Source organism: Drosophila busckii, chromosome 3R (assembly GCF_011750605.1).
Source record: "Drosophila busckii strain San Diego stock center, stock number 13000-0081.31 chromosome 3R, ASM1175060v1, whole genome shotgun sequence".
Taxonomy (NCBI): Eukaryota; Metazoa; Arthropoda; class Insecta; order Diptera; family Drosophilidae; genus Drosophila; species Drosophila busckii.
Window position 1 is genome coordinate 12361498 of NC_046607.1, and position 112584 is coordinate 12474081.

A 112584-nucleotide genomic window follows, 5' to 3' on the forward strand; every position below is an offset into this window, starting at 1 on the left:
TTCACAAACAACGCGTGCGGCAAATAGCAGCAACAAAATCGAACCGAAACAAAAAAAATAAGTCTACCAAATAGAAATTCAAATGCAAATAGCAATGCTATAGAAATTGCGGCGGCCCAAACAACAAGCAGCAGCGGCAAAAAATAAAGAATTGCCATAAAATAGCGAAATCAACAACAAGTCTATATATACTATATAGATAGAGGATATATACATATATTATATATATACATATTGAGAATTTAGAGAATTTATAGCAGCGGCAGCTGCAGCAAATAACAAACGTCAGCTGCGACGCGCAACAACACGCCACAGTCGCAGTCAGAACAATAACAACAAGTACAACAAAGATGAGCATGAAAATGAAAATCCATTTAGGCTCACTCTTTGTCATTTTGATAATGGCCACCAAATGCGCCAATGGCGGTCCACAGAGCCAGCATCATGGTAAGTGAACAATCCTAAATAAAATGAGCTCAATGCTAATATAATCTAATCGCCGCCACACCCACACATATATACACTCATACAAACAAACAGATTCCAACTCACAGCTGGATCCAGATCCCGAGTTTATTGGCTTTATCAACAATGTCACTTATCCGGCGGGACGCGAAGCTGTGCTCGCCTGCTCTGTGCGCAATCTGGGAAAAAATAAGGTAAACCCAGCAGCGAGCTAATTATATATTTTTATTTCAATATTTCCTTTTTACAAACTACAGGTGGGCTGGCTGCGAGCTTCAGACCAAACGGTGCTGGCGCTGCAAGGACGCGTGGTAACGCATAATGCCAGGATCAGTGTCATGCATCAGGATATGCATACGTAAGTGTAACGCGTAGAAAAGGATAATTGTTTTAAATGCATGTAAATGTAAAAACTGCTTTATAGAGAATTAATTTTAAATTGTTTCAATATTGGTTAATTAATATCTTAAAAGCGATTTCAATTATCCGTTAATGGCAACACATGTAATTGGTTTGAATTTCATGCCAAGATGATAGTCAGTTGAAATGGCATTCACACAGTCAGCTTTCGATTAGGAAACTTTGTTATCGATAAGTATAGCTTGGCTTAGCTGCATGAATGAAGTTTATTTGAAGTGGAAACAATTGTTTTAAGTTGTTAGTCTTTTTAATTTTATTTTTTTTATTGTTGTGTATTAGAGCTAATCATATTAATAGTACTGTAATCAACATTAACTTTAGTTGCTTGCGACTCTGCCAAGCTGCGACTCGTTTACATGGTAATTAATAATTTTATTTATTTTCACTTAGTTGGAAACTTAAGATTAGCAAGCTACGTGAGAGCGATCGTGGCTGCTACATGTGCCAAATAAACACCAGTCCGATGAAGAAACAAGTTGGCTGCATTGATGTACAAGGTGAGTTTAAGCCCAAAGCATTTTTAAGCAAACTATATTTTTCGATTTACGAACTTGCAGTGCCACCGGACATCATTAACGAAGAGTCCTCTGCGGATTTGGCCGTGCAGGAGGGCGAGGACGCAACGCTAACATGCAAAGCCACTGGCAATCCAGCACCGCGTGTCATCTGGCGCCGTGAGGATGGCGAAATGATACTCATACGCAAGCCAGGCAGTCGCGAGCTTATGAAAGGTGAGTATCATGTGCAGAGCAAGCAACTGGGCGAGGTTAACACACAAAGAGTTATTTCGATAGTGGAGTCGTATAATGGCTCATCGCTGCGACTGCTGCGCTTGGAGCGACGCCAAATGGGTGCATATCTCTGCATTGCCTCCAACGATGTGCCGCCGGCTGTGAGCAAACGCGTCTCGCTTAGCGTGCAATGTAAGTGCCCCCCACTGGCCCATGCCACACGTTTCGCATTTAATGTAGCTCCGCTGTTTGTATTGTAGTTGCGCCGATGGTGCGCGCACCCAGCCAGTTGCTGGGCACACCGCTGGGCTCGGATGTGCAGCTGGAGTGCCAGGTGGAGGCATCACCCTCGCCCGTTTCCTATTGGCTGAAGGGTGCACGCACCTCGAATGGCTTTAGCAGTGTGTCCACAGCCAGCTTAGAGTCCGGCTCACCGGGACCCGAAATGCTGCTCGATGGGTGAGTATATCAAAGCACTTGCTACCTCGGGCCATATCACATGGCTGCACTTGTTCATTCGTAGGCCCAAGTATGGCATTACAGAGAAGCGCGATGGCTATCGCGGCGTCATGTTGCTGGTGGTGCGCTCCTTCTCCGCCTCCGATGTGGGCACATATCACTGCGTCAGCACAAACTCACTGGGCCGCGCCGAGGGCACCCTGCGACTCTACGGTGCGTATAAGCAATCTGTCTATGAATGCCAAACACAAGTCTCATGCGAATTTTGTCATTGCAGAAATCAAGCTACATCCGGGCGCATCGGCCAGCAATGATGATCATCTAAATTTCATAGGCGGTAAGTTGAAGTTCGTTGTAATTGGTGTGTGCGTATGTGTGTGTGTGACACTTTCTCGTCTCTCGTGTGTTTAGGTCTAGAGGAGGCGGCGCGCAATGAGGCTTCGAGCAGCTGGCAGTCCACCAAGTGGCTGCTACTCCCACCAGCGTTAATGTTGCTGCTCATCTGGCCGCCAATATTGCTGCAATTTAACGCGTGATACACAAACTGAGCGAGAGCCGGCAATCAAGTACCACGAGTATTATTCCTACAGGTGTTGAACCCATGCTGCCAAACGATTTAATATTTTCGCTTATGCTCCCGCTCCCGCTCTCAATGAACAACAACAATACCACAAGCGCTGCATGGGGCTTGTGTTTTTTTTTGTTGTTGTTGTGCTCTCTCAACCCTTTTGTTTTCGTTTTTATGTGTGGCATCGATAAACGCATCGCAACGCATTCGCTATTGTCAAAACATTAAAGAAAATAGGAGGAAAAGCAGCAGCAGCAGCAAGCGCTATGGGCGCTATATACCTATATCATTTACGAAACGTATCAGCAACGCGTGTTTTAAACCCTTACCACCAAACCAGCAGGCGGAGCCCCTCCTGGTGAGCCAGCCAGAATATCAAAAAACAAAAATGGTTAAGAAACTGAAACGCATAATGTTATATTGCATATATATATATATATAATTAAACACACAAAATACTATAAAATAGTGCATAAATATAAATAACGAAAAATTATTGAATAAATTATCGCAAAAAAAGAAAATTGAATTTAAAGAGATGCTTTCAATTTAAATTGTTTCACAGTCAGCAGCCGTTGGTCATTTGCACCAGTCAATTGTGTGGCCACTAATAACGCAGAATTAAATTAATTTAAATGAAAAGAAAATGAAACAAATTGTATTAATTGTGCATGTGGACAGCAGTCATTAAAACAGGTAAGAGCACAGCTTTGAACTTTAATCGGTTAGAGCTTTGAGCCTTAATCAATATACAAACTTAATATCCTCTTTATGCTAATGCTGACTATCTGGACTTTTTAAGTGCATTCAGCTCCTTCAATATGTCAGCACGCTTTATGTTCAAGAGTTGATACAGTGACTGTGATGTCTGCTCATACTTATCCAATGCTAATTGATACCAGTTGCTTGCCAGCTCGCGATTGTCCTGCTCGGCAAGATGTCGCGCCAAGGCTAAACAATCCAAAGAGTTGAGTGTAGCGCTGTTAAATATTCATATTCAGTTAGTTTCTATAGCTTATTTCATTTAGCTAAGCATTACTTGTATTGCTTTAGGCCCAGTAGTCCATTGGCCATGTGCTCCGCTTCCAGATCGTAAGTGTTTTGCACACGCAGCAGCCCATTGACTGCATGATCAAATTCCATCTTATTTATTATATTTAATCTGTAGCCATGAATTCCATCCAACTCTGCACCCGCATCAAATTTCACAAGCTCTATTATCTTGGGCGCATCTTGATGCATGCGTCGCATCATGGGCAGACTGTGTAAGATATTGCTAACATAGCCCTCAGGATTGAGCTCGGCCTGACGCATTCGCTGCGCTGCTTCGTCTGCAAATCTAAACCAACTTTATAGATTTGCTCAATTTTATTTAAGCAAAGCTACTTACATGCGTATGATGTCCAACTTTTTTTGCAGTGCTTCCACTAATGGTCTTAGATCGCTACGAAGATCATCCTCTCCTTCCGCAACTCTTGCCATTTCATAAGTGGACGTGGCAATCCGGCTTTCCTTAGCGGAAACTACTTTTAAAAAGAAAACTAACAAATAGTAGTGTTTCATGTTTAACAAGCTGACTGCAACTAAATCGATAGCGCTGTTAAGCTGCAAGACTTGAAATTGATTGGTTACGCATACGTTGCGCGTTAGTATTTAAATCAACGCGCTAAAATGCTCAGTCGTTTTACAGCACTTCTAGTATACGATAGTTATCCGATAACGAGCAAACCAAACTGCAGTGCGAGCGAGAGGTTCGATGTTTGTGCTCGACTCAAATGCTCGATAACGAAAAGCGGCCCATAGTAACGATTCATATAACGATTATTAAAACTATAGCGATAGTCTCGGCAGCAAAAACGATATGCTCGGAAAATAATGAAATGAAAAAATGAAAATAAAGCGTTAAAATGTCGGAATTAATAGCTAAACAATTGTGAAAAGTGTTTATAAATGTTGTGTTAAGTGTTTGTTGATTGTGTTATATGCAAAGTCTAAAGAAAATGTAATATAAAAGGCTAAAAAGCAGATTTGTGAAAAAGCAGGCTTTTTTCTCGTCGTAAAATACATACAGCGACGCACACATATGCACATAGAGAAACACGCATACATGTGCATATGTATATAACGCGCGGGCGCGAGAGAGGCGAATGCGAGAGCAAAGCAAAAACCAAGAAATAAGTGAACGAAAATAAAAACGAAATCGAACAAGTTTTGAATTTGTTTAGTGTGTGCATGGAGCAAATTATGTTTAAGCAGACAAGCGACAAATTGTCAACCTCAACGAGTTGGATACAAATACACGATTATTGCCATTGCTGCGCTCTTGTGTTAAATAACAAAAGGTAATTAAAGCACTTGCATATGTAGTACATATTCACAGACAGACAAACTCATACGCGCTTGCGGCAGATGAGTCAGTCGCACACATTCCAGACATGCATACATTATAAGTACATTATACATTAGATTCATTGCATTTATCGTTTTTCTAACAACAATTGCATTCGAGATACTAACCACACATTCATCGCACAAATGTATGTCAGTGATGAATATATGCATACCATAGATACATAGTTGAAAATGTAGTCATGTAGTCATGTTGTTATTGTTGTTGTACTTTGAGCATTGACATTTGCAAAAGTGAAACGCAAATTACGTCCAGCAGCAAAAACAAAAACCTCTACAACTTGTACTGTTACTAGTATCTACATAAAACGATTTTTATCTACGCCGTTTTATTATTTACTAACCGTGTGAGCACAAATAAAATAATACACATACACAATTAGTAAAGCGGGAGAGCGGAGCAGAGAGCGAGCAAACGCGACAGAATGCGAGAGCATTCGAGAATATTTTTGCGAATAAAACAGCATCAATAAATAACGTTTAATGTATCTACAGTTAATTATTTTTGTTGGCGGCTCACTTTTTTTTTAATTCGCTCTAGGCTATGTACTCTGCATATGCAGCTGTATGTGTGTGTGTGTGTGTGTGCTTGTGTCTCTCTCACTCTTACGCACAGCAGCAGAGACGTTCGGTCAAGTGTTTGTATTTATAACTATAATTGCGCTGATCGTTTGCGTTGCTTTTGAGACTTTTAATAAATTATGTACACATGTCTATATAACACACCACACAAACAAACAATTGTCAGTATGTTTATTTAAAATAAAATGAAAAACTGCCAGCTAAAATCGATTGGCCCGAGTAGTTGTTGCTGCTGCTGCTTACGACAGCACGATGCTTGTTGTTTTTGTTGTTATTGTTGTTGTTGCTGTTAATTTGTTTTTGTCGTGGCCGGTCGCGTTGTTGTTGCTGCTGCTGCTGCTGGCGTTGCTGATTTTAATGAATAATTACGAAATTCAAACGTTTGTGTGTACTATTTGCATAAATATAATATTTGTCTCATTCTCGCGCTTACTTGACGCCATCTGTGTGATCGACAGGCCCAACAACAAATTTTCAATCTGATATGTGTAAGCGTGAGAAAAATTAAAGAGTAATTGCGCAGATAGAGCTCTGTACATACGTTCAATAATATTAAAAATTTGCCTTTTTAATTGTTGTTCTAGCAGCTGTTGACAGTGGGCTCCGGCTGCAATTATTAAACACATCAATTGTATAATTTTCTATTTTCATGCTCTGATGCACGTAGGCAAAACCATCAAATGTGCCAAATTTTCAAATTGTTTACATTGTCAGTTTACCGGTGTGAGCAATGCATACATACATATTTATATATAAGTTTTCATTGCTAAGCACACACACACACATACACTTATATATATAAATATTTTGCTTAATTCATGCATTGTGCGTGTGGCAGCTGCTACTTTGGCGTACTCAAAATCCACCACCGCCACCGCCTCTGCCACCAGCGTTAAACAAAAGCAAATAACAGCAGCATTGGCTTTTGCTCTTCTTCTTGTTATTGTTGTTGCTGCTGCCTCTCGTGCGTTCGTGGCATAATTAGGCATCAATCTGTGTTTAATGCTTACACACACTCACACATACTTATACACACACACACACAGGCATTCCTTGTGGCCTGTGGTTGTGTGTGTTAAGTTGTTGGCTCTCCAACATATTGGCGCGCACTTTGTCTTACACACATTTGTTGCCATGTTTTGATTTAAATGTCTTTGGGGGCCCCTTAATTTACCTTCACAATCAGCCTCGCTCTCTCTCTCACTCTTACACACATACACACACACACCCCCGCAACCGCATAAAAATTTACACGCGCTCTCGCTAGTTTTGCTCACCTTAGTGAGGCTCCCAGTGTTGAGCCCCCAAATAAGCTAGAAAATCTCGAAACTTTTCTAGTTTGTGCGTAAATTTTTGATGTTTTTGCAAGCTTGACTTTTATTTGATTTTACAATTCCCTCGTTTATATGAAATTCACGATTATATCGAAGAAAAGAAGCTTCTATATTGTATAAGGCTATAAGCTTAAAGCAATTGCATATTGAATTATGCCAGATCTAGCCTGAAAAAGGCTAATCTGGCAGCACAGTTGGCTCCCCAAAAGTCAAGCTCTCATTCTCTCGTTGTCGCGCTCTCCTCAACAAAAACATAACACATTTGTTGCTTGCCAGGCCAGGCCAGGCCACAGCTTTGTTGTCTTTGCTGCTGTTCGAACTGAACTTCTTTAGTTGTTCCCCCTCTTGTGGCTGCTTTCTCTCTCTCTTTCTGTCTCTCTCTGGGGCGCTCTTATTTACATTGGCTTTGAAATAACTTGTTATTGTTGCGGCCGCCTGTACTATTTTAGGCATTTTTGCATAACTTTATGCAAATTAATATACACATACATACAAAAGTAAATTATTTTGTCGCGTTGATTCGATTTTATTTTTTTCGTGGCACACAACTTGTCAATCGTGTTTACACATACATATGTATATATATAATTATATGCATGTATTTATTTTATATGTGTGTGTGTGTGTATGTGTTGCTGTTGTGATTGTCGTGCTCACGTTTTTAATCGTTCGTCAGTCGTTTCGGTCGTTTCAATCGACATCTTGGCATCGTCGTTGCCTGTCTGTCTGTCTGTCCGTATCTCTTTCTCTCTCTCTCGCGCGCGCTGTGTTGTTGTTGTTGCTGTCACTGTCGCTGCTTGACTTTAATCTGCTCAATTACTCGCAATTTGCAAGTTGTATTCGCCTCTCAGTCGTTTCTTTACCTGTCTGTCTGACTGAGTAGCCATATAGGTGTGAGTGTGTATCTGTGTGTGTTTGCATGTATTTCGTTTCATTTTCGCTGCTCATTCTTCTTATTCATTTTTACGTACGTTTTGTGTGCTTGCTTGTTTTGATTTCTTAATCTTTTTACCATAATTGATGGCAATTAAATTAAAGGTGTGTGTGCGGCCTCGCGCCTAGTCGTTAACTTCGGCTGCCGTGTTTCGTTTTAGTTCGGCTCTACTCGTTACGATTCTATTCGGTTGCTGACCAGTTTGTAGACCATTCACAGCTTCAGAGCTCTATGCTTTGCCTTTGGCTTTACGCATAACTCACACCTCTTGTTTATTCAAATTGTGCTCTCAGTCAATTGATCTTTTAGTTTTCGCAACTTTGCAAAAAGTTTTCTCAGCTCTTAATGCTCAATTGTCATTTAGTCTCTGATGTTATTGATTAGTTCTCTAATCCAAAGTACAATCTACTATTGTCAGTCATATAATGTACTATTGTATATAATTGTGTACATTTGTGTGTGTGCAATTATAGCGATTTATTTAATTGATGTCAACACACAAAGCCGTTAATAATTCTAGTTGCTTCGTTTGTTCTGTGCTCAAATTGCAAATTGCTTCGATGTCAACTTAGTTTGTATCTGTGTGTGTGTGTAACATTAAATTGTTGACAATTGTTTTGAGCTTGAGCAAATTAACTTTTATTTTGTTCTATTGTCTATGCCAAGCATTTTGCATACAGTATGTGCATTTATTTATAGTATTTAAATAGCTATAATACTATAAAATTATTCAAGGATATTTTCAAGACTGCAGTTCAAAACCACATACATTGTTTTCGGTTTTAAAAAGTGATTAATATGCTGTGGTTTGGCTCTAATTCATTCACAGTTTCTTCAATCTAAGCACAGCTATAAATATAAGAATTGTAATAACTTACAAAGTAGCTAATACCAAGGTTGTAAACTGTCTAATTAAGTTAAACATTCTGATCGTAATAAGCGTCAATTACCATACGCGTGTGTATATATTATAATTGTATAGCGAGTCTGTTTGTTGATTTGATAGTTGCTCAATCAAGTTAAACTAATGCTTACATCATGCTCGCTTAAACTAACTGACGAGAGATAAAATGAAAAATCATTTTGACGCGCACTTTAAGCCTTAAGCGCAATTACAATCGCAAACAAAGTCAAGTATGCATGGCAAGCTAAATTATTGGCGTTGTTGCTCAAGCTTAACTAACTGCAACAATAACAACAATATTGTGGGGGAAAAAATGAACAACAACAACAACTAAGCTTTGGGAGTACAGTTGACAAGATTGACTAGCCAACTGCCAACTTACTAGCCCAACTACTCGCTGTAACTAACTGGCTGTGGCTGGAGACATGAATACAAACAAACATACATGCATAAAAAACGTACAAATGAATGCGTATGTGTGTGCATGCTATACACAGTGAAAAATTAAATTGAATTTTTATGTTGCAATTCAAGTTTTATCTATAATAACCTGTAATATTGATTTCGAATTATAATGTTGAATGATATGATTAGTTTTAATTAAAAAATGATCTAAAAATTACGATCAATTACTAATTGATTACGATTGCAAAAAAATATTTCTGCCATTCATTTAAATATGTATTATTTTAAATATGGAATTTCTTTAAGAATCTGATATCGATATATGAGCTTTCCCTTTTGAGTTTGAACAACACATTTATACCCTTTTTTTGTACTAAACTTTAAAAACCTTTTTTTATTTTTTATAAAAGAGTATGAATTTATATAAACAAAAAGATACACAACTTCAAGCCTTTTATTTTTAATATTATTCAATTAAAAACTAAAGGATTGACTAGTATCCAAACAGAGTGTTATTCCAAACTGTATTATTATGTAATTTTTTGCTGTGTACGTGTGCATACTTGGCTAAGCTGACCAGTGGTGCCAGAAACAGTATTTGTGGTGGTAATTGTGCCGCTAACGGGTCGCCTGTCACAGTCGTATGTCTCCCATTCAAATACAAACACCTTATGCGCAAAAAAAAACAACAAATAAGTATAAAACTAAAGGAACGAACGAACGAAAGAAAAAAATAAATAAACACAATCAACTAGGCACGAACTGAGTCATGCATGCAGCAAAGCCATTCAATTGCAGTAGCTTGTAAATAGAAACTTAAAACAACAACAGCAACAACAACACGCGCATTAGTTTAGTTAAGAGAGGCGGGAGCTAACGTTTTTCACCTCATTCTCTCATCATGCGCCTCATACCAACATCCATCCAGCCATTAAGCATTTCACAAAACATGGTTAACCGTCACATGCAGCTCCTGCTGCACACACACACACACACGCACACACATATACAAACATGCACTCACACCCACTCACTCATGCACACACACACACACCCAGAAAGTAAATTCTGAACTTGTTTGCCAACTGCAACGAAGCGAACTAATAAATTTCTACTTTGTTTTTTTTTTTCTCCCCCTCTTTCTCTCTCTCTCTATACACTTCTCTTTTTTCAATCATTTTTCCAGATTCAAGAAATCTCGCTAAGACACAAAAATTCGCGCATTTGCGAATAAACCTGATGCGCAAAAAGTGCGCTAGTATATGTAAGTGCCGGTGCTTTGATAGTGTTAGTGTATGTGTATGTGTATGTGCATGTGTGTGAGTGTGTAATGATGTAGCTGATGATAATAGTAATTATTATCACAATGATAATGATGTTTGCGCTGCCGTTGATATTGATGAATATGAGTTGAGCCACAGTACCGCGAAAGTACAGCAATGTGGAAAATTGTAAATACGACGAGCAAAAACTCAAAACGCAGAAAAACTAAACGCGCAAAAAGAAGAATTTTCATACTCGCGTCGTCGTCACCATAAAGAAACGCATACATATACATATATATATATATATCTAAAGAAAATACTGTCGTAAAAAGACAGTCATAAAGGGAAAACCCACCACTTAACGTTAAGCAGTGGGCAACAACAACAACAGTAAGAATTTCAATTTCTAGCAAAAAAAATACAAGAACAACAACAACAACAATAGTATTGGTAACACAATGGAAAACAAGAAAATCCTGCGAAGTAGAAAAAGTTCAAGTCTGAAGTTGAAAAACCACTTAAAACATCGATGAAACGCTGACGCGCTTAACGCGGCAAGAGCGAGTGAGAGCGAGAGAGTAAAAGAGAGCGTAAAAAAAGGAGTCTGCAAAACCGAAGACGCGAGCGAGCGCGTGCTAAGAAGTTGCTGGAGAGGTAAGCAAAGGGCATGAGCGCCAGTTGTTGTGACGATTTTTTTCCTTCGATGTTGTTGCAGCGGTATATTTATGTACATTTAGTGGTAGCAAAGGTGGTGGTCACGCAAGACGTGGCAACAACTACAGCGAGACAAAGGCCGCCAGCTGCAATTGCAGCTTTAGTGCTCAGGAGAGCGCAAACAAATGAGAAAGAGCAGAGCGCGCAAAAGAGAGCACGCTCGTCGTAGTAGTGGTAGTAGTAGTTGTGAGAGCGAGAAACAGTGACAGAGAGAGAGAGAGCGCGCGCGAGCATTTTCAGAGCCACATTGGCTGGCTCATTGCTTGGAACGTCATCTTCGTTTTTAGTAGTTGTAATTTGCGCAGCAAGGAGCGAGGAACGCGCGCGAAAAAAAGCAAAAGAAAAAGAAAAACAGGAACGCGAACGCGAACGCGAACGAAAACTAAACGAGTCGCAGTCACAATTTGTGGGCAGCTTAAACGTCTGTTGGGGTGTGTGGGGAGTTTTGTGTGTTTGACGCATTCCAAGACTCGCGATTCGGTTTTGTACTTGCTTTAGTTGCTGTCCAGCACTATTGTTGTTATTGTTGTTAATACCGGTCTTTGTTGTATACATTGTGTGTTTTGTTATTTTTTTTTTCGGCAGCAGCCGTTGCAACCAATTGTCGCGCCAGGAAAGTGAACTGCAAGCGCAAATGCAAACGCTATATAAGCAAGTGCGTATATTATGGGCCGCTCCAAGTTTCCCGGGAAACCATCCAAGTCGATTAATCGTAAACGGATAAGTGTCTTGCAATTGGAAGATGATGAGCAACAGCAACAGCAGCAACAGCAGAGCGAGCAAAGCGCCGCAGCGGCAGCGCGCGAAAAGGGCAACAATTGTGATAACAACGATGATGATGATGGTGCAGCACCAGGCGGCGGCGGCGGAGTTGCTGTAAGTGGCAACAATGCTGCCACAGCGAGCGCGACAGCTGCCACAGGCAACGCTGGCAATGGTGCTGGAGCTGGTGGTGCAACAAATGGCGGCAACGTCAACGGTAGCAGCAGCAGCAAGCAGCAAAAGTGCGCGGAGCAGCAGCTCAAGGAATGTAAAAATCAAACAGCTAGTGAGGATGATATTGAGGAGGCGACAGCGGCGGCGGAGGAGGATGATGATGAAGAAGACAACGCTGATGAGGACAAGACAGCGTCGGCGTCGGCTGCGGCAACTGCAACAACAAGCAGCACAGCGAAGGGTCTCAGTGCGTTGCAACGTGCTGCACGCAAAGGAGGCAATAAAAAATTCAAAAACTTGAATCTGGCTCGAGCGGAGGTGATGTTGCCATCGACATCGAAACTTAAACAACAACAATTGCAACTTAATTGCCCTGCAACAACAACAGCAGCAGCAGCAGCAGCAACAACAACTGCGCCTACGACAACAGCAACAACAACAGCAGCAAATGCGACAGCCGCAACAGCAACAGCGACAGCAGCAGCAACAACAACAGCAGCAGCAGCGTCGCCAACAAATGCTGGGGTCGTCGTTGCAAGCAGCAGCAACAGCAGCGTGGTTGCAAGCACAAACCCCTTTGCTGCCGTTGAGCCCAAAGTTGTAGTCGAGGCTGTTGCAGGCGAAGATGTTGCAATGGTAAGTTGATTTCATTTAGACGCTTGTTTTTTACTCTACACGCTGCTTCGCCCTATGTCAGGCTTCAAAACAAAAAAAAAAACGAAAACGATTTTCCTCACTGATTTTGTTGGTGTCTGGTCGCCTTTGTGTTGCGTGTTATTTATTTGCTTGCACCCCCCTCAACCCACACCCAACCCAAACAAACAACCAACCAACTATATATGCATATGTTTTGTTATATATATTGTATAAATAAGAACCCCATCAAGTCGGGCGCTAAATTATGCGCCCTGACTTGGCTTTAAACTAACTTTGCTTGCTTACCTGCTTAATTGGCTCTTATGACGTTTTCGCGCTTTGCCTTTGACGACGACTGTCAGCCAGAGTCAGAGCCGAAGCCAGCCTATATGTATTTTAATACCTTTTACCTTACCTGCAACACATAACTTGTTTTTCCCCCAAAAACTTGCCTGCTTACTTACCTGTTTACCTGTGTGCCTGCCTGCCTGACTCTCCAACCCTTATGCCTTGCTTTTTGCTTTTGCACGCTTTAGCTTAAGTTGCTTGTTTTTTTTTTTTACTTTTTTATGTATGCATGTAGTTGCTGCATTATTGATTAAGCGAACTGCAAGTGAACCGCTTCCTTTTGTTGCAGCTAAAGACGGCAATTGAAATGGAAACGCCTGGCGCGAGTAGTAACAATGCAACTGTTCCAGCAGCGGCAGCGCCTGTGGCGGCGCCGCCAGTGAAGCAAAAGAAGACAGTGACGTTCAAGAACATACTGGAGACCAGCGATGACAAGTCGGTGGTCAAGCGTTTCTACAATCCGGACAATCGCATGCCGCTCGTGTCTATAATGAAAAAGGATAGTTTGAATCGAGCGGCAAACTATTGTCGCGGCAGCGAGTTTATAGTGCGTCCCTCCATACTCTCCAAGATACTCAACAAGAGCTCTAACATTGATAAGCTCAAGTCGCTCAAGTTTCGCTCGGCACCGGCAACAGCAACTGCCAACGAAGGCGCCGCCAGCAGCAGCAGCAGCAGTAGCAGCACAAGTCTGTTTGGCACTGGATTATCGCGTGCCTTTGGTGCACCGCTGCTAGATGAAGCGGCGGACACGGGTGGTGTCACCTTTTGTAAGCAGACAGCAGCAGCAGCAGCAGCGGCTGATGGGTAAGTCTCTAAGGCGCTTAACTATGATTGAAACTAAATTGTTGCTGCTTTTAGTGCCAGCAGCGATGACGCTGATGATGATGAGGAGGACAATGAGGACGATGATGATGAAGATGAGCTGTCTAGCAAAGACGAGCAGGATGCAGCAGCCGATGAGCCTGAGCAGGATGAACGGCAAATGGTCGTGGACAAGCATTTTGTGCTGCCCAAGCGCAGCACGCGCAGCTCACGCATTATCAAGCCCAACAAGCGGCTCATTGAGGACGGCAGCATTAGCAGCAAGAAAAACATAACCAACAACAACAACAACAACAACTGTGATGCAAGCGGCGCCAAAGCCGCCGCCAAGCCCAAGAATTACTTTGGCTTGGGTGACTTTGGTGCTGAATCCTCAGCGCCCAGTTTAAAGCTGCAGCAGGAGAGTTTTCCCAGCTTTGGCAGCTTGAAGTTAAACAGCAGCTCCATGGGCTTTGTGCTGCGCCAGCCACGTTTACAATTTCAAACAGATAAGAGTGCCACATTTGGGGGCGTTGCCAAAACGCTGGCGGCGTCTGCGCTCTCGCCTACAGCCAACTCCAGTGCCATAAGCTTTGGCGCGCTGCCCAGTCTCAGTGCAGCAGGTAAGGCAGCCATGGCTTATAAATTGCCAAATAAATTACTAATTATTGTTTTGTAGCTGCCGCCAGCACAGCTTGCGCCATTTGTGGCACGTTGCTGAGCAATAAGGATGCACCACAGGCGCGCAAGTATGGCGTGCTGGTCTGCGATGTTTGCCGCAAGTTCGTCTCCAAGATGAGCAAGCTAACCAAGAAGACGCTCGCCAGCTCCACGCCCAATGCGGCTCCACAGCTGCAATGCAAAGCGGCCGAAGGTAAGTTAATGCTATAGGCTGCCATAATTAAAGCTAATTAATTGCTTTATATTTCAGCTGGCAGCTGCAGCGTCTCTGCGCCCAAAAGTCAATTGAAGAACTTTAAGAAACTGTACAAGGAACGCTGCCTGGCTTGTTGGCTTAAGAAATGTCTGACTGCGCTGCAGTTGCCCAATGGGCATCGCAGTAGAATAAACACGCTGCTGCCTGCAAATATGCAAGAGGATGCGGCAACAGCAGCAGCAGCAGCCAAGGATGAAAAAGTTGCCACGGAGCTGCTTTCACCCACGGCCAGTTTGCGTTTTGCTACGCCAGCAAGCAGCAGCTCAACAGCAACTGCTGCTAGTGCGAGCACTTCAGCTATTAAGTGGAAGTCAAGCGCCGAGACTGCAGTTAATTCGATAAAAGCGAATCCGCTGGCGGAGAACAATGTCACATTTGGCAGCATGCCGCTCTTAAGACCAGCGATACTGGAGAAGCCTTTGTTTCTTAAAATTGGCAGCGAACCAAAGCTGGCGGCAGCAGCAGCTGTTGAGACTGCTGTGGGTCTAAGTCCTGTGCCCAGCACCAGTGAAGCAGCCAAAGTGACGACGCGCAAGTTGAAGCAGGAGAAGGATAAAGAAAAGACCAAGCCAGAGCCTGAATGCGAAAAGCCACTCAGTCCGGCAGCAAAGAAGGAGACGCCAGCAACAACAACAGCAGCAGCAGCAGCAACAGCTGAGAAGGAGGCACAGCCTGTAGCAGCAACAATTGCTGCAACAACAACAGCAGCAGCAACAACAGAGGCAGTGGATGTTGCTACAGATGCAGCTGCGCCCGATAATCTTAAGCGACAACGCATTGATCTGAAGGGTCCACGCGTTAAGCATGTTTGCCGCAGTGCGTCCATTGTGCTGGGCCAGCCACTTGCTACATTTGGCGACGAGGAAGCTGCTGAGACAGCAAGCGAAACAAGTAAGCCCAAATCTCCCGAACCCGCCGCCAAACTGCTTATCGATGAGAATGACAACTGTGCCACATGCAAAGCGCCGCAGCTGCAGCCAACGCCTGTTGCAGCTGCAGCGCCTGCAACAGAGTTGCCCAGCAAACCAGCAACTGCGCCAACAGAAGCTAAAAAGACTGTGTCCAAGGGCAAGCTAAACACGCGACAGGCAACAGCAGCAACCACAACCAGCAGCAGCAGCGGCAGCAGCAGCAACACGTTGCTGGCCAGCAAAAAGCCACGTGGCCAGCTGGAAAGCAGCAGCAACATGCAACTTACAGCTGCCACGCAGAATCGTCGTGCGCTCGCCAAGGAGCTAAATCGCAAGAAGTCCTTGATAAGCATCGATTTCTGGGAGAACTACGATCCGGCTGAGGTCTGCCAAACGGGCTTCGGTCTAATTGTCACCGAGACTGTAGCGCAGCGTGCCTTGTGCTTTCTCTGCGGCTCCACGGGCCTGGATGCGCTCATCTTTTGCGCCTGCTGCTGTGAGCCGTATCATCAGTATTGCGTGCTGGACGAATATAATCTAAAGCAGAGCAGCTTCGAGGACACGCTGCTGGATAGTAGCATAAGCAATGGTCTCGCTCTAAGCACCAGCAACAATACAGCGCTGAATCGCCTAAATTGGCTGTGTCCGCGCTGCACCGTTTGCTACACTTGCAACATGTCCTCGGGCTCGAAGGTCAAGTGCCAAAAGTGCCAGAAAAATTATCACAGCACATGTCTGGGCACCAGCAAGCGGCTGCTTGGAGCCGATCGTCCGCTTATATGTGTGAATTGCCTGAAGTGCAAATCTTGCGCCACCACCAAAGTGTCCAAATTTGTAGGGAATCTGCCCATGTGCACCGCCTGCTTTAAGCTGCGCAAGAAGGGCAACTACTGTCCCATTTGCCAGCGCTGCTACGACGACAATGACTTTGATCTGAAGATGATGGAGTGCGGCGACTGTCGCCAGTGGGTGCACTCCAAGTGCGAGGGCCTCAGCGATGAGCAATACAATCTGCTGAGCACGCTGCCCGAGTCCATTGAGTTCATATGCAAAAAGTGCGCGCGACGCTGCGAAGTGTCGCAGGCCAAGGCGCTGGAGTGGCGCCAAGCGGTCATGGAGGAGTTCAAGGCGAGTCTGTACAGCGTGCTGAAGCTGCTGAGCAAATCGCGTCAAGCTTGCGCGCTGCTCAAGCTCAGTCCACGCAAAAAGCTGCGCTGCAACTGCGCCGCCAGCAGAGTCAAGCTGCAGCCCAAGCAGCTGCAGTTCAGCAACAACAATTACCAGCAACTGGGCAGCGATGGCGAATCGCAGCATAGTCTGGACATTTACGAGTTCAAGGAGCAGTGCAAATCAAAGGCGACTGCCGCCAGTGCATGCAACTGCAACATGCAGCAGCAGCAGCAGCAGCAGCCACTAACGCAAACGGCGCAGTCAACGCATTTTAGTCTCGTCGACATTAAGCAGAAGATAGCGAACAATGCTTATGTCTCGCTGGCGGAGTTCAACTATGATATGAGCCAAGTGCTGCAGCAGAGCAACTGCGATGAGCTGGACATTGCCTACAAGGAGCTGCTGAGCGAGCAGTTTCCTTGGTTTCAAAACGAAACCAAAGCATGCACCGATGCGCTGGAGGAGGATATGTTTGAATCCTGCAGCTACGAGCAGCTGGAACATCAGCCCTCAAGCTTTGCCGACCAGCAGCAGCAGCAACAGCAACAGCAACAGCAGCAGCAGCAGCAGCTGCATCACACGCAAACGCAAAGTCGCAACAGTTTGCTGGACATACCGCTGGAGGAGCTGGAGCAGTTGGCGGGCTGTGCGCTCAAGACGCGTCTCGATGCGCGCGTTTGTCTGTTCTGCCGCAAAAGCGGCGAAGGCTTGTCCGGCGAGGAGGCGCGTCTGCTCTACTGCGGCCACGACTGCTGGGTGCACACCAATTGCGCCATGTGGAGCGCCGAGGTCTTCGAGGAAATCGACGGCAGCCTGCAGAATGTGCACAGCGCTGTGGCGCGTGGCCGCATGATCAAGTGCACGGTGTGCAACCAGCGTGGCGCCACCGTCGGCTGCAATGTCAAGGCCTGTGGCGAGCATTATCATTATCCATGTGCGCGCAGCATTGACTGCGCCTTTCTCAGCGACAAGAGCATGTATTGCCCGGCGCATGCGCATCAGGCGGCCAAATCCTCGCCAGGCGTCAGCTACGAGTCCAACTTTGAGGTAGCGCGTCCCGTCTACGTGGAGCTGGATCGCAAGCGCAAGAAGCTGTTGGAGCCCAGCAAGGTGCAGTTTCACATTGGTGCACTGGAGGTCAGACAACTGGGCGCCATTGTGCCGCGCTTCTCGGACAACTTTGAAGCGCTGGTGCCCATCAACTATTTGTGCAGTCGCTTGTATTGGTCCTCGAAGGAGCCCTGGAAGATTGTCGAGTATACAGTGCGCACCAGCATACAGCACAGCTTGAGCAGCACGCTCAGCTTGGATGCGGGTCGCAACTTTACCGTGGATCACAGCAATCCGAACAGTTCGCTGGTGCAGCTGGGCTTGGCCCAAATCTCGCGCTGGCATCACAGCCTGGCGCGCTCCGATCTGCTGGACACGGACTGGTGCGAGCTGCCGCAGGATGAGAACACCGAGGAGGAGCCGCAGCAGCAGCCAGATCTGTTGCCGCCAGAGATTAAGGATGCAATATTCGAGGATTTGCCGCACGAGCTGCTCGACGGCATTTCGATGCTGGACATTTTTATGTACGAGGATTTGGGTGACAAGACTGAACTATTTAACATGGACAATGCCAACGCCGCCACCGGCACCGGCAGCGGCATCAGCAGCTGCGATGAGGATACGCGCAACTCCAGCAGCTGCAGCAAGCAGCAGCTCGACATTAACTGCTGGCCGGCAAGCAATCCAGTGGAGGATGCGCTGCTCTCAGCGGCGCGCAGCAAGAAAAGCGCGCAGGCGCAAGCGCAAACGCGCGCCTGGAACAAGCTCGACGGCAGCAGCATGGCGGCGATCAAACGTCGCAAGTTGTCCAAGAATCTAACCGAGAATGTGCTGCTCAGTCTGAATCAGCAGCGCAGCAAAAAGGAAATGGCCAGCGTGCCAGGCATAACCAGACGCCAATCCAACAGCGCCGAGGCAGCCAACTTCACCTGGAGCGCAGCCAAGCGCTACTTTGAAAAGAACGACAGTCGTGAACTGAAGATTATGCAAATGGATGGCGTGGATGATTCCATAACCGAATATCGCATCGATCCGGGACAGTTTACGGGTCAGGTGAAGTGCGAGCGCTGCCAGTGCACCTATCGCAACTACGATTGCTATCAGCGCCATGTGCCCAACTGCGAGCCGACGCTGCTCAGCAACGACAGCGCCGAGCCCGACAACCAGCAATTGAATGCCGACGCTTTCAACGAGCTGCAGAAGCAAGCGCTGGCCGCAGCAACGCTCAACAATGCCAATGGCTTGAACTACATGCAAACGAGTTTCCCACAAGTGCAGAATCTGGGAAGTCTAGCGCAGTTCGGCGTGCCGCTGCAGCTGCAGCCACAAAGCCTTGGCAATGGTTTCTTCCTCACACAGCAGCAACCAACTGCGGCGGCGAGCAACAGCGCAGCCAATGATGAACTGCAGCTTTACGCTAGTCTAGCTAGTCAACTGGGCGCTAGCTTTACACTAGCGCAGCCACAAGCGGCGCCAGCGCAGGTGCAGCCACAGCTCATAGCGCTGTCCACCAACGCCGATGGCACGCAGCAGTTTATACAATTGCCGCAGAGCAATGCAGCAACAGCAACAGCAACACAGCTGCTGAGCAGCAATCAGGCGCCGGCCAGCGCTTATCAAACGCTGCAGGCAACAAACAGTGATAAGAAAATTGTGCTGCCGCTGCGTGGCAACAACAAGCCGCTCAAAACGGTGGCAACCAAAGCAGCGCAGCAAGCAACAGCAGCAGCCAAGCAGAAGCAGCTCAAAAGCGCAGCTGGCGTCAAGCCAATACAAGCAAAGCTGCAACCACAACAGCAGCAGCAGCAACACCAGCAGCAGCACCAGCAGCAGCAGCAGCAACATCATGCACCCATTACAGTTAATGGCGCACAGCTGTTGGGGCAGAATCTGTTGCAGCCACAGCTGCTGTTCCAGAGCAATGCCACAGCGCAGGCGCCACAGCTGCTGCTGCCGCAGACACAAGCGCAAAACATCATCAGCTTTGTCACTGGCGACGGCAGTCAGGCTCAGCCGCTGCAGTACATCTCCATACCCACGGGCAATGAGTACAAGCCGCAGCAGCAAGCAGCAACACCAACGTTTCTTACAACAACTGGTGGCGCTGCTGGCGCCACCTTTCTGCAAACCGATGCCAGCGGCAATCTTATGCTAACCACCACGCCAGGCAATGCGGGACTGCAGATGCTGGCGCAGCCACAAGTCATTGGCACGCTGATACAGCCGCAGACGCTGCAGCTGGACGGCAGTCAGGGCGGCAATGCAGCACAGCAATCGTTGATCCTCGGCAGCACCACTGGCGGCGGCGCCACCGGACTGGAGTTTGCTACAGCAGCAGCGCCGCAGGTTATACTCGCCACCCAGCCCATGTACTACGGCCTGGAGACAATTGTGCAGAACACAGTGATGTCCTCGCAGCAATTTGTGTCCACTGCCATGCCCGGCGTGCTCAGCCAGAATGCCAGTTTCTCGGCCACCACAACGCAAGTGTTCCAGGCCAGCAAAATTGAGCCCATTGTGGATCTGCCCGCTGGCTATGTGGTGCTCAACAATGCCGTCGACGCCGGCAGCAGCAGCAACAGCTTTCTGCTGCAGCAAAGTCAAACCCAAACGCAGACAACAGATGAGGCCACCACGCAGCTGCTGCAGAACGCAGGCTTTCAGTTTCAAAGCGTGGCAACGCCGCAGCAGGCAACAACAACAACAACCACAACAACTGCAGCAACAACTGATTACAGTGCGCCGCTGGTGGTGACAGCCAAGGTGCCGCCAGTAACGCAAATGAAGCGTCAAGTGCCCGCGAGCAAGGCCAACATCACAGTGTTGAGCAAGCCGCAGCAAAGTCAAGTGGTCAACAAAGTGCTGCCCAACAATCTGGTGCAACAGCAGCAGCTGCAGCAGCAACAGCTGAAAACCGCCAATGCTTTGAAGCTAAGCACGCCCTATGCACGCGTTGGAACGCCAACTGGTGAGCTGAAGCACAAGCCCATGGCTGGCAGCAGCGGTGGCGTGCCGCCCAGCATTGCATCCAAGCCGCTGCAGAAGCGCGCCAATGCCATCAGACCCATGCACAAAGTGGAGGTGAAGCCAAAGCTTATGAAGCAGCAGCAGCAGCAACAAGCAAAGCCAGCAGCAGCCATGCCACAGCAACAGCAGCAAGCGCAGCAATTGCAACCCAAAGTAAGTTTGCTGCAACAGCAGCAGCGTCTGCAGCTGCAGCAGCAGCAGGCACAGCAACAAGCGCTGCTACAAACAGCACAACTGCAGCAGCAACAGCTACAGCAGCAACAACAACTGCAGCAGCAGCAGCAGCAGCAGCAACAACAACAGCAAGCGCAGCAGCAACAGCAGCTGGCAGCAACATTGCCGTTGCAGCTGCAGCTACCAACAGCAACACAACAGCTGCCACTCATAAGCATCAGCAATGTTAGTGCAGAGCCCGCCGCAGCGCAGTTCATAACACAAACGCAACCAGTGCAGCTGCAACTGCTGGAGCAGCAACCAACAGCAGCACAAGTAGACAACAGCAATCGCTTGCAGCATTATGTCAGCAACACGCTGCCCACCAATGTTGTTAATCCGCTGCAGCAGCAGCCACAAACTGTCAGCACCACAGTGGCTACAAACAGTCGTCCGACCAATCGTGTGCTGCCCATGCAACAGCGACAGGAGCCAACGCATCTTGCCAGCGATGTGGTGCTGCAATCGCCAACACCCCCCAAGCCCAGCACAGAGCCAACGCTGCCCAGCAGCAACGTTGCAGTGAATGCAAAGGCAACGCGCAAATGTTATGAACAAAAGTCGTCGCCCAGCTATGAGCAGGAGCTTAAGGAAAATAATCTGACGCCAGCAGCAGCCATTAGCAGCGTGTTGCAGTTGCCAACGCAAACGCAGCAAGTTTATCAGGAAACGCTTTTCGAGAAGCAGCCAACGCTCAAGCAAACCGAACTAATGCTCATCGATGCCGCCAACTGTCATCAGCAGAACGAGCAGCAGCAGCAGCAACAACTGGAGCTGGTCGCTAATAACTTTCAGCTGTCAAGCAATGAGGAGCAGTGTCTGCTGCAGAAACAGGATTATCAGCTGGATGTGCCCATGGACACAGCCGAGTCGTATGGCAGCCTTAAGGCCGACATTGCCGACGACGTTGATGCTGATGAGGATGACGATGATGACTTTAGTCTTAACATGGCCAGCTCGGCTTGCAATGAGCATGACATGTCCGACAGCGAGGAGCCTGCAGTTAAGGATAAAATCAGCAAAATCCTTGATAATCTTACGAATGATGATTGCGGCGATTCAATTGTCACTGCCAGCACTGTGGAGGCCAATGCGGGCTATCAGCAAATGGTGGAGGATGTGCTGGCCACCACAGCGGCCACAGCTAATCCCACAGCAGAGGAAACCGCCGCAGTTGAAGCCGCTGCTAGCTACATTAATGAAATGGCCGAGGCGCATGAGCTGCAGCTGAAGCAACTGCAAGCAGGCGTGGAGCTGGAGCTAAAGAAACCCAAGCTAGCGCTGGAGCTGGAGCCGACTGTTAATCATGCGCTGCCTACAGCGGCGGCACCACAGCAGCCGCCTGTGCCACGTGATCCGAAGAAAATAAGCGGACCACATTTGCTGTATGAAATACAAAGCGAGGATGGCTTCACCTACAAGTCCAGCTCCATAGCAGAGATCTGGGAGAAGGTCTTTGAGGCGGTGCAGGTGGCGCGACGTGCGCACGGACTGACGCCGCTGCCGGAGGGTCCGCTGGCGGACATGAGCGGCGTGCAAATGATTGGACTGAAGACCAATGCGCTCAAGTATTTGATAGAGCAGCTGCCGGGCGTGGAAAAGTGCGTCAAGTATACGCCCAAGTATCACAATCGCAGTGCGCAAGCGAACACGCCGGCTGCGCTGGCAGCTGGTGCTAGTGGCGCTGCAGGCCACAACGATGGCCACAACGGACTGCTGGACTACAACTCGGATCAGGAGGATTTGCTGGAGAATGACTATGACTGTGCGCGTTGCGAACCGTATGCCTCACGCTCCGAATACGACATGTTCAGCTGGCTGGCCTCCAGACATCGCAAGCAGCCCATACAGGTGTTTGTCCAGCCGTCCGACAACGAACTGGTGCCCAGGTAAGTTAACTGCGCATTAGCGTTGGCAACTTTAATGCAATGTTGGTTTATGCTTTGTAGACGCGGCACTGGCAGCAATCTGCCCATGGCAATGAAGTATCGCACACTGAAGGAGACCTACAAGGATTATGTGGGCGTATTCCGCTCGCATATACACGGACGCGGTCTCTACTGCACCAAGGACATTGAATCGGGTAAGCAGGCAACTCGCTGCTCAGTTGGCCTTAACTAAAGTTTATGCTTTTGCTTGCAGGCGAAATGGTTATCGAATACGCCGGCGAGCTTATACGCTCCACATTGACGGACAAGCGTGAGCGCTATTACGATAGTCGCGGCATTGGCTGCTATATGTTCAAGATTGACGATAATCTGGTAGTGGATGCCACCATGCGTGGCAATGCGGCGCGCTTTATCAATCACAGCTGTGAGGTAAGTACACTCAAAAAATGGCAAGCTGCAGTTTTGGCTTAAACTTTTACTTTCTTAACAGCCGAACTGCTACTCGAAGGTCGTCGATATACTTGGCCATAAGCACATTATCATCTTTGCTCTGCGTCGCATTGTGCAGGGCGAGGAGCTCACCTATGACTACAAGTTTCCATTCGAGGATGAGAAGATACCCTGTTCCTGCGGCTCGAAGCGCTGCCGCAAGTACTTAAACTAGACTTAACGTGAGCTGGGCAAGCAATTAGGCCCAGGCACAACATACTCAATGTGTAAATCAGGCAGCCAGATCGGATCTGAGATCAGCGGAGTTACAATTATAGTACATATGTGTAGTTAACGGTTATTTCGATCTTAATTTTGGTCAATCGTGATACAAGTACATTTTAGAGCCTAATATTAGAGACATAAGAGTTAAAGCGTTGATATTATACTATATATACATATATGCTTATGTCCTACACACACACACACACACACATACACATTATATACATCGGTACATACTTATTGTGCAACGTGCTCATATAGCCCATTGATATATTATATATAAAACTATATATTAAAACTATAATTCGTATACCAAGTTGATGTAAAACTCGATGCTTTTCAGTATTCAGCGATGATGAACTTTTTTAAGTGTATATGATATATGTATTCAACTAATATACATATATGTTAAATCCACTATATTAAGGCTTGACAGATTCTATATTATTAACGCAATTTAACACTAGGAATGAGCATGTTGCTAGCAAAACACAACAAAAACAAAAACAAACAAACAATTAAAGCGATCAAGATATATATGTATATGTTACTAATAGCTATGAGACGTTTTGGCCTATTTATCAATTGAGTATTAGAGGCCAAAGCGATTTGTAAACTTTCAATGATTATTTACAGGGGCTTGTGTTAGTTTTGTAAATATTTAGAGTGCTTGGCAGCGCGTTAGGTAATGAATTAATTAAACATTTTTATATTTAAGATGAAAAACAAGAAAAACACACACACACACAACAAATCTCTAATGATTGAAACAGATGAAACTATTTTATGTAGAAATTATGCACACGCCTGCAAATTGAGTATTTACGTTTGTTGCAATTGAAACTAATTAACAAATACTACTATTACAAATAATAATAATTAATTAATCGCTGCATAATTCACAACACGAATGATTGCAGTTAAAAACGCAACTAAGCATCACCCTTTGAAATTATTTTGTGAACAGACAACAACAACAAGTATAACAACAATTGCATATATGTATACATATATTTATTAACTTTCTTGCTTAGAAACAACAACAACAACAATACTTTGAATTGTAAATTTGTCCATTTTGTTTAAGTCTTGTGTTCCAAATTGTAAGCTACTACTGTATATTTGTTAATTTTATAAACAATTATTTTGTCATATCACGTCAGCCTGCGATTGCCGACCTATTTTTTTATAAGTACTAATTATTTATTAAGCAGCTCCCCCCCCCACACCCCTCCTCCCACTTGTATTCTGTTAGTTTTATAAGTTTACAAATTGGCGCGTTTTATATTTTTTGTATTCGTATCAAAGCTAACGTATCTGTATCTGTTGCAGACAGAGAAGAGAGTTCCATAGCATTTTTGGCAGCCATTCAGACGCGTGCACAATATTTTTTTATGTGCGCGACCGTCAAGGAATTTTATATTTTTATTCCCTAAAGAAAAAAACGGTTTAATAAACAGCAGAAATAAATTATTTTAACAAATTTGATTTGCATTTAATTTTACTACCATTGATTAAAAATTGTAATAAACTCACTGTTCACTGTTTTTCTTTTTTATAATTGAGAGAGAGAGAGAGAGTAAACGCTATCAAAATATAAATTAATAAAACACAATGAAATGTTGTTCAGGTCGTGTTGCGATTGCTTGTGCGCCGCTTGGCCTCAGTTGCCGCCGCCATTGCTCTGTTGGCCTGGCTCTTGGTTTTGTTGTAATCATGGCGTGCATCGCTTAGCTGTCGCAGCAGCATTTCCACGCGATTCTGAGCCGCCTCCACCAGCGCCGCCTTGTCGTTCATCGAGTGCTGACAGACAGTGGACACCTGCTCGGAGCTATCAAAGTTCTCACGCGCCAGCTTCAGGCCCGCATTGAGCAGCTTCAGCTCCTCCTTGGCCTGTTGCAATGCTCTACATGACAGCTGACTGTTGTATTCGGCTGTGATTAGCTCATGTGACTCCTCCTGCACCACAATCTCCGCCTCGCGCACCTCCATTTCCAGCTGCTGCAGCAGCTGATGCTTGGCGGCCATTGCTGCCAGCGCTGCCTTGGCGGCGATGCTTGCCTTCTCCGCATACTCCAACTTAATACGCTCAGATGCCACTCGAACGGCGCTGGCCATTTCGTCATTGGCTTTCGTTGCCTCCTGTGCCGCCTTTGCTGCAATGTTTGTCACCACAAACTTTCCCTGCTTCGCGGTTACAGGTGACTTTTGCTTGCAGTCGCTCTCGGTTCGTTTGCAACTCTCCTGGCCATCGCTATCTTCTGCATATAGTGACATCAAACGCTTGTGCCGCAGCATGTGCCGCCTGCTGTGGCTCAATGCAGACAATTGTACAATCAGAGCTGTGAATATAAAAAGCCACATGACTTTATATATTGCTCGCATTTTCCGTTATGTCAAATCAAGATTTACCCTTCAAACAAGCGCCTGACATTTGGCTATAACTCAAACATGAATCCATAAAGCTGCGCCAAAATGCTCTCGACTTATTTAATCGCACTACTGCTCATCAGTATGGTCTGCTTAACCGAGTGCTTTCGCCTGCGACATCACCACAACAACAAGGTCAGTACAAGGTCGTCAATTAAAAGATTCACAACTTATATTATTTGCTAGATTTATAGCAAGCGCGAGCTTGACTTGCAGCCGCGGCTGGCGGGTGGCTGCTCGTTCGATACGAAAACCTCAATGCAAGGAAACGTCTGTGAAAAAATTGGCCAAGATTCAAAATGTAGCCAAGAGCCAAAAGGTGATCCTAAGGCCAAGGCAGCAAGTATTGCAGTAAAGGCAGCGCAGGAAGCTAAAGCCGCTAGTGATGCACAAAATGCTGCCGCAGAGGCAGCCGCCTCGCAGGTAAAGACGGAGCTGGCCGATAAGGCGATGCAATCGGCGCGTGCCGCTGAAGCAGCGCTGGCGGGCAAGCAACAAATCGTGGAGCAACTGTGTCACGAGCAACACGAGGCAGAGTCTGTGGTACAGGAGGTCTCCTCATCTCTACAGAACACGCAGACGAATGCAGAGCTGGCCCAGACAGCTGCAGGCGAAGCTAAGGTGCAGGTTGGTTTCCTAGTGCGACTTATCGAGGCTGCCAAGCAGAATTTGGGCAATATTGAAAACGTCGCTGTTGGTGCCCAACAAGAGCTCACCGAAAAGGGCCAGCTGCTGGAGGCAGCCAAGAATCGTGTGGAGACCATCAACCAGCAGCTTATAAGTGCCAAGCAGGACTTCGAGAGGACCAAACAGGCGGCCTACAAAGCAGCCTGTGCGGCAGTGGAAGCCAAACAGAAGGCACAGAAGAATAGACGCAGCGCCTGCTACCCAAGCGCCGAGTTAGGCAGCCTGGAATATATGTAATATTGTTATTTATATTTTCTGTTTGCTTAAATATATTTATACGAGAACAAAGGCCATACCAGAGGACCTAAGAATTCTATTCGATTATAGTTGATTTTTGCCTGTAGCCCAACTAAGTGTGCTATGAATTTTTAAAGTCTGTCATATCAAACTTGTTTCAGATCAAGTCTATCAATTGTTGTTGAAAATATGTATTGCCAAAAAGTGTTTCTTGTTGTATGGTTATGTCTTATAGCCTTGTGGGCCATCAAAGCCGACTGTCCAAGCGAGAAGAATGAGAGCCAGTCGCAGCCGCAGCGCAAAAGTAATTCAAGATCCAAGGCTTCCAACATTGCGCAGAAGGCAGCAGAAGAGGCAAGGGCTGCGAGTGATGCACAATCAGCCGCCGCAGAAGCAGCTGCCACACAGGTCAAAACCGAACTGGCTGACAAGGCAGCACAGTCGGCACGTGCCGCTGAAGCCGCGCTGGCGGGCAAGCAACAACTTGTGGAACAGCTACTGGTAGAAGTTAATGAAGCGGAAGCTGTGGTGGCTGATGTAACGACCTCGCTGCAGGCTACACAAACCAATGCCAATGCAGCCTCGCAGGCCGCTGTGGAGGCGCAGAATCAACTTGCGCGACTAAAGCGCCTGGTGGCCTGCACGCAAAACAGTGTTGCCAATATAGAAGGTGTGGCGAATGGTGCACAGCAGGAGCTCACGGAGAAGACACAGCTGCTGGAGGCGGCCAAAAATCGTGTGGAGAGCCTAATTCGTCAATTAAAAGCGGCTAAGCAAGACTTTGAGGTCACCAAGCAGGCGGCATATAAAGCTGCGTGTGCTGCAGTCGAAGCCAAGCAGAAGGCTCAAAGAAATCGTCGTATGATCTATAAAGCTAAGCATTGTAAAAATAAAATGTTCAATTAAAACAATAAGAAGCCTCCGTTGTAACGAAGGGTCTCCAATATCTCAACAAATAGCTTTATCTAATTCATCTCCACTTAGATTATAACCTAGCAAGGCTATGAAAAACTTTATTAGCTTAGTAAGGCTCAGTAAGCATTAAAATAACTTTGCTTATTGTAGAGCTTCAAAAATGAATTCTCGTTTTTTGATATTTTTTCTAATTTATTTACTGTGCCCATATACAATGGCTCTTGGTATGGACAGTATGGACTGCAGCCCCAAGTCTAAAGACAAGTGTCCTCCCGAGACAACACAGCATTTGAGCAATGGAAATCCCAAACAAAAGGCTTCTAGCATTGCGCAGAAAGCAGCTCAGGAAGCAAAGGCTGCTAGTGATGCACAAATGGCGGCTGCTGAGGCAGCGTCCACGCATGTCAAGCTTGAGCTGGCCGAGAAGGCGGCACAGTCGGCTAAAGCCGCCGAGGCAGCACTAGCGGGCAAGCAGCAAATTATGGAGCAGTTCACACAGGAAGTGGCCGAGGCAGAGTCTGTGGTAGGTGAAGTCTCGAATTCGCTACAGAGCACACAAACGAATGCGAATGCTGCAGCGCAGGCACTGTCCGAAGCAACGGAGCAGCTAGCAGAGCTGAAGCGTCTAGTGGCCGCCGGTACCAGCAATCTAGCTAACATTGAAAGTGTGACAAATGGAGCGCAGCAGGCTCTGACTGAAAAGACACAGCTGTTGGAGGCGGCCAAGACTCGTGTAGAAAGCTTAAATCGACAGCTCTTAGAAGCTAGAGATGACTTTGAGAAAACTAAGAAAGCAGCCTATAAAGCGGCTTGTGCAGCAGTTGAAGCTAAGCAAAAGGCACAAAAACCTTAAAAACAAAACACGTATTAATGCTGACAATGCTTTTGCATACAAACTATGTATAGTTTGAATTTTAAAAATCCGTTGAATAAAGTTATCGTTAAAGAAAATAAATAAGTAAATCGATAAGTATAAAACGTGCCGCCACAGCAGCAGCGAACAGCTGATTTGACTCTGGCTATCAACATTTTAAAAAAGCTAAACATTTTAAGAAAGAGTTTACAACTTGCAATTGATTTAAATAAATCACATGGATACAGAAGTTGGTCAAGCTGATGGAAACATACATTTCTCTCAGCTAGAGTTTAATCTTGTTAGCCGCTTTATGATAATTTCACATTCGTCCAAACGTCAGATCTGTTGGTTAAAAGCTGAGTTGGCATCACTATTAACCGGCAAAGTGTTTTTGTTATGCATTTATAAATTGTGTTTATTATTAGATAACGTTATGTTAGTAAGAAAAATAAATTATTTCCGCCTATTGGGCACACGACTAAGCAGCTCTCATTATGTGACAACACCAATATTCTATGTCAACGCAGGTGAGACAATGTGAGATATAACTCAATCTAAGAGCCTTGTAATACCCTGTAATGTGAAATGTTTTTTAATGCAGCGCCGCATATTGGTCATCTATACTCTGCTGTTATAGCTGATGCACATTGTCGCTATCAGCGACTGCGTTATCCCGACAGCAATGTGCGTCTCTGCACTGGCACGGACGAGCATGGCACGAAGATTCAACAGGCGGCAGCCACACACAAAGTGCCAGTTGCACAGTACTGCGATGAGATATCGGAACGTTACCGCCATGTGTTTGGACTGGCGGGCATAGCGCATGATGACTTTATACGCACCACAGAGCAGCGACACAAAGAAGCTGTTGCGCACTTTTGGGTAATGTTAATTCATTTATTTAGTTGCTTGCCCATATTAAACACATGTCGTTTAGCAAAGGCTTCAGGCACGTGGACACATTTACTCGGCTGCGTATAGCGGCTGGTATTGTGTATCGGATGAAACATTTCTGACTGACTCACAGCTGCGCCTGGACGAGAGCAGCGGCATACGTCACTCCCTAGAGTCCGGACATCCGGTGGAGTGGACTGAGGAAACTAATTATATGTTTCGCCTGTCACAATTTCAAGATGATGTGCGCCATTGGGTGCAGCAAGAGGCGCGCATTAGACCAGCCAAGTTTGAGAAAATATTGCTGGACACGCTAAGCGAGCAGCTGCCCGATGTGTCCGTATCCAGACCCTCAAATCGTGTGCATTGGGCTATACCCGTGCCCAATGATGAGACACAAACCGTCTACGTTTGGCTGGATGCTTTAATAAACTATCTCAGCTCGCTGGGCTATCCCAATGAACAGGTGAATTGATTTATTATGCTAAAATATATGCTAATGCCAACAGTCTGTTTTTAGTATCTAGCACATTGGCCGCCAGCACAGCAAATCATTGGCAAGGACATACTTAAATTTCACGGCATTTACTGGCCTGCATTTCTTATAGCCGCTGGCTTGGAGCCACCAAGGCAGCTTTATGTGCACTCCCACTGGACAGTAGATGGGCAAAAGATGTCGAAGAGCAAGCATAATGTAGTGGATCCCCTGCAAGCTGCCCAGCAGTATACGATGGAGGGTCTACGCTACTTTCTGCTGCGCGAGGGCGTGGCACACAGTGATGGCAGTGAGTAGATGCAACTGAAATCAATCTTGGCTGCAGCTGTTGGACAGCCGACACTTGGGCCACACTCATTCATACCGAAACATACAGAGACACATGTGTATGCAAATATGAATGGACCGCCCTCGTCACTTGGTTGATTTTGTTAGTTTGGCTCGTACCTTATTTCGAATTTGCATTTCAATTTTATGCCAGCATAATAACAACAACAACAACGACAACGATGAAACTTTTGCGTCTGGCAGCAGTAGCTGCTGCTTCAGCTCGTCAGATCGACTTTTGTTTATTCGGTAGCAAAGTTTTTGGTATCTTGAACTTGGCTTAAGATTCGAGGCATTTGCATAAGAGCATCAACTGGGCTCAGGGCCAGCGCCCTCGACTAAACAAAGTTGTAAAGCTAAGGCAAGTTTTAGGCAAACTATGATTAGTTTATTGTGCCTTGGCTAATAAGTAATTGTAGCATACACACAATTTCACAAACTTTCTGCTTATCTAAGCCCTTTATTTGCAGCAGGCAGCAACTTATGTCAATTCCTGTCTTAACGGGCGGGCCCACAAAATTTTAACCAAAAGCAATTAATACGCCTCAGTACATTGCCAACATGCTATTGTTGTGGTTAGCTGTAGTCATCACTTGTCACGCACACACAACTCTTTGAATTTGATTGATTCCTTAACCTTTTTGACTGCGTAATTTGCATACGCCGTACACACACAGCAGGATATTTGGCTTGGCTTTGTTTGCGCCGAAAATTCAAATTAAATTTTCAATTTTCAATTATTAACAGCTTTAGCTTGGCGCCTTCTGCACTTCATTTCATTTAATATACACATATTCAATTTGTGTTTGCAGTTTTTCGGGCACCGTTGATGAGCTGCTGCTGCTGCTGCTGCTCGACGAGCTCTTTGACTTCCACTTTGTTGCTTCCATGTTTTTTTTTATGGCCTGTTTCACCTTGCGGCTAATTTAATTGCATTTTTATTGCATTTTGCCAGCGTCTCGTTAATATTGTGCATATTAAAAATTGCCAAGGGCGCTGTGTCTACAAAATTGAATTAAGCAACTTTGGTGCACGGGCGTGGGCTTTAGCGTTGCTCAACATTAAGCATACGCACTGTTGTGCCCTTGGGCAAAACACATTTCAATATTCATTTCAATAAAGTTGTGCAATGTGCTCGATTATTCCTAGCGGCATTGATTGGTGACATCCGCTGCCAGCAGAACATCGTTTGAACATTTTTATGTTGGCCACCGCTCACGTTAGCGTCAACAGCTATCATTGGCATTAAGCGAGAGAGAGAGAGAGCGAGAGCGAGAGCAACATCATTAAGTGCGCAACTTTTCATTATCAGCAATTTAATTTTGAATTTGCCGTTGGCGCACTTCCGCTAAGCGCAGGCCAAGCAAGAGCAACAAGGATACACTGAAACTGCATTTGAAAGTGTGCGTAGCGAAAAAAAAAGTTTTATACAATGAGCGCTGTTGAATGCCACCCAAGGCGGCAATCTATTTAATTGGCATTTGCTTTAAGAATTTAAAGCGTGCAATACTTTCAGAAACTTTTATAATTCTGCATTTATCATGTCTTAATTATCAAAAGGCAAAAGTTGTGCAAGTGTTATGAGGTCATAAAGCCAAGATTAATATAATCCAAGCACACACACAATTATAAATTGAGCTTTGGCTTAAAGTCGCATCAACTCTTGATTGCCTGGGGCGAATTCACAGCTTGCATTAAATATTTGACGCCTGCAAGTTTGCTCTGCAACCCAGACAAACAAACGAACACACACACACACACATTAAAAAACTAAAATATTTTGAGTCTGACGCCTGCGGGCTGCGTTAAATTTTTCAGCAGTGTGCAAAAAGTTTTTGTTTGGTTGACAAGTAATTCCAACAATTTAAGTTGCAGCAGCAGCAACAAGCAACAAGAATGTGCCACGTAGGAAAATATTATTTATGTGATGCCAAATAAATGCAACAACATTTGTTATCAAAGCGGCCGGCAAGTTGGCTCTGCGACTCCGACTTCGACTGCGGTACGTGTAGCTTTGCGGAACTTTGTTCAAATTGCTGTTGCTATCGGTCTACACGTGCCCGCAGGAGTTGAGTGCACTTGCAATTTGTAGTTGCACACGTAAGCAGTTAAAAGCAACTTGGCGCGCTCTGCTCGGCTAGAATTGAGATTGCAATTGCAATTGCTGTACTCGCGGCAACAACACATGTTGCAACTGCCTGGCTTGATATGTAATTGCATTAAAAACTAACGCTCAGCTCGGCATAATTGTGCTGCCAACAAATGGCCTTGAAGTGGGGCCAACTGATGCATGCAAAGTGCATGGCCCGCATTACAATTTACACACACACACACAACAAATTTTACATGTGCAATTTCAATTTCAATTGCAATTGATTTTAGACGAATGCCAAACGGCAACAGTGCGCAGTGCACTCAAAATCAAATGTCGCTCAGCTCGAAATGAAATTCAACACTTGTTCAAGTATATTGCATAAATTTGTTATACGCGCTGCTCGCTAGAAATTCAAACAAAGCGGGTATTTACAGCAGTTTGCATTAAAAACAGAAATTAGCAAATTGATTGCATATTTTTAAAATAGCAAAAGTTTCGAGCATGTTAACAAGCGAAGGCTTTAACTTTAGTGCAGGATATGCAACAAACTAGCAAACTGCTCAATAAAGTTTCACCTACAACTACAAGCAGACGTGGCCGCCATTCAAATGCAGCATGTTGGCAACTTGACTTTTGCGACGGCTGCTTGCCAAAAGTTGCAGCAGCAGCAGCAGCAGCTGTAGCAACGACATGCAATACAATTGCATTAATGATGTCGTGCGCTGAGAAGTAGGCAACAGTTTTTGGCAGCTACAGCTGCTTTGGCTCCCAAAAACTCGTGTCCTAACCAAACCTCAGGTTACATTTGCCAACAAGCAGACGCATGCATATGCATTTGTTTTTATGGTTACTCAAGTTCATGCAGCATGCAACTGCCATGCCCCCGACCACATAAAGTTTAAATAACAAGCGCAATTGTTTCAAAAGTTGAACACACGCAGCCACTAGCTGCATAAAATTTGCTTTGGCCCCAAACTAATTAGCACACAATTAATTTCGTCGCCGGTAACCGCCAATCAAGTGTCAGCTACAAAAGTTGAAGAGGTGTCAGAATATGTGTTTTAAAAATATTTGCGCATGCGACAAAATTTTAATTACCACCGAGCGCGCCTACAATTGACAGCAGCAATTGTTGTAAAATTTGTGCAACGGCCACACTTGATTGCCGCCCATTGTCATTTGCGGGCTGCAAATCGCTTGCATATATACGCATAGTATAGTGTAGTGTGTAAATTAATTAACGTTTGCGAAAATTTGACCAAACTCAAATGACAGCTGCCAGTTGCTCCGCATAATGAAGCCGATAAGTCCCGCCCGGCGCACAGTCAACAATTAGCCATAATACGACGCAGCAGGTAACTCTCTATGGCAGCCACATAGCTATAGCTAATTGTCGTTCATTTATTCATGCAAATTGCTCTGCATGCACTTAGAGCGCAACTAGACTGCAGCTATAATTGTAGCGCTAACTAAAATCTATAGTTATTTTATTAAGTGAACTTGCTTTTTTTTTATATATTTATACAGCCTTTTTAGCTATGCAAATTGTTTACGTTGCTTAAATCCGCTTGTTTCACTAAGCGACTTAAAATATTTGCCGCAGATTTAGTAAATGCGATTTTTTCAAGCTCGAACAGCAGCAACAGTTGCTACCCACAACCCTTTTGGCTGTTCACTCGATTCGATTTTGTTAGCTGCCTGGCTGCGTGGGTTTATCTACGGTCAACCTTTGAACGCTCTAATTCCCAACCGACCGACCCACCCAACGACCAAGTGTTCTTCTTATTTTATTTGTAAATTTTGTGTGTGCGCTCTAATCCCTTTAATGGTCAGGCTGCTTGAATGGGTTGAATGCTTAGCCACAAAGTCACATTGCTCATTCGCCATGTGCAACATAGGCAAAATGTACTCTAATGAGCACTGCCGACTAAAATGAAATATGTATATAGAAATACAGGGTGTCGCTACATGTTGTGTATGCACTTCAAGTGGCTGCATCGATTGACTTTCCAACCAAATTTTGAAAGCATTAATTGGAAATTACATTTCATTTAAGCAAATTTCAATAAGCATTTGCTTACATTTACTTTTATAATTGTTTTAGACATAAATAGATTGCAATTTATTCATTTTAAAGTAGTACAAATTACTACTAAAGAAGTACTAACTTTAAGCTAAAGTAACTCAGATAACTCAGAGATGCAGATTAGATTATCAAGATTTGGGCTTGTTGTGCAAACGGAACTGAGACTTAAGCAATTATTCACATTAAATAAGTGACTGATTTTAATGGCAATTTAATTGTTTGGAATGATTTTCATAGAGCGATCATTGAGCAGTCGGCAATAGATAGTAATTGATTAATTAATGCCACTCTTTACAAGAAGATTGTAGGCTAGGCTTTCAGCTATCGCTTCTCAGTATTCATTTTGGGCAAGAGATCATGCGACACCCTGTATGCCTGTAAGTCGGCCGACTGCTTTGCTAACAAGTTAATATCTTTGCAGATTTCAGTCACGTGAAGGCGCTGCGCATACTTAACTCGGAACTGGCGGATACCTTGGGCAATCTGTTATCGCGCGCCTGTGCCAAGACGCTGAATCCGCAACAAATATATCCTAGCCCACATGTTGAGCACTTGACGGCGCTGCTGCAGGAGCTGGATGCGGCCAAGCGTTTGCAGGAGCTGCTGCTGCAGTTGGCGGGTAAGTCAGCGTGTCAGTCATTTTAATATTTAACCAAGGCACACACTGAAGTGGCTGCTGTGTCGGAGCGAGATGTTGTCGACAGGCAGAGGCAGGCACATACTTCCGGCCAATAACTAAGCTATAAGTGCACTTGTGAGTGCGGCGAGGTATAAATATGAAAAGTAATGCCTTCCATTACCATTTGCATTTACAGCACGCTGCGAAGAGCACTATGAGTGCAATCACTTCCACTTGGTGGCCGACACGACCATCGCAACGCTGCATGCTGCCAACAATTTCTTTGAGTGCGCCAAGCCCTGGGAGCTCAAGCCGGGCGGCAAGGCACCTAATGCGCCACGCCTTCAGACAATAATCGCCATCACAATGGATGCGTTGCGGCTTTGCGCCATTGTATTACAGCCAATGATACCGCAGCTAACCAGCCAGCTGCTCAATAAGCTCACTGTGCCCAGCTCCCAACGCAGCTGGCAGCATTTGTGTCTCAGCTCTGCCAGCAGCAGCAGTAGCAGCAGCAGCCACAGTCGACAGCTGGATGAGCAAAGCAATGCGTTGCTATTTCAGCGCATTGTGGAGCAGCAGGACAAGTCAACACAGCAGAAGCAGCAGCAGCAACAGCTGCCAGGCAAAGCGAAAAAGCAACGCAAAGCGACAGTTAAAGCAAATTCTTGAACTGAACAAGCCGAGCACGTAACCGTAATAAACTCCTACCCAAACTCAAGTAGTTACTCAACTTGTTTCTCTTTCTCACTCTATTCATATATATATATATATTATTCATAGCTATGAGCATTGTGACATTTATGAAATTGCGTTGGGTGGCCACGCAGCGTATGCTTAATCTAAATAGGCAACACAGTGGCCACAAATCAAAATGCAAGCAAATTTTATTGGCCGCACTTGGGAGCAACACGCTCATTAAAATCTACTTAATTATGACGCCAGCGCTACGAGATGCTGTCTCAATGGCATTCCGGCCTTTATATCAGCGCGCCAAAAATGTTGGTTATTTATTACACAAAATTGACATTCACTTGGATAGCAGACACAATATTTATGACACGCTGTGGCATGAGTAGGCTATTTAGAGCAGCTTAAAGCGTAAAGTGCTTGAGAACAAGAATTCTTAAGAGCTTAATTAGTTGTTGGCAAGCAAAGCGAACGACGGGCAGACCAGTTGTTAATTTATTTCAATTTGCCAGCGGGCACAACGCAAACGTCAAATGAGAATAAATGACTCAAATGCAAGCTGGCAACAAATATAAAGTAATGTAAGTATTAAGAGTGACTAAAACAAGCGATGAAAGTGCAACTGCTGCAACATTACGTATACGCAATATAGCATGTGTACTTTTTTATTATTTAATTGAATTCTCTGCATTGTATAAGTATTTAAAGCTTAGGTTCTATTAATTAACTACAGAATATTTGTTACGCCGTAGTCTCGCCTGATTGCTGACCTGGATTAGTTCACTAGCCAGGCTGCTCGCTTTGCAAGTTTTAAGCAGCAGTCAGCTTTAGCCAGTTGTTAGTTCGCTTTAATTGCAGCTGATGTGCAGCTTAACGTCTTGTCCCGCTTGTGGCCAACTGCATTTAGTGCAGCCTGGCAAACACGCAAACATTCTGACAGGTGAGGCTGTAAAAGCGCAAGCAATTTGCTCGAGTCTGTGCTGTGGAGTGTGGAGCGAGTTGTAGTGTAAACAGATTTGCAGGCGCGTCGTCTAATTAGCAACGTGCTTAAGCTTTAAGTGCAACTTTTATCAATCAATTAACGCAGTTGTACAAGTAGTTGAGCTCAAATTGAAATTAAAATTGTGCGTTCAAAAGCGGCAGACCGTTAATAAAATGCAAGTTGCTCGCGTATTCAAGTGGTTCGCCAGCTTGACTTGTTACCTTTTGCATAATAAATTTAATTATGCAGAATACCAGGCGCCTGCGGCAACACCAGCAGCAGCAACAGCAGTGCCAGCAACTCTTGTGGTAATATGGTTAATGATTGAGTTTTAATGCTGCTTAAACTTGAGCGCAAACATTAAGTGCCACATTGTAGCTGCTGCTGCTGCACTTTGATTAATTGCATATCTGCCTGGGCGCCCTCATGTGCCAGCGAATGCCGAATGGTTATAAATTAATTGCTTTGCTTGTAGCACTGGGCGAATGCGCAATATAGCGAACTTAAATGAATTAGTTTGTGCGCTAGCTTGTCTATCAATTGCAATTGAGAGTTACAGCTCAAATTGATTTCATTCATTGGCACTGGCAATGGCTAAATGCAATGCTATAGCCAAAAATGCAGCAAGGATTGTATGCGAAGTAGTTAAAGCAGCTGCACTTAGTCTGCGTTGATTGCTTGATATCCTAGTTGCTCGCCTTTCATAACCGAGAGAGTGTGCAGCTTATGGCGCTTTGATTAAAAACAGCAGCAGCAGCAGCAGCAGGAGCTTTAAATTTTGAGCTGCTGGCAACTTGATTGCTTAGTCAGCATGCAGCTGCACTTTCGACTGAGTGATGTTGCATGTTGCACATTTCATGGCAAAAGCGTGCGGCGTGCCATTTGTATTATGAACTGAATTTTAATTTAATGCCGCATGCACATTATAAATATTTGAATTATGCACATATAAAATTCGAGGCTTATATTTTATTATGCTCTTGTTATATTTTGGCAACACAAACAAAACATTTTGGCTTGCCCACACATACAGATTTCTAATTGAATAATTTACAAAATAAACACGCGCTTTGCGTGAATGCGGTTGCAAGTGCAACAAATTGCTGCGGCAAACAAGCACAAATACAAGCACACACAATGTTGCACATTAAGTAATTAAATGTGTAAAATTTAATGAGGCATATTCGAGTTTTAATTGGAATGCCGCGCTGTCAGGCTGCCAAAGTCGTAATTACCGCAGATGATAAAAATAAAAATTATACAAAGCAGGACGAGCGGCTTTGCTTTTCAATTGCACTTGAACTGCTGCTCGTTGGCTAGTCTGAGTCTGAGTGCTTAAAGACCCGAAGAAAAAAAAAAAAATGGGGCACTTTTGAACTGTTTTGCCGCTTCACATAATTTGTAATTAAATTCCACTACAAAGTGCTACAAAAATACTTAATCCTTTAACGCTCACTCACACACACAGACACACATACAAACTAAATACAAACTGATACACATGGTTGAGCAGTAGCAACAAGGACCAACACAAACTATGCCAGTCATAGTCGTAGCCAGCCATTTTATTTAAGGGGTGGCCAGCGTTTTATTTAAATATTTAACATAGCTGAGTGAGGGCTTAACGAACGTTTTGGTGAAAACTAAACTTACTGTTTATGCAATCAATCAAGTTTAACTTTTATACTCAATTTAAATTCAGCTTATGGTTTTTGCTTTATTGTGTTCAATTGATAATTAAAATTGATAAGTATTGATTGCTTTTCCAGGATGCAACTTTCATCCTAATTGGACATGCAACAAATAAGACTGAAATGCTTTACTCTCTATGCTGTCTATGATGCCTAAAACAAAGCTGCATTATTAAATTACATTACATTTTATTTCATGTTGTCTATTTTTGGCAATAAATTACAAATTTTGCCAAAAATCAATAGCAAATTAAAAATTCACAAATTGAGCAGGTATCATATAAATAATAAATACTCCCAGGGGTATAAAAAGGTATAAGCCTTCGTTAGCAGGATTTATTGCGTATACGCTCATTTGGCGCTAATTGTAAACTTATTAGAAAGCGAGGCAAGCTAAGTCGCTTAGAGTGAAGTGAAGTACAACAAAAATAAATTTTAAATATTTAATATTATTTTCCAAGAACTTGTTTTTATCATAGCCTGACTACGCCCCTGTTACTAGTCGTTAACCCTTATAATGAATTTTTTGTTGCCAGTCGAGTCGCCTCGGCTTTTGCTTTTTATTTTGCTGGCCAAACCCACAGCACACAGTCTGCTCTCCAGTCTGCTGGCAATCGCTGCAGTCGTTGCCAAAGTAAATATTTTACTATTTGAAGCATAGCTCCTGCCTGTGCTGTCGGCACAGCTGTAGTGCTCATAGAAAAGCAATATGTATGTAAAGAGAAGGCTCGGCTCGGCTCAGACTGCTTGCCATTTTATTTTGTAATATTTTGTCTTTTTTTTCAGGTCAAAATGTCGTAGAACTTTTATTAACCCTATGCCCAACGACTGTCTCCTGGCATATTTACACATGTTAAAGGTAGCATGACAGGTGCGTGTTGTTTGGGATTTAAACAAGCATTGAATGCGACTGGGATTTGGGGCAAAGTTAAAGCTTACGTGTTGCTGCTGCAGCTTTTAATTATCTGAGCGTAATTCAAGCGCCGACTTTTCATTAACTGCTCAAGTTTAGCTGCGTTAAATTAATTTTAGCAGTCAGCGACTGAACAGAATGCAATAAAAATGAGCTACAGTGTATAAATTCTATGCAAAATTGTAATTAGTAGCAGCGCTGAGACTGGAGACTGGCGACTGGCAAGGCTAAAGGTGTTGATGGCAGCCGACAAATAAATGCAGCCCAATTAATTTCTGCTTTAAAATTCACTTTGAGCGCACGTCAAGCAGCTTAAACTTCACTTTGAGTAAGCAAAGGCGACCGAGTCCAATTTATAAGCCTGAAGTCTGGCTTTTGAGCTGCACTAATGAGCGGCGGCGGCCATAACGGCGATTGTGGCAACTCTCGACTTCACTTGAATTGTAGTCATGGTGCATTGCTTTGGTTGAATACGTTACGCGCTGTATGGCTCAATTTTCAGAAGGACTAATTAATGCCACTCAACCTGGACGAGCGGTGCATGAGAGCACAAAGCCAATTAAAAAAGAGACACAGAAAAGCAAAAGCAAAGCTTAAATGCGCATTGTCACAATAAATCCACTTGACTTGTGCTCTCCCCTCCACACAGCAAAAACACAATTCGCCTCAACAGTTTGCCGCTGAGCCGCTTTAAATGTTATTGTTTCGATTTTGTGTAGCAACAACAGTAAGACAAGCAGCAGCAACTTGTGTTTTTCCATTTGTGGCAAAGCCAAGTGGCACACATATAAATCTCATCAATCAAATGGTATTGTACGCATAATATTATCTGCTCAAGTTACAAGCCAGAGCGCTCAGTTCTGAAGCACTTTAACTGAAGTTTATGGCTGGCAAATCTGTTTATCGAGTTTTTATTAAATACAAATTGAACCTGTGTATGCCGCGAGGCCAAGCTGCGCAACCCTTGAAACAGCTACCCGCCGGGCAGCGCTATAAATAAGTCGAAGCTGCAACACTAACATAGCTACACTTTCACTAACGTTATTTGCCTTTGATATTGTTATTGTTGCCAAACAGAAACCACGCTTTTGTTTTACGCTAAAAGCTGATTAACTTTCGTGAATGCTGCGTGAACTTAAAGCTCAACTTTTCAGCAAGCTTAGTGCTTGCATTGCTTGAGACCTTTTGCCCTTTCGCCGCTGGGCCTGTGCGTTTAATTAAGGCGCCTAATTACTTATGATAAGTTACCTTGGGAATGTTGGCCAAATGCAAATACCAAACAGTTGTTCTTACTTTCTACAGCAGCAACAGCAGCCGGCGGGCATATTGATTAGGTGCGTAAATACAGGCTAAGGGCGCTGAGCGCCATTTTGTGTCAATTATGTCGTATTGGCATTGGAGAGCAGCGCCACGCTAATGGTTTATGATTATTACGCGACAGGCCGTTGCCTGCCACTTGACATTTGTGTTGAAGCTGAAATTGAAAAAAAAAAAAAGAGCTCGCGCATTCGATGTCAAGTGTAGTTTGTGCCAGCGCAGGCCAAGCCAAGCCAAGCTGAGTTAGCATTAACACGAGCAGTTTTTGAGTTGGCAGTTAGAACGTTAAACACACTTGAGTTTGAGTTTGCTACAAGCGCAAAGTTTGCTGCCGCTGTCGATATTTGAAAAGTTGTTGTTAATTTGGCTTAAGCACTTGAGGCTGTGGCAGAAACTGAAATTTTGTGTAATTAACTGAAACGTAATAGACTCGCAACAACATAAAGTATGCGAGCAGTTAGAGTGTGCGGCAGGCTTAACAGACTGCTCAGAGTTATGCAAAAAGTTTATGCATAAAGTTTACAAACTAATCGATAAGTGAAATGAGGCGCAGGCAGACAGGCAAATGTATTTTTATGCCACATACGCACTGTAGGCCAGCTGAGCATGTCTATATGTCTGTGCGGCAAAGCATGACTAATGACAAGTGTGGCCAGCACATTGCGCTTAGCAAATAACAAAACATTAGTAAAAGACAGAGATAGAAAGTGAAATAAAGATAAATAACGTTTGAAATGCTGCTGCTGTTTTTCAACTGAAACGAAATTTGTTACACACTCGAATGATGCACAGCAGGCAATGCTGCTGCTGCTGCTGCTTCTGCTTATATGTGTATCTCTCAATCTACGCTTTGACCCCTTTCTCTATTGCTCTATATAAATAAAATAGGGTAGCTGCCGTGGCTGCTGAGCAGCAGCAGTGGCGACGACGACAACATCAACAGCATTAAGCAGCCACAGCGAAAACGAGCGCATTTGCAACATTTATTGAGTCGTTGAACGAGTTGAATGAGTTTGGTTGGGTTGAAGCTTTATTTTTAAACGTTCCACCAACAACTGGCGCCGACCGCCCGCCCGCCCAGCGACGCAACAAGGACTAAACGAGCGTACACAGTTTAAATATTGATTTCCGAGCAGCGACAAAACACAAACACATTCACGCACCCAATTTCCGTTATGTGTGTAGCTGTATTTGTGTAGCCAGCAACCACACAAATTGATAACAGTTGGCCAAAAAGGCAGCAACAGCAGTTTGTGCAATTTTTTTCGTCAACATCGTTGACATTTTTTATATAAATTGACAGTTTTATAAAAATGCATTTCAATAATAACAGCAATCAAAATGGAAAAAATATATAAATACTTTTAACAAGAATTAATCAAATTTCTGCAGCAAATCAAAGCAAATTAAGCCACAGCAAACTGCGCGCTTTAAAGGCCGCATAAAGTTTTGGCTTTAAGCATAGCCTTTGTCTGTTATGGTCGTCTTGTGAAGAGCTGATGACTTGAGGCAACATAAACACACACGCACACACACACACACACTGAGACGATAATGAGCCTCATTGGGCACCTTTGGGCCAATTGCTGTGCGCTTTATGGGCAGACTGACCAAAGCAGTGCTCTGATTAAAAGCCAAAAGGCGAATGGCCAACGCCAGATGCATTCGTTACGAAAACTTCAAGTTACATTTGCTCAGTTTATTGCAGCAACTCGGACTTGGGGCCACACTTAATCACAGTCTGTTACTTTAAAAACAAAATGTTTGAATTGCGCTGCGCTAGACACAGCGATTGTCAAGGGCGGTTTGCAAAATCGATTTGTCTTTAAGTGCAACAAAGTGACAGCAACCTAAAGCATGCAACATGCACAAGCAGCCAAGCCAAAGCCAAAGGAAGCGTGAGAAGCAGCAAGTGCAAGAGAGTCCGCGTTGTTGGCAATGCAAAGAGCAAAATGCTAAAATTGGTTTCACTTGGCAAAGCATGCGTGAAAATAATTCACTTTTGCAAAAGTTTCCGCTGCCTGGCTGGTTGGTTGGCTAGAAACTAGCAAAGCACACATTGCGTATGCTTAATAATGTTGTTAACATGAATTTAATTTTAATACCAGAGAATGACTTACGCACTAAGCTCGTAATTACGCTAGTAATTTATTGTTTATTTCTTGTGTTTTTCAGCTACAAAGTTAGGAATTTTACTAAGCCCCTTGGCTTACTTCACATACATTTGAAGTCCCCAACAAGTTTGGGCAATAAGCCACGCAAAGCAGCCGCAACTTCTGCCCTCTTAAGTCTTTCGCCTGCTCATTTATCGCAGTGACCTTGAACCTGTGCATACAGTGGACGCTTGCTTATTGGAATTGTAAGTATACGAGTCCGTTGACTCACATGTGAAGCTGAAAACTTTGAAAGGCTTTGCAAGTTGGTTTTAAATTAAAACTTTGTGTTACTTAAAATTGTTGTGCAAGTTAAATAAAGTTGCAAAGTTCTTTGCTGTATTTCTTTATTTAAATAACAGTGTTTTTTTTCTATTAACAAATAGCAATGGTTTTTAATGAAGACTGTTAGTTAAATGAATTGCTGAATATTCAAGCTACTTTGCATCTTTTATAATATAAAATTACACTCTAGCTTATTGTCACTTTGACAATTCTTATAATAATTATTTAATTTAACTAACTCTTTAGCACAATCAGTTATAATTTGTGCTGACAGAATTTATTTTTGTTTCCACTGTGCCTCAAAAATTTCTCATTATAGGCAAGGCTGCCACACACAATTTCGACAAGTACCTGCCAAGCCGTTGGCACGAGTATGTTTGTGTATCTGTATGTGTGTGTGTGTGCATTATATGTTGCACAAGTTGAGCTACTTATATGCATCAATAAACAAACATCAAATATTTATCTCTGTATATTGCACGAATATTCTGTAAGCCCTTTAACCTTTTGCTGCTTGCTGCTTCCCATTGTCAATTGCTGAGTATGAATTTCGATTTTTGCAGCTCTGCGCAGCAAGCTAAGAGCTGGCTAATGGCCTGGCTAAAGACAACTTTAAATAATACAGTCTGTGCTTATATTATTTACAGGCTGTAGTAGTTGCAGCACTCTGTACGGCTTGGCTAGCACATTGATTTCGATTTATCAACTTAGTGCAGAGAGCCTTCCAATCGTTTGGACCAACATGATTGATGTGTAGGCGCCAAGCACATCAATCACTTGCCAAGCGCTTCAATGATAATTTGATTGATTTTCTACAGCTCAGGCTGTAGCTGTAGCTAAAGCTTAAGCGTAGTAGCATTGACTTTAGACATACAGCTTACACTATATGCACTGGCAATAGAATTTCATTTATATATTTATTTTTGAGCAGCAATGCAGCTGCAAAGTTGCCCAAAGCCCAAGAGCGAACTACATCAGGCATGCGTCCACGAGTAGTTCGTGGCTTTGTAGCACTGCCATGCATAACGAAATAAGCTCAACCACTCGGCCACACACACACTCGCACCACCACTCGCCACTTGAGCTCAAGTAGTGGCTCTCTTTAATGTGGCCTCTTTTTGCATATTTTGTGTGCATAGCGACTTTGGCTTAAAGCTATTTTAGAATGATTGGCTTTTATGTCAATATGGAGAGTTTACTTGTCTATGCTTTTTGTTTGCTTGCTTGTTTCGGCATCAGCTTTTATTTTCGTTTTTCATTTTTATTTTTGCCTTGGCATTTCATTTTATCTGCCATCCAACGTTTGTTGCTTGAGTGCCAGCGCTCCACAGCAATAAAGCGCTATAAATATATACATGAAATTTTTTATATATCTATATTTTTTGTGTTGTTTGTTTTTGTGCTACCATTTTTGGCCTGCAGGCGTTGTCGCGAACATCGCACTAAGATGTCCTGTTTTTTGAAGAAATTTAATAGCCAGCTGGCAAATTAAATGGAAGCATTTAAAGCGCATGGACAGCTAATTCGAGTGTGTGTGAGTGTAGCTGAAAGAGATTTAAAAATAAACTTTTGCTTGCGCTTTGAATTTGTGTAAAAAGCAAATCATTTCGATTTATGGCTTTTACATTTATTTCTGCCTCTTTGTCTGCTGCCATAAATCTTGCTACTCACATTTTCACACACACACAAATACGAATGTGTGTGTGTGTGGTGTGTGGCAAACGCTTGCGTATTGAATTAAAACGGCAGCTTTTACTTTAGGGCACAAATCAAATTTTCACACCGTACAACAACATTTTGTACAACGAAAATCACATTTGCCATAAGTTATGCAAAAAGTGAAGCGTAAAATACACACACACACATCTCTTAAAATAATTGTGCGCACATAAATTGTGCGTCGCACCCGAAAGGCCGCAGCATAACTGATGAGCGGGCATTGTGGTGGGCAAGCGTTTTTGAATTGGAATTGTGTGGCCGGCAAGCAGTTGGGCAGCAACTGTTGCATTAAAGCTATCCACGCGCCATTGACTAACGAAAATTTATGTGCGCACATGTAACGTATACGCAATATTCAGCGCACAGATTTATGCAATACAAAGTGTAATTGAAGCCAAAATGTGGCTATTGCTTGAACAGCTAACAATTTTAATAATTAATTGCAATTCAATTGAACTGTCATATGTGCGCAGCAGCTGCTGTTTCCAAATATTTCGCTGCTGTTTTTAGAAATTCATGTATTCACAGCCGGCGCTGCAGACACTGGGGCAATAAAAGGCGAGCCATAAAACCTAATGAGACAGAAAAAGAAAAAGTCGTCACTTTTGTCAGCTCATGCCACGCCCACGCCCAGCCAAGGTTTCAGCTTAATAAAATACGTGTGCATATGTTGTCGAAAATCTGCGCAAGAAATCGGGCAAGGCTATAAAATGCCGGCGATCGTCGACTACCTATAATACAAATGGCATAAAATTTACACAAATTGTTGTTCTTGTTGTCGTTATAGCCAGCAGACTGATTGTTATTGATTTTGTTGTTGCTGTGCATAGCTAAACAAATGCGCAAGGAATGCGATACAGGCAGCTGATTTATGCGTTGATAATAAAACGAAATTGTTGCGCATACGCCGCGTGCGATGCAAAGAAAACTTTTATACACACAAGTGTACATATGAATTCATTGTCAGTCAGACAATACTACAATACATGTCACTGGGCATTAAATTACTAACAAACATTGAAATTCCAAGTACACTTAACATGGAGACGGACACCAATAGCAGCCAAAAGGAAATGGAAACGCTGGACAGCTCGTTCTTCGATACGCTCTGGCCGCTGATACTGAACGAGAACAAGTGTTATCTGGAGAGCGAGTCAACAGACTACTTCAGGCCACGCCAGCAGTTCAAGCAGCTCTATTGGCACACGCTGCTGTCCAAGGTGGGCTACATGGGCTATGAGCAGCCGCATGATCTGCGCTGCTGTGGCGCCGCCAGGCTTGAGGCTGCTGCAGAGCTGCAGGCCGAAAAGGATGCCAATGAGCTGGCGCTGCAGCAGACACTCGGCACTGCCATGCTGGCTGACTATAACAAGTGCGGCTCGCAGGGCATACGCCGTGTGGACCAGGAGGTGGAGCTGCTTACCATGCAGCAGCAGCAGCGTCAAAAGCTCGCCTATGACTTTGCCAATCGCAAGTTTCCTTGGACCATGCAGACGCCCAGCCATGAGCTGGGCTTCCAGCTGACGCCAGAGCTCACGCGCTGCCTGTCGCCAGAGGAACGCGAATTGCTGGAGAGCATACACGCCTACGAATGCAAGCTCATGCTCATCGATGCCAGCAACGATGTTTGCGTGGACGACTTCAAGCGCTGGATCAAATTTCGACCTTATGTGCAGATTCTGGTTACGGTGCGCTGTCCACGTGTGCAGCGCCACTTGCAGCTGCTGGGCGTGTTTCATACGCTGCTGGTGGAGGAGAACATAGAGCACACTTGGCACGAGGAGTTGCATTACCAGCTGCGCAGCGGCTTGAGGGAGGCCCAGCGGCTGGGACTCTTGGAGAACTGCGCTCAAGCTTTTGTCTTTGTATTTTCGCGCTATCGCAACACTTGTACTTGCGATACGTATAAAATATTGCGGCGCACATAAAGTATGTTAATTACATATTGTTAACATTCGTTGACTTCCATTAAATTCAAAAGCAGGCACATTTTTGTTTTCGCTTTCGTTCAGAAACTCATCATGGCCCATTGATGTTTGTGCCAATTAGCGTCGAGCTTCAAGTTCAACATGCAACATGCACTTCCTGCTGCCACACGGCATGGATATTGAATGTCTCAATAGGCATTGCTGGCAGCAATCTTTAGCTTTCATGGCTGCCAGCAACATTGACGACCATTAGCCCTAAAAAGTTGCTCATAAGTTGGCGCATATTTCATTCATTTATTTATTTGACCAAAAGCGAAATGAAATTTACGCCAAATCCCAACAAATTACCACAAAAGCTTTGCAAACTTGAACTGATTATAAAAGTTGTTGTGCACAGCTCAAGCAATGAGAGAAAACAAGTATGCAGTCGATTTTTCGATACACTTGGCATATTGGAACTTAAATATATTCGAAGCTGTTTGATAAGACTTAAATGATTTAAGGCTTGTCAACTAATGTGTTAACTAAATAACTATTATATATATAGTAGTAGCAGTAGCAACTAACTTTAGCTTTTATAGCCGCTGAGCTGTTGCTGCAGACCCACAGATTGACAAGACTCAATCCGACTCAGTTTGGTTTGGTTTACTATGAATATAGCCATAATGCTGATTCATGATACCCTCTTGCAATTTTGATAAAAATATAAAAAGTGTATAAAAATGCGAGAGAGAGAGCTAAGAAGTCCTGCAAGCCATAACAACAATGGTAGCGCGAACAGCAGCAGCAGCAGCAACAACAGCCAGTCGAAAGTTGAGTTTAGGTTTAGGTGCGTTGTTGTTAAAAGTTTTTGCAGACGCGTTTGCTACTTAAACAAGCTCAAACACCGTAATTTTCAATATATTTGCATACAAATTTGTGCATACGTATATAAGTACGCCGTTATTATATTAAAAGTTGCCCTTGTTGTGTGATAAGATCTTTAACTTTTTCAAGCAATGTACACACAAACGGGAGGGCAGAAGCTGTGTGGGCTCTCAGTATCTTTTTGCAAATGCCAAAAACTGTGCTCAGCGATAAGAATGAGAATGAGATTGAGTTCGAGAATGTGAGAAGATGCAAGTGGCGGCGAGGCAGCTTAACTCGTTGGACGTGCGAGAGTAAACCAGTTTGAGAAGCAGAGAAACATTTTCATTTATGAATCGCAAACTCAATCAAAACATAAACAAAGCGATGCCGTCAGCTAATTGTAGCTCAAGTGTGTACAAAGCACGTTTTATGTCCGCAAGAATTTACAATATATTAAATTAATATACACAGCAATTGCTAAAATAATGCTAGCCCGACTAGCTCGTTGGGCAAAGCCCGCTCCAGAGCGGGAGCGGGTGCGGGAGCGCTGAAAGAGCAAGAATTGCGCTCTTAAACGCGGGGATTCTCCAGCCAGCCAGCGTCAGAAATATTTGCGTTGACTATAGCAATTGATTAGCTATCGGTTCGATCAGTACGCGCTGAGACTTGCAATCAACAGCAGTTCGCATGGCGCGTTCAATACTCGAGTTAGCTCTAACGCTGCTAGGCCTTTGTTTAAGCGTAGCTTCGGCACAGCGCTTGCCGTTCAATGGCTGTGATTCAGTCTTTCACTACCAGCGCTGGAATGAGCAGTGGATTGGACATGTGAAGCCCCAACAGGATGGCCTAAGGAATGTGCACTGGAAGCTTATCTTCTCACAGCATGGCGTAAATGAGGTAAAGCAAGCAGAGCGAGTGATAATGAGAGATCATTTAATTTGATATGTATTCCATAGGCGGGCGATATTAGTTCGCTGATGCCCTATCCCAATAAGGAGACAGCTCTGCAACGCATGCAGGATGGCGGGCGTGGCGAGATCTATGTGCGCTTCGACAATTATCACAGTGAGCTGCCCAAGATAGTGCGCATCGAGCTCAATGGCCAGCTGCTGTGCAATGCGGAAGAGTGTAAGTAATCAACTGAATGATTGAATATTATTTGTGATTGCTAATTGCACTGGAATTACGTTTGAGCATTTGTTTAAGCAAGCGCAGCGAACTTCAACAGAACTTGGTTAGCAATCTTTTGGAGTTAGAGTTGAATGAACTTTATATAGCTGCTATTAATTAAAACTAAATGTGAGCATTGCAACGCAAATGAAAGATCTTTTTAATGAAAGCATTTGCTTTTTAATTTTTATTCAAATAGCTAGCTAGAGAGTAGAGTGAGTCATCAGCTATTTTTTTCATTTAGAATTTATTGTTTATTTATAGATGGTGCGCCTTCTACAACGAAAACGCGAGAGCTAAGCATGTCCGTATCAGGCAGCTCCACTAGACAGCAGCCAATGCCAGCGCTGCAAGCGTCGTCCTCCATAAGTTTGGTAAACAGACCGCCCGAAAAGAAACCAGCAGCAGCTGCAACAAGCCACAAGCGCTGCAACGATGTCTTTGAGTACAGACTGGACGGTGATCATTGGATTGGGCTTGTAACGCCACCAGAGGCAGGACTTACAGACATAAGCTGGACTGTAAAATTCAGCGCTCGTGGCGTTGATAAGGTAAACGCTTCAGCTTCAGCTACACTTCATTTACTAACAGCATTGTTCACAGCCTGGCAAAACGAGCGCCTTCTCGGCATATCCCAACAAACAGGCTGCATTTGAGGTCATGCGTAATGGCGGACGTCCCCAAAGCTATTTGCGCTTTGATGACTACGTGGGCGAGGTGCCCAGACTCAGTCAGGTCGAGCTTAATGGCAAGATCTTATGCAGTTATGTTGAGTGTGAGTCATTCGCTATGAATATATAAAAACCCAGTTAGCTAATATATTATGCATGCAGATGATGCGCCCTCAACAACAAGCACGCGTCAGTATCAAATAGCGCTGGGCAGCTCCGGCACTCAGGTGCAGTCACAGACGCGACCAGAGACAACAACAAGAGCACCAGTTGTCATCAGTCAAAGAAAGCCCAGTAATGCCAACAATCCGTTCCTTAGCGGACTGATCACCACTACGAAACGCCCAGAGCGTGTGACGTTTACGCAACAAACGTCTGGCTTGGAGCAGTGCGGCCAGGAGGGTCTTGTGGGTCTGCAGGTGGGCGGCGAGACGGTGCCGCGCGGACGCTTTCCTTGGCTGGCGGCGCTCTACTATGACAGCAATCCGGATGCGCTTAAGGTGGATTTGGTCTACAAGTGCGTCACTACGCTGGTCTCGGCACGCACAGTGATGACTGCAGCGCATTGCATCTACGGCGTGCTGCCGAATGATCTGCGCGTCTATGTGGGCCGCCACGATGTCACGCTGCATCCTGAGCAGCATGCCACATTGATGCTGGTGCAGAGCGTGCATACGCAGCCGGACTTTGTGGGCAATCTGGTGCCAGACTCGGATGTGGGGCTGCTGGTGCTCACCGAGCGTGTGCAGTACTCCATCTATGTGCGTCCCATTTGCATGTGGAGCAGCAGCAGCAGCGTGAGCATTGGTGACAGCGAGCAGACTGCCGTTGCCGGCTGGGGCACTGATGCCACATTCAAGCCCACGCGCTATCCGGTCACCGTCAATGTGCGTCCAGTTTCTAGGGAGGAGTGTCTGCGTGAAATGATAACAGCGCGTGACTTCTTAACGCCGCGCACCATCTGCGCTGGCAATGATCAAGGACATGGTCCTTGTCTGGGCGACTCTGGCGGCGGTTTGATGGTGCTGCGTAACAATCGCTGGTTTCTGCGCGGCATTGTGTCGGTGGCGCAGCGCGCGGGCTTGGGTTGCGATCTGTCGCGCTATGTCATCTACTGCGATGTGGCCAGGCATTTGAGCTGGATTGAGCGCACAATTGTGAGCTGAGTGAATATAGAATAAATAATTAGCTAAATGCTGCCTAACAATTGTCTGACTCAAGCGGGCGGGTAGCGTGGTGAGGGGGGGCGTGGCTATTGCACTCAACACATTGTGGAATTTCCAGTTTACTTAGCATAAGCAGCCAACAACAGCCAACTGCCAACAGTTACGAGAGCCGCCAGTTGTGGCCAGACGCTTGACTCGTAACAAAGCTTTGATTAGAGATGTGCCAACTTGGATTGCTGCTGCTCTTGGCGCTGGCGTTGCTGCCTAGCAATGCGCAACAGTTGCCGGAAAATGCGTGTACGCAATATTTTCAATATGTGTCCACTGGTGTGGGCGTATATCAAGGCGAGTTGACGCTTGCCTTGCGCAGAGGTCACAATCGCATCGATGTGCGCTTCTCTCAGCGCAATTCGCAACCCGTAAGCAACAACAATAACGAACTGCACGAACTGCTTTTAACGCTACCGCATTCCATTTATACATAGCCATTAGCAGTGGACTCGCTGCTGCCCTATCCTGATGACCAGACAGTGCGCAGAGATCCTGCTAATGCCAAGTTTCGCTTGAAACTTTTGCCTGACGCTGTTACGGGCTTGTTGCCCAAGCTGACGCGCTTGGCGTATAACGAGCAGACGCTTTGCGCGCAGAGCGAGTGTGAGTAAGCAATACACTGCTAGAAATAACTGTGCTCATTGCTCATTTGTAATATTTATAGATAGTTCGCCCAGCAGCTACTTTAATCGCTTCTATGAAATCGGCATTAGCTTTACACAGCCGCCGCCATTTTGGATGCCTGCAGCTCCGCCAGTGATAAGTCCAATTGCAACTGTTGACCAAGCTGTTGAGGTGAAAACCATTAGCGGTTCCACCCTTGAGTTGCTGCCAAAAGAAATTCATGACGGTTTTGACATCCCGAGCTGGTTCAAGCAAGACTCACAGACGACTGCGCCCGCATTCTTTTGGCCCACGCCCACGTCGCCAACAAGCACCGCTATAACCGCTGTTTCTCCCACTGCCATAGCCAGCACAGCAGCTACAGCTGCTCCACGCATGTTTAATTTCGGTGGCAGCAACACTTTGTTCTGCGGCATGGAGGGCCGCGCAACGCCGTTTATACAAAAAGGTCGCGAATATCCGCGTGGCACGTATCCTTGGCTTTCGGCCATTTACCACAAGGAATCCTTTGCGCTGGCATTCAAGTGCGGCGGCTCTCTAGTCTCGGCCAGCATGGTGATCACTGCTGCGCATTGCGTCTACAAAATGCATGAAGATCGCATTGTAGTTGGGCTGGGACGTCACGACTTGGATAATTACAGAGAGGAGGGCGCAGAGATTTGTGACGTGCTGCGCATCAATATACATCCGGACTACTCCTCACGCCTGCAGTCGCAGCCAGATGCAGACATAGCGCTGCTCAAGCTGCAGACAACAGTCAGGTAAGCGGTAGCAATTAATTGAGTATTTGATATTAAACAAGCGCTCGTTTGGCAGCTTCAATGACATCATCAGTCCCATTTGCCTGTGGCAGCAAACGGAGGGAACAACAATCAGCACGGCAACGATTGCAGGCTGGGGCACAGATGAGGACGGCAATGCCATGACGCGCTATCCACGTGTAGTGGACGCCAAGATCGCCAGCGAGGCGGAGTGCGCACGCAAGTGGAAGGTGCAGAAGGTGCTGGAGCGCACGCTCTGTGCCGGCAATCTGGACGGCTCCGGGCCGTGCCTGGGCGACTCTGGCGGTGGCCTCATGGTCAAGCATAACAATCGCTGGCTGCTACGTGGCATTGTCTCCCTGGGCGAGCGCAGCGCTGTCTCCCGCTGCAATCTGAATCAATATGTGCTATATTGTGATCTATCGAAGCATACGACTTGGATTCAAAACAATCTAAGTTAGGATATATATATAAAAGTATATTCATATTGTAAAGCAATTATTCATATTCAATTGAGACAACCAAATAAATCACATTAATTTTACAGTTTACTAACAAATAATTTTATTAGAATTTAATACACTTGATCGGTTTTGTAATTATAGAAAAGGTATTCATGAAATTGTGCAAGCAAAAGGCCAAAAGTATTTTGACAAAATCTGTTGCAAAAATTTCTAAATTATTTATATTGTTTAGCTCAGCTTTTAAAAATATATGCACTATATACTAAGTCACAGATACTATCATAACTATTGTAGCTTAAAAATTCGAAAAAGTTCGGTTTAGTTGTTGATTAGGCCTATAAGCGCTAGAGCTAGTTGCTTCTATTATCAACGAAGATCGCTTAATTTAAAGCAAAGTGTATTACAAAGTTGTCTGTATCCAAATTTAATGTGTGTTTATTTTAATAAATTATTTATTTATATTTTCTTCATATATAATTATGCACTTTGCATTTGAATTCGCGTGCCAAATCGAAGTCAGCATGATATACTTAATATGATCTGCAGCAGGTTTGAGCTGAGAGCTGCGAGCTGCGAGTGGAAACAGTTTCACACTCTGCCATCAATAATAACTGAGCTGAGATTAAGATTGAGATCGCTCGCTTGATCATTCAACGTTCGCAGCTCAGTGCGCGTGGTTCGCTTGTTATTTTTTTTCTATTCTATTATTGTTGCTATTCCAACAAATAGACGCTCGTTAGCGGCGAGTGTATTGTTTGAGCTGAGTTTGCACTTGAATTTGTTGCTATTGTTGTGTGTGTGTGTGTGAAATGGCAAGTGCAGTGGTGCTGTTGCTTATCTGCTGGCTGCTGCAGTTTATTGCGCCACATGCGGCACAGTATGCGCCGCCGATTGCGTGTCCCGAGTATTTCGAGTATCTGCTGTTCAATCAGCAGTTCATAGGTCACATCTCAGTGCGTCATGATCCGCAGCTGCAGAACAACGATCTGTATGTGGAGTTTTCACAGCGCGGCGCTTACGAATGGGTGAGTGGACAAAAGGAAAAGCAGCAGCTGGCAGTTTTCCCTGCGCCAGCTTATCACACATGTCATTGATTGTTGTGCGTTTTCCCGCCGTCAGTGCAAATCAAAACAAATGCTGTATATATTAAGTTTGCGATTCATAATTGATTAGAGCAGACAGAGAGAGAGAGAGAGAGAGCGAAGAGCAGAGCAGCTATAAATAGCTTTAAAGAGAAATGTAAACGCTGCTGCTCTTGAGTTGCCGATTTAAAAATAACAACAAAAAAACAAAAACTCAACCAGTTTTAACACAAACTTCTTAATTTTTTTTTTAAGTTTCTTTGTGCTGGGCTTGGCCTGCGGTTTTACCATGTCAATTGTACATCCCCACTTGGAATTAACGCTTAATAATCTTTTTTATTTTTTAGAGCTATGTGGGCAGCCTAACACTGCTAGACGATCAGGAGACAACAAAAACGAATTTAGCTAATGGCTGGCCCATCAATTACAGAGTGGACTTTCCCATACCCAACAGCCCGCCCAAGTTGACGCTCATACGTCTCAACAGCAATGTGCTCTGCAGCTCAGGGCAGTGTAAGTTAGTCACAGCTTGCTGCTGTTTACTTTGCTAATCTCTCTGCTTTCAAATAGATGCCAGACCACGCACTTCCATCGCGCTAATGCACTCGCTGCATTCCACAGTGCCGCTTAGCTTTGTGCGGCCACGCCCACAGTTTGTAGAGCAGCCCATATATAATGTAAGCGTACCCGACTTTAGAGCGCCCATTGAGCAAAGTGATGTTGGCAGTCGCGTGCAGCCACGCCCACAGACTGTAGAGCAGCCACGCCCACGCCCACAGCCACAACCACGTCCGGAGCCTCCAGTGCAGCAGTCAGCGCGCAATCCGCAGCAGCTGAGCGCTATATGTGGACGCGAGCGCGCAGTAACAACGCCGCTTATATTCCAGGGCAAGCCGCTGGAGCGTGGGCAGCTGCCCTGGCTGGTGGGTCTATTTGAGCGCGACCAGGACAGCGCTCAGCTTACTTTCTTCTGCGGCGGCACGCTGCTCTCTGCCTCGACGGTGCTCTCGGCAGCGCATTGCTTTCGCTTTCCTGGTCGTGACTTGCCTGCAAGTCGCACTGTCGTCTCGCTGGGACGCAATACCTTGGATCTCATATCAGATGGCCAGCTGAGCGATGTCTCCCAGCTGCTCATACACGAGCAGTACAAGCCGGTGGAGTATACGCAAGCAGATCTGATGCTCATTAGACTGGCAGCGCCTGTGATGTAAGTAAAGCTTAAAGCAACAATTGACTCCATGTGCTAATAATGATTTGCTTAGCTTTGATGACTACATTGTGCCCATTTGCCTGTGGAGCGAGCAGCTGCCGCTGCAGCTGCCTTCGGGCTACAAGAGCTATGTGGCCGGCTGGGGCGCCGATGAGCTGGGCAATGTCAATACGCGCGTCTCCAAAATTACCGACACTGACATTGTCACCGAATCCAATTGCCTGCGTGAGCTGCCCGCGCGTCTGGTGCAGGCCAACACTATTTGCGCCAATAAAGCGGGCGCTGGTCCTTGTGCCAGCGATGGCGGCGGTGGTTTGATGCTGCACGAACAGAATCTTTGGATTCTGCGTGGCGTAATCTCGGGCGGACAGCGCAAGGACAATACCTGTGATCTCTCCAAGCCTGCTGTCTACACGGACGTGGCCAAGCACATAAGCTGGGTGCGCCAGAATATGTGGAACTAACTAAACTAAGACTATTAGTTGTAGTCAACAAGCTTCCTGTCATTAATTTATTAATAATTATATAATAAACAAATGCACTGCTCGGCAGATTCACGGGCTTGATCACATACGTCATCAGCGGGTAATTCATATGCTAATTGCCTACAGCTCTGGCAATGTCGCCAAACCCGAGCGTGAAGAGCACGCTCTGAGCTCAGACATCTCCGCTCAGCTGTTAATGAGCGCCAGATCAGGTTTTCGACGCAGCTGAGCTGATTGATACACATCGATTGGCAGTCAGCTCTTAGCACTTGCTGCTTGCGGTTCGTTTACTCTCTACGTCTCTCGTATTAATGGCGCAGCTACTCGTCTTGCTCGCTTTGTTGTTGGCTAACTCCGTCTGGGCACAGCAGGTGCCGCACATAGCCTGTCCACAGTACTTTGAGTACTTTACCTATAACCAGCAGTTCGTGGGCCGCATCTCAGTGCGTCATGATCCCAATTATGAAACCAATACACTCAATGCTGAGTTCTCGCAGCGCGGCAGTCTCGGCTCGGTAAGTGTGTGAATGCAAAGTGTGTACCGTTATCGCTTCTTTGGCCTTAGCTGCTGATTAGCTGCGTGATTTCCCAGCTCTTAGTTAACAAAAATGTTGATCAAACTGCGCAAAGCTTTTAATACCAATATAGAAATTAGTTATGTATATATAAATGCATCCATGCTAGGTTTATAATATATAGTATTTTAGTAAAGAATGTAATACTAGTCGTATACGAGATGTGTTCAAGCAATAGCGCGCATTCGTTAATTCTTTTGTTTTAAAATTTCCATTGCTTAAATATTTGTTATTTTTATTTTGTGTATTTCATTGTTTACTTTGTCATTGACAGCCAACAAGATAAGACTTGTTATTGATTGTTCTTCGAATTTCGTTTTGAATAGAAATCAAGTTACAAAGAGACTTCAGATTTTGGGAAGCTCCCAATACGCTTGAAAGGCCAACAGCTGATCGATAAGCCAGCCACATTCGCGACTTTAGTAATTTGTGATTTAGCCATTTGAAAATGCGTATACGATCCATGAGCTCAACTCTGTTGAATTAATTTAACCTTTAAATTCAAACGACAGACAACAAAATTCTAAAAAAAAAAAGAGTATAATAATTGATTGACATTTCTAATAATTTAACTCTCTTAATTTGCTGAACACACCTCGCACTTGTAGAGAATTCTACTGTGCAAGTGCTACGCAGCTCTTGATTTTTAAGCTACAGTTCCGCAAGCTGCGCGACCGGTTTATTAACATTTGTTTGGTTGCTATAAAGCTTGTTTATTTTCTTTTGTTGTTGCTTATTGTTGTTACAAGCTAAACAAATGTTGATTTTATCACATTGATTTACAGCAAATTTGATGTAATTTTTAAATTTAACTATTTGCCTGTTTAATTAATTAATTTTATTGGTATTCTTTGCAGAGCTATGTAGGCAGCCTCAAGCTGTGGGCGGATGGAGATCAGCAGAAGTTAACAATACGCAATCTGCGCGATGGAAATCCCATAGCATACCGTGTGGACTTTCCCACGCCCGGCGTGCTGCCCAAGCTGACGCTGCTCATGCTCAACGACCAAGTGCTGTGTCGCTCTACGCCATGTAAGCATGAGACGCTATGCTTTGAACTGGTACTAAGATTTATTTATTTTGCAGATCCACCCAGCAGCACGACGCTTTCCCTGACGCACTCGCTGCGCTCAACGTCGGTGCCGCTTTTCAGCTTTGGTGGCAGCCCACAGCAGACGGAGTTCTTTAGGCCACAAGAGCGGCCACAACAGCGTCCACAACAGCGTCCACAACAGCGACCACAGCAGGTACAGCGTCCAGTTTGGCCAGACCCAGCGGAAAACATAATTCCAACTCAGGAGCTCAATTCTTCATTCGTGCCCACAAGAACAGTCAGCGCTACACCACAACCACAGCCAAGGCCACAGCCGCAGCCACAGCCAACTCCAAGGCCACAGCCAAGTGCACGGCCACAGTCGCTGGATGAGCTTAATGGCATCTGTGGACGCGAGAAGGCGGTCAGTTCACCGCTTATATTCTTTGGCGCGGATGTGGCGCGTGGTCAGCTGCCTTGGATGGTGGCGCTGTTCGAGCGCACAGAAAGAGGCGTTGCCTTCTTCTGTGGCGGCACACTCGTCTCCTCATCCACCGTGCTGACTGCTGCTCACTGCTTTCGCTATGGCAGTCGCGATTTGCCTGCAAGTCGCGCAGCTGTGTCGCTGGGACGCAACACGTTGGATCTGGTGTCGCAAGGTTTGCTGAGTGAGGTGTCGGCGGTGATAATACACGATCAATATACGCCGGACAACTATACGGATGCGGATATAGCGCTGGTGCGGCTCGCAACGCCCGTGCGGTAAGTGCTGAGCAGCAAGCGCAGTTGCCTTGGAATTACTTTGATTTACTTGCTTGCAGCTTTGGTGACTATATCAAGCCCATTTGCTTGTGGAACGAGAATTATTTGCTGCAGCTGCCGTCGGGGCACAAGTCTTATGTAGCCGGCTGGGGCGCCGACGAGCTGGGCAATGCGAATACGCGCGTGGCCAAAATGACAGACACGGATATTGTCACGGAGGCGGATTGCCTGCGTGGTCTGTTGTCCGCCGAAAGCGGCAGTCGCGTTACATCGCGCACTATTTGCGCCAGCAACAAACAGGGCGCAGGTCCTTGCAGCGGCGACTCGGGTGGCGGACTGATGCTGCAGGAACATGATAAGTGGCTGCTGCGTGGCGTTGTATCCGCCGGACAGCGCTTGGCTAATCGTTGCGATCTGACGCAGCCTGTGATCTACACCGATTTGGCGAAGCACATTGACTGGCTACGCGGCAACATTTGGCTGTGAGCTGCCAGTTCAGCGGTCGTCGTGTCGTCTCGTGCCATTTGTGATAAGATGAAAGCGCTTGCGTGTGTTTGTGTGTGTGCCAAAATAAACGCTAGCCTACTTAGCTTAGTTGAAATTGAAAAATTACTCTGCAATTGCAATTTGTCCAAGCCGGGCAATTGGCTTGATTATAATATGTGAGCGGCTTGGGCGCAGTAATTGCCGCTAATAAAACGCGCCACAGTACAACAGGTGCTTGGGTTAAGCGAAGAGAGCGCGCTCACGCTGACGCTCTTAAGCACAGAGAGCGCTCTCGCTCGCTCTGACATGCGCTGCGCATATTGTTCGCCTGTGCTGTGGTTATCCTGTTGAATCGTTGGCAGGCTTCGCAGTTAGTCGCGTATGAAAACGCTTTAAATTTGTTGCATACTGTGCGGCACTGGCAAATGAACGCACGGCAAATGTGCACGGCGCGTCTCAGCCCCGCTGCTCGGCCCCAGCTCGCTCGCTCGTGCGTGTCTTTCAACGGACAGTCAACGTTCAGCCTTCAAATCGCACGGTTCGGCGCCACAAGCAGCTCCAGCAGCAGCGGCACATAGAACAAATCGTGATTGTGTGTGTGTGTGTATCTGTGTTGATCTTGTAACTTTAAGTGCTTTTAAAGAAATAAATAATGTAACAATTAATTGCTCAATTTGAAACTGTGCTACAAATTTAGTATTCGATTCACATAAATAACTTCATTGCTCAATTGCAACTGTGCAAATAGCAAAACCAAGTTGGCTGCAATTTTATAATTTTGTTGATTGCAGCTAGGCGTGGTTGAAGCCCCATGGTTTATCGTCATGCCCCATGCATTTGCTAAACTGTTATTTACACACACACACACATGAGCACACACACATGGTTAGCAGTAGTTGGCAGGCAGGCAGTAATGTCTTGACCAAGTAGTGCTAACAAATAATAAATGACTGTGTGCCGACTGTTGCACACGAAAAATGATTGTTGAAAATATGCAATTTCCGTTTGGGAAATGTGGCATGTGGCATGACGATGCAGCCAGCTAGACTTGGGTCAAGCTTTGTCTTTAACTAGAGTTTGTATTTGTGTGTGTGTCTTTTAGCAGGCGCAGCAATGCATTCGAAATATGTATGAACAGCAAAGTGCAGTTCAAGCAACGATTGCTAATCGACTGAAAATGTGCAATAATAATAGCTAGACAGAGAGAGTGCGAGAGAGGATTAACTAAACAACTAATGCAAAATGCCACGCCACAGTTGCCTGGCAAATTGTTCTTCATTCTGAGTTTGTAGAACGTGTGTGCATAGACAGGCAGCAATTGCCAGCAATACGGTCGAGTTATTGTTTCCCAAAATCCTGTGCCCTCTGCCCTCACTTCATTTAACAGCCCCCCCGCACCGCTGACCCGTTAGCAACATGACGAATGGCATGAGTGCGGCAACAGCGATTGCTGCATTGGCCGCAGCAGCTGCGGCAGCAACAACAGCAGCAGCAGCCTCCATGCATGGCAACAACAGCATCAGCATCAGCAGCAGCAGCAACACCAGCAGCAGCAGCATTCTCAGCAGTTTGGGCCACAGCAATGGCAGCAAGGTCAGCGACCACAGTGGCCTATTGCATGGCGCTGGCAGCCGACGCAACCACAGCGCATTGCTATTGGCCAATGCCGATCATTTGCCGCTGCAGCTGACGACCGCCAATGTGGATGGAGCGTTCGAAATTGACATTCAACTGCTGACAAATGGCTACGACGGCACAACGGTGAGTCAAGTACTTAGGCTAAGCCACAGATTTGCAATCAGTATTGATGGCCCCCAGCAATTGAGATTCGCCCTTGTTGGCCTGTGGCCCTTTTGATCGCAACAATTTATGAGCTTTAACTTTCATTGCATGCACTCATATTTGCTCCAACATTGTATGCGCCTTACGTGCGCTTTATGGTGCGTATGCGTAATAAATACGCGTTTAACGCCACACGCGTCTAATGAGCTGCTGACGAGAGCAAAAATCTTGTAATAAACGCTGCAAGTTTGTCAGCAAAATTAGTCGCAGCTTATGGCTGCTGCTAATTAAAGTAGCAACTGAATTTAAAGCGCCAGTAATAGCTGCGCTTAGTAATTAAGAAATATGAAATGAAATGTACGCTTCAGTTGAGTAAACTTTTGCACAGATTTGTTGTTTTTGTTACATATCTTATTTCATAACTCACCTGTCTGTCTGCAGCTAAATGGAAATGAATGCGGGACTCATTAGCAGAGCACGCACATGGCTAACTTTTCCAACAAACAGTTGAGAGCTGAGATGACACACACACATACGTGGCGCACATATATTGATGCTTAATCCACTTTTGAAAAGGGTGCATGTTGCAAACTGTTGGGGGCGAGGCGTGGCCAAACTTTATCCTTCACTTGACAAACCTAAAATCTACGTGCGCCGAAAAAAATACGTAGATGGTGATAGACACCGTCAGATCTATAACCAGACAGACAGCCAGCCAGCAGTTTGGTACGATAAAGTTTGCAGCTGTTCGCACGTTTAACTTTCAATCGAATGTAAATAATGAGTGGCACGTAACTTTGCGTGCAACGCTTAGAGAACGTTGCATTACACACATACACAGTGAAATAGATAGAGCGTGTGTGCGAAAGAGAGCGAGAGAGTGCATGACATATATTATATGTCGCCTGTGCCATTTCCACATAAATAGATTTGCAGCTAATTTGCAAACAGTTCTAATGAGCTATGGAAATTGCGAATTGAAATGAGTTTAACATTGGGGCTTATGCCTTGTAACTCAATTGGGTCAATTTCTGTAGCAACTTTAGTAGTTTGCATTAAAATCGATTGAATGTCACTGACAAGAGCAGCTAAGCTAATGCACATGGCACCCATTGACATTGCCAGATTTGTAAAGAGCGCAATCTAAACAGTCGCCGCTCCCTCGTTTTGAGTGCATTTCGCATAATACGTAGCGTATACGCCGCGTTGTATAAGCTAATTGAATTATTAATCCACACGAACAGCGACTGTTGTTGATGTTGTTGTTGCCTAGGGTCAAGTACACACACACACACACACAGGCACAATACACAATTCTTTCGTATGTGTAGCTGTTATGTTTGGATTTAATTTGGTATTTTCTATTACCCGGAAGCGATGCAAACAACGACTTGTGCGCCATCTTTGCCAAACATAATAGTAATAATAATAATAGTAAAATATTAATAGCATTAAGTGCTGCTGCTGCTGCTGCTGCAGCATCGCACTGATTGCTCCAAATATTCCGCTTTCATTTATGCCCCAGCCGCCAGCCATTGTTCCAAACAATGCAAACACAAATACAAAAACAAGCAGCAATACAAATACATGTACAGCTGTGTGTGTTTACACACATGTAGTGAAGCTAATGTTGAACTTATTTGGAATTGCATTAAAGCTGTGTATTGTGTATTGATTACAAGTCAAAGAGCTTCAAGCCTTAATTGCTGAGTGCCGCTTGGCAATTAAATTCGTTAAAGAGTTTAATGTGCTTTTTGTTTTGCAAACAAACTTGAAGCGCTACTGCAGTTGATGGCAACTCTAAGCTGTGCAATTGAATTTAATTAGCCGGAATAAATTACCAACGTTTGCTAAATGACATGCATGTGTGTGTGTGTATGTGACATTGTGTGTGCCATTATCACGACTAGAGCCGCCGCATAAATGGGCGACACGCTTCGGAGTAATGCGCCCTTTAGCTGCCTGACCATAAATTGGGACACAAATATAAACCACAATAAGGGAATGCAAACAAGCAAACACACACACACAGGCACATTCGTATAATCACAAAAGCAAACACATGCAGCTGAGTGTGTGGAGTGGAGTGAAGTGTGTCTAGCATTTAGTCAGCGTATCTGATGATTTTGCACCTCAATAATGCCCATTGTGCTTAGCCACAGCCATAGCCACAGCCGCAATGTGTTTACATCTCACTCTCACTCTCTCTTTCTGTCTGTCTGTCTGTCTGTCTGTGTGTGTGTGTACGGCAGGTAATTTCTTATTTTTATGTTGTCTGCATTTCAGTTTTCACTGATAGGTCGCTCGCTCATGAGGCTGGGGGTCAAAGATTTTCAATGCGCAGTCGAAGGGTTTCAATAAACCCAAAAGGCTCACATTTTTTATTGACCATAAAATGTAAGTCCTGTATGCTGGCTTTTGCTTTTTGTTGTTGCTTTGTTGTTTGTAACTTTCATTACGTTTTTTTTATGATCATGTATGTTGTACGATTTATTGCCGATTGCTCTATTGCATATTGCGGATCAGCAGCAGCGTGTGGCAGCCATAAGGCCATAGGTTGAGCATGTAATTGCCACAGGACTGAGCGCCTCGCACATATTGCACAAAACTAAGACTCAATTTGATGCTAATCAAAGAGACTCTACGGGTTAGTTGAGCTGTCAGCACACCTGAGCCCGCTTCATACGAATCAAATTCATGCAAACACAGCGAAAGTGTCAACAGAGTCCTCGCGCCTGGCTGTAGCTAAAGCAGCGTTTGTTATACGCTTTGCAAGTTTTCCACTCGAATTCGTTTGCATAGCAAGTGAGAAACCAACAAAATTGGAAAAGCTGCAAGCTGCGCAATTGCAATTGCAGTCGACGCTGAAATACACTTGTATATAAAGTTATTAATAAATAATGCCTTAAAGTTTATTTTGGGTAAAGTTAAAGCATAAATGTGGACTTATGCTTGTGTATGTAACTACGTATAAAAGTTGTGGGCGGACAGCTTGTTATGTTCCTTATCAAAAATGATTTAATTTTTATTTTGATTAGTTGTGGGCAGCCTTGATAAGCTCACTCCAAATAGACTAAAAATAAAACAGCTCAACTGTGTTGTATAAAAAAATACAAAGCTTTAGGGCCTGCGGCTATATTTACAATTAAAATTAAATAAATAACAAGTTTTAATTGATTAAATAAGAAAAAAAGCGATATATATGTAGATTTTGTTTGTTATATTTTCATTATTAATTAATCTTCACTCATATGCAACTACAACATTTAATTAAAAGCATATGTCGTTTGTTGATGACTATATATTTCAGCTTTAAGTGTCGCTTTTAACAGTAACTAAACTTTAGCCTTGCCTCTAAGAACCTTTTTGAAATGTCAAAGTGTATGGGCGTTAACGAATTGCGAAATACGGCATAAAATCGATGGCATCCAATTGAAGTGTGAAGCAGTTTGCAGTAAACTGCTGCAGAGGCAGAAAACCATCAACGTGCAAAGGAGGCAAGGACTACTGCTGCTACTGCAACAGACAGTTTGCAGTTTGCAATCAGCAGCTTAAGTCAACTCTCTCAGATCTGTAGTTCACTTTGAGCTGGCAAACAACGTTGATTGCTTGCTACTGCCTTCAGCTAATTATTGTGCTGCTGATATCACAGAAGTGCAGGCAAACAGACAAATGACGCAGGTGACGCATTGGCAATAGTAATCTGAACAAGGCGACGTCGTCAAATGCATGCAAATAGTCTCAGTCTACGCATTTAGTGCTCTGGCAATTAAGCAAGTAACAGCGCAGCTGACAAGCTGACAAATGCAGCTACAAGGCTCGGTGCATCAAATTATACAACTTTAGTAATATCAAAGCAAATTATTATTGGTAGTAGCTGGCAGTCAATATCCATTAATGGCAATTCGGTTTAGACGGATTTTGATTGCGCTGGAAACTGGGTCAGCTGATAGCTGGCAGCTGTCAGCCGCCTCACATGTTTGGCTCTCTGCTGACTGCACACAAGGCACTCAGGCATGGCGAAAATTTTAATAAGTTTTGCAAGCATTACCCTTGACGACAGCCACGTCGCCTGGTTGCCCCTTTTTAATTATTAAGCTGATGCAAAATTTGATATATGTGTTGGATGAAGAAGTAACGCAAGCAGCTTGGCCAAGTTGTGTGACCCTTGCCGTGTTGTCTGGCTGGCATCAAATATTACCAACATGCTGAAAATCTAATTAATGCTTCAATAATTGAAAATGTTCACACGTGTCGTAAGCTTAACCAATTGTTAGTGTTGCTTGCTGTCGTCGATCTGTGTCGACAGCTCATTTGCATTTCGGAACATGTTTGTTAAGTCTTGCGATAATTTCATAGCTGCTTTGCTCGATTTGGCATATGCTGCATACTTTCGGGCGTGCTTAAGTGTGCACGTGTGTCGCAGCAGCTTCTTCGTCCTCGTCTTCATCTTCATCTGCGTCTATTTGCGTAATTACAACTACAGCATTGTGTCTATATTTGCGGGAATGCGTCTTGAAGCTCACTGTTGACATGGCTTTCAGCTGCGTTTAATTATGCCAAAAGCCAACAATGAGCACAAACAAGACATATAGCGCACATATAGACAGGCAGTCAACTAAGCAGACAGACAGACCGTACGACAGTCAGACAGCCAAACAAACATATGCGCATACAACTTGTTACATGACAATCATAGACAAATGCAAACAATGGGAGGTGCGCCCCCCAACCCAACCCAACACTTGGCTAACTGCAAGGAGTCAGCCAGTTGGCAACTGGCAGCAGGCTTTGCCAACTTTATGCAATTGTTAACGGGTACACAAGCAATGACAGCTCCAACAATAGCAGCCGAGCACACTTTGACAATTGTTATTACATTTTACATCTGCTGCAAATGAGTGCGCCAGACAAACACTCAAGGCGTTTACTCAAATATTTGCTCCTTATGGAAATTCTATGTGTGTGTGTGTGTGTGTCAAGGCTGCTGTAAAAATGGGCTTAAATTCATTTTCAATTTATTGTTGTTTGGCAAGTTTTCAATTTCATTTCAATGTTGTAAATTTAATTTGTGCTTTTGTCAGCTGATTGTTATCCGCTTAAGACAAGTTCAAACGTAAGCTTTTTATAGGCTTAAATGGTATATCAATTGAATAATAGAATATACGTAAAACTAATTGCAAGTAAAACTAATAATTTAATAAACAAATACGTTTCGTAAATTTAAGCTACTGAGCTGAGTTTAAAGCAATGGCAACAAATATTTGTCTAGCGCATAAATCAAAAATGTTAGCACTGTTATTATCGCAGCTGTGAGTTTAGCCAAGTTCAACTAGGCCAACCCAGCCAGCCAGCCAGCCAGCACTTACTGTTGCCGAATTTCCTGACTAGGCAACATAAACACACAATATATATCTATATGTATGCATAAAGAAACGCAGGCTTCTATTTATTGTGCTGGTTGGGGGGCTTTGTTTATTAAGCGAATTTAAATTTATGCTAATCCTGTGTGTGCTCGAGCGGCTAAAGTTAAAATTATCTGTATATGCTTTAGGGACACCGAAACTGCATTAGTAAGTTGCATTGCATTTGAACTTTCAAGCTGGCAGATTAATGTTGCCTATAAACTTTTATTCGCTGATTTCTGCAAAGCTCGCGCGCAGTCAGCCAAGTGCATGAAATTCTTTGGCGCTGTGATAAGCGCAGCCAATGAAAATTTAGTGAGCAGCAGCCAAAGCGCATGAAATGACGACTCAATGCAGTCAATTTAATAACCAAGCTTAGCTGCAGCGCAATCAAACGGAGTGAAATGAAAATGAAAATCAAACAAGCAGCCCTTAAATTATTTAAGCTTAAGTGCAGGCAAAATATAGCTAAGCCTTTTAGAAGAACTTTTATCTTTTTGCAACTATACAAAAGCATAAAAATCTTTGCATCTCATGCTTAGGCATTGCTGATAAGCTGAAGTAGCAGCAGCTCAAGTGGCGGATGTGCTCGAACGGCACTTTAAAACGAGCAACATAAACACACAGAGCTCGAGCCAGAGTCCTGAGTCCTTTTGAGCTGACAAATAAAACAAGCAGTCTCAGCCACGTCGGGCTGTTGTTGTTGGCGCATTTGCTCATTATGCGTGAGCTGTGTGCTTGTAAATCTCACTATTTCCGGCCGGCGGCCATATTTACACTTTTACACACTTACACCTACAAGTGTGTCACACACACAAACAAAGAATATGACATACAGGCAGACAGACAGACTAAGGATGAAGGCGTTGTGCCTTGGGCAACAGTTATGTGCTTTTGTTGAATGTTGTTTTGTAAAATGTTTTTATGCCTTGGCTTTTGCGCATTATTATTGTTGTCTACTTTGTTGTTCGTTCGTTCGTTCCTTGCTCGCTTGGTCGCCGCTGGCTGCCAATTTGTGCTTGTGTGTGTGTGTATTCGACGTTTAATCAACGCATTGTACCATTTAAGTTTACAATCCATGCCATTTAACTAACACACTCGAAGCCAAGTCGGTCAGTTGCTGCTCTCTGCTTGTTGCACGTATCCCCAAGCGAGCTTTGGCATTTTTTTTGTATTACTGCGCAATCTGTTGGATTCAATTTCATTGCTGGTATGGCCATTAACATTATGAGTAGCTTAGTAGAACGATTAAAATTGCGATAGCCTTCAAGTAGTTGAAGATAAAAGCAATCAGTGCAAATGGGCACCATTGAGCTCATTTTGATTTAATTATAATTATTTCTAAAAGCGCTGAGCTCATAGCCACAACAACTGTTAGTTGCCCAATCGATTGATGCGAGTGTTATGGCAACTTTAACAATTACACATTTGTTTAATTAATTTTTTCCAGGAACTATCAGCGTAAATTGCTGTCAGGCGAATACAGTAAAAGCTCGAATACTGTGTATCAATTTGATATTAAATAATAAATAATTAAAACTGAACAGTACATTTGTGTAACTTAACTCTTAATTATAATTTAATATCGCATTATTTGTTTGAAATACTTTATTGAATTTGCTATATTAATTTATAATTCACAAGCGTTCACTGTAGTTGCATTGCCATGCTGTAAATGGCCCATAAATGCAAAATTAAATTATATTTTATCGCCGGCAACGCAACAAAATCTCGCTTCAACTTGACACAATCCGATTTGATTACGTATACGCAATATTGCACATACTTGAACACGCACATTCAGTTTATGTAATTTTTATAATCTCGAGTATCTTTTATTATTCGGCGTGTTTGCTTCAAGCAACTCAACGAGCTGTTGTTATGACCCCGCATAATTAATTTAATAGCATATCAAATATAAAATGTAATCCTTTGACTAACAAGCAATATCAATCTATTTGCCAGGCCATCAATGGCATTTGCTTTGACTTTTGAAGAAGTTATGCCAAGCCCGTTATAGACTGTAGGGCATGCTTAGCATTAATTATTTATTTATGCAGGCACGAAATTTCTCAAATATTTGTACAAATAAATTTAAAATTCAATCTAATTGCACGGCTTGCAGCTACGAAAGTTTATAAACAACATTACGTATGCGTAATATGTTTGTTGCCGTTTGCTTTGCGGCCTTTTGTATATGAATTGCCTTTATTAAATTAAAGTTGCGCATTTCGCGCAATTAGCAACTTTTAAGCGGCTTAAAAAATGCCACAACCAAAACCAGCGCCAACAACAACAACAACAACTGAACTCAATTTGATGAAATGGAAACTGTGCTGCGCAGTTGCAGCCAAAACGCGCCGAGTAAAGTTAAATATACTTTTTTAATGTATACAATTAATTAATTGTATGTGCAGATGGCTCTTTTATTATCGTTTTGGTTGCACTGACATATAAATATTACACATACGCAGCGTGAGTAAAACATAACGTAATATACAAGCTTGACATGCGCTTTAATAATCTTTTGTTTTTAATTCAATTTGAGTATAATTTGCGTTGCAAACAAAAAGCAACTATGTAAAAGAATTTAATATAAAGACAACGGAGCACACTCGGCTGTGCGTTTGGCTGTCTGTGTGTTCTTTAATTGAATTTCTCGCTTTTGCAGACAATGCACATGATGTGTGTGCCTGTGTGTGTGTGTGTGTGAGTCTGTTTTTTCTGCAAGCGACTATCAATTAATAAATTCATTTGCATGCTGCTGATGCCCATGAGGAGGCAACATCCAATTGCGGTTTTCAATCGAGTTAAAGTCATTGGTGCATAGTTTCGGTTTTGCTGGCCAGCGGCGGAGGCAGGCAAACCACTAAAATGCCAACATGCCAGCATAAACAGAACCAGAATGCCAAGCACACACACACGTACACAGGCATACACAAGTGAAAGAGAGATGTGAGCTGCTTTGACACGCTGGCTGGGAAAACCGCAAGGAAAATTCAGAGAAAGAGGCTGCAAAAGCACGAGAGCTCCAAAGCCTGTATAAATTAATTTTATTTCGGAAATGGGCACTAAACATTTTAAAGTCATTCAGCTAAGCAACAAAGGCGGCAGCTGCAGCAGCAGCAGCAGCAGTGTGTTGTCGATTTTAATTATGAATAATGTGGCTTCAGTTTGCCACTGTCTGGCTCTGGGTCTGGGGGCTAAGGCTAAAGTGCTTTGCTCTAAGGCAACCGCATACGCCAAGTGATTGATAGTTTCCATGTGAGCCCAGTCAACCGCAGCAGGCAACGTTTATATCTCTGTGTGTGAGCACCCAAAACTTGACTTCAACTTCGACTACGGCCATGACTGCGAGTACGAGTAGTTTAATTAGTGTAAAATGTTGCTATTGCCGCCGCCGCTGCCAGCAGCTTGTGCGTCACATGCACATTTTATATATTTAATTAGTACAGCCAAAGGACGTCTATGCCTTTGATGTTAATTAAAAGTTAACCGACGCCGACGCAGCATACTTGAAGCTTATGTTTTCGTTGTGGCTGCGCTATAATGAGCGTGGCATGTGTTGCTCATAAGCATCGCGAGCAGACATAGTTGCGCTAATGCGTGTTTGTTGTGGCTTCGATTGAGAGAGACATTTAAAAATTTTGCTCATTTTGTGTTTGTTTATTAACTCATTGCAGCTGACATCGTACTATAACGAGACGAGCTGGACAAATGCTTCTGAAATGGATACAATAGTGGGTGAGGAACCGGAACAGCTCTCGCTTGTGTCAATTGTAGTTGTTGGTAAAGTAAATGTCGTTGAATGTGTCCTAACAAGCCAAACCGACACGCACACACACACACACAGACACACATACAACACAAATATTTGCTGTTCAATTAGAGCACCCAACTGCATGTGGCTTATACAAACACTTATGCATTCGTATTCGCACACACCTTTCATTGATACGTTTCGCACATAAGTATGCTATGTTTATTATTGTTCGCATTTCTTGTCCACTTGAAACGAACACACACATCACTAATCGCTGGCCTCGCTTCGCCGCAGGCATCTTTTTATCGGTGCTGATATTCCTCTCCGTAGCCGGCAACATACTCGTCTGCCTGGCCATCTACACGGAGCGCAGCCTGCGACGCATTGGGAATCTGTTTCTGGCCTCATTAGCGATTGCCGATCTCTTTGTGGCATCTCTGGTAATGACATTTGCGGGCGTCAACGATTTGCTGGGTAAGTACTGATTCGACGCAAAATGTGAAAATAAGTGTATGCATGTAATCGAAATTTGCAATTGAAATTTTTTGTGCCACACCACAATAAGTGTATGTAAAATGCTGCTGCTGGCAATGCCGCAAACAAATGACACGACACAACACGATACAAAAAACAGCGCACCCATGCAAATGAAAGCAAGCGGGTTGGGTTGGGTTGCCAGCTCGTATGAGCCCATTTGACATGCCTGGCAGGGCTTAAAGCGTGAGCTTTAGTGCGGCTTTATATACAATACCTTTTAAAGTGACAGCTGCACACTGTCGCGTCGCCTGAGTGGCCGCAAAGCACATTGAACGCCAGCTGCAGTTGCCATAAGGCTTGCACTATATTGCTGAAGGAATCTAACTGAAGCAGGCAAACGACAGAGCGAGCGCCAATGGCAAAGCCATTGGGAGTGGCTTTACGAATTTCCATTCTGTGTCAACTGAAAAGCCAAAGTTGCGCGGCTTTTTAGCTAAAATGCAATGTGCGCAGTATTTGTCTTCATTGCTTCATTGATTGCAGCCCGCCAGCACAGCAATACATCCAGCACAGCTGTGGCTGCCACCAGCAGCCGTTGACATTGACAAACTTGCAAGCTCAAGTTTTGCCAACTCGTCAGGCAGTCAGCAGCAGCCAGCATTAGGCTGGATTTAAGTGCTGCATATGTATTTGATTAATTTTATAAAATACAAAACGCTGGCTGGCTGCAAATTAAAGCGCCTTAGCAGCCAGTACTCGGTAAATAACTGTTAAATTAGGCATATTCACTGCGCAAAGGAACGACAAGGACTTTGGCTTATGCTGACAACATATATTTGGGGGCTAAGAGTGAAAAGCATGCAGCTGACATCAATGCCTGCGTGCTCAGCAGTGAGTTCTGCTGGCAAAACATAAACAAGCTCTTAGGCAGCGAAATCAGCAAAAAGCGTAGTGAAGCGTTACCTCAGTAACAAAACAGCCAAGATACCTGCACACACACATACACACGCATACATGTGTGTGTGTGTGTGCCGTGTTTGCGTGAAAATAATAAACGACTTTGCCACTTGAAGCGGCTACAGAGCAGAGCCAGCGCTGCTGCTTTTGCTTTTGAAGTATTTTTGCTGCGCTTGCTATAAATATCAGATTATATATGTGTGGCGCTATTAGGCGGCAGCTTAAAATCTATATAACTATATAAGCTGGTTCATTTTACGCGCCAGCAAATTTGCTCATCATATTAGCAAAGTGTATTAAAAATGCGGCTTGATTTAGTTGCTGAGTGTGAAAAAGTAAATAAAAATACGCAGCCGCTCCTCGAGTAGCAGCTGAGAGACGCCTTAGAGCAAATATATACACATACACATGCTTGTGTGTGTGTGTGTTTGGGCAAATTATTTTTGACGAAGTGTCGGGGCCAAGCTGAGTGTGCCGAGCTATGAGTGAAACAACATTTGGCACGCTCGAAGGCAAGCAAATCGGCAAATAAACGCACAAACTTCAGTTTACGTTTTGCTATATTTGCATCACTGCCAAAAAACAACAAACAGCGTAGCAAATAAAGCAGCTGAGAGCTGAGAGCAGCAGCTGCGACAGCTCACAAAATATACAGAGCAACAACAATAACAACCCACACATGAGAGCATATTGGGCTATAAGCTATACATATTATTTATACATTTCGCTACAGCAAATATGAAAGCCACGTGAATTCCTGCAGCCTGAGGCAAGACACTAGCTTATGATGTACGCACTGTACCTAGCAACAAAACATGAATGTCAAAGCAAATAACTGAACAAGAAATACGTAATAGATAAAAACGATTTGGACATGAAAGTCATGGCGACAGTAATGAAAGCACAAATGATTGTAAACTTTTTATATAATAATAAACTCTTTTCAATTGCATTAAATGTTATATAAATTTTATTGCAAACAATTTATAGTGCGCCATAATAAACTTTCTGTTGACTCATTGAATTGCTGTGAGGTGCTGCTGTAAATTTGAATCCGACTCCTTAGAGTCGTTTATGGCTGCTGACGCAATCAGTTAAGCACTCATACAGCAATCGATGACTTGCAGAGCAGATTAATATTGTGAGTCGAAACCTTTTTGCTGACATGCCAATGCCAATGCCACATCCTGTGCGCTAAAGAGCTGTATCCTGCGTGGCTCTGACACGCATAAAAACCAAAAATAGGCTTGATATATGCGCATCATCAAATATGAAACGTCAAATGAGCTTTACCCGCAAGAGTTATTAATTTTATCATTGCCCACAACATTTCATAAGGGATTTCCGCCGAGCTGTGATTTCTTTCGCATTCGACGGCGACGGACATCCGCTTGACCTTTGTCCTTTTGCCAATAATTGCAACGCATTTGTATAAAAAGCTGTCATACAAAGGCAGCGGCAATGGCAATGCAAATCGAATGTAAACAGCACAGCCACTGGCAGCAGCAGCATATAGGAAACGGAAATTAATTTGTAAAATAATTTCAACTCAATTTGTGTCATGCATAAGTTAAAACACATGCGCCATATGCTCGACCTACTAGTAGCTGTTGCTTTTACACTTTTGACTTATGTTTGCCATGTTGTTGCTGCAGCTGTTAACTTAACGCTGTTGTCGGTGAGAAAATTAAGAATTTCTCTCATTCTGACCGTTGTCGGCCACATCATGGCAATTTCCGGACAGACAGACAGAGACAGAGACATATGCCATGTGCATATATGAGAGCTGGCAATTATACAGTCAGCCAGTCAGTCAGGCTGCCAGCCTGCCAGCCTGCGTTGCAGTCCGGGCACGTAAGTCAAGTCAGTCGGGAAGCAACTACTAGTTCAATCATTTCATCAGTCAATCAATTATTCAACCCGTTTCATGCTCTATTTTACAGGTTATTGGATCTTCGGTGCAGAGTTTTGTGATACTTGGGTGGCCTTTGATGTCATGTGCTCGACAGCATCTATTTTGAATCTGTGCGCCATCTCCATGGACCGTTACATACACATTAAGGATCCGCTCAGGTGAGTGTGTGATAATACTAGTCAGCTGCATATTGCTGCTGTCACATGCATAAACTATGCAATACTTCAATAGCTGCCAGGCCTTGCGTTGTCATCAACAAATTAAATGTGCAGCGTCTGTTGAGTGTGGACCCAGTCTCTTGTTTTTATGACACAAAGCGTGGCTCTTTTTTATGCGACATTGATGGGACAAATGATAGCACGATTTAATATCGATTTATTAGAAACAGCATTAGCGCTAAGAGCAACGTTCTTTGCATATCACTCATACGCCGCATTGTCAGCCACATCACGTTTCACATTGGCAACTCCTCGTGCCTGTTGGTTGTTTATTAAACGTTGCACATAATTGTTTCATTAGTAACTTATACGGCCTTAAAGCAGTTAAAGCATGACTTGGCCTATGGCTTGTTGCTTCTTGCCTATGAATATTGCAAGTCATACCATTTATATAGCGACTAATGTCGTCTAACTGATTGGCCTGACAGCATGACAGTCTCATTAGCAAAGAAAAATTATGCCTGCCTGCCTGCTTGCCTCTCTCTCTCTTTAATTAATGTTATTTCTTAAAAGCGCCTAAAGTTCAACCGATGTCTTTATTCAGTTGCTCGTTTGCGGCTCTCTGTCTGTTTGGCAAACACAATCAAATTTTGCACAGTCAGTTGGCTGCCACAACTGAAATTGTGAAGCAGGTAGCCGAATGCAGGAGTAGAGTAGCGTTGTTTGTTTGCTTTGTGGTCAGCAGTCGGAATCGGAATGCTTTGAAAACAGTTTTATCAACATTTTGCTTGTTGGTCGCACAACAATTGGGCGAGTTAATTAAACTTTTTCTAACAAGTCAAAAGAAAATTTATGATGTCAGCGCAATATAAAGCTGAACACTTGTTCAAAAGAAACCGCAAAGATATGAAATGGAAAAATTGTACAAGATTTTTAAAATTTAAAATGAGTACAATTTACAATTTATATTAATTATAGAGCTATTAATATTTAATTAATACTGCAGTCTTTGATTTATACGACAATCAACATTAAATTTAGCAATTTCATTGAGTTAGCAGCACAACTGAAACGAATGTAGCGTAGCTCGCTTTAATAACTTGGCTTAGTGCAGTGGGCTGGGCGTTGTGGGTTGGGCGCCTACCAGAGCGCGTCAATAGCTGAAAACGAGACGAGGCAGCCGCCCCACTGTTACCAGAGCAGCATAATAAATCCTTTGATGCTATTTTCAGCAAAAGCCAAAAGTAGAAAAATATTTTCTATCCACCACAACTAACGCTTTGCTGAGCGCTCTCTCGCTTTCATGCGCTCACTCTGTCGCGCTCTTTTGATACACTTTGACAAATATTATGCAAAAAGGCAGCAGCGTAACTGTAGCTTGTAACAGTTTGCCTTTGACAGCTGCATTTAGCTAGTGAAAGTGTATTAAACAGTTGACTATGGCCAAGCTAACTGCGCGCTTGTTTATCTATCTATAGTTAGCGCTCGCTTTGGCCGCTGGCAAAGCTGATACGTTTTATAAAAAAGTGTAGCACGACAGTTGTATTGAAGTGCCACTCACCTTTGTATGTGTGTGTGAGCATGTTAAGACTTGTGGTTCTATTAAATCGCATTGCTCGCTTTATTGACGCGAACCACAGCTGACTTGGCTATTAACTACAAATTTAGTTGGCAAAAATATGATGAGCAGAGCTGCGCTTTGAACTTTTGCGGACGTCTGGCAGCTTAACAGTCTGATAAGAAATTTTCTATATGTAAAGGATAAGCTGCCGTTCAATTTAAATGCAAAGAAATTGAATTTAGCCACTGTAGACTTACGAGCTCGCGTCAGATCCATTACTCAGTCCCGCGTGTATTTGCTACGTGCACTTCAAAAGTCAAGTGAACGACTCACATCCTTAGGCTGCGCCACGTGCAAAGCCCATAGAACTCACACCTGTCTATCTGTAGCTGTATCTGTAGCTGTAGCTGTAGCTGGGCCTGTCTAGAGTTATTAGTGCTTGCGCGGCAGCTGGCAGCCCCAGACTGGCAGCGCTTGCGCTGCTCTTTATGCAAATCTGATTTATTTGCATGTCAAAGTGGAGTCAGCAACGTCGCTGCCCGGCTGTGTCAAAGTTCACGCACTGCGACAGCGACAGCGACAGCAACGGCAACGTCTCATTAGGATGCCAAGAAATGTTTGCGTATTTTTCTAACGTCTTAAAATAATTGCAGGCGTTTAATTTAATTGCGCCGCGCTGAGATTTACGCAGCGTCGGCGAAAATTGCTGCGAAAAACAATTTAAATAAGAAATGTGTGCAAATCCAATTAGAAGCGGCAAAACTTAAAACGATGACAGCATTAAAGCAACAGCAACCGCAGCAACAGCAACAACTATGATTTGCAGCCAAAGCCCAGCGGCGGTTTGTCAGCCACACACAACTGTCAACAGCAGGCGCATATGTATTTGCGGGAATGCATGCGCTCGCATCATGCATAAAATTCACTTTAAACTGCAATAAAAAGTGTGGCAAACTTTTATGGCGACCGGAGACAGCGAGTGTCTCCAACAGCTCAGAATGCGCGGGGGGAGGGCTTGGATGGCAGCAGTGGAAAAAACACTTATGCGACACAAGTCAATGTGAATGACGCTCCAGAGAATGTTTGTAATTGTGTTTTGTCATTCGCAATGAAGATGCTCTAACTGCTGAAATTGCAAAATAAATAATTATTGCAAAAGCAGCTTGACATGCTTTTAAATATGTAGTTGCTAAATTTTCGCAGGCAGTGTATACAGCTGTGTATATAAAAAATAAATAAATGCTTGAAAGCTGTCAGTTTAATCTTCGCTAAAAGTTTTGCTCTCAGTTCAATAATAAATATGAAAGTTAAGCATTAAGTTGAGTAATTTAAAAAATAAATATTTAATGGCTGCAATGGCGAGTCTATAAGGACAACATGTTTAACTTCATATATTCTTTTTAATGTTCTATTTCCGAATGATTTCCATAAGAAGTGCTTGGCAGATTTACACTCTTGCTTAAGTGTTGTTTTCTTTTTATTATATTTTTCTCAAGTTGATCAACAAATTCAATTTTTGCTTGCTTATGAACTTTTCTGCAGAGTCTCATATTGTCGCTTGCGTCCAGCATTTTGCATTTTTCTGTAGTTTGCTTTTGTTTTAGGTTTTGAGGCCCTGGGTTAAGCCCCTCGCTGTCAGCTGCCAGCAGCACTTGAAAGCAACAAGAGCCGTCCTGCGTGTGCAACATTTTGACGCAAAGCAAAACGCACATAAAAGCTCATAAAATTTCACATGCCAACAGCTAAAGCTGCCAACTATGCAGATGTCCTTTTTACACACAAAAGGCGCTGTGCGTGCCTGCGTGTAATTTCTTAAGTGCGTTCGGCTGCCATGTGTGGCAAGTGGCAAGGCAAGCGCATTGCTAGAGGCATTTACCGCAAGCGGCAGCAGCAGCAGCGGCGGCGGCAGTAAATGCAAATGGCCAAAGCCAAAGTTGTCACGCACACACACACACACACACGCATAGACACTTGGCGCACACTGACACGTTTGCAATTAGCTCTTTGTGAACAGATTGGTTGCTCTATCGATGGATTGGCCACATGTGGCGCCACTTGGCAAACTGAAGCGAAGTGCCTTTGAGCTCTCAGAGCGTGAGACAAATAGAGACAGAGAGAGACCGAAGCGTGGTTAAGAACACTCTGGACTAGGTGTTGACGAAATATGTGAATCGTTGCGGGCGGTTGCTCAAATGGAAATCAATTTTCGAGCCACACGTAAACTCAATTTGTTTGCGAATACAATTACATAAACTTCCTTGCTCTTACTCAAGTTTTTTTTTTTTTTTGTCGTGTTGGCTGTTGTTCAATTTTTGTCCTTGCCAACTGAATTTGTACATTTTTCGGCTGCACATTGGTTGACTGAGTGCGTCTTTGTATTGAAATTGAATTATTCTGTTTGATTTCCTGCTCGTGCCTGCCACAGCCAGCGGCAACATTTACACAAGCCAAAATGCTGTGGCATATGGCAGAGCACACAGACGCACACACACACACACACGCACAGTGGCTTTTGTAGGCAGACTGAATGCCAACAGCCTTAGGTTTCAGTCCTGCTCATTTCCGCTGCTGCTAAAGCAAATTGTGCGTCCGCTGACTGAAAATTGAAGTGCCTACGAAATATTGCGTATACGCATGTTTATATTGAAGTATCGCGTGGATTTGCATGTGTAACCAGCGTGGCGGCATTGCGGCACTGTGGCCTTGGGGGTGTGGGAATGCCTAATGTGCATTGGTTTTGTGCTGCGGTTCGACTGCGGCTTAGATCGATTTGTTGCAACCCGGCGAGGTTAATTAATGCAGGCGGCCAGTTGTAGGCCCTGTGAACACCTAGGCCAATTGGCTGCATTTGCCTATACACGCCCAACACTTGTCGCACCCGCCCTAATAATCAAGCTCTGCCCTGCTCGTACATCGTTTGTGTTTCTCTCTCGACATCCTGCGGCTGCCTGCAGCATGCAAAGCCGCAATCACAACGTGGCCTATATATGTATTTGGCTGTTGTCGTTGTGTGTGCTGTGCTGTGCGCTTTGCTGGCGGCAACCGCAAGAGACAACAGCCACTTCCTTTGCTGCCAAATTGTTGTAAACTCAGCTGTGCTGTCTCCTTTACTACTCGTTCCAGATATGGCCGCTGGGTAACACGTCGCGTTGCTGTCATCACCATCGCTGCCATTTGGCTGCTGGCCGCATTCGTTTCGTTTGTGCCCATCTCGCTGGGCATACACCGGCCCGACCAGCCGCTGATTTTCGAGGATAATGGCAAGAAGTATCCAACATGCGCACTGGACTTGACGCCCACCTACGCCGTCGTCTCAAGCTGCATCAGCTTCTACTTTCCCTGCGTTGTCATGATTGGCATTTACTGTCGGTGAGTATCAAGCTCAGAGCTTTAATTGCTAATAGTCCTTAACTACGCAGCACTTAGTTGGCTAAGCACTGCCAAAGCTGCTGCATAAAACATGAAATGCATGCCAAGTGCGAGTTCAGTTACAAACAAAATTATAGCCAAAGTGAGAGAGAGAGAGAAACTGAAACTCAGAAATGCAAAAACTTTTGCAAACTTTAAATGCAATTCATTTTATTTTTTTTGACTAAAACCTGGCTAACATAAAATAGCAAAATTTTAATGTTGAATAATAAAGCAAGCAACAGAGTAAGGCCAAAAGAAGGCAAGGAACTGGCTGAGCGCCAACGCTGGCGCTGACTGGGGGGCAACAAATAGTAAGGCAAACAAATAAGCGCACGCATTAGTGTCCAGTAATCCCATAGCAGAGCAGCGAGCAGTGAGCTGTGAGCTGTGAGTGGGTGTGCATGTGTGTGTGTGTGTGAAAGGGCTAGACAAATGCCCAAGGACGCAGGGCAACAGGATGCCAACATCATCAACAAAAGCAAGGGCAGCTGAACAACGATATGGCCGCTCATCAGCTTTATAGCCAGCGGCCAGTGGCACGTTGCCATTTTAGCTTAACGAGATTTGCGGCCAATGGGTAAACGGCGCAGCAAATGGACACAAGCTGCTTTTGCACGCCCATGTAGGCGCCGAGCCCCAATGTAGGCAGCCACTCGTCGTAGTCGAGAGTGAGAGTGTCTGGTTGCTGCCATTGAAATGTTCTATCAAATTACGGTTAAATTACAGAATAAATAGACTTTTATCGTCATAATTTGTGCCCACACACACACATAAAAGCTGACGGACATATGTTCTTGTGTGGCTGCCTTGTCAGATATTAAGCATACGCACTGTGTGCGCCCCAGGGGCTATTGCCTGTCTTAATTGGCATGTCAAATCGAGTAAATAATTATCGTATCATGTAACAAAAGGAGTTCCAACTAAATTTTCGCAATCATTTCATTCACACACAGACTCTACTGCTATGCCCAGAAGCACGTCAAATCAATTAAGGCAGTGACTCGGCCCGGCGAAGTGGCCGAGAAGCAACGCTACAAGAGCATACGTCGGCCCAATAAGCAGCCAAAGAAGTTTAAGGTGCGCAATCCGCATCACAACTCGCCCTACCATGTGTCCGATCACAAGGCCGCCGTCACCGTGGGCGTCATCATGGGCGTCTTCCTCATATGCTGGGTGCCCTTCTTTTGCGTAAACATCACTGCGGCCTTTTGCAAGACTTGCATTGGCGGCCAGACCTTCAAGATACTCACCTGGCTGGGCTACTCGAACTCCGCCTTCAATCCGATTATCTACTCGATTTTCAACAAGGAGTTTCGCGATGCCTTCAAGCGCATTCTGACCATGCGCAATCCCTGGTGCTGTGCCCAGGACGTGGGCAATATACATCCGCGCAACAGCGATCGCTTCATTACAGACTATGCCGCCAAGAATGTGGTGGTCATGAACTCGGGCCGCTCCAGCGCCGAACTGGAGCAGGTGTCTGCGATTTGACCAAAACGTTGCTGCAACCCTGGCAGTTGGCCCTTGTGCGGCAGCTGCTGTCCCAGCAGCGGACTGCATGTGGATGATGATGACGACGGCGCATTGACTACCAGATATGTTCCATGAGATTCGGTTGCGGCGGCCACCACCACCATAGTGGAGACGCTGGAGGCCGCCCAAATGGAGACGGAACTGGTCTGAAGCACTAATTGGGTTCCTACACGCAAATGCGCAATGCGAAGCAATCCCAAGCAAATCTCAATCCCCATCTCTAGCAAAAATGGAAACCTGTAAGTATTATCAGCAATCCAACTAAGTAACTAACTAACTAGCTAACTGGCTTACAAGCTAGTTGTAACTGTCTGTGTGAGCATGTGCGTATACTTAATCTTAGTCGCTAAGTCAACTGTAATACTCACTTATTACTACTTACTTACCAACAAGTCGTGATTAGGTCTAAGATCCCACCCCCCAAGCAACACCCACAAACACCCACTAAAGAGCTTCTAAATAGTTTAACTGTTGAAATCTAATTTAAATCAAGCCACAACTACCCAGGCAGCTACAATCACTTACCAAATAAACCACACAACAAGCTTATATGATATGTACAACAACAACAACAAACATAACAACAAAAAGTTGCGCGTAGCTTATCCAATTTGTTGACCTCTCAACAAAGCGCAGCAGTTGTATTTATTGTAGCGACGCTGAAGCATGCACATATGTCATATATCTCAATTGGACAGCACACACAAACAGACACACACACACACACACACAGACGCACACTTGCTGACTGAAAAAAACGTAGCATACAAAGCAGCGCTCGCACATTTTACACTTACGCGAGTGATATAAAAATGACTCCCACAATAGCAAACAAAGCTTTTCATTTGAATTATTGATGCGAATTTATGGCCATTGAGCGATGTGTTGCAACGACATGCCACATACAACCGCCAGCCAACAACTGCACTCATAAATCATTCAAAATTATTACAATTTATTGCTTATAAAATGTTTAAGCCAACACAGCACAGCTGGGTATTTAGTTATCGCAGCTTAAGCGGCAAACCAATTTAAATTTATACGCACTGAACTCTCAAGTGCGCTTCAACGCCAAAGTTAAGGCATTAATTAAGCAGCCGCTGTGATTGACAGTTGCGAAATGCGTGAACAAAAGGTAACCAGCATGGCAAGCTAAAGGTTAACCAAGGCATTGGCATTGGCTTTGGCTTTGGCTTTGATTGCCGCATCATTTAATGAGCCTAAACAGCTTGTTTGCCACCTCAGACGCATAAGCATGAAGTCGTCGAAGTGCGTCTTGTAATGAAAAATTATGTTGCCTTAGCTGTGGCTCAGATATTCATCTGCATTTATTTGCGTAAGCCCACAAAGAGTTTTGTCTCTCACTCTGCTAAGGGATTTCGTTTGTTTTTTGAGCCTGCAAAATTTTATTTTCTGCCTTTTCCGTTTGGCTTGTTATTTATTTTGGCAGTTGATTAAAACTGGCTGCTGTCGTCAGTTTAATTACAGTACAGTTATTTATACCTCAAGCAAAAGAATTCGCCACTCCCAGAGTGCCTACGAATGAGTATTATGCGTATGCTTTTTGCTCATTTCCTTTTGGCATTTGGCACGCAATCAATTTCACTTTTGTTTACGTCGCGCATGTTCAACGCACGCACCACGCCGCGCCGCGTCCTTTCAAGGGTTATGTGAAGTGACTGTAAGTCATTGAAAGGCTTGCCGCCTTGCCCAATAGCACGCACCAGAAGTCAGCAGCAGCAGCAGCAGCAGCAGCCAGCTGTCGTTTGAAAGGAGTCGCAGCCATTGTTATTGGCACTGGGATTGCGATTGGCATTGACTTTGGAATTTGCAGTCCGCCCAACCAAGTGGCAAATAGCATGATATATATGCCTAGCAAATGCCACGTGCTCACAATATGTGGTTATATATAGCTGCCGCAATGCCGTCTGGCGTCTGGGCTCAGCCTACTTTGGCACAAGGTTGCACTTGGGGCTTTAATATGTAATTGACATGGGATTACAGCTGCCTGCAATCTTTGCGCTGACTAAAAACTGCTATTGCTACTTTTTGGCATTTGGCATTTAATTGAAACATTTGTCGTTGCTTTGCCTTGCGTTTTGCAAACGATTTCTGTCTAATTATATAAGCCCAAGACGGTCTAGTGTATACTTAGCGCACTACGTGCGGCGCATAATAAGCAAAAGCGAAAGCAACAAATCTCCAAATCAACGCAAAGTAAAGCCAGCGCTCAGTCCCTTCATTAGCATAATCAGCGGGACTAAGCTGGAACTATATAGTGTATGCGCTGCTGTTTGCTTGTAGGTCCAGTTTGCTGCATTGCTCATACGCACCATTGCACGCGCTGCTTAAATAAACAGATTTATTGTAATTGCTTTCGCAATTCAATTACTTGCCACAGCAGCAGCAACTCAAAGAAAGTGAAAAGAAAAACAAGAATACAACAAGCACTCACAGTGGACAGTGTCAACAGCAAGAGCAAACAATTAAAGTTTTTATGTAAATAGCGCACGAAGTACAAACAACAACAATAGCAAACAATAACACAGAAAAAAATCAAATGCAAATATAAACCAAATACATTTTGTGCGTGTTCAATTTAAGAATAACACACAAACGCACTTTGAATAAATATTTGCCACAAATTAAAATAACATTTACTAAATGCCATTGCCATTGCCATTGCCATGTTAAGCAAACTGCTTAAATTGTTTATATAAATTTGTAAAATATCAAATATGCTTTTGAGCGTCAGCGCCGCCTAATCCCTTTGCTGTATGCAAATATGTTTGGGCCTAATCCTTTTGACTGTTTGTACACAATTTATTTGCATTTCCACTCAACACTCTTGTGGGCCATTTGCCCAAATAACAAAAAAGCAAAACTAAAAGGCAAATAAAACGAGTGCAAAGCTTAAAAAGTCATACGATAAATGTCAGAAATTCGCATAAATTGCATGTCGATTGGATTGCCAAGAAACTTCTGCCAGCGCGCAAAACGCATTGATTGATTGATTGATTGATGTGCATATATGTCTCGGTGAGTGGCAGTCAAAAGTTGCTTTTGCAACTGTTGCCCTTTTTTTTTCAGTTTTAACTGAACAAACAAAGGTCAGCCGTTGGCAGCTGCGACTCGCACCACTGAACTTCAGCTAGCCTCTCTAGTTGCTTAACGTTGCCAACTGTTTGGTGCAACAGTTGTCAGCGTTGGGGCCATAATTCAACCAAACTGTCGCGCTGTGCGCTCTATAACGCTTTAGTGAAACTTTAGTAGCACGCAAACCCGCCCTGGCGAGCTGCGAGCGCTCAGCATTGAATTTATTTCGGACTTTTTACGACTTTGCGCCTTAAAGTGTTTATTTCGTTTTACGACTTTCTACAAATTCGCTTGGCGCGTGTCATTTGTGCTTGCCTACCCGAATATTACGTATACGTATATATATAGGCCAAAACGTTTTATTGCTAGCGTTGCAGGCAGTGCTAATTTACACGTTAACTCCGGCTGCCATTTAATGATCTAAGTCACGACCCAGCGCATCATAAAAACACAGTTTTAATCACAAAAATTTCGCTTATGCTGTCAAACACATTTGATGAACATTTTTGCATACATGCAACTAAGCGATAAAGCCACAAGTTGTGCTGCTGACCTACACACTGATACACATAAGTATATGTATACTTGGCTTAGTGCAGGTTTGACCCGCTAAGGGTTTGACTTTGACTTCTGACAAGGGCAATGCTGCGTATGCGCAATCTCTGACATTTAGCAAACTTAAAGCGCTTTAAGCTGTTCCTGCCACAAAACTTTCCTACTACATGCTTTGTATGTATGTCTCTGTGTGTGTGTGTGTGCGTTTTTTTGCAGCAATGGCAAACTTGCGCTGGCAAAACTTTGCCCCAGCTGCAACAATAACAAATGCAACAAAGTTTAGACAACAGCGTGCCACACCGCACTGCACCACACACAGCGCCTGCCGCTGCCGCAGCTGGGCCACCTGTCTAGCGGGGCCACGCCCTATTTTAGTCATTGTCTAGCAAACAAAATGCTCATAACTTTCGCCTAAGGCCAAAACTTTTCAACGCTCGCTGCACATTTCCATAATGCACAAAAAACTTTGCGCGCCTTTTGCCTACAAAATTCGTTGTCGTTGCCGTTGCTGTTTGCTTTCGCTGTTTCAATTATGGCAATTTAATTGAAAAACAAATTCAATTTCATGCCGCGGTTTTTTTCGGCAGCTGCAGCGGGCGCCTCAATCGACCGACCGACTGACTGATGAATGCGCAAATGAGCGTCGCTTGTCCTGCAGGCAGAAGAAAAACTTTCGGCCTGCAACAGCAGCAAGGCCCCAGTCAAAGCCACTTAATTTAATTTAAGTGCATTTTATTCATTGTTTCAAGAGTACTGCCCATACAATAACAATGATTAATTAATCCATCATTTCAGTTCAGCTGAAGCGCTGCCTCTTGTCTTCTTAGCTTAAACTGCACTCAATCGCTTTGCATGCAATACACTTACGGACGGACGCTGCATTTTAATTAAAAGCCCGTAAAATGAACAAACGCCCTGCTGGCTTGACAACTGCTTCTTATACGCATTCCAATACTACTGCTTATATATACATATATATATTTATATATATGCGCGTCACTTAACATTGCAGCACGTTATGTTAGTTTTTTTTGGTATTGTCAACACTTTGTGGCAAAGTTTATGCAGCACTTTGTTTGTATTTGTTGTTGTTATTGCTTTTTTTTGTTGTGATTTGTTGTTGTTTATGGTACCACAAGTTTATTCATTTTCGCTTTATAAAATTGTATGCACACACTTTAGCTGTTGTGCATATTTTACGACGCCGTATTGCAATTTAAGTTATGCGCCCAGCACAAAGCACTTAAAGCATGGGCGTAGCCATGTAAGGGTGAATGAAAATGATGTCCAGGCTGCTTAAAAAAAGCTTTAATATATAACAATCCAATCACATGCATCACACTCTACGCATTTACTATCAATTTTTATTGTATTTACATAAAAACTGTTTTCATATATATTTTTAAACTATAAACATTGAAGTAAAAACTCTACATGATGTACGGACTTCTGCTATCTCCCCCTATATTCAATACTGTCTACGCCTATGGCTTAAACTCTAACTGGACCCAGTGTACATATAGAAAGTTGGCTGTTATTAAATTTGTTTTTAACAAACGTTATTTTATTTTAACCTATGCATATAGTTTATGCTAATTTTTTAATGGTCATGCATTAAAAACTAAACGTATTTGTCAGCAGTGATTTTAAATTAATTTTTCGCAATAATTAAATTTTAATAATTGTGCGCAAATTAAAATTCCGTTGTGCTATCAATTCCACTGAGTTTTGCATTTCTTTCTGCATAATTTTCACAAATTAATTTATTGATATTTGAATGCGTGGCAAATTGAGCATAAATTAGAATTGACATTCTGGCTGTTTACGCTTAGCGCATTATTTTAGTTATTTATTAATCTTTTGTCAGCTGTTGCCAGCCACAATACTAAATCTTATATTTAAATGCAATTTATAATTTATTGAGCTGTAAAGCGTTTTCTTTCGCTTCTCCAAAATTCCAATTAAATGCCCAAACAGTCAAAACCAAACAAACCCACTAGCCACAGCTCATGACCAATGCCCAGGCGTAAGTCCAAGTTTGTGTGTGGTGCTGACAGCTCCTGCCCAAGGGCTACAAGCAAACACCAAGTGGTGTACTAGCTGTTGTGTATGGCTGCGGCGGGGGTGAGGACCCTTGGGTCAACAGTGCAGGCGTGAACATAAATTTCAGGCTTGAGTGAGCCACAACTCAACTCTCTGGCTTCGCAATTCCGGTTGCATGCCGCTGTCCGGGGGCTTTGTAATGGCTAAAAGTGCCAAAGTTTATTATTAAATTATGTTGACGAATAAAAGTGTGCAAGAAACATCAATTTCGTGCAATTTCTGCTGCCTCTGACAATGCCACATGCCACAAGCAACGAGCAGCTGGCCAACGTATTGTATGTGTATGTGTGTGTGTGTGTGTGTGTGTGTGTGTGCAAGTCGTGCGAATGAACCCAACTAATCAAATTAAGTTTATTTTTGTAAAATTTCTCAATCAGCCAAAAATTTGAAACCCCCAAACTACCGTCACTACCCGAAAAAAGCAAATCCAAGACCCTTGCGAGTTGGCGTGTTGCTGAGCAACTCAAATTACCGAATATTCGATGCTGGTAATCGAATATTTCAGTCAATCAACTCATCCAAGACCTGGCTTGGCTCGCTGGTCGAGCCGTAAATAGCACAGGCGACCTAAAAATCGATCGCTCCTATTCTATATATCAAATATTTATTTGTTACAACAACTAAACTCAGCAGCCAAAACAAGCGCAAGCGAGTGAGAAAGCAAAAACAGGAGAAAGAGAGAGAGAGAGAGAGAAAGCGAGAGTGTTCTTTATAGAATTACTTCTGGCGCAATAGGTTTTCCAACTGAACGAGCCGCTGATGGAGTCGCCTGCGGCTGTTGCTGCCGTAACAAGGTGTCTGGCGTTTGTGGCCCCGATAGCCTCTCAGCACTCTCAGTTTGTGCGTTGTCGCTCTGAATGAATATCCATTCATTGATTTACCTCTGCCCTTGCTTATGCCTTTGGCCAACTAGGCCAGAGGCAACAGCAGCAGGAGCAGCAGCAGCAGCAGCCGTTGCGCTATTAAAAGCGTTTGTTAGTCACCTGCATAGCGGTTGTTGTTGTCGCTCTTGTTATTCTTACTCTGCTTAGTTTGCTAAGTGGCCGTGTGATTGACCAATGTGCCACACGAGGCAAGCAACATGGTGCGGCTGGACCGCATGTTGCGTCGTCTTGTGCAGCGATGTCAACACAACGACAACACTATCGATGTGGCTGTGGCCATCGCGGCTGCTGCTGCTACTGCTGTTGATGTTGACGTCTTGACCGTGGTTGTGGGCTAATAAATTACAAGCGTCGCGCAGCCGAAGGACGTAGAACAAGCGTCACTAGGCGGATGATTAATTACACTTAATTGTTATTTATACGCACCGTCAGCTAGGCTGGCTGGCTGGCCCCAAGGCGCTGCGTATCCATTAGCGTGTTTTTTATTGAATTCTAAACTGGGCTTTGTTTTGACTAATTGTCTATTAGGCTGCCTGAAATTTTATTCAACTTGCGCTACGCTCTTAATTACATTGAACCTTTGACTTTAGCTGCTGGTCAGCTGCTCAAAGGCAAAACATCCTTAGTTCCGCATGTGTGTGTGTGTGTGTGTATGTCTCAATATGTGGGTTATATATGTTATGTTGTTACTGTTGCAGCTGGCAACATTTATCAACTTGCCTAATAGCCAACAATCTCTCAAGTTGCTCAGTTTGTTTGCACTTTGCCAGGCAGCGTCATTAACTTGAGCTTGATTCTAGCAATTCATTTGAGCTAAGGTAAAGCAAATAACATAGATAAATCTCAAGTTTATAACTGTAATATATATATTTTACAAGTGCTCACTCCCTCTGCGTGTAATAAACCAATCAAATTGCACTATTGACAAACTGTAACCAATTAATGAACCGCAAATTGCAATTCTATTGTTCAATAAATTCAGCACCGCCAGCAATATTATTCAAATGGCTTGTACTCTGGACAGCCGTAAATCAATCAATAAACATCATTAAAAACTTTTACTGACGCTGATGCAGCGTATAATTAAATAATACACTGCCAGCCACTACTCTCGCTTGCCAGCAACTTCAAAATGCAAATACTTTAGCCTTAGACAGAGTGTGAGACAGAGACTTAGGCGAAATGCACTTGGAGTGCACATTAAATTTATATGAGCCTGGCAGCCATTTTATGGCGTCTTGGCTGGGCCAGGCCAGGCCAGCTTTTGGTTTATGACCTGCGTCAGCAAACGCCACGCAAAAGCAACTGCTGACATAGATTTGGCTTAAATGCAAACATATTTCGCACTACTTTTCAGTTTACGATGGCGTGCAAAAGGAGTACTTAAAATAAAGGGAACACCATTTCGTTCTTTCTCATTTCACTCATTTCGCTTTATGTTTGCTTTATATATACATATAGGTTAATATTGTGTTTTTTCGCTTGCCCTTTGTTTGCATAACTTTCTTTTTGTGCAACCAAAATGAAACAACTCGCCCTGAGATATTGCTGTGCAACGTGCCACGCCCATTGACAGCCATTTATGTACAACGTGCAACGCGCTGCAATTCGCTTTCAATATAAGAGAGTCGAACGGTAGCAATCAAAGTGCTTGTAAAATTGTTGTTTACCTATATGCTAATTGTTGCCAACAGCCATTTTCAGCGTGTAATTGATTTTCACATATTGCAGTTGGCAGTTGCTTTCTGCTATAAAAAGCACTGCTGCATCTTATTTTATTTAAAGCTCAAAAGCGTATCGATTGATGAAAAACATTCACTGACATTTGTTTTTGGCACTGACATTACGTTAGCCAACATGAGTTTGTAGCAAATGCAAGAATTGCTCAACGTTTATTTCGAATGTTAAATCAACAGACGAGCAGCAGCAGCAGGAACGGAAATATCTAGACGGTGAAGTGGGCTGAATGATTGACTTTGTTTGCTGCTGCTGTGCACTGTCATTGCCACACTGTGTCGTATCTGAAGCGCAATAGTTTAATGGCCATACAATTGACACAAAAGTTGACACATTCAATGCTGGATTTTTGCTGCTTTTGTTCACGTTGCCGCATCCGCTGCGAGTAGCAGAGCAAGAGCGTCAAAGAATTAGAGCATATTCCCCAGAGCTGAGCTACGCTTTGTGCACTATGCGCATTAAACGCAAGCAGCTGCCACCACACCAACAGACAGACAGACAGTCAGACAGACAGATAGATACATATAAATATGGCATTGGCGCATTTTTCGAACGCTGTGTGCAGCAGAGGCACAAGCTCTGGCTTAAGTCAGGATCCGTCTATGCCATTAGTGCAAATGTCAATAAGAATACAATATGTGGAATGCCGGATGCGGCAAATGGCAATCCGGCGTGCTGTCGACTCAGCCACGCACACATCCATGCAGACAGCATACATACAAATGAAACTATGAAAACACATATCAGCCAAAGTTTATAATTTGAATTAACCAAACAGTCCAAACTCTCATACATATCGCACTCTAATTAAAACACTATTTTCATGGGAAATTTGTGGCTTTATTTTGTACCTTAAACTACACATATAAATTCTAATTGTAAATGTATATAAAAGTAAAGAAAATATTTATTTAACACTACTACAACATTGTTTAACATTTAAGCATAGGCAGTAGTTGTTGCAAGCATTCAAAAATAACTACACAAATAAATCTCTGTATATGTGACTACTACTAAATATGTATTTGTAACATAGACCTAGCGAATTGTAAACTGTTTTGTACCTCTTGCTCTCCCACTTTCGAATTTATTGCGTATCCCTAAGTAAAACTTAAATCAAACTAGCACAAACAATTAGTCAGAGTAAATTAAATGCGAGTTGGCTAATTGCAGAGAATTTTAAAGCTTAAGAACTTCGCACATGTTAATCATAAGTTTAAGACTATGCTAAAAGCATTTAATAGTTTAAATTATGCAAAACGCCACCACAAAAAAAAATACAAATATATAAAACATGCAAAATTGAAAAGTAAATTGTACATTTTGAATGAAAATGTGAGTTCAACCACATGCATAGTAAAGTAAAATATAAACTAAATGTTAGTTATTGTTGCTGTCTATGCTAATATCATTATGTATATGTGTATAAACATTTAATCGCAATAAAATACCACGTGTACTGTAGCTGTTAGACGTTAATATGTGTATGTGTTATATACTTACTATATATTATATATATCTACGCCCAATTACACTAGCTGTATATGCTAATACCTAAGCTGAACTAGTGACAAAATCTATGAATGTGACTCAACTGTTCTCTCTCTTCCTGGAAACACACACAGACAGACAGACAGACTCTCAATTGTACATTTCAAGCTATTCAATAAGTTTGCAGATATACTTAAATAAATACTGAGCATATTATATAAGCAAAAAAACAAAAAGCAAAACTATTTGTTTTATTTCATGCGAACAGCAGCTTTGCCACTTTGCAGATTGCTATATAGAATATTTTTTTTTCTCGCCTGCAGCCGAACAACATTTGTTTAAGCTCTAACTACACAAATTAAGCATGCAAAAAGGCTCATGCAAAACTAAATATGAATTTTTCATTTCGTTGGATTATAATAAAAGCAGCAACATGAGGATTTGTGCTCTGATTTCGGCGTGTGGAATGGTAAGTGCTATCTGCCATAAAAATAGGACCAGCTTTTGAAATTGACAGCAGCTAATAACAGTTCGAAGGGTTCGGCGCCATGTGCAGAGATGACAAAAGTTTTAATTTCCGTTCTGCGGTCGTCAACATTGTATTGTATGTCTGTCGTTTTTCCTATACTTAGTATGTATGGCAATGTTATGTAGAGTTTCAAACAGTTTAAACTCCATACAAAAGCTTTGCTTGGCATGCAAAAGCGATTTAAAAAATCCAATAAATAATAATTCACATTGTGTTGTGCATATGACTTTGAGCTATTTACGAGGGTTAGCACACATTTATGAAAAGATTTTAATTTCGCGCACAATTTAGAATATGTAAGCTGCTGTAGCAGCCCTCGATTAAATTGCCAAAAGGCTCAACCGACATCCAAACGCACATTTCGTGGCTGCATAATGGACTAAACACGCAGCAGGCACAAGTATGTAAATATCTGCTTGTAAAGTCATCCGACAAGAAGGCAAATAAAAAATAGATGAACTTCTTTTCTTTTCATGAGCTTCATTTTCTTGCGAACATATGAATGTAAGCGCCCATATGTTGGCATTGAATATAGCCAAGGTATCGTGGCAGGCAAAAAATGCGCACAAATAACCCGCAGGCAATGTGCGTATGTCGCAAAATTAAAAAATATGTTTTCAATGGAATTTCAGGCCTTAGTACTTTAAGCTTTGTAGTTGTTAGAGAGAATTGGAATTGTCATTGTCGTATTGCTGAAATTTAATTTAAATATTTCGTTTGCAGTCAAGCTGAATTTGTTCAAATGTGCCAACGATTTTCATTTAGTTACGTCAGTTTCAGCAATTTCATATTTATTGGACAATTGAAGCGAGAAGAGCTGGCTGGCAATGCCTGCGGCCTGCAATAAGTGATTTGCCAGCATATTTCAAACGCATTTAATGGCACTGCTCATTTGTCTACCACCAGCAGCAGCAGCAGCAGCAGTAGCTGCAATAACAACAACTATTTGCGGTCTGTTGCCGCCCACTTCCTTGCACTTGGCCTGGCCACATAAGAGTGTATCGAGTCTGAAGTGTCAGAGCCTCGAAAACATTTATGCTGCCTGTACTTGCGGTCTAAGCTTACACAACATGAGCATGTAGCCCACATATTAGAATTTCAGCCTTAAAGTTGCTGTCACTGTCGATAGTTACTACGGCCTTGATAGTTGCTTGGCATTTCCATTGCTCGCAGGCAGTAAAAGATATTTCTAGGAATTTAATATACATTAAATTGTATTTTTGCCATTTTTACTTAAGCGTCACGACTAAATCTACAAAGTAAGTATATACAATAGACGCTCGCAATTTTGTGTTAAGGGATTTATCATTTTCGTCAAAGGGTATTCCAATGAAACACTTGAATTCAGTTTTGCTTTAAAATAGTCTACTATGTAAGTATTATATAAATATTATTATATTTATTTATTCAATAACAACTACGGGCAGTCGAGCGTAGAATACACATTTGACTATAATTAAATATTAGTATTTGATATTAAATGCATGATTAAATGAACGTTTACTCAGGCAACGATTGGCAAACAATAATCAGGTCTCGTTTAGCATTAATTTTTATTAATTGAATAAGCTTAAATACAGTTTTTAGAGTCAAAGGTAAAGACACAATATTGTCTGTTGTAATCCCCACAGAGTACGCCACAAATAAAATGAATAATGTTCATAGCCGAAGCATAATCCAACGGTCTGTTAACAAGCACAGATTAATTAAAAGATGACTACTCGAATAATTAAGTATTTACAAATGATTATTAAATATACATAACTTACTACAACAGCATACGAATGCCAATTAGACCAACTGCATACTCAAGTGTTTGCTTTAATTGGCACAAATAGTTACTTTATAGCCATATTGGTTGCTCAAACTCTTGATTATTAAACACAAGCGTTGTCTGCAATTCAAATTATTTAATTTTAAGCTCACCAAACAGATGCAGATAACTCCCTGGGTATGCAATTAATTGCCACTTGCCACTAATTGCTATTCACACACACCCGGACCCACACAATAGACACACCCCACAGCAAAGTTTGACCTCCATGCAGATTTGGCCAATTTACAAAACCAAAAGCAAGCGTAATATTTGGCGGCGCCACTGCTTTAGCCGTTGTTCACACATTGCAGTGCTGCCAGAATTTCCTAAATTGCTAGATTTGGAAAAAAAAAGTTGCTAAAAATTATGTAGAAATAGCCACAAAAAATGCTAAATCAGTAAATATGGTTTAACTCGTCTGCGATTTTTGTTTTTTGGCTTATAAAATGAGTTTATATAGTACTGGCTGGCTTGATTTAATTGGTGCGTATATTTCAATATGAATAGTGAAGCAAGCAAGAATAAGATAGCAAGAGCAGTGTGTGATCAGCTGCTCATCTGCTTTTACACATGCGCACATACAAAAGTCAAAGAGGCCGCCAATGTAATTTAAGGCAGCGCTGCCATCTTAGTTTTATTCTCTCAGCAGTCGAAACGCTCTGAGCGAAGTAAAATATCCATGGAAGCAGCACAGCTGACTTTGGCAAGCAAAACAAAGATAGCAAGAGCTGCATGAAGTCAGCTGCTCATCTGCTTTTACACATGCGCACATATAAAAGTCAAAGAGGCCGCCAATGTAATTCAAGGCAGCACCGCCATCTTTGTTTTACTCTCTCAGCAGTCAAAGCGCTCTGAGCAAATTAAAATATGCATGGAAACAGCGCAGCCGACTTTGGCAAGCAAGACAAAGATAGCAAGAAATGCATCAACTCAGCTGCTGATCTGCTTTTACACATGCGCATACGAAAGTCAAAGAGACCGCCAATGTAATTTAAAGCAACGCAGCCATTTTAGTTTTATTCTGAAGACAAACCGCTCTGAGCGAATTAAAATACGCATGAAAGCAAGCTAATCAAAGACAGTAAAAGCAGTTTGTGCTTAGCTGCTTATCTGTGGCCGCTAATCAGTGCTGCCCTAAGCGAAAATTGATAGATTTGGAAAAAAACGTTGCTAAAAATGATGGTAAGAATTCCAAAAGAAATGATAAATCAAGTTATATGGATCTAGTTTAGTCTGCAATTATTTATCAAATGAGTTATGAGTACATTTACTAATTTGGAGACCAAAAACTTAATTGCTAAACTGGCAGCACTGTTAAATTGTGTGGCAAATGCAGTGATGCAAACTGTTGCAAGGTATGCAATAAATGCATAAACCTAATTAAAAATGCCGGCCGTAAGCCAAAACATATTTATAAACATATTTTACGATTGTGCAAACATTTACCAGCTTGTTTTCAAACTAATTAAATATAATATTTATGTAATCCGCCAAGCGCGTGTAACACTTAAAGCCATTTATGGATTTAAGTTACTGATTGCCGCCGATTAGCTGCCAATCAAAGCTGCTCATTAAGTTTCATATGGTTTCAGGTTGGTGTTGATAAGCATCAAATTAATGCGCGAAATTTAATTAAAATTCGAACTTAATTTAGATAAGTGCATGAGGTGAAATAATATGGTATACTTACAGGCTTAAGCCTGTCTGCGTGTGAAAGCGTGTGTGTGTGTGTGAGTGTGGGTGTGTGGAGCGTGTGCATGTCCAACCGTGTGCTTGTGGGCATGGCATTGCGTGCTAAGCCGCTTACAGGGCAAATCAAAGGCTGCTGATGCGGTAAATTCAATGCGCTAAAATTGTTTGCTGCTGTGGGCTTGTGGCAACTGAACAGCGACTGAAGTGCAATGGCCTCTTTAGTGGGTGTGGTGACTACCAGCAACAGGCTGTCAATTTAATCAGTCGTTGTGGATGCTGCTCGCATGCAATTAATGCGATTTCATTTCACAGAGCTTGCCAAATTTCTCATGGGCATTATTAACTCGCCGGCCACTGAACTACTGACGGTGCAGCCAAATATCAACAAACAACAACGATTTATTGAAGTTATCCTGGATTTAACAGTCAGTTTAATTTTTAATTTCGAGTTTGCGACACAGAGAAATTAATTCTTTTTGTATCTTTTATATAAAAATTTGAATCAATTTACCATTATCGGCCAGCAGGATGTCGCAGATTGTAAGATCCGAGCAGCTAAATTTTCTTTTCGACATTATTGTCACCCATCTGGAGATGACCAAGGATAGAATTGATAATCCAGCAGGCATCACAGCAAACATCAAATTCAACAAGAAACCACTAACGCTTACAGCCAGTCGCATCAATGTTACGGACTTTAAGCCTGGCCGACAAACCGAATTCACGGCAGAACCAAACGCGCTTCGCAAAAACTTGGAGGATGATGGCCTGACTATTGCCATACGCTATTCTGGTGCAACGCTTGGTTCGGCTACAATTGAATTTCCGCCCGAGTTCACCGATCGCATCGATGCTGGGATGAACGATCTAATGCATTCGGCCAGCTGTGCGCTAATACGAGCCAATCTGGAAGTAGGCAAAGCCACCATCATGTGCATGCTGACCATCAAATGCGAGGAGCCGCCACAGCCAGAGTAAGTGCCACATTTACTTCTTCTCTAAGCTTTACTCACATGCCGGCGTTTTCTTAGTGTTGAAGGCGTCACCTGCAGAGAGCTGGCTGCCAATATTAATGATCCCGATATAATGTTTGTCATTGGCGAGCCAAATCCCTGCATTAACGTCAATCGCTGTGAGGAGCAGGTGCCAGCTGAAGAGGGCGACGAGCGGCTTGGATTGGATTTAGCACGTTATAGAAAATATAATGAACGCGTCCTGCACGCTCCTGAAGACACATTGACTGCCGAGGCCTGTTGTCAGCTGAAGCGACTGACCATGCAGTATGGCGATATCATAGATTCGGTGGTTAAGCAGGTGTCTGAGCTGCCCACGCAAATCGCAGATGATGACAAAATATTCACAGATTGGGCGCCCAAGCCACAGCAGCCGGTTGATCGACGAGAGCGCACCATACCTGTGCCAGTGGGCGACTTGGAGGTGGAGGGCATCAAGCCAATACGCTTCTGTCCTGTTTGCTTGACAGCCATGTCCTATTTGCCCAAGTACGCGCCTTGTCCGACTTGCGCCGCCAAGCCCATGCCACAGCTTGATGAGATGCCAGATCCACCGCTAAGTGCTACGCAGATCATAAAGGAATATGTCAGAGATCCACCCAAGTTTGAAGATGACTATTGTATTGATCCTTGCGACATGAAAGAGCCTGTAAACGATGATCCTTGCGCCACTTGTCGCTGCACTTGCAAGTTTGGCAAATTCTGCGCTCACTGCCGCATACGCAAACTCTGCGCTGACATCTTCAATCCAAAGGCAGCTGAAGCTAAGAAGTGCCCCAAGACAAAGGCAAGTGTGGATGAGGATTTTCGCATCATAGCCGAACCGGAGGATGAATGTCGTCCGTATCTGGAGCGCGTGTTCTCTGAGCTGAAGTATTTGTACGATAAGCGGGATGCCAAGAAGCTGAACGATCTGAAGAATCGCTGCACAAACTCGCAGCTCTCATTCCGGAATCCAGATGGCTCAGAGAGTGATACACAAACTGTTTCCTCCACAGCTTCGATTAGCGCGCCACTTGGGCCGCCTTCGTTTCTGCAACGCCAGTCGCCGCCTAAGATCGGACACAAGGATTGCATGAAGCGCGAGGATGCCGTTTCCAAGCGCCACGGCTGGGCTTGGGCATCCAGCAAAGAGGCACGCAAGTATGGCTGGCGTCCTGGCGCCATCTGCCGTTATGTAGGCAGCGTTATGCGTTTCTTCCTGGAGTACACGCCAGAGCAGAATGCATACAATCGCTGTCGCCAAACGTTGGAGGAGCTGCAGGAAAAGCAGCGCCAGCTGCCCACGCTCAGTGTGCGCAAGCAGAATGGCGCAATTCTCATTACGCTGCGAGCGCTCAACAGCAACAAGGTGGAGATGAAGCCCATCATCTTCAAGGTTGTTAAAAGCGATCTGGCAATGGCTTTGCGTGAAATCAAGCAGGCGCTCAAGGCCAAAGGATTCCGCAAGTGCACCTGCCACAAAGCGCTCAAGCTCTGCAACTGCCGCGATACAGATGAAAAGCAAAATCTCGAGCATGCAGTGAAGCGAGAGTGTAGCCGGCGCGGCATGCAAAACTGCGAGGAGCAACTGATACTGACGGACACCAGTGAGAGCGAGATGGAGTACGACTTTGATTTGACACCGCCAGCGGGTGTGCCAAGGCCTCCGCGTCGGCTTAAGCCGCGCTATGTAAACACAGCCTGCCAGACGAGCAAAAAAGATCTGGTAGTGCCGCCCAGATATCCCATATCCATAGATCCCTACTATCGCAGCTATGACTGTGCTGTGGGCGATCGCTTTACATCCACAGCTTTTGGCGCACCTGGCGAGGATGTGTTTGAGGATGGCATTTTTGGCTTCGGCGGCGGTGGACCACACGGCGCCGGCAACAAGCAGAAGAACAAAGCTATATGGGGCTCTAAGCCAGGTGGACCCATGCGCGGCGGTGGCGGCGGCCGTGTGCCTGTTAGTGGCGGTCCCGGTGGTCCGCACGGTCCGCGTGGCGGCGGCTTCAACGTTACTCGTTCCGATCAAGGCGCATTCGGCAAGTCTTTCCCAGCTAAGCCAAAATCAGCTCCTTCCAAACCCATTCCTGTGCGAATGCCTCAACGCTATTATAAGGCCATTGAAGATAAAGCCAAAGCTGAAGAGAAAGCCAAAGAGCAAGCCATACAAAAGAAGAAACAGGGCCCCGATATGATGAAGTATCTAATGGAAAAAGGCACCGTCGCCACACCCTGGAATCCCAATGAGCCCAAGGGCAAAGAAAAAACAAAATCTACTCTCAATGTGGGCGAAGATGGACTCACCGATGCGCAGCGCCGGCGCAAAGCTCTCAGTCAAAATCCGATGCCACCATTTGAAACGCTGGCCAAGCTCGGCAAGGGCTACGATCCATGTATTCCACATTATTTTGATGCTTGTGCTGCCCAGTGTTATTATCCGCGTCCTTTCTACTGCTGACGGGCAGTGCATAAATTTTGAATTTACCTAAACCTATAGGTAATGCTCTTAAGTGTCTCAAAAAATTATATATATAATGTACGCTGCATGTTAACTAACTACAAAAAATTAACAAAATAGTAAAGCCAATAAAATGTTCATATTTTATAAAGAATGTTTAAGTTTAATCAAGTCGACTATAGTAGCCCTTGAGCTTTTGCTCTGCTGCGGCTGTTGCTCTAAATATGTTTACTTTAGTTTTACTTTTCATAAGCAGCGAGCTGCTTCGTTTTACATTTATATATTTTTAAAATTTTTGTACTATATTTTTTAAAATTTTGGTAACCTTTTATAACTGCAATTAACTGCGTTACGCTGCACTGAAGGGTTTGCCGCCACAATGGCTTCGTGTAACTTTATCTTCGACATCATTGTAACAGATTTGCAGACATATGATGAGGTAGACGAGTCGACCAGATTCCAAGTAATAGCCGTATTTAATAAGAGGAAAATTCCAATACTGGAGAATAGCATCAATGTAGACGATTTTCAACCGGGAGACAGATATGAGTTCCAAGCAGATCCACAAAAGCTGCGTGCTGGTCTTGAGGAGTGCGGCATTGCCATGACAGTTATGCGCAATGGCCGCTTGATTGGAGCTGGCTTGATCACATTTCAGCAATCGGCGCTAGACAGCATAGCCGAAGGTATGAGCGATTTGATTTATGCAGATAGCTGCACTTTCGAGAAGGATGGCCTGGTAATGGGTAGATTGGAGATTCTCTGCCGTTTGGTTATTAAATGCGAAGAGCCTGAAGCGTAAGTAGTGAGTGCTATGCAATTTTTGCTTGTCTAAGCACTAAACAATTTGCAGCGATGCGGCTACTTCCTGCCGTCGAACTATAGACAAGAGTATCAACGACAAGGATATACTGTTCATTGTAGCCGAATCGCAGCGCTGCCTCGCACCCTGTGATCCTTGCCAAGAAAAAGTGCAATCAGAAGAAGGCGATGAGCAGCTGAGATTGGATCTGCAGCGCTATCAAAGCGCCAATCAGCGTGCCGCCGCCTCGCTGATTCACAATCCAACAGCAACTGCTGCCTGCTGTGAAATTAAAGTTGGTTTAAATGCAATTTAGTTTGTATATTATAACAAATTGAACTTTACAGAAAATGCTGAAAGAGTACGAGGATGTAATTGAAACCATCACTGCGCGCTTAGGCCAAGGCAAACCGTTGAAGTCGCCATGTCGCGGCACAGAGGATACTTATGTATCGTTTGGCCATAATTGCTGCAGTCCTCCACAGCCACCGGGCCCACGCACTGCGCCAACTGGTCCGTGCTTTAACTACTTGCCCGCACGTATGGGAGGGGGCATGGATTTCTGTGATCGCAAATTGATTCCGGTGCCAATTGCAGATGAGCAGCGGCAACAGCCAGCTGCAATCAAGCCCATACGCTTTTGCCCCGTTTGCCTAACCAGCATGTCCTGGATGCCAAAGTTCGCAGCTTGTCCCAGATGTGGCATAAAGCCCATGCCAGTTGTGGAGGAGCGCCATAAGAATAGATTGTCAGCTACAAATATACTTGATGAGTATCTGGACAAGCCACTGCAGACGATTGAGGACTTTTGCAAAGACCCTTGTGATGAAGCGGTAAAGAAAAAGGCGGCGGACGATGCAGCTGCGGCTGCTGCTGCTGCAGAGCATGAATCCTGCTGCAAGTGCAAGTTTGGCAAGCTATGCGCGCACTGCCGCGTCGCGCAGCTCTGTGGGGATATGTTCGAGTCGCTGAAGAAGAAGTGCCAGCCCATACAGGGGGGCCCCGATGAGGACTATTGTATTATGCAGGAGAACTGTGAGAAGCCTTTCCTGGAGCGCGTGTTCTCCGAGCTGCGCGACATGTATAGTCTCAAAGGACTGAAGCAGATAAGTGCGTATTGCTTAGACAAGCCGCCGCCTAAAAAGAAGCTGGGCAAGCCGCCCAAAGCGCCGTTTGGCAAGAAGCAGTATCCCAAGGCGTATTTGGAAAAGCGTAAAGTCGACTCTGGCAGACATAAGATTTGTATGAACCGCGAGATCAAGGTGGGACGTCGCCACGGCTGGAACTGGGCGGACAGCGTCGAGGCGCGCAAGCATGGCTGGCAGCCAGGCGTGGTGCTGAAGCCTGTCAAGCGAATTATGAACTACTTTATGCGCGACAGGCACAAGCCCAAGCCATACACCATATGCAAGCAGGCACTGCAGGAGGAGGAGCAAAAGCGACGCAATCAGCCCACACTCAGTGTGTGCAAGAAAAATGGCGAAATCTTCATAACACTGCGCGCAGCTAACAATCCAGACGTTGACATGCATCCCATTATATTCAAGGTGGTGAAGAGCGATCTTGCCCAGAAAATGCGGCTTATCAAAGAGAAGCTCAAATGCAAGGGCTTCCGCAAATGCACTTGCCACCAAACTGTCATGCTCTGCACCTGTCGCTGCTTCATGGAGAAGCGCAATCTGGAGAAAGCCATACGCAAGGAAAGCAAGCGCCATTGCATTGAAAACTGCGTCGATCATCTCATACTCACAGACACCAGCGACAGCGAAATGGAGTACAGCTTTGATGTGGGCGCACCCAATCAACAACTGCCGGGGCCACCCAAGATCCCGACACGCAGCCGCTTTTCGCAAACTTATGATGACAAGAAGGAGCGCATAGTGCCGCCTTTGTATCCAACGCCAACCAGTCCCTACTGGCGCTCGTACAACTGCGCTGCAGGTGATCGCTACACAGGCACAGCCTTTGGCAGGCCAGGTGAGAAAGTGTTTGAGGATGGCGTTTTTGGCTTCCGAGGTGGCGGCCCACATGGCGCATCTGCTGCGCCTGGCGGTCATCACAAAGCTCCTGGAGTTTGGGGCGCCACTCCTGGCGGACCTATGCGCGGTGGTGGCCGCGGTGGCGCCTTCGGCGGCGGTGGCGGTCCTGGAGGCGGTCCTGGCGGTGGCCCTGGTGGCGCTTTTGGTGGCAAGGGATTCCCAGGTGCAAAGAAAGAGAAGAAACCGCCTGGCGAGCCGGTCCCGCCACCCCCAGTCAGAATGCAGCGACCCTTCTACAAAGCCATTGAAGACGCTGTGCAGGCTGAGAAGGATGAAATTGCTCGCCAGATTCAAAAGCGCAAGGATGGCCCCAACATGATCAAGTACTTGCAACAAGGTGGCGCTTTGCCCAAACCCTGGAATCCCAATAATCCACCGCCTAAAATACAAATACTTGGTCCTGTCGTTGGACCCGATGGCCTCACCGATGCGCAACGCCTACGCAAGCAACTGCGCCAGATGCCCATTCCGCCACTGGATAGCATGCCACGTCTGGGCAAAGGCTTCGATCCTTGCTGTAATCATTGCTATGATCCCTGCGGGGGCCAGTGGTACAATCCCTATTGCTTCTTAGGTGGTTGCTAGTTCAAAGTACACAGAGTGCAATTTTACGACTTTGGCAACAGTCGCAATTGTCGACATGCTGCAGCATGTTGCAGCAATTGACAAATGCAACTGTTCTAGAGTTATTAAATTTTAGTAGTTTAATATATGTTTCTAAAAAATGCAAGCGCAGTTTTATTCAAACAAAGCAGGCTTTGATTTAATATATAAAACAATTTTTGGCAAACAAAAGTAACAAAATTTTAGCAATGGAGCCACGCACATTTTTATTTGAAGCCGTTGTTACGCGCTTCGAAGCAAAAAATGTGGAGGAACTCGATCTTAGGCTACTAGAAGTAACTTTGCTGTTCAATAACATCAGCGTATCAATAACAGCTGGACGCATAAATGTCAACGAAATAGTTTCTGGCTTTGGCATTGACTTTGTCGTGGACCCCATTAGCTTGAGAAGCAAATTGGAGGAACAAGGCATACAAATGATGGTGTGCTATGCAGCTGAGATTCTGGGCGCTGGTGTGATCATGTTGCCCAAAATGTGCACAGACCGCATAGTAGATGGCATGAACGAAATAATGCATCTGGACTCGTGTCAGATTGAAAACGATGCTGGCAAGCCGGTGGGCTCAATAGAAATTCTTATTCGACTCATGATTAAATGCGATGAAAAGTTAGTGCATAATGAATTGTTGTATTGTTTATTAATAAGTTGCTTGATTTCAGCGTGGCAAGAGGCAACTGTGAACGAAATACTGGCGAGAATATAAATCCCAATGACATTTTGTTTATAGTTAGTGAACCTCCAAGACCTGATCGGTGTGATCCTTGTGCAGGCTTAGAAGACCAACAATAAATATTATGCAACTCCTTTTTAATTTTATATTTTAATGCTTAGCTTTTGCTGTAGCAAAGCTTCAGTTTGTATTATAGGCTTAGAATTTATTATGTGTTCACGTTAACAGTTTCAGAAATTTTGTATTGGAATAGTCCAGAATAAAATTTTAGTTCTTATTTTAGACTCGCGCTTTTAAGAGTTTCTAAACTGTAGTTTGACTATTCAATATAAATTCGCCATTGTATTAACAAATCAAAATGGCGGCTTGCAACTTTATGTTTAATGCTGTTGTCAGTCGCTTGGACACACCCAACTGGCAAGATTTGGATATTCAAAAGCTAAAAGTCGTTGCTGAACTCAATAATTTACCATTAACAATAACAGCGAGTAGAATTAACATGAGCGATGTGGAGCCGCAAACTGGCATTGAGTTCAGCTCTGGAATTGAGCAATTGCGCTTGAATCTCATACAGTGCGGCATGCCCATAACTGTTTTCTATGGCGAAGAAATCATAGGCAATAGTCTGATTAATTTTCCGACAACTGTTACTGACTTGGTAACTGAGGACATGGGAAACATTATGCACTGCGGCAGCTGCAGCTTTGAAAGGCAGGGCGTGGTCTTTGGCAGCATTGAAATACTTTGCTGCCTGGCCACAAAGTGCGATGAAGATGCAAAGTAAGTAGCATTAGTTATAGTTATAATAAGAGTGTCCAATTATATGACAATTTATAGTAAGTCGAAAAGCAAACGCTTGTGCTATCAAGACAATATTAATCCCGAAGACATTCTGTTTGTTATGGCCGACACCGAACGCTGCCCCTGTCCCTGTGATCCTTGTCTAGATACGTGGGTGGACGAAGATTCAGAACAGGATCATATACAACTGGGCTTTATGCGCTATGAAAGCTTTAATGCTAAGCAGCTAAAGCCTGAAGTGAACTTTATGCACGATCCTACAGGCAAATCCATCTGCAATGAAATAAAGGTATGCATGGCTTTAGTTAAGGCTTAGCTAAATTTGTGTTAATTGCAGCAAATGGCGCAAGACTATGATGATATTGTCGAGTCGATTGCGAAGCTTAATGGTCAACGTCCAAATTTTAAGCCAACTGCGCACAAGTCGGAGCTGCAAGTCAAACAGTCCAAACCATTTGAGGAAACTGCCAAGAGTGAACCAAACTATGCGTCCTGCTCTTATATGCCTGTTACTCAAGTGAGTTGTCGCTGCAAGTCCAAGTCATCGTCTAGCGAAGGACAAGCTAAGGGTCAGCGCTGTCCTGTCTGCTTAACCGACAGAACTTGGTTGCCCAAATTCACTGCCTGCCCCAAATGCGGCGCTAAGCCAACACCAGCGGTGGCTGAGCCGCCGGCGAAGCCAAAAGAACCGACGGCGGAAAAAATACTCATCGAGTATCTTGGTAAGCCGCCCCCCACCATTGACAGCTACTGCGCAGATCCTTGTGCAAAGCCACAGGAAAATGAAGACACCGAAGATGAGTGTCGCTGTTATTGCAAATGCAAGTACAACAAAGTTTGTGCCCACTGTCGCATACGTGAAATGGTCGCGGATGTGTACAAGGCCAAGAAGCGACTGAAGCAAGCGAAATGCATCAAGCCTGAGCCACGCACAGCTGAAGAATGCTGCGTGCTGAAAAAGAAAAGCTCTGAAAGCTTTCGACCCTTTTTGGAGCAAGTGTTCTCAGAGCTGCGAGATCTCTACGATCTGAAGAGTGCCAGAGGAGAGCCCATACCGGAGACCCAGAAACACACCATCGTAGAGCCAGGTCCGAGCACAGCGCGAGTCTCCCATAGAAGAATGACACTCGGCGAGAATAGACCACGTCGCAGCGGCAGGCAATCAATGATACAGAAGGGTCATATACCGGAAAGTCGACCAATGCAATTTGGGCATAAGCATTGCCTGGAGCGCGGCCACAGCATACCCAGTCGACATGGCTGGAACTGGCTTGCCAGCACTGAAGCACGCCGATATGGCTGGCGACCAGGCTGCGTAACCAAGCGCATCAAAAAGCTGATGAACTTCTTCTTGGAGTACACGCCAAAGAGCAAAGAAGTGCTAGAGCAGCAGCAAAAAGCAAAGCAAGCCAAGCAAAATGAGCGACCCATACTCAATGTGACCAAGCGTAATGGTGAAATTTTCATTACTTTGACAGCTGTGAATAGTGCTGAGGTCCAAATGCAGCCTATTGAGTTCCGCGTGGTGAAGAGCGAGCTGGCCGTGGCGCTTAGAGAAATCAAGCGCAAGCTCAAGGACGCAGGCTTTCGCAAGTGCGTCTGCCACCAAACTTTGTCGCTCTGCACTTGCCGCGATGAGCAGGAGAAGGCAGAGCTTAGCCAGGCGCTGCAGGCAGAGTGTCCGAGTCGTCGCATGCAAAGCTGCGTGCAGGAGCATTTGATATTAACCGATACCAGTGACAGTGAAATTGAATTTGATTTTGATGTAACGCCGCCTGCAGGCATCAAGAAGTGTAGTCGCTCCTATAAGCCCCAATTGACAACGACAACGACACAAACAAACAAAGCTGATGTCAAACTAGCGCCTACATATCCCATGCCGCTCGATCCTTACTATCGCCCATATGACTGCGCTGTAGCTGATCGTTTCATCAATACAGCTTACGGCCAGCCGGGTGAAATTATCTTTGAGGATGGCGTGTTTGCCTATAGGCAGGGCGGGCCACATGGCTTGTCTGCGCAGGCGGGCGGCAGGCCCAAGAGCAAGCTCATTTGGGGCGAAGCTCGTGGCGGGCCCATGCGCGGCGGTGGACGTTTTCTGCCACAAGTCTTTGGCGGCAAGTCATTTCCATATGCTCCAAAGCCCAAAGGCAAAAAGAGCAGCAAACCAATACCGGTTCGCATGCCCCAGCGTTTCTACAAAGCAGCTGAGGAAGCTAAGGCCAAAGAAGCTGCAGCGGCGGAAAAGGCGAAAGCCAAGAAGGCCCCGGACATGATGAAGTACATGATGGCCAAGGGAGCCATTTCCGTGCCCTGGAATCCAAATGCCAATGCCTACTAGCAACACATTTTACTCTAGTATGTTATTTATTTATTTATTTATCAACAGAGCATTTGATTTTATGTACACATTTTAAATTTTCATGGAGCTCAGTCTTCAAAGAATTTTCCCCCAGTACACGTACAATGTATAAAAGATAAAGAAAAAAATCTGCATAAATTAAACAGTTTAAAAAATTTTAAGTATTTGTAGTTGTGGTATCTTCATGCAACAGCTGAAGATTACAGTGTGTGTCACAGAACAGTTGGTAGCATAAGTAGCGCAACAGTGTGTAAAGATGAGTAATGAAAAGTGTAAGTTTGTCATTGACGTGATTGTGACTCACTTGGCGTTGGTCAAGTTTCCCAAAGCCAATACCCAGCTGCTGGAGGTGAACGGCAATGTGAACAAGGTGCAGCTAAAAATCACTTCAAGCCGCATCAATGTCGTTGATTTCAAAGCCGGCGCAGGCATTGAATGCATCGTGGAGCCGGACAAGCTGCGCAAGAATCTGGACCAGTGTGGCATGCCGTTGCAGGTGTTGTACAATGATAAGTTACAGGGCACCTGCCAAGTGCTGTTCCCCACAATGGTAATCGATCGCATTGGCGAGGGCATGAGCGACATCATGCACGTGGAGTCCTGCAACGTGGAAAAGGATGGCGAAATAATTGGCACAATTGAAGTGCTCTTTCGTTTGATTATCAAGTGCGATGAGGATAACAAGTGAGTGAAAGTTAACGACAGTTTAGGCCAGTTTAACTGACCTCGATCATATTTTGCAGACCAGAAGATCGCGTTTGTCGCACTAATGTGGGCAAGACAATAAACGCACAGGACATTATGTTTGTTATGGGCGAATCTCAGCGCTGCGCCAATCACTGTGATCCTTGCGAGGATGCCTTGGCTACTGAGCCTGGCGACGAGCAGATGAATCTGGACTTTTTGCGCTACAAGAGCTTCAATATTGGCGCAGCGCGTCCAGCCACAAACCTAATACACAATCCTACAGGCAATGCTGCCTGCTGCGAGCTGCAGAAGATGGCGCAAGAGTGCGAGCAGATTGTTGACTCCATTACGAAGGCCACAGGACAGCCTAAGCCTTTGAAGGCGCCCTGCCGCAGAGATCAAGAATCGCCGCTAGGCCAGCGTTGCTATAGTCCGAATCGAGATGAAGACAGCGGCGATGGACAAGCCTTTCAAGCTCAGCCACATTATCCCTGCTTTAACTACTTGCCCGCACGCCAGGGTGAGCAGCCGGATTTCTGCGATCCCAATCTTATACCAGTGCCCATAAGCGATGAGCGCAAGCCAGACATTAAGCCGCCTCGCTTTTGTCCCGTCTGCCTTACCAATATGTCCTGGCTGCCCAAGTTTGCCGCTTGTCCCAAGTGCGGCGTTAAGCCAATGCCAGTTATTGAGGAGCGCCACAAGGATAAGAAGTTGACCGCAGAGAATATACTGCAGGAATATCTGGGCAAGTCGGCTGGCAAGCGTGGCGATTACTGCATCGATCCTTGCGATAAGGACGACAGCTCTGATGAGTGCAAATGCCGCTGCACTTGCAAGTATGGAAAAATGTGCGCCCATTGCCGCATACGCAGCGTCTGCGCGGATATTTTCAAGTCCACCAAGGGCATCAAGGAGTTCCCCAAGCCAGAGCCAGGATCCTCGGAGGACTACTGTGTGGTCCGCAAAGAAAGCGGCACTAACTGTCGTCCCTATTTGGCGCGCGTGTTCTCGGAGCTGCGTGATCTGTACGACATAAAGGACACCAAACGATCCTCGGAGCTCAATGTGATATGCAATAAGGTCAATAATGTGAGAAAGACAAAGGTGTCGCGAGTTAGGAACACAACTTCAGTGGCCGAGCGACGCAGGCAGACTATGAACAAGATTGCCAAGAAGCCAAAGGAAGAGAAGCCAGTGCGGCATAGAACTATGAATGGACATAAGAATTGCCTCAATACACCTGCGCCCATCTCGCCGCGTCATGGCTGGGGCTGGTCAGATAGCGAGGAGGCACGCAAGAATGGTTGGCGACCCGGCTGGGTGCGCAAGTCCATCAAGCGATTGATGAAGTTCTTTCTCAATAAGCCGCCAGAGAATGCGTTCGTCAAGTGCAAAAAGGTGCTGGCAGCGGAGAAGGCGAAGGAGAACGAGCTGCCCACGCTGCATGTCTACAAGCAGAATGGCGAAATCGTTGTCACACTCCGGCCAGTGCCCAATCCTAACATTGAAATGAAGCCCATTGAGTTCCGCATAGTGAAGAGCGACTTGGCAGTGGCCATGAGCGAAATCAAACGCAAGCTCAAGGACGCTGGCTTCCCCAAATGCTGCTGCCATCAATCCGTAATGCTCTGCACCTGTCGCCCACACTTGGATAAGAAGAGGCTGGAGCATGCGCTGCAGCGTGAGTGCCGGCGTCGCGGCATGGAGAGCTGTGTGGAGCAGCTCGTGCTGAGTGACACCACGGACACTGAACTGGACTTTGACTTTAATGTGACACCACCGGCCTGCATGCCACAGGCAACGAAGCCTGTGCGGAAACATACTCTCAATAATGGCACACAGACTGATAAGAAGCCTGTGAAGATACCGCAGAAGTATCCAATTCCATTGGATCCATATTATCGCTCGTATGACTGTGCGGCGGGCGATCGCTATACAGGCACAGCCTTTGGCTTTCCTGGCGAGCAGGTGTTTGAGGATGGCGTGTTTGGCTACAGAGGTGGCGGCCCACATGGTCCATCTGCTGCACCAGGCGGTCGTGGCAAGATTCCTGGAGTTTGGGGCAGTGGAGCTGGCGGACCTATGCGTGGTGGCGGCAGATCTGGTGCGCCGGGCCAAGGCGGCTACGGTGGACCCGGCGGTGGCGGCGCTGGTGGCCCTGGGGGCGCTGGAGGACCTGGCGGCGCGGCTGGCATGTTCGGCAAGGGATTCCCAGGTGCTAAAGGTTAGTGACGGCCTGCTTGCCTTGCTGAACATGTTCTCTTGTTTCTTACTTAATGTTTTGTTATTTGCATTGCTCAATCAATTTGGTTGATTGGGCAATATGAATAAAAGGAACAAGTTTACTTGCTCAGTTGGGTGAGCAGCTAATTTATATGCACTGTCTTCTTACTCACCCACTCACTCACCCACCCACTCAAGGTGGTGCTGGTGACAAAGGCCCTAGTGCGCCAATACCGGTGAAAATGCCGAAGCGTTTCTTCAAGGCAGCCGAAGAGGCGGCGAAGGCGAAGAAGGAAGAGGAACAGAAAGCAATTGAAAAGCGCAAAAAGGGACCCGACATGCTAAGGTATCTCATGGGCAAGGGCGAAATAGCTACACCCTGGAATCCGCGTGTCTCTAAAAGCGCCAAGCAAGTCTATTCAAAGACCGGTCCTGTCATTGGACCCGATGGCTACACCGATGCCCAACGCAAGCGCATGCAACTGCGCCAGATGCCCATTCCGCCACTGGATAGCATGCCACGTCTGGGCAAAGGCTTCGATCCCTGCGCGCAGTTTACGAATGAATGTTACAATCCTTGCTGCTTCGACAATGCCTATTGCTACTACTGCTAGCGCAAACAGATGCAGACAATTTTCGCAGACAAGCAATTTATTTATTATAATCAAATTTCGAGTGCGCTTTATAAATTATGCAGTTGTTTTAAGACTTTACGTAGTTACAATAAGCAGCTTAATAAATTATGCATAAACATGAGGCAATTGCAATTACTCTCTACACAGCCTTGGAGCAATCTGCAAGTGCTCGCATATGATTATGGGGATTATGTTGTAAGTTGAGCGCACAAGTGTCAAATAAAATTATTAAGTTGCAAGCAGGCAAGCAGCATAAGTAGATGTTTGGTTTTTTAGTAATGTGCATGTCTAACTTGGTTTGTGTAACAATAAGCTGCTTGTTATTTTGCATTGAATTATTGACGTTAACGCAGACAGGAATGCATAATCTCTATGATACTTGATTAACAAGCGTTTGATATCTGAGCGTTTGGCAAACTTAACTCTGAAGCTGTTGCCTAATTGGCGATTGCCAATCAAATTGCTTTGCCCTGCATACAGATATATATAATTACGGTAGCATTGCTGTTGCCCACATAATGAGCAGCAATTTAATACAACAGCAGCACAAAATTATTCGTTAGTGAGCTGAGATATACATGAAAAGGCTCTTTCAGTTACACAAACGTAAAATTTTAATTAAACAGCAAGACAAATGGCGCATTAACTGATGAGAAAGTCAAGCATATTTATTAACACGTTCCAATTAAAGTTAGATCAGCATTGCCAGCAGTTATAACATTTGAAGTTACAATCTTTAAAATGATTTTTTTAATGCCTGTGCAATGAACAGCGCGCACTGATTGCTGCCAGTTTGAGCAATTGCTGTTTTGCATAAAAAACTATTTAATAACCTCTGTGTGGCAGCAACATTTATTTATGGCAGACCCCTAGCTGGCACTATTTTTGAAGTGTTTATAAAGTGAGCTCTGGACTCCGTTGCATAAAATATGAATTTGATATGCTGTATTTAATATTAGGGAATATTACATTCAACATGCATACTACATTTTGATTAGACACTGAAACGCGACGCAGGCTTTGCATAACAAATGTGCCACATTCAAGGGTCAACATGTCGAGGTTACACTTGGCGCAACTTAAGCTGAATATTTTATGTACAAAATACTTTTTAATTTACGCATAAAGCCCACTCAACAGTTTCTGTGTGTGCAGTGAAAACAAACAACATGCCAAGGCGCATTAACAAATACACTGCAAAATCAAATAAAATATTGTATAAAGTTCCGCTGCGAAAAAGAATGCATAGTTAAGTTTTTATTAGTGCATTGCCGGATTGGGCTTGCTGCCACTCTCGATTGCAGTCATGTCAGTGGCCATTCGCGTTGGCAGTTGCTGCTCGTTACATCCGTTTCCGTCGGCGCGTTGCAAACAATGCTTTTATCAGATTTTCATGTAAAATGCGAGAACGCAGACACCCAATGCCTATTGTTGGCACCACCCCCCACCACCAACCAGTTCCACAAACATCAACATCAACAGCAGCTTGTGCACAGCATGTCAAAGTGCGTTCGTGGCATATTATAAACTGAAGTAAAACAAAGTCGTTTTGGGCGTCGGTCGAGAAACTTTATCATCATTTGTCAATTAGTTGGCATCCAGCCCCACCCCACCCACCGAAAAAAAAACGAAGGAAAGCACATGAAAGCCGAAAGTGCGCCGTTTGAGGCCTGCGGCCAGAGGTTCATTAAAGTCTTGAGTTATTGTTACATAATTCACAATAATTATGTCAGTAGATTTGTGTGGAACCTTTGTGCGCGCACCAATCATTCTCAAGTTTTGCCCAAGTTGCTGCCATTTTTGGTCTGTCCAACTCATTTTGCAAACTTTTCGTGCAGCGCTGCTGGCAGTTTGTGCGATTTTGAAAGCAGTTGCGCATGTTGCTGCTGCCAGTTGGCGTGGCGCAGATTTTAATTTCAGCTTTGTCAGCTTGCACTGGCAATAGCAATCGCAATGGCAATGGCAATGGCACTAGCAATGGCTTTAATGCAATACGATGCCTGCAACAATGGACAGCAAAAGAGAAAGAGAGAGAGCGGACCAGCGATACAAAAGTTTGTGCAACACCTGCTGAGCCAGCTGACATGCTGCTGTTAACGGTTAGCGCAAGCTGCAGAAATTTTCTCATTTCAATTTAGTTTTTATTGCGTCTTTTTGACTTGGCTAAGTTTGGTCAGTTTGTTGCTGGCAATGGCAAAGTTTATTGCCAAGTGAAATGTCAAATGGCATTTTGCTGCAAAATCGTTGATTTGCGGTTTTTTGAAATGAGCTCGAACTTAATTGCAGATTCGATTGAAACATTTTAATTACCTTGGCTCGCATGCTAGCATGCAACAGCAAAAACAACTACATGGCCTAATTAATGCAAAAATCAGCTAGCTGACCACACTGCGTATGAGCAACGAACAGAGCATTAGCATTAGCTGTTGGCTGTGTGTATTGTTAACAAAAGCTTCTCATTTGTGACTAATGTATTATTTATTTTCAAAAAAATACAAAATTTATGAATAGCCATTTTTTGTTTATGCTACTTATCCTACTTTGAATACAGCGTGATAAGCAAATGTTAAATTCATGCGTGGGTGTTTGAAAATTTAATCTGGCGAATTCTTCGTTAACTATGCAGCGTAAAAAGCGCTCAAAAATAAATACAACTTTTTAATTATGCGCTTTGAATGCAAAGTCATTCCCATTGCGTGCGTAGGTTTTTGGCACGAGCAAGGACAGCATTACCCACGACCCACGACGAGAGGACGCTTGACAAAATGCAATAAACTATGCATGCAAGCATATGCGCAAAAAATGAAAATTAACAAGGAACGCAGTAAAGTTGGCAGCAATCAACTGCTTGATACACTTTTTCAACTACAAAATATCATTTGGTAGTTGGACAGACGCCCATGGCTAAATCAACAATATTTGGTGGGGTCTGCCACGCCTTCTTCTGGCTACCCTTTTCAATTTTTATAACAACGCCAAAGTGTATAAAAAACTGTAACTTTAGTATATTCTATTTGTGTGAAATAAATGCGGAATATTTGCTTTTGTGCGTTCCCTGCGGGGCCTGTGCGCAAATATAATAAAAAACAGTTTGTTTACACAGTTGTATATTTTTTACTGGTCATTTGGCTGTTGGTATACAATTATGGATTACAGGAGTTTAAATGCAGCAACAAAAGCTTTAGTGCTTACAAACAATAGACGCTTTAAAGAGCGCTTAATGCAGCTTAAAAATATTTATTTAACAAATATGCAGACACAAAAGGTTGCAAGCAATGCGTATGAAAATAACACACACAAGTGCTTAAGTGGGTTAAATATTTGAATGAGCAAGTCGGCAGATTAAGAGAAAAGATTTGTTAAAGTTGCAAATTGCTAAATCAGGATAAGTTTGTTAATTAAAGGTTCATTTACTTGCTGTGCATATTTAATGTGCCAATGACTTGTGGCCAAAATAGTTGCACATCAGCAACAATAAGAGCAGCTGTCCAGCTACATACAATATATGAAACGTCTGTGCGCCCTTTTGGGCACATTGTCAACAGACTGGACTATCAAAATTTGTCAGTCAGTGAACCTAACATTTGCATGCAAAAGCCGTAACAGTTTAGTATTATTGATATGCAGCATAACTTTTAAGCGCCAGCAACAAAACATATTTCAAGTGTTTGCTGCAAGTTCAAGTAATCTGATTATAATTTACTGCAAGCTCAACAGTAAACTCAGCAGACTGAGCGTTTGAGTTGAATGTAAACTACTTTGGCTGTGCTAACGACCAACAGCAGCAGTTTGTGTCCTGCCACAAGCATAAACACAACACCAGCAGCAGCAGCGCTAAAAACAACAAACTCTGCAGTATGTCACCAAGTACCAAAATCTTAACAACAAGTATATATATAAGTATATAAATTTATGTATACTCTATTTTGTAGGTAAGTTTATTTATCAGCTTGTAGCGTGCAGGGCGTACGTTAAAAATTAAGTATCCGCCCAGTTGTCAACACGCCGCGTTCTACTGCTGCTGCTTGTGACCCATCAACTGTCAGCAGCTTTAGTTTTTTTTCGCCATTTGCAACTCATTGTTGGCAAACGCATTGTGTGTAGCTCTTGTCAGGCACAAATTTGTGCAAAAATGAGTTTTTCTTTTGCATTTGCATACACAAATGAGCGCAATAACAAAAAATAAACACAACTCTTGTTGTTCTGCTTATGGTCAGCCATAGCTGTTGCGCCTTTAAAGCGCTCTATACAATTTTGCTGTCAACACTTTGCAATTTTTGCAAGCCATCTATCATTTGGTCGATAAAATGTTGCTGATCTATATATGTTAACGCTGACTCTTTACACAGCTCACTTCATCTCGACGCTGTGGTTGGGCTCACACTTGATTTTTTGGCACAAAACTTTACACGCACAAAAAACTCATTTAAAGTTTTAAAGTGTAGTTTTTTTTGTTGCTGCTGCTGGTGGTTTTTGTTTTGATGGAAGCCTGACTGGCAGCCACACCCTTGTGGGCGATGCCTAGGCGTTCAACTTTTTGTTGTTTTTAGTTTCATTGGCTACGTTTCGCCTGCGCCTTCGGACTGTAGGGATTAAGAGCAACACGTGACGCACTTCAAATTTTTGTTGCTGCTTTGTAGACTTTTTCTTTCAATTTTTCAGCCACCCAAGCCACCCAGAGCGCCAAAGCTAAAGCTCACAGCCTGACAGTTTACAACTACAAGGTAGCCTTTTGTCTAAGCCAGTCAGCTGAATATATCCTGGCTACTTTAGCTGCCAGCAACTCAAAGGATTTTTTGCTCGATTTAGTTCTTAGCTTCTTATTTTATTGTTGCTGTTTCAACTGCAGTTTTTTTTCAATTAGCTTTGAGTACTTTAA

The 112584-nt window shown here is 44.1% G+C and overlaps 20 protein-coding genes across 22 annotated transcripts; 18 read left to right on the forward strand and 2 right to left on the reverse strand.

Annotated features, from left to right (window-relative positions):
• Positions 1-253: 253 nt before the first annotated feature.
• Positions 254-3076, forward strand: LOC108602299 (lachesin). Its single transcript, XM_017990379.1, has 10 exons — positions 254-447; positions 541-659; positions 723-823; positions 1276-1382; positions 1443-1616; positions 1680-1808; positions 1877-2075; positions 2140-2288; positions 2353-2412; positions 2487-3076. The coding sequence occupies exons 1-10, from the start codon at positions 351-353 to the stop codon at positions 2609-2611; spliced, it is 1260 nt and encodes a 419-aa protein (XP_017845868.1). The 5' UTR covers positions 254-350; the 3' UTR covers positions 2612-3076.
• Positions 3077-3168: 92 nt separating this feature from the next.
• LOC108603240 (prolyl 4-hydroxylase subunit alpha-2) lies at positions 3169-4223 on the reverse strand. The gene is made up of 3 exons (XM_017991867.1): positions 4034-4223; positions 3683-3982; positions 3169-3623 (listed from the first exon to the last, which is right to left on the reverse strand). Exons 1-3 carry the CDS (start codon positions 4204-4206, stop codon positions 3428-3430), a joined length of 669 nt encoding a protein of 222 aa, XP_017847356.1. The 5' UTR covers positions 4207-4223; the 3' UTR covers positions 3169-3427.
• A 268-nt stretch (positions 4224-4491) lies between these two features.
• LOC108601274 (histone-lysine N-methyltransferase trithorax-like) lies at positions 4492-12730 on the forward strand. Its single transcript, XM_017989174.1, has 4 exons — positions 4492-4985; positions 10398-10475; positions 11776-12539; positions 12718-12730. Exons 3-4 carry the CDS (start codon positions 11857-11859, stop codon positions 12728-12730), a joined length of 696 nt encoding a protein of 231 aa, XP_017844663.1. The 5' UTR covers positions 4492-4985; positions 10398-10475; positions 11776-11856.
• On the forward strand, positions 12584-25280 carry LOC108603241 (histone-lysine N-methyltransferase trithorax). Its single transcript, XM_033294163.1, has 8 exons — positions 12584-12762; positions 13400-13917; positions 13972-14537; positions 14594-14788; positions 14846-23111; positions 23172-23305; positions 23365-23540; positions 23602-25280. The coding sequence occupies exons 1-8, from the start codon at positions 12760-12762 to the stop codon at positions 23773-23775; spliced, it is 10032 nt and encodes a 3343-aa protein (XP_033150054.1). The 5' UTR covers positions 12584-12759; the 3' UTR covers positions 23776-25280.
• A 99-nt stretch (positions 25281-25379) lies between these two features.
• On the reverse strand, positions 25380-26231 carry LOC108602051. Its single transcript, XM_017990063.1, has one exon. It carries the CDS (start codon positions 26208-26210, stop codon positions 25452-25454), a length of 759 nt encoding a protein of 252 aa, XP_017845552.1. The 5' UTR covers positions 26211-26231; the 3' UTR covers positions 25380-25451.
• A 44-nt stretch (positions 26232-26275) lies between these two features.
• Positions 26276-27239, forward strand: LOC108602050 (uncharacterized protein CG45076-like). 2 transcript variants are annotated; one of them, XM_017990061.1, is made up of 2 exons: positions 26276-26390; positions 26442-27239. In XM_017990061.1, exons 1-2 carry the CDS (start codon positions 26301-26303, stop codon positions 27177-27179), a joined length of 828 nt encoding a protein of 275 aa, XP_017845550.1. In that variant the 5' UTR covers positions 26276-26300; the 3' UTR covers positions 27180-27239. The 2 variants fall into 2 exon arrangements, with proteins under 2 accessions (XP_017845550.1, XP_017845551.1); XM_017990062.1 differs by having other exon boundaries at positions 26321-26390; positions 26450-27239.
• Positions 27240-27345: 106 nt separating this feature from the next.
• On the forward strand, positions 27346-28108 carry LOC108602577 (tol-Pal system protein TolA). The gene has a single exon (XM_017990715.1). The coding sequence runs from the start codon at positions 27369-27371 to the stop codon at positions 28083-28085; it is 717 nt and encodes a 238-aa protein (XP_017846204.1). The 5' UTR covers positions 27346-27368; the 3' UTR covers positions 28086-28108.
• A 112-nt stretch (positions 28109-28220) lies between these two features.
• LOC108602500 (CG14841) lies at positions 28221-29035 on the forward strand. Its single transcript, XM_017990628.1, has one exon. The coding sequence runs from the start codon at positions 28255-28257 to the stop codon at positions 28945-28947; it is 693 nt and encodes a 230-aa protein (XP_017846117.1). The 5' UTR covers positions 28221-28254; the 3' UTR covers positions 28948-29035.
• A 302-nt stretch (positions 29036-29337) lies between these two features.
• On the forward strand, positions 29338-36195 carry LOC108602150 (methionine--tRNA ligase, mitochondrial). The gene is made up of 6 exons (XM_017990183.2): positions 29338-29477; positions 29552-29832; positions 29888-30310; positions 30365-30629; positions 35270-35467; positions 35664-36195. The coding sequence occupies exons 1-6, from the start codon at positions 29384-29386 to the stop codon at positions 36137-36139; spliced, it is 1737 nt and encodes a 578-aa protein (XP_017845672.1). The 5' UTR covers positions 29338-29383; the 3' UTR covers positions 36140-36195.
• Positions 36196-46192: 9997 nt separating this feature from the next.
• LOC108602445 lies at positions 46193-47198 on the forward strand. The gene has a single exon (XM_017990567.1). The coding sequence runs from the start codon at positions 46204-46206 to the stop codon at positions 47143-47145; it is 942 nt and encodes a 313-aa protein (XP_017846056.1). The 5' UTR covers positions 46193-46203; the 3' UTR covers positions 47146-47198.
• Positions 47199-48658: 1460 nt separating this feature from the next.
• Positions 48659-51042, forward strand: LOC108601868 (CG9631). Its single transcript, XM_017989826.1, has 5 exons — positions 48659-48891; positions 48951-49122; positions 49429-49715; positions 49768-49939; positions 49998-51042. The coding sequence occupies exons 1-5, from the start codon at positions 48682-48684 to the stop codon at positions 50999-51001; spliced, it is 1845 nt and encodes a 614-aa protein (XP_017845315.1). The 5' UTR covers positions 48659-48681; the 3' UTR covers positions 51002-51042.
• A 164-nt stretch (positions 51043-51206) lies between these two features.
• LOC108602243 (serine protease gd) lies at positions 51207-52937 on the forward strand. Of its 2 annotated transcripts, XM_017990292.1 has the most exons (4): positions 51207-51420; positions 51487-51655; positions 51717-52437; positions 52493-52937. In XM_017990292.1, the coding sequence occupies exons 1-4, from the start codon at positions 51220-51222 to the stop codon at positions 52896-52898; spliced, it is 1497 nt and encodes a 498-aa protein (XP_017845781.1). In that variant the 5' UTR covers positions 51207-51219; the 3' UTR covers positions 52899-52937. The 2 variants fall into 2 exon arrangements, with proteins under 2 accessions (XP_017845781.1, XP_017845782.1); XM_017990293.1 differs by lacking the exon at positions 51207-51420 and having other exon boundaries at positions 51628-51655; positions 51721-52437; positions 52493-52933.
• Positions 52938-53569: 632 nt separating this feature from the next.
• On the forward strand, positions 53570-55766 carry LOC108602141 (serine protease gd). The gene is made up of 4 exons (XM_017990172.1): positions 53570-53926; positions 54331-54496; positions 54554-55190; positions 55246-55766. The coding sequence occupies exons 1-4, from the start codon at positions 53711-53713 to the stop codon at positions 55655-55657; spliced, it is 1431 nt and encodes a 476-aa protein (XP_017845661.1). The 5' UTR covers positions 53570-53710; the 3' UTR covers positions 55658-55766.
• A 176-nt stretch (positions 55767-55942) lies between these two features.
• On the forward strand, positions 55943-58657 carry LOC108601757 (serine protease 42). Its single transcript, XM_017989681.1, has 4 exons — positions 55943-56193; positions 57111-57285; positions 57340-58048; positions 58108-58657. Exons 1-4 carry the CDS (start codon positions 55990-55992, stop codon positions 58532-58534), a joined length of 1515 nt encoding a protein of 504 aa, XP_017845170.1. The 5' UTR covers positions 55943-55989; the 3' UTR covers positions 58535-58657.
• A 1546-nt stretch (positions 58658-60203) lies between these two features.
• LOC108602457 (dopamine receptor 1) lies at positions 60204-79454 on the forward strand. The gene is made up of 6 exons (XM_017990579.1): positions 60204-60295; positions 69405-69510; positions 69779-69958; positions 72862-72991; positions 77676-77921; positions 78917-79454. Exons 2-6 carry the CDS (start codon positions 69450-69452, stop codon positions 79452-79454), a joined length of 1155 nt encoding a protein of 384 aa, XP_017846068.1. The 5' UTR covers positions 60204-60295; positions 69405-69449.
• A 14392-nt stretch (positions 79455-93846) lies between these two features.
• On the forward strand, positions 93847-96981 carry LOC108604780. The gene is made up of 2 exons (XM_017994376.1): positions 93847-94373; positions 94431-96981. The coding sequence occupies exons 1-2, from the start codon at positions 93928-93930 to the stop codon at positions 96856-96858; spliced, it is 2874 nt and encodes a 957-aa protein (XP_017849865.1). The 5' UTR covers positions 93847-93927; the 3' UTR covers positions 96859-96981.
• A 129-nt stretch (positions 96982-97110) lies between these two features.
• On the forward strand, positions 97111-100419 carry LOC108603469 (CG14355). Its single transcript, XM_017992308.1, has 3 exons — positions 97111-97656; positions 97712-97955; positions 98008-100419. The coding sequence occupies exons 1-3, from the start codon at positions 97238-97240 to the stop codon at positions 100282-100284; spliced, it is 2940 nt and encodes a 979-aa protein (XP_017847797.1). The 5' UTR covers positions 97111-97237; the 3' UTR covers positions 100285-100419.
• Positions 100420-100493: 74 nt separating this feature from the next.
• On the forward strand, positions 100494-101142 carry LOC108603471. Its single transcript, XM_017992310.2, has 2 exons — positions 100494-100930; positions 100984-101142. The coding sequence occupies exons 1-2, from the start codon at positions 100512-100514 to the stop codon at positions 101111-101113; spliced, it is 549 nt and encodes a 182-aa protein (XP_017847799.1). The 5' UTR covers positions 100494-100511; the 3' UTR covers positions 101114-101142.
• Positions 101143-101240: 98 nt separating this feature from the next.
• On the forward strand, positions 101241-104152 carry LOC108603470. The gene is made up of 3 exons (XM_017992309.1): positions 101241-101774; positions 101832-102084; positions 102133-104152. The coding sequence occupies exons 1-3, from the start codon at positions 101353-101355 to the stop codon at positions 104134-104136; spliced, it is 2679 nt and encodes an 892-aa protein (XP_017847798.1). The 5' UTR covers positions 101241-101352; the 3' UTR covers positions 104137-104152.
• Positions 104153-104387: 235 nt separating this feature from the next.
• LOC108603468 lies at positions 104388-107821 on the forward strand. Its single transcript, XM_017992307.1, has 3 exons — positions 104388-104841; positions 104901-107071; positions 107269-107821. The coding sequence occupies exons 1-3, from the start codon at positions 104414-104416 to the stop codon at positions 107682-107684; spliced, it is 3015 nt and encodes a 1004-aa protein (XP_017847796.1). The 5' UTR covers positions 104388-104413; the 3' UTR covers positions 107685-107821.
• Positions 107822-112584: the final 4763 nt, after the last annotated feature.

What these genes read in the sequence shown, in the direction of transcription:
- LOC108601868 (XM_017989826.1), top strand. Translation starts at nt 48,682, where the DNA reads ATGGCGCGTTCAATACTCGAGTTAGCTCTAACGCTGCTAGGCCTTTGT. An exon ending in CACAGCATGGCGTAAATGAG is followed by an intron (nt 48,892 to 48,950) that starts GTAAAGCAAGCA and finishes TGTATTCCATAG; the next exon opens with GCGGGCGATATTAGTTCGCT. An exon ending in GCTGTGCAATGCGGAAGAGT is followed by an intron (nt 49,123 to 49,428) that starts GTAAGTAATCAA and finishes GTTTATTTATAG; the next exon opens with ATGGTGCGCCTTCTACAACG.
- LOC108602457 (XM_017990579.1), top strand. Translation starts at nt 69,450, where the DNA reads ATGGATACAATAGTGGGTGAGGAACCGGAACAGCTCTCGCTTGTGTCA. An exon ending in TGTGTCAATTGTAGTTGTTG is followed by an intron (nt 69,511 to 69,778) that starts GTAAAGTAAATG and finishes GCTTCGCCGCAG; the next exon opens with GCATCTTTTTATCGGTGCTG. An exon ending in CACATTAAGGATCCGCTCAG is followed by an intron (nt 72,992 to 77,675) that starts GTGAGTGTGTGA and finishes TACTCGTTCCAG; the next exon opens with ATATGGCCGCTGGGTAACAC.
- LOC108601757 (XM_017989681.1), top strand. Translation starts at nt 55,990, where the DNA reads ATGGCGCAGCTACTCGTCTTGCTCGCTTTGTTGTTGGCTAACTCCGTC. An exon ending in GCTGTGTCGCTCTACGCCAT is followed by an intron (nt 57,286 to 57,339) that starts GTAAGCATGAGA and finishes TTTATTTTGCAG; the next exon opens with ATCCACCCAGCAGCACGACG. An exon ending in CGGCTCGCAACGCCCGTGCG is followed by an intron (nt 58,049 to 58,107) that starts GTAAGTGCTGAG and finishes ACTTGCTTGCAG; the next exon opens with CTTTGGTGACTATATCAAGC.
- LOC108602051 (XM_017990063.1), bottom strand. Translation starts at nt 26,210, where the DNA reads ATGCGAGCAATATATAAAGTCATGTGGCTTTTTATATTCACAGCTCTG.
- LOC108602500 (XM_017990628.1), top strand. Translation starts at nt 28,255, where the DNA reads ATGAATTCTCGTTTTTTGATATTTTTTCTAATTTATTTACTGTGCCCA.
- LOC108604780 (XM_017994376.1), top strand. Translation starts at nt 93,928, where the DNA reads ATGTCGCAGATTGTAAGATCCGAGCAGCTAAATTTTCTTTTCGACATT. An exon ending in GAGGAGCCGCCACAGCCAGA is followed by an intron (nt 94,374 to 94,430) that starts GTAAGTGCCACA and finishes GCGTTTTCTTAG; the next exon opens with TGTTGAAGGCGTCACCTGCA.
- LOC108603240 (XM_017991867.1), bottom strand. Translation starts at nt 4,206, where the DNA reads ATGAAACACTACTATTTGTTAGTTTTCTTTTTAAAAGTAGTTTCCGCT. An exon ending in AAGTTGGACATCATACGCAT is followed by an intron (nt 3,983 to 4,033) that starts GTAAGTAGCTTT and finishes AAGTTGGTTTAG; the next exon opens with ATTTGCAGACGAAGCAGCGC. An exon ending in CTGGGCCTAAAGCAATACAA is followed by an intron (nt 3,624 to 3,682) that starts GTAATGCTTAGC and finishes AATATTTAACAG; the next exon opens with CGCTACACTCAACTCTTTGG.
- LOC108602243 (XM_017990292.1), top strand. Translation starts at nt 51,220, where the DNA reads ATGTGCCAACTTGGATTGCTGCTGCTCTTGGCGCTGGCGTTGCTGCCT. An exon ending in CTCAGCGCAATTCGCAACCC is followed by an intron (nt 51,421 to 51,486) that starts GTAAGCAACAAC and finishes ATTTATACATAG; the next exon opens with CCATTAGCAGTGGACTCGCT. An exon ending in AAGCTGCAGACAACAGTCAG is followed by an intron (nt 52,438 to 52,492) that starts GTAAGCGGTAGC and finishes CTCGTTTGGCAG; the next exon opens with CTTCAATGACATCATCAGTC.
- LOC108603470 (XM_017992309.1), top strand. Translation starts at nt 101,353, where the DNA reads ATGGCGGCTTGCAACTTTATGTTTAATGCTGTTGTCAGTCGCTTGGAC. An exon ending in AAGTGCGATGAAGATGCAAA is followed by an intron (nt 101,775 to 101,831) that starts GTAAGTAGCATT and finishes GACAATTTATAG; the next exon opens with TAAGTCGAAAAGCAAACGCT. An exon ending in CCATCTGCAATGAAATAAAG is followed by an intron (nt 102,085 to 102,132) that starts GTATGCATGGCT and finishes TGTTAATTGCAG; the next exon opens with CAAATGGCGCAAGACTATGA.
- LOC108602445 (XM_017990567.1), top strand. Translation starts at nt 46,204, where the DNA reads ATGTCACTGGGCATTAAATTACTAACAAACATTGAAATTCCAAGTACA.
- LOC108602299 (XM_017990379.1), top strand. Translation starts at nt 351, where the DNA reads ATGAGCATGAAAATGAAAATCCATTTAGGCTCACTCTTTGTCATTTTG. An exon ending in CAGTCGCGAGCTTATGAAAG is followed by an intron (nt 1,617 to 1,679) that starts GTGAGTATCATG and finishes TTATTTCGATAG; the next exon opens with TGGAGTCGTATAATGGCTCA. An exon ending in GGGCACCCTGCGACTCTACG is followed by an intron (nt 2,289 to 2,352) that starts GTGCGTATAAGC and finishes TTGTCATTGCAG; the next exon opens with AAATCAAGCTACATCCGGGC.
- LOC108601274 (XM_017989174.1), top strand. Translation starts at nt 11,857, where the DNA reads ATGGGCCGCTCCAAGTTTCCCGGGAAACCATCCAAGTCGATTAATCGT.
- LOC108602141 (XM_017990172.1), top strand. Translation starts at nt 53,711, where the DNA reads ATGGCAAGTGCAGTGGTGCTGTTGCTTATCTGCTGGCTGCTGCAGTTT. An exon ending in AGCGCGGCGCTTACGAATGG is followed by an intron (nt 53,927 to 54,330) that starts GTGAGTGGACAA and finishes TTTATTTTTTAG; the next exon opens with AGCTATGTGGGCAGCCTAAC. An exon ending in GCTCTGCAGCTCAGGGCAGT is followed by an intron (nt 54,497 to 54,553) that starts GTAAGTTAGTCA and finishes GCTTTCAAATAG; the next exon opens with ATGCCAGACCACGCACTTCC.
- LOC108603241 (XM_033294163.1), top strand. An exon ending in GCCCAGTCTCAGTGCAGCAG is followed by an intron (nt 14,538 to 14,593) that starts GTAAGGCAGCCA and finishes ATTGTTTTGTAG; the next exon opens with CTGCCGCCAGCACAGCTTGC. An exon ending in TTATCAATCACAGCTGTGAG is followed by an intron (nt 23,541 to 23,601) that starts GTAAGTACACTC and finishes CTTTCTTAACAG; the next exon opens with CCGAACTGCTACTCGAAGGT.
- LOC108603468 (XM_017992307.1), top strand. Translation starts at nt 104,414, where the DNA reads ATGAGTAATGAAAAGTGTAAGTTTGTCATTGACGTGATTGTGACTCAC. An exon ending in AAGTGCGATGAGGATAACAA is followed by an intron (nt 104,842 to 104,900) that starts GTGAGTGAAAGT and finishes CATATTTTGCAG; the next exon opens with ACCAGAAGATCGCGTTTGTC. An exon ending in GGGATTCCCAGGTGCTAAAG is followed by an intron (nt 107,072 to 107,268) that starts GTTAGTGACGGC and finishes CACCCACTCAAG; the next exon opens with GTGGTGCTGGTGACAAAGGC.
- LOC108603469 (XM_017992308.1), top strand. Translation starts at nt 97,238, where the DNA reads ATGGCTTCGTGTAACTTTATCTTCGACATCATTGTAACAGATTTGCAG. An exon ending in AAATGCGAAGAGCCTGAAGC is followed by an intron (nt 97,657 to 97,711) that starts GTAAGTAGTGAG and finishes AACAATTTGCAG; the next exon opens with CGATGCGGCTACTTCCTGCC. An exon ending in CTGCCTGCTGTGAAATTAAA is followed by an intron (nt 97,956 to 98,007) that starts GTTGGTTTAAAT and finishes TGAACTTTACAG; the next exon opens with AAAATGCTGAAAGAGTACGA.
- LOC108602577 (XM_017990715.1), top strand. Translation starts at nt 27,369, where the DNA reads ATGTATTGCCAAAAAGTGTTTCTTGTTGTATGGTTATGTCTTATAGCC.
- LOC108602150 (XM_017990183.2), top strand. Translation starts at nt 29,384, where the DNA reads ATGTTAGTAAGAAAAATAAATTATTTCCGCCTATTGGGCACACGACTA. An exon ending in AATATTCTATGTCAACGCAG is followed by an intron (nt 29,478 to 29,551) that starts GTGAGACAATGT and finishes TTTTTAATGCAG; the next exon opens with CGCCGCATATTGGTCATCTA. An exon ending in TGGGCTATCCCAATGAACAG is followed by an intron (nt 30,311 to 30,364) that starts GTGAATTGATTT and finishes GTCTGTTTTTAG; the next exon opens with TATCTAGCACATTGGCCGCC.
- LOC108602050 (XM_017990061.1), top strand. Translation starts at nt 26,301, where the DNA reads ATGCTCTCGACTTATTTAATCGCACTACTGCTCATCAGTATGGTCTGC. An exon ending in GACATCACCACAACAACAAG is followed by an intron (nt 26,391 to 26,441) that starts GTCAGTACAAGG and finishes ATTATTTGCTAG; the next exon opens with ATTTATAGCAAGCGCGAGCT.
- LOC108603471 (XM_017992310.2), top strand. Translation starts at nt 100,512, where the DNA reads ATGGAGCCACGCACATTTTTATTTGAAGCCGTTGTTACGCGCTTCGAA. An exon ending in ATGATTAAATGCGATGAAAA is followed by an intron (nt 100,931 to 100,983) that starts GTTAGTGCATAA and finishes GCTTGATTTCAG; the next exon opens with CGTGGCAAGAGGCAACTGTG.